The sequence below is a fragment of the Chrysoperla carnea genome, chromosome 1 (genome assembly GCF_905475395.1).
Source record: "Chrysoperla carnea chromosome 1, inChrCarn1.1, whole genome shotgun sequence".
Lineage (NCBI taxonomy): Eukaryota > Metazoa > Arthropoda > Insecta > Neuroptera > Chrysopidae > Chrysoperla > Chrysoperla carnea.
This window is the reverse complement of record NC_058337.1, coordinates 7,591,671-7,708,576: the sequence shown is the minus strand read 5'-3', so window position 1 is coordinate 7,708,576 and position 116,906 is coordinate 7,591,671. Positions and strand designations below refer to the sequence as shown.

The following is a 116,906-nucleotide window of genomic DNA, read 5'->3' as shown; positions in this document are numbered from 1 at the left end:
ATTTTATCAGGACTTCAAAATAAATACAATTAATAATTACCTTTTGATTAAGGGCTGGTAGTTTTTAGAGATATATAATAATAATTACTATTAATTAGACCTTTTCTCTTTACAACGCTTAAGACGTGAGTAGATACTTAATTTCTATATATAATTTTGCGAGCGACAGAACTAGTAGTGTCTTGACAAGCTATAACTAAATCTATCCTATCATCACACGGGCAGGATATCTCTTCAGCTTTGGTGAAGTGGGAGGTAGTTTCGGGATACAAAAATACGTGGGTGCAAACGACAATAGATGTTCATGCGTTTGCGAGTGCCTCTGCCAAATTCCTTTACCTTTTATATTGTCCACTTGATGGAACCAAGAGAATAGAAGGGTGCAGGGTATGGTAAGCAAATTAGTGGCACGGACCTTATATATTTATGTCTCAGACAATTCTGATTTTTAGTCTAAGATTTCCTTCACAGTTCACAATCCGGATGTGATTTCATAAACATCCCTATATGAGTGGAACTCTAGTTTATCGAGATGATTCACGATGCTCCAATCTGTAAGCAGCAAGTATGAATCGTTGTTAGGGACACAACTCTGTTTATAATTTCCTTTTGATGAAGGGCTGGTAGTTTATAGAGATATATAATAATAATTAATTAATAGACATTTAATTTATTTAAAAGAAATGAATTTGGAATGTTAATGTCATCATATAATACCTAGGTACATACCAGTGTACTCAAAAAGATTATATCTACCTGTCTATCTAGTATGTATTAGTAAATATTATTGCGTGTGAATTAATAATTATTTAAATATTTTTTGATTAAACTTAAATAGTTTTACATATTATAACATCTATAACTATGATTGTGATTGTTATTATTATTAATTATATAGAAACAAATATAATATTGAATAAATAAAGCATAATATTTATTAAAGACAGATTAGATAAAAGTTGAAAACTACCTGGCTAATATACCTTAATAAAGGTTTACTGCAGTTGATTCATCTTACTATATATACTGTACTAAATACTATGTATTGGCAGGGAGCATAGTAAACTGACCACAGCGCTGTTATTATGCCATGTATACATATGAAATATACATAGTATATTAAGTTTAGTCCCAAGTTTGTAACGCTTAAAAATATTGATGCTACGAACAAAATTTTGGTATAGGTGTTCATAGAATCACCTAATTAATCCATTTCCGGTTGTCCGTCCGTCCGTCCGTCTGTGGACACGATAACTCAAAAACGAAAAAAGATATCGAGCTGAAATTTTTACAGCGTACTCAGGACGTAAAAAGTGAGGCAAAGTTCGTAAATGAGCATCATAGGTCAATTGGGTCTTGGGTCCGTAGGACCCATCTTGTAAACCGTTAGAGATAGAACAAAAGTTTAAATGTAAAAAATGTTCCTTATCAAAAAATAAAAAACTTTTGTTTGAAACATTTTTTTGTAAACATCACTGTTTACCCACGAGGGCGTTAATTAGGTGCAAATTTTATAGTATGTATTAATATAGGAATATCAGTTGTGTGTGTGTCTATTTAAAAGTGGATTTCTTTTGTTATTTACGTTACGTCAAAAAAACAAACGATTGCGCATCAACACTGTCTATACATGGTATTTCAACAATTAACTCAGTCAATTGTTTGTTTTCACTTGTCTTATGATTAATTTTCAATTATATTGCATGTAAATTGGTATATTAAATGATATATTAAACGCTATATTAATTGGCAAATTAAAATTATTGAAAAATAACAATTAATTAAATTTGTTGCATTAGAAATTGTGAAAATAAGAGACGAAATTGCATAAATAATATTTTTAAATGTAAATTAACATAATTACTTATTTAAATCTGTTAAAAAATAGTATTAACTATTTAATGTAAAACAAAAATAAAATCCATAGACTTATTCATTCATAAAATTATATTAATAAAGTGGTGTGTTATTACTATGATAATTCCCTGAAATAAAACTCATGCACGGAGCGAATACTACAACACTATGCTACACAGTACTATATTTACACGGTAAGAAATGTATGGTGAACAAAAATAAAATCCATAGACTTATATGTCCATTCATAAAATTATATTAATAAAGTGGTGTGTTATTACTATGATAATTCCCTGAAATAAAACTCATGCACGGAGCGAATACTACAACACTATGCTACACAGTACTATATTTACACGGTAAGAAATGTATGGTGTTTATTACAATACTGGTATCGTATAGGGTCAGATACTCAAGTATCTGATATTATTCTTTACAGGGTCGTGAAGAATGCATCGAATTCAAGGAGAGTTACGTGACAACAATATAAAACAACCCAAAATTTGTTATCCAATTTTATTTGTTATCAGGTTATAGCGTAATTAATGTATGAGTCACCTTAAGACCAAACAAAACGATATTGAGGCCCACGACGGACGGGTTGTACCATACAATCCGGCCCTTCTCTTGAAGTACGAGGCCCATGTAAACGTGGAACTCACCTCAACCCAACGCGTCGTTAAATAATTATTCAAGTAATCGATGAAGGGCAATTCCTTGCAAAACGTAACAGTCGTTCGTGCCAATGAAAGAGCAGACAAACGAAATAGTAAATAGTAAGTTCAACTCGACAGTAAGGTCTTGAGTACCATACTACGTTGAAGTGACGCAATGCTACTTGTTTTTCTCGCATTATTTAATTACGATCCTATTCAGTATAGGTTTAAACGCTTTGCTTCTTGTCGCACTGCTCGTCACTCTATTATTCTTAACCTATTTTGTCATTTTAATAAATATTGCTGATATACCATTAGTACCACTAGTGACATTACAGTGTTAAATAGTCCTATTCGCCAGAAGTATTGTGGATATGACCAGTTTGTATGAGCCTGAAGCTCATACTGACATTGGATCATGCGTTCCAGCTGTTGTTCATGTTCCGATACATTTAATGGTAAAATTATCTATGTTTAAAATTTAATAGCAAATCAATATTATCAAAACCTCATCGAGTATTCACGGCTAAAAGAAACCCTGTTGGGTGAAGGAAACTCGCTCGGTAACAGAGCCGAGGAGATCTTGAAACTAAACAGAGCTGATATTAGAGTCATCGTAGAATTACTCACAGGACATGATAACCTGAACAAGTTCCAACATCAGATTGGAAAAAGACAATCTCCCGCGTGTGACAGATGCAGAAATTCAGAAAAAACATCGATCCACTTTCTCTGTGTTACTGCCCGGCGCTCATACAGCAGCGAAGGAAATGGTTTGGTCCGGCCCTAGTCGAACCAGAAGAAATTAGGAAACTCAGCCCTAGACAGATCCTGGGTTTCAGTACATCAGTTGGTTATAATAGCCACTGAAAAGCGTAGCGGGGATAGAGTACAAGGGTCTATTTGGCTAAGTGCTCTGAACCATTGCTTCGAGGATATCCTGCTCACTATCCAGCAGCGAAACATTGAGAATATGCGTGCACTAACTCTCGTCCCAAAAAAGCTACTTAAACGGGAGAAGTGTATTCGTGGAACAAGATCACTCGAACCCTTCCCGTTTATTTGCGACAGCTCTACTATCGAAGAGAATCCACCTTCAATTGAGGAAATTGATGGCTACTAGCGTTATTTGTTTCACACGTTTCTGGAATACTCATTTAGCAGCACAGGCGGCTCTAATATCTGTTACAGCTGACGAAGAGTCTCTTGCTATCATAGGCAGAAAGAACCACTAGGTGCCTGCCATGGATACTGTGTCTAGTTTGTGGTAAAAACCTTTACCTTCTGCACACACACATCTTCATGAAGGTGACAGTCTTAGCCCGCTTCTATTCTGCATCTCTGTTCTTGCGCTTGCGCGAAGAATCAGGTTATCGTTGTGGCCTCCCGACAAATAAGAAGCATCAGGTAACTCATTCATTCTGCATGGATGACCTGAAATGCTATGCTTCTTCGAAATCGCGAATTCGCTCTCGTCAAGTGTGCCATCATTAATTATAAATAGAGTTGTGTCCCTAACAACGATTCATACTTGCTGCTTACAGATTGGAGCATCGTGAATCATCTCGATAAAGTAGAGTTCCACTCATATAAGGATGTTTGTGAAATCACATCCGGATTGTGATCGAAACCCGATGCTCGAGTATGGCCCGCTAACTTCCATACTCATACTCATACTCATTCACGGCTAAACTGACATAGTGATATCGGCGATAAAAATTTCTTACCGTGTACAACAAACGTGGATGGTGTATACTTACTTAGATAAACTTTTTAAATTATAGTCTTCACATAATCATTATAATAAATAGGGAACTGGTTTTTTGAAATTCTAATTATATGTTTTTTCAACTTAATGGAATTATTGTATAGTTAGTTATACATGTTGTATATTTAAGTGTAAGTAAGTATACCTATCTATCTACTCTACCTAAAATTATTTTAAAACAATACAGTTCATTCTATCAATCAGTTATGGTTTTTAACAATTGTTTAAAAATCGACAATGCACTGTGTTAAATATTGTGAAAACTTAAGTCAAGCACCACGTTACCGGATTTTCTGCGGGTCGAGACTCATCGCAAGCCACACTATGAATTAGACATTTTCTCTTTACAACGCTTAAGGATGTATGAGCATGGTAGTGGGGGCACAAATTTAAAAATAGATATTTTCAATTTTGATGATAAATTAATATTATTACTTGACGATATAAGACGAAAAGTAAGAATAAAATTTTTCGATATCTGGCTTAATTTTCAAAATATCGAAAATTGAAAATTTTGTTTAATTATTTAGCTTTCGATATTTCGAAAACCAAGACACATATCGAAAAATTTTATTCTTATTTTTCGTCTACATTCATGAAGTTATAACAAAATTCATCATCAAAGTTGAAAATAAGATAAAAATAATTTCAACCCTTAATCTACCCTGCTCTTACATCCCTTATATGGACACTGGACGGAGGACGGAGACACTTAGTTCTTTTCTTTTCTAATTCATTGCTAATATGTTTACTTTCTGTTAAAAAGTTTTTTTTTAATTTGTTTTCATTCATTCCAAAGGAAAATTATCAAAAACTTCCAAAATATGTCGTTTTTTGAGATTCCTCCATAAGAGCCAATGTATTTTATATCGATTTTTAATGACTTTTTTCTTAAAAATTTGCACGGTTACCTAAGCTGAAATTTTAACCACATATTCTTTGAGTAAAAGACTACCTACAAACAAATTTTGAGCCTTTAAATCAAACATTGTTGTCATGCTCATACATCCTTAATATTTATTTTAATAAATTCTGCTATTCACAATTTTTTTTAACAATTTGTGATATTCGAAGTGTTGTTGCTTTTTTAATATCTTTAGAATCTGTTAAACTAATATAATTAGATACAAGTAAATAAGTAAGCATTGAGAAATAAGAAGTAAAGTCAGAGGAATATTATATAAACATCACGAATCGAAAATATACTGTACCTACAGTAACTATATTATAATAAAAAACAAAAACTTAAATTTACAAATACTTAAATAAAATATCTTTAGTAAAGCAGCCTCAGCCACTCCAAACACGATGCTAATAATAGTCATTTGTTGGTTTCTTGCTTCGTTCGCGATCTGTTTGGCTGTTAATTTGTAGTTTAGTTATAATAAATTCTAGCCAACGGGTATTATTATCATGGTAATTTACAAAATTATCCCACTAAGGAAAAAAAAAACAAAATTAAGATACGGTGTGTCAATCTATATCTTATATATTTAAACGAGCAATTCTTGTATATATATATATATATATATATATATATATATATATATATCAACGATCTTGGAAATGGCTGCAACGATTTTCATGAAAATGAGTATGTAGGGGTTTTTTGGGGCGATAAGTCGATCTAGCAATTTCATTTTTAAAAAAACGCCGTTTTATCCGTCTTTTCATGAAAAACTGAAACCGGCAATGCAAATTATAACTCTTCCTGACATCTATTGGTGTATATCGTAGTTAATGAAATAAAATACATTACCGGGACATTCAAATTGGTATTTGTGTGGAGACATTTAAAACGGTCTTCTATTAGTGACTCGGTCATCCAGATATTATATATATATAAAACTGACTGGCCGATTAACGCAAAGATGAAATCGGTGGGTCTAGAAGCATCAAATATTGTAAACATGTTCCTTAAATGACGAATGTGTGCACTAACAAGGGAAATTCATCCCTTAAAGGATCAAAATGAGGATTGACAGTTTGTAAGAAATTTGGTCAATTTTGAAGTTAGAAACATAATAAAATAAAGTTCGAAAACCAAAACCCCGACAATTACAGAAATCACGCTCTTAAAAGTATGAATACAATATTTTCATCTGAAATTGTTATGATAAGTAAAATCGTCATTACAGTCGGGGGACCTCTTTTCGATCCTGTGGAAAAACTGTTTAATCTTAGAGGTCCCCTGACTGTAATGACGATTTTACTTATCATAACAATTTCAGATGAAAATATTATCTTGTTTTCATACTTTAAAGAGCGCGATTCTGTAATTGTCGGGGTTTTAGTTTTCGAACTTTATTTTATTTAAACCATTTTGGGGTGCATATCTATTCTATAAATATATAGGAGACTTTCTATAGATATAGATAGTCACTCATCACGATATCTCTGGAACTATAAGACCTAGAGACGTAGAAATTTGGCAGGAATATTCCTTTTGCCAAGTAGAGGTCAGCTAAGAGCGGATTTTACGAAATTCCACCCACAAGGGGGGTTGCGGGGGTGTTCATGAATAAAAAATTCATATTTTTCAATTATGGCTTTTAATAGTTCAAAACTTGGTCAGAATGTTTTAAATTACATTTAGAAATTTTTTTAATCTTCGGAGGGTAGAAAGGTGCAGCGAGAAAGTGGGAAGGAAATATCGAATATTTACAAATATACCTAAGTGGGGTATCAAATAAAAGAGCATGACCTGTACATTACAAAACTGTTATCCAACGCAAGGAAATGTGGAGGGAGGGGTGCAAGTGGGGATGTTGCCCAGCAAAGCGGGTAGTTCCCAGCTAGTGTTGTTATAATTTCGTGAGAAAGTATAACTTATACATATTTGAAAAGTGCTATCATAACTTTATATCCTTTAGAAGCCGCCATATTAAATTTAATATGACACCACATAGTCCATAACCAGCGAATAATCAAGACGCTCTTTAATTTAAGCAAGCCGAAGGTCGCGTTATTTTCCAAGAGGATGGCAATAAGGTGAATTTTTAGAGGAAGGGCTATGCGAGGACAAACTGATTGAAGAATAGAATGTGATCCTTCAAAGCTGGCATTGTCTATATTATGAGTCGTAGATATAGCGGATAAGTTTGATAAAGTACGATTCTCTAAATGAATCATATATGGAATAAATCCATTGAAATGAATCATTATCACGAGCAAAGCCGTGTAGGCAGAAGTTAGTTGCTGTATCTTTCCATTTTAAGTTTATATAGGTATGTTCAAGGATTGTTTTAAGTTAAGTAATAATTGACACGCTGTGTAAATTTGAATATCTAACGAGTTATTAAATAATACAAACAAAATTTAACCATTATTTCGAACGCTGTAAAGTGTTCAATTCGTTTTTATCATATAAATATCTATACATAGTTAACAGAAATTGAAAAAATAATCAACAAATTGTTTAAGAATGAGTTAGACTGACTTGTTAATAAGGTAAGCGTTAAGATAAGATAAGAAGTATGCTGTGATTTCTTAGAGACCAAACACATTTGCACCGAGTCTCTCTATTATCTACGATTTCTATTATCACCGATATTTTAGTGGAGAAATTTTCATTCAAATTTCCATGCGAATAAGCATATTTTAAATAGACAATGGTGGATGTGATGGGTGATTTCTTGCTTGAGCTCATATTTGCATTCTGATTGCGTTAAGTAAGGTTATGGTTCTACTAAAATGTACCTACTCTCTTAAATTAATTCGCTATCAAATTAGTGAATCCCTCACTATTTGTGCTCATGACTTCTGAATTCGGTACCGAAATACTTAAATAATGTAAACTTCACTGCATAGAATAATATAACCTAGCGGATAGAATGTAAACTACAAGTATTTATGCTATCGCAGCGATAATTAATTAATCTTCTGTCTCAGGTAAGCTAATTTTATTATTTATTATTCCAATTTAGATTAATTTATAGTAAGTTTGCCTTTAAGGCCAGCTTGAATACTTTCAAAAAAACATTAAGGCTCGCAAAAAGGACATCTTGGGCAGACTTCTGCGAGAAAATTGAGGCAACCTCGGAGGCGAGCCGACTAAGAAAAATTCTCTCTTCAAGTCCAGTGGCTCCAGGATATCTGGAAGAGCCTATCACTGGCCAATGGACGATATCAAGCCTGGGTACTCTGGAGTATTCTAGTTAATCACCATTTCCTTGGCCAAGAGCAGCGGGAATATGATGGCTTAGAGGCTGCAGCTAATTCGTATAACTACGCCCAAGCGCTGATCGATAAAGAAAAGATCAAATGGGCTATCTCCTTGTTTCAGCCATGCAAATCGCTAAGATTAGATGGCATCATCCCAGCAGAAATGCAAGCGATTTCTAATAGAATGACACCGTGGCTGGAAGTCATCTACAAGGCCTGTGTAGACTTGACTCACATTCCCAAAAAAAGGAGACAGGTCAAGGTCGTTTTTATAGCCTCACAAAGTACCCCCAAGGACTTTCGACCCATAAACCGCTTATGATTTCTACTCAAGACATTGGAGAGGCTCTTGGATGTACACATACGCAAAAGCATGAGAACATATCCTATTCACAACATGCGTACTGTAAGAGCAAGTCTGTCGAGACAGTTCTGCATTCACTTGTGGGTACAATAGAAAAATCATTGACTCATAAGGAATACACTTTGGTAGCGTTGTTAGACATTGAAGTAGCCTTCAATAACATCAGGCCTGAAACTATAATCAGAGCACTGTAATATTACAAAATCAATGTAGTTAGCTACTAATTAAAGTACCTCTATTGTTATTTATCCAGTCAAATTAAATATAACAAGTGAAAACAAACAAATGACTGAGTTAATTGTTGAAATACCACGTATAGACAGTGTTGATTAGACTGTCACATTACACATACATACATGTGACACATACATAACTGATATTCAAGTAAAGTACATACCATAAAATTTCCGCCTAATGGGCGTCCTAACGGGTAAACAGTGATGTTTACGAAAAAATGTTTCAAACAAAAGTTGTTTAATTTTTGATAAGGAACATTTTTTATGTTTAAACTTTTGTTCTATCTCTAACGGTTTACAAGATGGGTCCTATGGACCCAAGACCCAATTGACCTGTGATGCTCATTTACGAACTCGACCTCACTTTTTACGTCTCGATATCTTTTTTCGTTTTTGAGTTATCGTGCCCACAGACGGACGGACGGACGGACGGAAAACCGGAAATGAACTAATTAGGTGATTTTATGAACACCTATAGCCAAATTTTATGCGTAGCATCAATATTTTTAAGCGTTACAAACTTGGGACTAAACTTAGTATACCTTGAATATTACATTTTTATGCATGGTATAAAAATATGGGTGATGGTACAATAATTCGTACCCGGCTGAAATGGGTAAGCAAAACACCACTGTTTTGCTTACCGTACCCGGTAAGTATAACAATCATAAATGAAATCTAAAAGGTCCACATCGATCCGAGACGTTTAAAAAAATTTACGCGGGGTCAAATATCACAAAAACGAGTTTTTCGTGATTTTGAGCAAAACGGTAAGTTTTATCATAGAATTAACTGACAAAAATTGTAGATCAGATAAAAATGTCTCAATACTTTTTTTCCTAAGAGCCACCGTTTCTGAGATATAACGATTCAAAAAGTTGGAAGAGTTGCAATCACCATAATACGTATAAGTACGCCACGTACATCACTGAAGCTGTAATACAAGTAAAAATATTTTTCTATCGGTCGGTGTAACTTACATATATATACCTACAATTTTTACTTACATACATCCGTTGGGTGCGTAGTCATGGTGGGGATAATCCAATAGACGCCAGCGCTTGTAGTGGATAATTTTGGCGTTAAGGTAGCTATAATGACTAATTTATTTCAATTCTTTACATGTAAATAGTAAATACCTAGTTAAAATTATTGAAATATAGCAATTAATTAAACTTGAATTGTGAAAATAAGATATGAAATTGTATAAATAATGGTAAAAGATGGTGTAACGTCATAATGTTAATTAATAATTGTACACAGTATATACTATTCAATTAACATTATTCCGTCACAACGATGTTTTACAAAGTTTTTTTTTGTCCGGCGTTTTCTTTCTTTTTTGAAAAGTTCTTTTAAAACTGTCTGTAACTTTATAATTACCAAAAAATAAAAACAGTTTTTTTATAAAATAATACAGGGTGAGTCATTTTAATCTCTAATGGCTAATAGCTTGTTTTGTAGTTAACAAATCAAAAAATAACTTTAACAAAAGTTATAGAGTTTGATGGAGGACATCATGTTCTGGCACCAGAGTGGACTTAGTTCTTTGGGTTGCTTTAAAAGTTAATTTAGATCCCAAATGTTAAGAGATAGAATAACACTTTAAATTAGAAAGTTGATCCTAATAAGAAAACTAACACTTTTCATCTAAACCATTTAATCGAATATCGTCAGCTTTCGGACAAAATTCAACCTAAAAATATGTATCAATAGAGAACATTCATCTGTGTCCATGACTTTAACCTACAATATTTATAGACTTAAAGGGTATTTTCTTTCTATTAAATGCAATAATGACATATTTTTTTGTCGCATTTCCTCCGAAAGCTAACGTTTTTCGAAAAATGGTTAGCTTTTTATGAGGATCAACTTTCTAATTTAAAGTGTTATTCTATCTCTTACCGTCTAGCTAGCTAGGACCAATCTGATATCAGAACATGATGCCCCCATCAACCTCTACAACTTTTGTCGTTATTTCTTGTTTGGTTAACTACCTACCCCATTGACCCACCGTGTATATATGATCTTTCCATTTTTCTCAAACATTTACAACATCTTCCATAAGTACATATTATTGTATTTTGAAATCTTATCTAGAAGATCAGCATTTTCAGGTCAAAGTTTAAGAAGAGTTATCTGACTTGTTTCCTATTCAATCTGGCGTTCCACAGGGCAGCGTTCTGTGCCCAACTCTCTACTTGATATATACCGCGGACTTACCAGCCGACGGAAAAAATACCATAACTACTTTTGCAGATGATACTGCAATATTATCCACAGACGTGGACCCAAATGTAGCTTCACAAAGACTACAAAATAGTATAAATAAAATACAAAACTGGTTACAAAAGTGGCGTATTCTAGTAAATGAACAAAAATCAGTTCAAGTAACATTCTCTTTAAGAAGAGAAACTTGTCCAGCTGTAAAAATGAACAATGTCAGTTTTCCACAGGCAAACGGAGTGAAATACCTGGGAATTCACTTAGACAGAAGGCTTACTTGGCGCAAACACATCTGGTCCAAGAGAAAACAATTAAATTTAAAATTTTCGAAACTTTACTGGCTGTTAAGTCATAAATCAAAGTTATCATTAGACAATAAAGTGCTAGTGTATAAAACAATTTTAAAACCTGTGTGGACTTATGGGATTCAAGTATGGGGAACTGCTAGCAACAGTAACATCGAAATTATTCAACGGTTTCAATCAAAAGTGTTACGAACAATTAGTGAATCTCCCTGGTACGTGCGTAATGACGACATTCACCGTAGTCTTGAAGTGCCCACAGTGCGCGGTTCAGTGAAAGTTACTTGACTCGCCTTGAAAGGCACCCAAATGTTGAAGTAATCAATCTCTTAGACAATAGTGAAAGAGTAAATAGACTAAATAGATAAAGTGTTCTAGATTTAAGATTTAGATTTACGTAAATAGTTTTAATTATACCTAGTTCACATACTATAAACTCTATTAGGTGACTATCACTGGGTAGTTGCCGTTCATGTTATCTATACATCAGACCTATTTATAGTTCCTTTAGGAACTGATAATAGAATATTAGGATACCAAAAAAAAAAAAAAAAAAATTTTTTTTCTCAAAAAATTTCGTTTAAAATCCCAATTATAAGCACTTATTAGTAAATTCGAGGACACTTAATCAATATTCACTGTATTCACAATATCAATTTTCATGAAAAACACTTAATTAGTTTGAGACGACAAAATGATGGAAACCGTTTTTATGAGAATAAAAGAAAGTCATGGATAAAAAAAAAAAAGAAAAACATATGTTTTATAAACAATAAATTAAAGAGAGAGATATCGAATCAATGAAAATATTAGATAATAAAATATATTATTATTAAAATGTAAAAGTACAATCAATTTAACACATAGTTAAAAATAAATAAAGTAGTTAAAAGTATAAATTTATTTAATAACCTAACCTATACAGATATAAATAAATCGTACTATAGTACACTGCAAACTGTTGGTTTTGTGTTTGGTGTAGCTCCACCTGTATGCGTGCGCATAACAAAATAATAATAGGCGGATCTAATAAACTGTGTGTAGTAAACTTGGTTAAAAAAAATAATAAAATAAAATAAAAAAATATAGATGAGAACACTAAAAATTATTATTTAATCAAAAATCCATTTATTTATTTATTTATTATTAAACAACAACATCATATTAAATACATTTAAAAAAATCATTAATCTTATTTTTAATTTTTAATACCAGATTATCCATCCACTTTAATAAAATTTATAATATACACACACACAAAACATATATACCTATATGGCCTGTGCTATATATATATCGGTAGTGAGGGGTGTAAGGCGTTGCACTTATTTAAAATATCCAAGTTACAACCAATCATCAAGTGACGTTAAGTCGTCATGACAACAATGTAATTATACATTTCAACCAATTACAATATGCATATCCCTCTTTTCAAACATTTTATGTTACACATACATTAATGCAAAGAGAGCCGCCCTATTTTATTTATGTGTGTGTATGTGACTCCCCCCACCAACACTAGCATGTGTGTGTGTGTGTGTGGTGTTAAGTGGCTGAAGTAGTATTACCAGTTTATTATACTTATTATTGTGCCAGATAGCAAACTAGTAACACTCATATAAACTGTATTAGTTGTTAATTTGTTGTGAGGCCACCCTTTTTTGGATAGACATTCTGGCAACGGTACATCTCATTAATTAACACCCCCTCTAATTAGTGCTCAATTATGGATTAATACCTGAATTAAGTGATTTAAGTGGTGTATTATCTATTAACAATTAATTAAATTAAATTAATTGATCGATCTGAAAAGTAAACGACGCGACGGAATGACAATTTTATTAACAATTATTAACACAATCAAAATTCAAAATCTGTGTGTTATGTTTTGTGTGTTGAAGTGAATTAATAATTCAAGTGAAAAATATGGATATAAAACAGTGAGACTTAATTTTTTTTGATATTTAATTTTGTTTTTTTTTTTATGTTTTTTTTTGTAAACCAAAGAAAATATTTTGTTTGTGTTTTTTGTGTGGGGTCAAAGTGAACTAAATCATGATGCCACTCGCACCCACACCAATTGTGGCTGTACCATCAAAACCAAAAATTGGATTTTCAATTGACTCAATTGTGGGTGGAACATCATCACCCCAACCATCACCTGTTAATTATTCTGAAAGTAGTGCTCCAATATCACCAAATAGTGATCATAGTAGTGCGGAAAATCATACATTAGTTCCAAATACAAGACAACAAAGTGATATCCACCGAAACCATGAACGATTTTCACCAAATAATAATAATAATAACAATAGTGCAGGTAGACATTCGCCCTTACAAAATTCCTCAATTCCAACATCACTTACCTCATCCACATCACCAAATGCAACCCATCATAATCGATCGAATGGTTCACCATCACCTAAACCACCAATAATGGTGCCTGGTATACCAGCACATTCATTGATACGACCAAATCCTACATATGATCCCAGTTTAATGCCAAAATTACAACCGGAAATGATGCATAATCATGGTTCATCGCACCCTTTTGCAATTGCTGCACATTTCCAAAGTGCTGCATTGGCGGCAGCGCTATCAAATAGTCAACATGGTTTTCCACCACATGGACAACCTGGTGGTCCATTGGGTGCACATCATACACCACCAAGAGATAGTTATCCATTGTATCCATGGTTATTATCACGGCATGGTCGAATATTTCCACATAGATTTCCTGGAGGTAGGTCAATTTTGTTTTTATTAAATATTAGGCACTAAATCATCTGCTGTAATAAGTAGCGATTTTGAGCATAATTTAAGAATATGCCGCGACTACCCGACGGTCAATTAATATACATCCGTCAACATTGCAATTACAGGTTGATGCAACAGCGATATTTTATTTTGGATTAATTTGCATTTTTTATTTAACACAACCGGCTCCGATTTTGAAAAAATCGGTTTTTATCCAATTTTCTTAACTATATTATTTTCTAACTAATACTTTTGATTAACGAATCAAGCTGAATAAAGGAGTGATAAGCTCAATTTTCTTAACTATATTATTTTCTAACTAATACTTTTGATTAACGAATCTAGCTGAATAAATGAGTGATAATTTCATCACTTGATTAGGTAAATAAGTGTATTTTAGTCGCTCACAAGAGCAATGTTCTTCAGATTTTTCACATTAAAATCGAGAATTGTATGCTAGGAATTCTTTTAAAAAATGCATTCCAACAAATCCAACTCAAAATGTTCCTGAAGAATGTGTAGATCAAAATGATATTGATTAAGAAGTTTGCCCGTAGCATGCGAGCGCGGGCGCGTCGTTTGAAGTTCGCCCAAGCTAATTTTGCTTAAAAATCATGAAATTTGAGAAAACTCTTTATATTTTGGATTATACTAAGCACTTTTTGCCTCGTCGCATTATTTCTTAAAACTTATCGTCTTGGAGATAGAAGTAATTAAAAAAAAAACTAAATGAAAATTAGATATTGTGGAAATTAACGATTAGGTAATGTGCGATTTAACTTATTGTATCTTATTTTTTGGATAATTTTCAACAAATTGTGTCGCCCAACTATTTTTAGCGTTTTTGTGATATTAGCATTAATTTAAGCGTTTGACACTTTTTTTAAAGCTTGTATATCTCTCGAAAACGGCGAGAAAAGTGCTAAAAATAGATCATAATAAAAATTTCAATCGTTTATAATTCAAATATTTTATCAAAATTTTAGCTTAAAAATGTGAATTTTTTTCTTCTAATTTTGATATCTCAAAAACGATGATTTGTGGGGAAAAAAAGTCAAAAGATAAAATTGATTTAAAATAGTTCAAAACATAAGATACAAGAAGTTTCAAATCAAATATTTGATCGAAACCAGGCAATAATCGTTAATTTCTAAACTATCAAATTTTCATCAAATTTTTCATCAATGAAATTTTTGTTTTTTAAACCACTTGTATCTGAAAAACGGTGAGTTATAGGAAAACATTTTATGAGACAAAAAATACTTAGAATAGTTCAAATTATAAAATCCATTAATTTTTTAAGCGAAATTAGCTTGAGGGATCTTCTATAAGCACGCACGCATGGTAAAAGTATACTTTGTAATCAAGATTATTTTGGTCCAGACATTCTTAGGAACATTTTTAGTTGGGTCCTATAAAAAAATCATATTGCTCCATTAAATTTCCACCTGAAATGTTTCATTTCCTATTCGCTCCGTGCGTGAGTTTCGTTTCCATGGTAACGATACACTACTTTAATTATAGAATTGTATGGATGCATATATAATTGAATGGATTGCATTTAAGACTTACATTGAAAATTTAATATTATTGTCTCACAAATTTAAATAAATAATTATGATAATTTACATTTGAAAAATAATATTTGTTCAATTTGATTTCTTATTTTCACAATTTTTAATGCATTAAGTTTAATTAATTCGTGTTTTACAATAATTTTAATTTGACATTTCTATAACATTCACATGTAACGAACTGCAAATTAGTAATAACAGCCCCCTTTAACGCCAAAATTTTTCACTGGAAGCGCTGGCATCGACTTTATTGTCCCTATCATGACTACGCACACAACGAATACAATAAATATGCTTACTATAATTCTACTACCAAAATTCTGCAAACACTCAAAATTTTATTGAAAGTAAATTTTGGTGGGTTATTTTATTTTTTAGGACAATGCAAACAGAATTATATTTAAAAAAAAAAAGAAAAAAGTATATAAAATTTGGATTGAATTAAAAAAAAAAAAATTAAATAAAAAAAACTTTGAACAAAAAGAAAACCGACTTCAAAAGGAAAACTTTTCCAAAATATATTAAAATGCACTAAAAAGTAAAAAAATAATGATAATATACTGGAGTTAATATTATTGTTATTTTTGGAGTTGGTGTCAGCCAAGCTAATGTAGCAAACTGTTCTGTCAGAGTTATTTCCTTGGCTGACACCGACTCCAAAAATAACAATAATTTTAACTACATTATATTATCATTATTTTTTTACTTTTTAGTGCATTTTAATATATTTTGGAAAAGTTTTCCTTTTGAAGTCGGTTTTCTTTTTGTTAAAAGTTTTTTTTATTTTGTGATTTTTAGTGAATCTGAAGTATACTAACTATTTTGTCACTAAAAATAGAATCATCGAAGTGATATTGAGTTATTCGTCCTCTTGTCGTGCATACTTAATGCAAATTTAAGACTTTTATGGTTTTCTCATGGATGCCGTTGTCAGAACTGGACCAAAATCAGAACTGGCACAAAAACAGATAAAAAATCATCAAAATCGGTTCACCCAGTCAAAAGTTCTGAGGTAACAAACATAAAAAAAAAAAATACAGTCGAATTGATAACCTCCTCCGTTTTTGTTTGAAGTCGGTTAATAAAAATTATTATTTTTATGTTTTTATTCATTTTTGGATAAATTTGTCTGATTAAAAACTCTGATGTTGAAATACATTTTTGTTATAAATAACTAAAGAACGAACGAGTGTAGGTATTTAAAGAATAAATTAATGAATCTGTCAAAAACTAAATATAAATATTTATTCATAAATTTTAAATTTTATTAAGATGTTATTATTATGACCAAACGACCATAGTTTGTTTTTTTTTAATACTTAAATTTAGGTATATTTTTAGGAAAAAGAAAAAAATATTATTTTTTTTTTTTTTTATAAATAAATTTAAATGCATATCGATATCAAATTACAATTATTTTATAAAATACATTATCCAGTGATGGATGTATCGAGCATATCTAGTTAAATTTGTTTAAATTGAAAGAGACGGGCTGAGGTGTCGCCGGGCACCCGGTAGGAACTATGTTCCTATCGTATCTTCGTATATTATAAATACAGCGCTTTCTTTGTTACTCAGAATTGCTACGTCTTTGCTGGTTTGAATGATTAATTATACGCATGTTCTTTTGTAAGACCATTTTGTGCTTTTTTGTTCTGTCTATTTTTTTCATAGTATATTAAGTTTAGTATATTAAGTTATTAAGTTTGTAACGCTTAAAAATAATGATGCTAGGAAAAAAATTTTGTCATAGGTGTTCATAAAATCACCTAATTATAGTCCATTTCCAGTTGTCCGTCCGTCCGTCTGTGGACACGATAACTCAAACACGAAAAGATATCGAGCTGAAATTCTTACAGCGCACTCAGGACGTAAAAAGTTAGGTCAAGTTCGTAAATAAGCAGCATAGGTCAATTGGGTCTTGGGTCCGTAGGACCCATCTTGTAAACCGTTAGAGATAGAACAAAAATTTAATAGTAAAAAATGTTCCTTATCAAAAATTAAACAACTTTTGTTTGAAACATTTTCTCATAAACATCACTGTTTACCCGCGAGGGCGCCAATTAGGCGGAAATTTTATAATATGTACTATACTTGATTATCAGTTATGTATGTGTCACATGTTTGTTTGTGCAATGTGATAAAGAAATCAACACTGATTATGCATGGTATTTCAACAATTAACTCAGTCAATTGTTTGGTTTCACTTGTTATATTTAACTTATTCTAATAACTCACAACTCAGTTTTTTGAATGAAAATCATAAACTTGGACCAAAAAATATTAATTGATAGGTTTTGTAAATTATTTTCTAAATATTCTCAAAATTCATGGCAAGCTGAATCGATTAAACAAACTTTAGTTTCCTAGGTCACACATCGTCGGGTTTTGGGTTCGTTTGAAATTGTTGCACTTTTTTTAGTTTTACTTCCCAAACAGTAAACAAATTATAATAACGTGCTATAATTAGTAAAACATAGTACCCAAAAATGGAAATTTTGTTGTTGCGAAAGTTATGTCGCTACTATCGATAGTTTCTGAGTGACAGTGATTTAAACAATTGAATTGTTAAAATCTTCAAAAAACACTGCGTTCACTTATCCCGGTTTTACTTCCTACGAAACGTCCTATCCCGCGTATGGACTATTTGTTGTGTGCGTAGTCATGGCAGGGACAATAAAATCGATGCCAGCGCTTCCAGTGAAAAATTTTGACGTTAAAGGGGGCTGTTATTACTAATTTGCAGTTCTTTACATGTTAATGTTATAGAAATGTCAAATTAAAATTATTGTAAAACACGAATTAATTAAACTTAATGCATTAAAAATTGTGAAAATAAGAAATCAAATTGCACAAATATTATTTTCAAATGTAAATTATCATAATTATTTATTTAAATTTGTGAGACAATAATATTAAATTTTCAATGTAAGTCTTAAATGCAATCCATACAATTATATATGTATCCATACAATTCTATAATTAAAGTAGTGTATCGTTACCATGGAAACGAAACTCACGCACGGAGCGAATAATTAATTTTTAATTTTAATTTATTTATAAATAATAGGTAAATGTTTTGTTATAATAATGGAATTTGCGTGTTATGTTCAAAGATTTATTGTGACTTAACCGCCGGAATCAAGTCGAAGCTATAATTATAACACAATGAATTTTGTAAACCTGTAATATGGAAATTATTATCTTTGACTTATTAAGTATTTGTTAAAAATCTGAATAAATAATTTTATTAAAAAAAAATTATGTTACATAAAATTCAATTGATGTTAAAACATGATCGAAAATTTTTGACACACGTATTGTTGACAATGAATTAACACAATGAATTCTCGACAGCCAATGTTCGTAAATAATCATAGAGGAGGTTATGTTTTATTTCACAACACGTATAGGAGAAATCAACATGATTATATAGAAACTTATCGAATATTCGATATTAAGTCAGTGTCGAGATGACTCTATAAATCGATTTTTTTCTCGATTCAGACATTTTCCATTTTTGATGCTGGTACGCGTGCCAACAAACCAGGCGGGAAATTCAATTCCCGCGAATTGAACAAGTTTTCGAAGTTTTCGCTAAAATTTGCCGCCCCTCAATTCTTGCCGCTGTAGGCGACTGCCTACAATGTCTGCATGGTAAATCCGGGCCTGATTATAAAAAATAGTTGTGAAAAAATACACATTGTATTGTTTCCATTTATGTATTTGGGTTCTACATCTTGAGTCAGTTAGTTATAGGTGATTACCTATAGTTTAAACAATTTGTAAAACAATTTGTTTTATCAATCAACTCCTTTACCCATTATACCTATACCTATATAGGTTTAACTAGGCAACTAACTACCTACTTAAATGTTTAACAAGTGAATATTTAAATCGAAGAACAAAAGCAACTTAACTTGTAGATATTTACAAAGCATTCCTTTTGGATACCAAAATTATTGGATCATTTATTATAGATACCTATATGTATCTACCTATTCGTTGTGTGCGTAGTCCATGGTAAGGACAATAAAATCGATGCCAGCGCTTCCAGTGAAAAATTTTGGCGTTAAAGGAGGCTGTTCTTACTAATTTGACATTCTTTACATGTTAATGTTATTGTAAATGTCAAATTAAAATTATTGAAAAACACGAATTAATTAAACTTAATGCATTAAAAATTGTGTAAATAAGAAATCAAATTGCACAAATATTATTTTTCAACTGTAAATTATCATAATTATTTATTTAAATTTGTGACATAATAATATTAAATTTTCAATGTAAGTCTTAAATGCAATCCATACAATTATATATGCATCCATACAATTCTATAATTAAAGTAGTGTATCGTTGTCATGGAAACGAAACTCGCGCACGGTGCGAATAGATACATATATATTAATTTAGTTGATCACTTTTAAAGATAAGCGAGACCAAGACCGTAGTTATCTTGGTCTTAAACTTAATCTTGACTATTGTATCTTGAAATTGGTCTTGCATTATAAGTTTTAGTCTTGGTCTTGTTATTGATCTTGCAAAAATATGTCTTGTTCTAGCAGATATGAGTTATAGTCTTGGCGTTGGTCTTGCAAAATATTCTCAAGCTTGGTATTATTCAATCGAGTCTTGTTTTGCCTGATAAAATTGGAGTTTTGATTAATAGACTGGTCAATCTAAATTTTTCGAGCCATAGTCAAGATACAGCAAACCAATACATGTTAAAAGTCGTAAATTTTCCGTAGAATTCAATGCACTATTTTTTTACACTTTTAAATTACGGGATGTCATTCAAAATGGCTGCCAAAGTTGCTCGAAAACAGTTTTTTTAGGTTTTTTTAAAAAAATACGCTTTGTATAAAAAAAAGTTTCGAACAAAAAATGCGTAACTTTTATAATTTCGAATCGATCTAGCCCAGTTAGATGTCAAAAAATTATAAAATAAAAAATTTATTGTTAAAAATTGCATTTTTTTTGAAACGCCCATATCTCTTTGAAAAAAATATATTTTTAAACGACCCTTAGTGAAAAGTTTGTCCTTAATATGCCCAAGAAGATCGTTTTTGCAAATTTGAAAAATATTGAAAAGTTCGAGTAAAAACCGCTTTTATCGACCAAAAGCCATGTTTCTTTAAATTCCAATAGCTCATATACGCGTGCTTTTTTATAAACGCGTCTGTGCTTAAAATTTTCTTTAATAGTTGCCTGAATATGTACGGATATTGCGCGCTTGATTAATTGATCGATGACATGCGGAATATCGGTCGAAAATCAGTTGTGAAACATTTTGAAACACTATATTAATTATTTTTTCAATTTTTTTATGTAATATAATTGCTTCTAGTTGATATTTTATACAAAATAGATAGACTAGACTATAAGTCTTATTGTAACTTCAGAATTTTAGGAGTTTTACTTTTGATAATCGTTACAAAGTTCAACTTCCAAAAATGTTCGCATTTCTTACAAATGAAATAATTTATTCGCTTTATTATAAGGAAAGTAAAACATACCTACCTATCTACCAGCTACCACTTTGAGAATAGAGTTTTCCTCTTCCGACGGGTGAACATGTTTTATGTTAGGTATAATGTAATTCTATTTTACAAGATTTAATAAAATCATATTTAGCAAATAATAGCAAATATTCATTCATTCCAACTATATTTAAAATAAAAATTTCGATATTAAATGTGTCTGTCCACATTTGTTTATATATATATATATATATAAAAAATGTGACGGAAGCGTTTTTTACCACACACAAAAATTGTAAAAGTTATAAACAATTAAGGACGAAAAAAAAGCATTAATGCTGAAAATAGGTTTTTTTGCGTCATTTTTTAGATTGTTGTAATATCGTCAAAAACGAGTATCTTACACTAAGTAATTTTTTTTAAGTATTAAATATTAATTTAAAAATTGGCAAAAATTATTGTGTAGGTATTCTGAATACTTTAAAGAATTGAGTACCGTTGGAAATTTATCTTAAAGTTAATTTTTCAACAAGTCAGACCATTGTTAATTAATAAAACTTTCTCGAATTCCCGCTAAGAAAATAGGGAAGTTATTGTTTTCACTCCGTTTTGCCAAAATCGAGTTTTCATCAGATCTCGACGTTTTAAGGTGTCAGGAAGCTTCCCTGACTACTTCCGCGAGGGTCTGTATGGCTGTATGTGTGAGTGTGTGTGTGTGTGTGTGTGTGTGTGTGTGTGTGTGTGAGTGGATGTATGTAAACCTCTCATAACTTTTGAACGGCTTGTCCGATTCGCGGTTGGTGCCATTCGAAAGGCCTTGATCAAACTTAGATTTTGAGGCCTATTTGGACCGATTCGAACCGATAGATTTCGAGAAATCTCAAAAAAACTGCAAAAAAAACATCAAAAAATCAACTCTCAGCATCAAAAAACCACGTCGATCACCACCAGTCCGGTCAAAATCGGTTGATTCGTTCGTGAGTTATCGTTGACGAAAGAAAACCCAAAAAAGCGTTTTTTCGGAATAACCTCAAAATTTTTTGTTCTATCAATTGAAACTTAAAGATTCTTCATGAAGCTTCAAAAACTGCGTCGAATGTCCCAACCGCGTGAAAATCGGTTTATTCATTCTAAAGTTATCGCGATTTGAAAATTTAAAAAATAGTGTTTTATCAAACGTCTATGAAATTTTTGATCAGTCAATACTTAGCGGGAAGTTACAGGGATGACCTGCAGGGTCAACCGTTTTCCAAATTTTTTTATTGTAAATTGCCTCTTCTTTAAGAAAATATAATTATTTTATGAAATATTGGCGAAATTTTTTTTCATCCTTAATTGTTTATAACTTTTGCAATTTTTTATGTACTAAAAAAACACTCCCGGCACATTTTTCTAGATATCATTCCCAAACCAACCGAGCTATCTTACATATTTTTAAGGCATTATCTCTATTTTTCACCATTTGTAACTTCGTCGACTAGACTACATGGTTAGATAGATACAGATGTTAAATAAATTCCTTGAAATGGTTTGTTAATGTTTTTTATTTGATTAAATTCAAGTTTTGGTGTTTTGTTAAATATTTTTATTATTATTATTTTTTATTTTTTTTGTTAGATTGTTATCTTCTTATATATATACATAGGTACCTAACACATTCATATCAAAATAATAATCATACCTTAACTATATACAGGGTGTTCTGTTATTGACTGCAGATCGTTGGCCTACAGAATAAGCTCATAAAGACGAAGGAAAATGTCATTTACCAATTTTGCATTTGAGCCCTAGTTTGGGCGCTACAGGTATGGCAAAAATTGATAAATTTGTTCATTCACTGACTATGATTCGATAACCAGCAGCCAATGATAATCAGTTGATATTAGAATATTTCATTCAATAATATTAAACTAAAGAAGGGATATGAACTGATTTCAATTGGATTCTATCATTTTGAAAAAACATTTTAAAAAAGTATTTGATTGGTTTGATCAAATCCTACTTTTTTTATTTTTATTATATTTTTCCAAGAAAACATTAGATTCTTAGTAAAAAAACAAATTACGTCATAAAAGACGTTGTTTTAATTTAACGTAAACAAACAATTTTTTCGTTAAACCTTATAATAAAAAAGTTTAGCCAACTTAACTCTAGACACGATGTATATAAAAAGGTAGATACTCCTCATACTATAAAATAAATAAATGTCCTTATTCAATTCTATCCAAAAATAAAAAATAGTTCCACACAAACTATAGTAAAGTAAAAAGGTAGATATTTGTCTCTTGACAAGAATAATGTTTCTTGTGATTGTGGTGAGGATGGTGTGTGTTTTTTTTTTTTTTGACTTTTTATTAGTGTCTTTTTTAATTTAATGACATTATCAACAACACTAAAACTAAAACTAAATATAATATAACTATAAAAAACTATAATTTCATGCTTAAAAATAAAAAACTTCTCTTGTTATGTTATGTTTTTTTTGTAATTTGGCAACTAAATTATATTTTTATGTTTTAATTATATTTGTTATACGCTTAAGACCAATCTAAATCTATCTCTCATCATTCATATCTAAGTTTACAATCATTTAAATTATTTGTATTTTATTTTATTATAGGTGTACAACATTTGACTTTTATTAACTAGAAAAAAAATGACTGAATGTATATAAATATTGTACCTAAAACTATTTTAATCAAGTGAGAAAATACATATTACTCACTGGTTAATGGATCATGTAAAGGCCAATAACCCAAATCACCTGTGTACAAAGTTTAAAAGTACAAATTTTCGAAGTGACCATATTAGGGGTAAGGTTATATTGACTGTCTACGAGAGAAACACCATAGAGTCCATTGCGATATTCGCTCCGTGCGTGAGTTTCGTTTCCATGGGAACGATACACTGCTTTAATTATAGAATTGTATGGATGCATATATAATTGTATGGATTGCATTTAAGACTTACATTGAAAATTAAATATTATTGTCTCACAAATTTAAATAAATAATTATGATAATTTACATTTGAAAAATAATATTTGTGCAATTTGATTTCTTATTTTCACAATTTTTAATGCATTAAGTTTAATTAATTCGTGTTTTACAATAATTTTAATTTGACATTTCTATAACATTAACATGTAAAGAACTGCAAATTAGTAATAACAGGCTCCTTTAACGCCAAAATTGTTCACTGGAAGCGCTGGCATCGATTTTATTGTCCCTACCATGACTACGCTCACAACGAATACCATATATGTGTTTTACCACCTTTTCCGTTGATAATTATATTTATCAGCTCCTCAAATATTTTGAGACTTTGAATAAATACATCTCCTTCATACCATTAATTAAAATAAATTTTTTGTTTTGACGGTAGAAAACGAACCCGTTACCTTTATGCATACTGCGTACGAAATTGATTACGCTTTAACCCAGTGATACATGATAGCATCAGCTAATAATAGCATCAGCTAACATCAGCTAGCATCAGCTAACATCGGACTACTGAAGTACAAACTAGTTAAATCGCGCTGCCGGATGCAAATATAAAAGGCTCATCCCGGGCTGTAGTGTCCTTGGTAAGGTTAACCAACTGATGTGACTATATTATTCAATTCAATTGATTCGCCTTTTTTAAACAACACAAACGTTTTACAGAGCATGCCTAAAAAAATGGATAGGGAAAATGTATACGGAAAGGAAAGGTGTGCAACTATAGCAGGCTTAGTCAAGAACTATTTCGATATTAATTTTTGTGTAAACTTAATGAAAATTCATAGAAAACCTAAGATAGGTAATATTCATTCCATGATATTTTATTTGTAGGAAAATATATTATACTATATTTGCTTATAACAATTATAACAATTGTTAGCTTTATAACAATTGTTTCGAATTTTCCGTAACACACATTCATAACATACTGCTTGTGAGAAAAATAATTAGAATTATCGTTAATAAATAATATAAATCACATTACCTAAATTAAAACAAACCGTAGTAACACGACATTTAGATAAGCATTGATCTGTATTTGTCTATAAATAATAAAGTAGTGTATCGTTACCATTGAAACGCCTCCAATAAAGCTCACACACGGTGCGAATAGGTATATCAGATTATTTCGTCTTTTGGTACTGATTTTCAGAAATGATCGTTTATAATGTTTTAGTAATTTCCTCCATTTTTTTTAAAATAATGTCAAAGATTAAATTATACGAATTACGTTATTAGAAATTAAATTCTATAAAAAAACTTTACAATGAGAGAACAGATGTTCTTTGTTCAGTATATTTAAATAATAATAAAACTATAGATTCATAAAATTAAAGTGTAAAGAACACAGTTAATTTTATAAAATAAAACATAATAATAATCAATTTGGTTGATATCCTTATTTATAATATTTAAAGTGAACAAAAACATAATTCATTAATTATTTTAACAAAGATTTCTCACATATTGAACACAAAACAAAAAAAAAAAAAAAAAAACAAGTGAAAACAAACAATTGACTGAGTTAATTGTTGAAATACCATGCATAGTCAGTGTTGATTTCTTTATCACATTACACATACAAACATGTGACACATACATAACTGATAATCAAGTATATAGTACATATTATAAAATTTCCGCCTAATTGGCCCCCACACGGGTAAACAATGATGTTTACGAAAAAATGATTCAAACAAAAGTTGTTTAATTTTTGATAAGGAATATTTTTTACATTCAAACTTTTGTTCTATCTCTAACGGTTTACAAGATGGGTCCTACGGACCCAAGACCCAATTGACCTATGATGCTCATTTACGAACTTTACCTCACTTTTTACGTCACTGAGTACGCTGTAAAAATTTCAGCTCGATATCTTTTTTCGTTTTTGAGTTATCGTGTCCACAGACGGACGGACAACCGGAAATGGACTAATTAGGTGATTTTATGAACATCATTATTTTTAAGCGTTACAAACTTGGGACTAAACTTTATATACTATGTATATTTCATATATACATGGTATACAAAAAAAAAATCAATACAAGTACTGCTATCTTACTTACATCAATTCAATTATATACAACATAATAAAAGAGAACAATATATATATAATCATGCATGAGATGATAATATTGAAAAACAATGTAATATACACTTGGATATTAAATTAAGAGAGAGTCTGCTTCAAAACATCATCATCATCATCGTACACGTTCGTCCTTCGTTCGTTCATTCGTTTAGTGTGGAAAATAAAACGAACGTTAAACAAAAAAACGAACCGTAATGTACCGGATTAAACCGAGTAACGAGTATATGTATGTATGTGAGTATGTGTGAAACCGATTTATAATATGTGAGAGTGTGTGTGGTGGTAAATGTTTATGTTTGATGTTGAATTGAATTCAATTTATATATTCAATGTTGTATTTGAATTTTATTAAACAAACATACACCAAGTAAATAATCCCACCTACTGGAGGCGGAGTCAATCATTATATGCTTACAATTTACAATTATATTACACTTTATATTGCAAAGTGTTTACTTGGGGGGACGGTGTACATGGAGGGGTAAAGGTGTGTGGGTAAAGGGTTCAATTCAATTAAAAGGTATTGGATATGAATGTTAGTTGTAAATGTAATATAATTGTTATTAAAAGATACATACAAAAAAAAAGGGATAAAAGTAATTCTAATCATTTTTTTTTTTATATATATTTATTTATTTTATTAGTTGGGTACTGTTGTTTTGTTATTTCTTTTTATTATTGCTTGCTTGTTCTCTTTTGTATTATTATTGGTCTTATTATTTATTATTAATGTTTATTTATTGTACACAGCCATATTGGATTTATGTTACCTACTGTAGGTACTGTATTGAACTGTACTTTAAGATCCAAACTATATACTTAGCTGTTCAATTATTTATGTACTGTTATGGTAAAGACTTTAATATGACGTACTTAGGTACTTACTTTAAGGTTGTTGTCTCGCTGTTGGCATAGTCTTCTTAATTCTTAATTTTTATACCATGTATATATGAAATATACATAGTATATTAAGTTTAGTCCCAAGTTTGTAACGCCACACAAAAACATCTTAGCGCCCAAATCTTTGTTCTCTTAGAAATGTTTTTGTTTGCCAGTGAAGATCTGAATTTATTAAAAGCTACCTTTGCGAGGCCACATGTTTCTTGGTCTTATGTGCACAACTATCGTCTTCAATTATAAGAGCTCTAAGCCAGGCATGGGCAAACGTGACTTACGAGTCCCTCGGACTCCTAACTTAACATACGAGTAAGACAGAGAGACAATATATTTTTTTCTACCTAATTCATTACTATTAGAGAAACTGAGGTAAGTAGAAGAGTCGTATACCCGTCTCGTTTCCTTTTCTATGAGCAATGCGGACTTCAATAAAGAGACACACAATAAAGTTATAACAATGATAACTTAAAATAACTCGCCCATGTCTACTCTAATCCTTACATATTGGTTCACTAATTCCGCCATGGTTTTATGAATTCTTAATTCGCATTTAGTTTTTGTTTGCTTCTTGTAATGCACTTTGTCTGTGCCTATCTAGAAATAGTTTGAAATACTTTCGAAAACTCGAAAACGTTTTATAATCGAAAAACGATTGGACATTTATTGACGAAAGTTGAAAGACAACGTTCCGAGAGATATACAGTCGGAATTGATTTATAAGATTACATGCGAGTGTGACAAAGTATACATAGGACAAACAAAACTAGTGCTACATAAGTGGGTATACCAACACGCGTATGATTGTAAACTGATTAACTTCCTAAAGCCCCAGAAGGCTGCATTGGCTAAACATCATTTCGATATCTCAAGCGTAATATCAACGAGATGATTCACATCCATCTTGAAGACAACATTATTCTTAAGACTGACGCGAACAATCCCAGTAAATTGTATAATGGGTTGCTAAATAATTAATGGAAGATTGTCTAGAATTAATTAATTAACATAACAATTTTCTATGACGAAAAGTTTTCTTAAAATTAATTAATTAATAAATTTACTATGAAATACTAATACTCATATGTCATAATATTATCACATTTAATTAAATATGTGATCAAAAAATTTAGACTGAATTTATTCGAACCATCGGTAGCGCAGTTGGTACAGCGGTGGACTTTGGAAACTAAAATCAATAGTTATCCAAATGTCGCTGGTTCAGATCCGGCTCAAAGACTTTATTTTATTTCTTTTAGTGCAAGTTAAATGTAGACTAGTATAAATAATAATTATGTAACGTGGCAAGACATGAACAGCCATCGTTAATAGTATATATTTTGAACGCTTGAAGAAACAATAAACGATTTTGAAACGTTGCGTTAAAGAGTATAGTAGTAAGGCAGTTATGCATCTTACGACAATATACCATACTAATATTGTAATAAACGCCATGCATTTATTATCATGAAGGTGGGTTTGCCTATTTGTCTGTGATAGTTTTTACACATGCCCACGAAATATAAAATAAATTAATCCGTTATTGAATACTTTTTTTGTTTTATTTGGTGGCTGTGACAAGACGCGGGTCTTTATTGGTTCCAAGATCTTAAAGTTCAGATTTTTAATGTCCGATATAAATAAAATAAAAATAAACCGTGTAAAATTAATTGTCTATAGATTAAATAAATTAATTAATTCCAAATAAATACTTAAATAAATAGATAGATAGTCATGATTTTTATTTGAAATTATTGAGTGTGATCGAAGTTTGGCGACAAAAAGTTAATAAAATATTATAAAATTATTAAAACTCTATCTATAATAATAATAATAATAAATAATAATAATCAATAAATAAGTATAAAATAATAAGTCTAAAGTACGCAAAGAACTAAAACCATGCGATCTGGTTGAAATGTTTGAATGATGTGACTCATTCGACTTGACACAACAAAATAAAAATAAAAATTAGATACATTAATTAATATGTTTGAATGATTAATTATTATTTCAAATTATTGACTTTTAATCAACACAACATGTTTTTTTTTTTTATATTCATTTTCATCTTCAACGATATTCAGCTATTGGTTTTGTACCAGTGATGGAACTTTATAATAATTTCTTTTATAGAATACTTAAATTTAAATTGGGTAGATATCAAATTTGCCTCATTATCCATAAAAATGTAAAAGAAGCAGTGTTGGATTTACCGGGAAGCAAAGGAAGCAATTACTTGGGGCCCCGCTTGGACAGGGGCCCCAAAAAATGGAAAATTTTATAAAACACATTCGAAAATTTGAAAAAAAAAAAAAAAAAACATATGAAAAAAAGAAAAAATCCATGCCAACAATATATATATTGTACCAAATCATTTTCAAGGATGAACTGTTTTCAGCGTTTCCAAATGTTGAATGCCTCATCAGGCTATTCCTTCCAATACCGATAGCTAATAGTACAGGGGAGAGATCGTTCAGCGCATTAAAACGCGTCAAAAATTATTTATGCTCATCGATGTGTCAAGAAAAAATTAGTGATTTAGGGTTACTGTTTATCGAAAAAGACAAGCTTGAAAAACTTGACTTTGATGATGTCATTCATCAATTTGCGACTGAGAAAAGTAGAAAAAAGTTGTAATTTAGATAGTAAATTATAAGTTAACTGTAAAATATATTGATTATGCAAAATTAACTAGTTATTCATTATTTTGAAATATCGGGGGGGGGGGGCGTATTTTACAATGAGGGCCCCAAAAACCTGAGGTTGCTTGGGGCTCCGTCAGAGGTAAATCCTGCACTGAAAAGAAGACTTAATACTATAACAAAATTTGAAAGTTAAATTAAAATTTATTAAAAAGCAAAGAAGATATAAACATTAAAAGATTGTTTTCCAGTCTCTTTCTTTCAAAACAGAGTTTTATATGTAATCTCTATGGCGATACTCAATAATGACGTCACTTTTAAAGTATCTTCCTCCTTCCTTGTTTAATTAGTAGTTTTAAACCTTCATATTTTGCATAGGTATTTCTACTAACTTCACTTTTCAGTTCCTGAAGTGATAAAAAATTAAGTCACGTTTTTAAATTAGGTTTTCCCTCTTTCTCCTTTCATTTTGCAATTTTATAAAATAATAATTTTTTGGTACTGCTTAACTAATCACTGTTATTATATTATTTTTAACTATCTGACCCCGTGAACTCCGTTTCACCTACATTTAAAAAATTAGATTATAACTTCTTATCAGCGATTATTAATCTAAATTAATATCGGTAGCTACAATTATTCATAAATAGCTGACGCTATTGCTTAGCCCATCCGCTGAGTCCTTTCTCGCTTAGCCTGCCTGCTAAGTACAAACTTTACTCTTATTTCTAGGACATTTAGACCTATGTCCCCTATTTGCTCGCCTTAAGAGATGAATTGCAAAATATCCTTTCTTACTAATATACTTACATGTAAACTGTTTATTGAGGTTTCCGGTTTTCGACTTATAAAGAAGCATTCCTAACATACTACTTGTGAGAGGAATAACTAGACTAACTAATAATTATCATTCCCCTTTTCACTACCTTAGACTGAGGGTGTAGGATAGTAAAAACATACTTTACGACCTATTCTCATACCTATACCGAAGGCACAAAAAAAAGTTTCATTAAAATCAGGCAAGCCATTTCGAAGAATTTTATGCACAGACACTGTGACACGAGATTTTTAAGTAAAGATTTAAAATTATCTACAGTATTAAGAAAGAATTCACTTAATGTACGCAGCGGCTACCTAATGAATTTTGTTGGTGTGTTGTGTTGAATCAATAAATAATTAAAAAGAATTCCTTTTGTGGTTTTAGCTGTTGAATCTTTTTTTTTTAAAACTTTAGTTAGTTAAATAACATTAAATTTCATGCAAGTTAATTGATTAGGTACTTCATATATGAATAAACTTATATGAATAATTACTGACATTTTTAACAAATTACTTTTATATTCATTTTAAACATTTCAAATTAAAATTTTTGCTACTTTGATCGACATTTACACACATATTATTATTATTAATCGTTTGTTTAAAATAAAAGAGTAAAGTAATTTTTTTTATTTTTTATTTCAAATGATTTCGTTTTGTGTTAAGGTTATATAAATTTAGCTAGTGGCTCAATCTTAATTAGACTTAAGGTAATCCATTATAATTTGTTTTTGTTTATTCGCTCCGTGCGTGAGTTTCGTTTCCATGGTAACGATACACTACTCTAATTATAGAATTGTATGGATGCATATATAATTGTATGGATTGCATTTAAGACTTACATTGAAAATTTAATATTATTGTCTCACAAATTTAAATAAATAATTATGATAATTTACATTTGAAAAATAATATTTGTTCAATTTGATTTCTTATTTTCACAATTTTTAATGCATTAAGTTTAATTAATTCGTGTTTTACAATAATTTTAATTTGACATTTCTATAACATTAACATGTAAAGAACTGCAAATTAGACATAACAGCCCCCTATAACGCCCAAATTTTTCACTGGAAGCGCTGGCATCGATTTTATTGTCCCTACCATGACTACGCACACAACGAATACAGAGAATTTTACAATTTAGTTATTTTGGACAAGAGTTAGGTAATTGTTCAACAAATTATTAAAATTAAACTGCACAGCAAGTTGGTTGGTTGAAAATTATTTATAAACAGTTGCATCGTTGCATGTTTAATATTATCTACGATTTAGTTACCTACCTATGTTCAAGTAGTGAAATTGTTTTTTTAATAATTATGATAATTTTTAAAATATAGTAGGTGTATGGTAGATAGGTAGGTATCTACTCGACGTATGGGTATTAAATTTAATCTACCTGAAATTTGAGACTAACTAAAAATACAATTTAGTTTCAAATAAAAAAAACTTTAAACAAAAAGAAAACCGACTTCAAAAGGAAAACTTTTTCAAAATATATTAAAATGCACTAAAAAGTAAAAAAATAACGATAATATAATGTAGTTAAACTCTTGTTATTTTTGGAGTCGGTGTCAGCCAAGCTAATGTAGAAAACTGTTCTGTCACAGTTGTTTCCTTGGCTGACACCGACTCCAAAAATAACAAGAGTTTAACTACATTATATTATCGTTATTTTTTTACTTTTTAGTGCATTTTAATATACTTTGTTAAAGTTTTCCTTTTGAAGTCGGTTTTCTTTTTGTTAAAAGTTTTATTTTTATTTTAAACTAAATTGTATTTTTAGTTAGTCTCAAACAGGTAGATTAAATTTAAATTAAAACAACGCCTTTTATGGCGTAATTTGTTTTTTTACTAAGAGTTTTCTTGGAAAAATATAATAAAAATAAAAAAAGTAGGATTTGACCAAACCAATCAAATACTTTTTTTAAATGTTTTTTCAAAATGATATGATCCAATTGAAATCAGTTCATATCCCTTCTTTAGTTGAATATTATTAAATGAAATATACTAATATCTACTGATTATCATTGGCTACTGGTTATCGAATGATAGTCAGAGAATTTACCAATTTATCAATTTTTGTCATACCTGTAGCGCCCAAATTAGGGCTCAGATTCAAAATTGGTAAATAACTTTTTCCTTCGTCTTTATGAGCTTATTCTGTAGGCCGACGATCTGCAGTTAATAACAGAACACCTTGTATGTAAGTCAGATGTCACATGTTCGAAACAGATCATTTCAATAAAGTAGGTACTTAACGACATAGGTAGACATCTAGAAGTAGCTATAGTTGATTAAATAGACTTAAAAATTAGTTAAGAAACATAAAATAATAATTTGTTTTTAGATCTAAGTTTAGTTAATTGACTTGTTTGTTCTATTCCTTATATATATATATATATATAAAGTATAAATTTGTATCGTATCATGTAGGTACCTTAATTTATTTTATATATATAAATGGACTAAGGCAGGCATTGATTAATGACTTTTAAAATTAAATAATAATCAGTTTTTATTAAAAAAAATTTAACTTGCTTCTTAGTTAACTTACTTTTTAATATTTTAATAACATGCTTCATATGTTTGTTGTGTTTTTAAAACAATACGTTTTTTTTTTTGGTGGGTGCTATTTAATATCGTTTATTCTATGGAAATGTAGTTGTTGAAGGCCCACCCAAATGTTCTTAAAAGTATTATAATTCATTTAGGGTGAAATGATAATAATGTCCTTATTATGTAGGGCCTAACTATAGTATGAACATATATAAATATCTATTTATTTCAAATTAATAAAAATCTTTTATTACACCATGCATATATGTAATATGCAAGGTATACTAAGTTTAGTCCCAAGTTTGTAACGCTTAAAAATATTGATGCTACGAACAAAATTTTGGTATAGGTGTTCATAAAATCACCTAATTAGTCCATTTTCGGTTGTCCATCCGTCCGTCTGTGGACACGATAACTCAAAAACGAAAAAAGATATCGAACTGAAATTTTTCGGTTCAGGACGTAAAAAGTGAGGTCGAGTTCGTAAATGAGCATCATAGGTCAATTGGGTCTTGGGTTTAAAGTTAAGTATAAATGTAAAAATGTTCCTTACCTATAACAAAATAAACAACTTTTGTTTGAAACATTTTTTCGTAAACATCATTGTTTACCCGGGAGGGCCCCAATTAGGCGGAAATTTTATAGTATGTACTATACTTGAATATCAGTTATGTATGTGTCACATGTATGTATATGACTATGCATGGTATTTCAACAATTAACTCAGTCAATTGTTTGTTTTCACTTGTTTTTTACTTATATTTTAAACTACTACATATACTGAACTAAGATTAGTTAAAATTAGTCTCGGTCTTGCAATCTTGGTCTTACCAAAACAAATAGAAATATAGTTATCACTTCGGCAAGACTAATACGAAGACCTAACTCTTTAAAACCAAGGCTTATTTGCGCCAAACTAAGACTCATAGCAAGACTTTTACCAAACTGATTGTTGAAAATAATAATTATGTAAATAACATGTAAAGAACTGCAAATTAGTAATAACAGCCCCCTTTAACGCCAAAATTTTCACTGGAAGCGCTGGCATCGATTTTATAGTCCCTACCATGACTACGCACACAACGAATACATGTTATAAAATAGTTGTTGTCTAGTTAAAATAATTGTTTGATTAAAACACCTAAATAAATTTGTTATCAATTAAGCAAGAAGTTATAAATTATTAAATGTAAAGTTATTCTTAGTTTAATTTATGATTATGAATAGAAACATTATAAAAACAACACATACAGGTATACAAACAATTTATAAAATTAATATTAATAACAATTAAATATTAGTATTTTAATGATCGCTATAATTTTATTGTTGATATCTTTATATAAACAAACTATAGATGCTTACATAGTATTTGTAATAGTAGTAGTACCAATAGTTAATATTTAATAATAAATATATATATATATGTTATTAATTATTATAGATATTGTTAATAAAATATAACAAAGATCAATTAATTTAATTTAATTTATGTTTCATCTATGCTAATATTTTATTGTGTGAATATTGTCAACATTATGGTCATGCACAGTCATACAACATAATAAATAATTTACAGTGTGATCGACTTAAAAGAACTGTACTTTACTACACAAGGCGGCTTTTTAAGTTGACATATACTAGAAGCCAGGGTTCGAAAATATCCGATATTTATTATAAATATCAAAATATCGGATATTTTTGATATGTATCCGATATATATCAAAATTTTGATATTTAAAAAAAACTAAAATGTTTTAAAGGTTTTATTTACTTAAGCACTTCAAATGATACAAATGAAACCAAAACATAAAATATTCTTCTAGATCAGTCAAAATCAATTAAAAATCATAAAATTTAATAATAAACAATAAACATTACAAATAATAACTCTAGAGTATAATCAGTCTTTTAATTATCAAATCAGTCATCAGTCATTCGTAATAAACTGTTAATTATCAAATAAAAAATAAAAAAATGTTGTTGCATAATTGTGCGTGGTTTGACTGCAAAGAAGATAAAGCTAGATCATCTTCCGATTCTGAATCTTACTTAAACTTACTCTTTAGTAACGAACTTTTTCTGACACGACACGATTTGAGCTTAGTATTAGTACATTTTAACTCTACTCCAATGCCATCAAAATTTGGGAAGTAGAAGTACGATAACAAATGCCAAAAATTACTAAATAATATTAAATTTTTTTAAATCATTTTTGTATTGATATATATCATAAAAATTCACGTGATATATATCGGATATATATCGGATATATATCATGATATATATCCATTGATATATATCCTCGAACCCTGCTAGAAACACGATAAATAAATTTAATCAAGGAAAATGCTTCAAACGAAAAATGTTAGTTACAAAGACACACCTCTTATACCGCCATCGAACTCTATCTAAGTTTTCAGGTTCCATTAAACCACAATCTGATTCATGATTGACAAACATTAGATGAACGGTTACACACCCAATATTTTTCGCTTGAAGCATTTTTATCGATACAAGTTATTTATCGAATTTCAAGACACCTTGTAAAACGTACTAATACTAAGCTCAAATCGTGTCGTGTCAGAAAAAGTTCGTTACTAAAGAGTAATTTTAAGTAAGATTCATAATCGGAAGATGATCTAGCTTTATCTTCCTTGCAGTCAAACCACGCACAATTATGAAACGACATTTTTTTTTTTTATTTGATAATTAACAGTTTATTACGAATGACTGATGACTGTTTTGATAATTAAAAGACTGATTATACTCTACAGTTATTATTTGTAATGTTTATTGTTTATTATTAAATTTTATGATTTTTAATTGATTTTGCCTGATCTAGAAGAATATTTTGTGTTTTGGTTTCATTTGTCTGATTTGAAGTACCTAAGTAAATAAAACCTTTAAAACATTTTAGTTTTTTTTTTGAATATCAAAATTTTGATATATATCGGATATATATCAAAAATATCCGATATTTTGATATTTATAATAAATATCGGATATTTTCGAACCCTGAAAATCTATTATATATAATTATCATCATAATATTTATATAATAATCGACTATCTACGGCAACAAATTGTAAACAAAGTTAACGAAATTGGATGCACATCTCTTATACATATAATTTCTCTTTTCTCTTTTCGAGACTTTTCCTTTTTAAAGTTTTCCAATTTTAGTACTTCCATTAATCATGATTGTATTTGAATTCAAAAGTATAACCTTCAAAGTCCAATCTTGGCATAAAAAATGACAATCTTTTAAAGGTTGTGAAAATTTGTTTTTGAAAATATTTCTCTCATTTTCTTATCTTCACAATGAAGCCTCAATCTTGACTATGTTGAAAACTTTTTAGTTATGAGATCAAAGACGAATTATGAGGTCATAATGGTATACACCATTATCGTTGAAGGTCTTAATGGCCGTTAGGTATTAGATCTACATCCATTTCGGCTGAGAAAATTCAATTAAAATGATTTAGTGTCAAAATTATACACATTCACATTATCATAAATCGACGTGTTTTCACTCAAAACTGTTATTAAGAGTGGATACTTTTGAGATGATCACACTGTATAGTCTGTATGCTTAGCGTAGAAGAACGAACTAAATGTATTATAATGTAATGATGGTTAAATTCGATAAGATTGTGTTTAGCGCAACGCAGCGCAGTATTAACATTATAGCAGGCATGAATGAATAAACCATTCTTAGGATTGGTATACTCATACCAATAATATATAAATTATTATGGCGTTATAAAAACGATAAAATTTATACCGACATAATTGTACGGAGTTCAAACGTATAGCCATAAAAATTGTGCGACTTTTATATTGGACAATCATTTTATTAATTCTTTACAATCATCTTGGTACCTCGTATTGGTATTTGAATAGCAATTATAAAACATATGTGGGCGATCAAGCTTTGTTCGGCTTCTTTCGAGTTTGTAACGGGCGATAATATTTGTTTGTCTTCATTCTAAAACTACAATAAAATCCCGACTCAAGCATCAGGTTTATTGTGCCATCTGCCCTCGTGCAGGTTTCATTTTTTGCATATAATGTTTACGTAGCAGTTAGTTGAAGTCGGATTTTACAAACGATTGTTTTTATGAAAAAGGTTTTTAAATGTTTAAGGTAGGTTTTTAGGTTCTAGTTGTAACTTGTCCGTTGCAATGAATCCAAATAAATATTTTTTGCAATACGTACTTATATCTGATAGTAAGTTAAACAATTTTAAAAACGAATCAAACATTCTATTTAAATATAACAAATTTTGTTTCAAGCATTAATAATAATTAGAATCCATATATATTATAAATATGAAAGTAAGGCTCTTCGTTTCTTACGCTTTCACGCAAAAACTACTGAATGTATTTGAATATAACTTGAAAATAATATATCTTATACATTTGAACCATAATATACAGATTTCTGTAAAAATGGTAAACAAAATACCATTCATAACCATCTTTTCTGACATACTCAATGAATTTTGACTATTTTACATTTAAAAAAAAAATTGAAAACTGTACATATATTTTACCTGTGTAAAATAATCTCTGCCCCTATTTCGCGTGTTATAGAAGAGAGAGGTGAAGGCTATAACGCGGTGGTCTTTATCAGTCTTTAATTTTAAACCCAGCGAAGCGGGCGGATATCAGTAAGTAAAATATAATTTTTTTTCTTTTTAATTAATTGAAAACTAATAATAATTAATATGTTATCATAAATTGATAACAATATTGTGATAACAAATAATGTTAATATATGCAAAACAAAATAAATTCCCATTGCAAAAAAAAAGTGAACAATTTAATTTGAATAATTATTATTACATAGTTAAACGTATTTATTATTGTTTTGTAAAAATGACTAAGAAAATAAGAAATAAATTATTTCATTATTTATTAATAAAAGTGTAATACAATACTTATTATTATTATTATTATTATTTTATTCAGTGAAGGAAAAAAAGTTCCACAACCCTCAGATAATTACTTTTAAACAGTTCAAGATGACATTAATATTACATTTACTTTCCTGAGGTAGGTAATTCCTTCCTACTAGTCCAAAATAGAAACATTATGTAAATCTTCGACAAAATGGATACTAAAGGTATACTCGGGGGCTTTTGGGATCGCTGATCACGATTTCGAAGCCAGAATTCCGATATACTCCCCCTTCCTGGGGTAGTTCATCCCCGCAGGTACAAAACAGCAATATTATGTAAATATTCAACAAAATGAGTAAGAAAAATACACCCGAGGGTTTTAAGGATCACTGATCACGATTCCGGAGTCAGAATTCTAATATTCTATCGCTTCCTGGGGTAATTCAACTCCTAATGGTCCAAACCAAGGGGGAGTGCATCCTGCTGATCGAAACATACAAATATTCGACAAATGGACCCAAAATATATATTCAAGGGCTTTTAGGGTCACTGATCACGATTCCGAAATCAGAATTTCGATAAACTCCTTACATATTTTCTAATAGGTGCTAGGCCATTGGTGAATATTTAACTATGAGTGACTGGAGAAATGGACCAGCACACTTGCACTGTGAAATATATGTCTGGCGTAGTGAGGCACATGTTCAAGAATATGTCTTGCACGAACGTGTTCATAGAAATTCATGTCATTAAATGATATGTTCTAAGTAAAGGTCAGCTAAGTATTTGAAAGTCATGAACAGAGTGGTTGGATAATTTAGTCTTTGAGTATAAAATACCTACAATTGATAAGAATGACGATTGCAGGTGATAAACTAAGCCTTCATTAAAAACATTAACCTAAAAATTTGTCCCTGTGAACAAACATAATTGCACGTTTGTTCTAACTGTGAGGAGTGAGGCCACCCTGACCGTTGACAACAGAAACAGATTTCTATGAGTGTCGTGTCTGGTAGATATAGTTATAGTTAAGGTAGTTCCTCCGCGACCGTCCAGTCAAAAAGTTTTGGACTAATACTATCATTCAGTGCATTGCTGTGCTATGACTGTATCATATATTATTTTCACAAGACTGTAGTTCCTCACTATTATATCTCCTATACGTATACACACACACACTATGAAATATATCTCTACTATTAGTTTTTATATCCTCTCCACAAAAAATCATCGCTAAAACGAGTTATTTATTTAAGTTTTTTATCGAAACTATATGGTAAATAATTTTTATTTTTTTTTTATATTTTCTAAATATAGTATTCTACATTATATTAGATTTTCATAGAGATGGTGAACGTCATTCATTGATAAATAAATATAAATTTGTCATTTTTCCACGCTTCTCCCATGTACACGTACAAAACGACACTTTAAATTGCTAATATCTCATGTATGACATGGTAAATCATCTTCTAATTTTAACAGCATGTGTATTATGAATTAAATATTTTATATTCTGAGTTTTGAGAAATTCTTGAAATATCACTTTCGTGTAGGTACTACCTTAATATGTTTCTGATTTTATATGAATGTATAATACTACAAATATACATATATTTTAAATTTGCATACGATAGTGACTACAATTTGTTGTTGGTTTTGATTGTCCACTCATTCATGCGTAAAACTGTTTATTTTGCATATAATGCAGAATCTTATTCATCTACTTTAAAATTTTATAAACTATTATATTCAATTCAGTATTCAGAAGTGTTTAAAAATCGATCAATTATTATAGCAAATTTTTATATATTTCCTCTACCTGGCCCTGATGCCGACATACTGTCGATATGGCGTAGGCAACGAACAATATTGTTGATGATTCTCACAGTTTGATCACGTTTACGTAAAAAAAGTACAATAGAAGAGAGTAGTGATTGAAAATTGAGTAGTATGATACTAAAACTAGTATGATACTATTGTTCAAATAGAAACTATGCCGACGAAATTTCTGATTGTGATAACTCAGTCAGGTATTGGTAACCAGGAATTCAAAAAATGTAGTTGTAAGTCACAATAACAGATGTGGTTATTTTAAAAATCAAGTTATTGTCGAATGGAAGTTTAACTTGCGTTCACAAATAATATTTTAATAACTTACATGTGTACTTTGTTTTTGAGTTACGCTATCGGATTTAAGTGTTACCAAATTTTTGTGAAATACTCACCTGATTGTATAATTGGTCTAAGGATCAGCCTGTCAGTCCACTAAGTGTAAGACACTACAGCTAGATAGCGTTCAGGCCGGTAGTAAACGGTGCTATTTAGTAAAAATGCTTGGCTGTTAGCTGAACTGCTAGCTAAGATAGTTGGCTGCGACATATTCACTATAAATTATGTGTATAGTAGATAATTTAGCAAAAATAACACAATGTTTTCTAACGCAATGGTGGACGAAATTTGGTTCAAATTGGCAAAAAATCGATCGCTATCTAACCAACCTTGTTTTTGAGATGAAAAAATATCGTAAAGTTTAGCCCTGAATTATTTCCGTTTGGAAGTATTTTCCCTCCAGATCCAGATTGGAACTACCAGATCGAGTTTTGGTGAAAAAAGGCAGGTAGGCCAATATCTTAGACTAGTATTGAAAAATTGATGCAGTTACCTTGCACGGAGATTTTCTGTCTATTCAGACAACCAACATTTAAGGTTAGGTTAGGTTAGGTTATATTGGCTGTCCACGAAGGACACACTTAGGCTATAGAGCTCATTGTGAAACCATATATGTGTTTTACCACCTTTCCGCTGATAATTTCATTTATTAACTCAGAGATAATTTCAGAGACTGAGTGCACCTCGTTTATGCTTATACTATGCACTACACCAGTCCATCACAACTATTAATTAAATTAATTTTATTGTGACGGCGGGAATCGAACTCGCTACCCTAAGTTTCATATATGAGTAGTTATAGTGGCCTTACAATATAGGTACCTACCCAAATATTCAAAAATTGACAACGACAAGATTTTTACTTGCTTGAAAGCACTGAACAAACCAATTAATTTTTGTTGGGTACATCCAGGTGTACTATTTTGTTTAAAACTGTTTGAGCCGATCCTAGTCTGTAGTAAATACCTACTAATAAGAATTTGAATATTTTATATTTATCATCTAATCATATTAAATATCAAGATGGTTCTAATTAAAACATAGTAGGTATATAATAATTAATAAATATCATATTATACCATGTATATATGAAATATATCAAGATATACTAAGTTTAGTTCCAAGTTTGTAACTAGAGCTTACAAATCTAGATGCTATCAACAAAATTTTGGTATATTTGTTTTGTTCTTACGTATAAGACATAGAAAGAGTCTTCAGACAATTTATTAGATATGTATATAATCATATCATTTAATCTGTAGTTGATGTGTCTACTTGAACACACTCATCACTTGCACATCCCTGCAGTTGTTCACATACGATACAGTACACCTCACACACATTACACTACCTCTTTGTTTTATACATAAGAACGTTCATAAAAAGTCTTCATGCTTCATAAATTTTAAATGGTTAATGAGGTGGTTGCCAAACTGTATGTGTATGTGTTTGTTTACTACTATGTCCACTGAGGAAGTGAGAAGCATGAAGGTTATAAAGAAGGAGAACGATCGCTATAGAAAATATTGTCCCCGAAATATGGATAAAATAAGTGAGGCGCTGCGATCGCTAAGTTGTATCAATAAAAGCGGGCTGTTGTGCGCTAATTTAAAATGATATATCAATTTGTACATTATGCAACTAACTTCATCTACTTGTACTCATAAACAGCTAACTTCGCAGATACTACTTAATGATGATAGCGCGGCTGGTAGCTGAAAAATGAACTATAAATTCTACAAATTTTCAATCGTTCTCCTTCATGGTGAGAAGAACGAGTGACTATTTGTGTGTAAGAGTGATTATTTTTCTTTACTTACATGATTTAAAAATTCAAATGAATTACATAATCAACACTGTCTATATATGGTATTTCAACAATTAAGTCAATCAATTGTTTGTTTTCACTTATTTGAATTTTACTTGAACATATGGATGTACCGAACTTGTAGAGGGAACTAATCAGTCAGCTAAGTCACTATGCGCATCTTGTCATCACAATTAAAATTGATATAAAAAAGTATTGAATAGATATGATATAGGTAGAGGTATAGATGATGATACCTTTACTTAATTAAAATATGAATACTAACAATAAGAGAAGACATATGTGTGTGCTTAACCAATAAATTAAGTGTTATTTTAAATTAATTATTTATAGTTAGTTGAATGAGTTGAATTCAATGAATAAAATTATATGTATTTTATTTATAGTTGAACCATTCTATTCTATTGCATTACATTGGTGTATGGTGGAGTGAACTATAAGTAAACATCTGCCTAAAACATAAAGCCTAAACCAAAAGCTAACAAAATTATAATAATTCTATATAGAATTATGTTTAACATGTATAGGGTGTCCTCCTTAAAAGATCCTTACAATGCTCTACCACATATAGTTTAAAATAAGTCGATTTATCTAAACATGCTTCAGTAAAAGTTGCTCCGTTTTGACGCTATACGCTCTTGAAGTTGCAATTTTAAATAACTCATATCAACCTTATAATTAATATCAAATCATGGGCGTAAAATGTAAAATGTTTTGTAGGTAAAACCCTCAAAATTTTGACGGCCATGAAGGTAATGGATTGGAACTGTTAACTACATAAATATCTATTATTCTCATGGTTTACTGAAAATTTCCAAATTGAATCTTTGGTAGTAGCAAGATTGAGACAAAAATTTAGTTTCGTCAAATTATTTACATTTAGTTCAGATAATATTTCAGATAAAAATAAAAGTTAAACAACTCTTATTATTCATATTGGTGCTTATTTTTTTTGATATTTGTGAAGATGCCACCATAAATTGGTTCCGCGTTTGACTGATTTAAATCCATTGGATTAACTAATTAATTTTATTCTTTAATCGTATTTAAAATATCTGAATCAACGAAGTATCTATTGACTCCATCTTCAGACCAATCCTATCCTTTTTGTAATTGGTTGTCCGCGTCTGTTAGCCACGGATACCCGAAGTTAAATCCGCGAACTTTCATTCACTGATCCATGGATGGGCCATGTGTTTAATAGGGTCGAGTTGGCACATCTCTGCGGCTTTTTTTGGTTAACCTCTGTGATTACATTCATTCACTGAACCACAGGAATCTACGTGTTATTTTCGAACTGTCCGGTCTCTAATATCATCGGTCCGTGGATGGTGTCTTTTAGCAAGCGCTAAATCAAATGTAAATAATTTTTCGAAACTAAATTTTTGTCACAATCTTGTTGCTACCAAAGATTAAATCATCTTTTCTGTAGTAAACAGTTAACTTCGTCTAAATTACATAATTTAAATCCTTTACCTCTATGGGCGTAAAAATTGGGGGGAGGGTGTAAGGGTTTAGCTACCAAAAATTTTCTTTTGTTAATTTGTATAAAGCGCTCCATGAGTGGGTACTTAGTTCAATAACGAAGATTATAAGAAAAACGACTCTATGGATTTTGCTTTTTTCCTTTAAATCGATTTTGCTTTTTTCCACTGTTCAGGCGGTTTACTTTTGATATGTTTGTAAAAGTACTCGATGTTGAGAAAACATCGATGTTTCTAGCCCATGCATAGTCTCGATTCATTGCATCACTGGACAACCCTTAACTGTGTAGTACGTTGTAAAGACTTTTTAGGGCCACCCCGTAGAAGAAAACAAGTTTTGATTGTACATATCTATCTACAGTAAACTATATAATAGTCTACCTACCTATAAAATAAAAATATTTAAATTATCTTTTTATAATAGACAGATACAGATAGTCAGATAGATACCCCTTGATGTTGATGTTGGTTGGTTAGTGTTTGGTTTGCTTCAAACTTCTATATTTTATTATAAAATGAATAAATAAATAATACTTTAATAAATTATTTGGAATGGTTAAAGGTTATTATTTGTTTTTTTACTTTACTTATTTATTTATTTTATTTTATTTTATATTATATATTGAATATATATAGCCAATAGGAACTGTCCAAAAACTATGTTTTTTTTTTTATGATTTATTATGTGTTAATTCATTTTTATAGATAATGAGTTCCATGAAATTATTCAATAGTTTTGTTATATCTATACTAATGAAATATTATTTTTTTTTTACTTAAATACAATAATTCATCACAGTTTGAACAAAAAATTTGTGTTACTTCTCAAATTTACATAATATCTTATATCAAATATATTTACCCTTTTACCTATATTGTTCTGATCCAACGAAAAACAATTAAAAAAAAAAAACATGAATAATAAACAATACAATCAAAATGACACAAGATGTAATTTGTATTAGTCAAAACAGTGGATGCAATCGAAGGTTAGAATATGATATTGGGATGGGAGTGAAGAAATATAGTTTATAAAAAGTAGCGCGAATATCAAAAATTACAAGTTAAAACAAACAATTGACTGAGTTAATTGTTGAAATACCATGCATAGTCAGTGTTGATTTCTTTATCACATTACCCATACAAACATGTGACACAAACATAACTGATAATCAAGTATTTATAAAATTTCCGCCTAATTGGCGCCCTCACGGGTAAACAGTGATGTTTACGAAATAATGTTTCAAACAAAAGTTGTTTAATTTTTGATAAGGAACATTTTTTACATTTAAACTTTTGTTCTATCTCTAACAGTTTACAAGATGGGTCCTACGGACCCAAGACCCAATTGACCTATGATGCTCATTTACGAACTTGACTTTTTACTTCCTGAGTACGCTGTAAAAATTTCCAATTGATCTATGATGCTCATTTACGAACTTGACTTTTTACGTCCTGAGTACGCTGTAAAAATTTCAGCTCGATATCTTTTTTCGTTTTTGAGTTATCGTGTCCACAGACGGACGGACGGACAACCGGAAATGGACTAATTAGGTGATTTTATGAACACCTACGACAAAATTTTTTTCCTAGCATCATTATTTTGAAGCGTTACAAACTTGGGACTAAACTTAATATACTATGTATATTTCATATATACATGGTATAAAAAGAGGATTCCTATATACAGGATGGTCATTTTAATCTATGCATCTGAATATCTCGATTTTAATATCAGTAAGTCTTAGGATAACACAATATAGCAGGCTGCTCTATCAAAGTTGTTATCCTAAGACTTTATGTGACACTTATCTGCAATGTATGTACTGATATTAATAGACAATTTAATCACTTTCGTATGTATAGTTTGATACCTCCTACATCTAAGTGTCTCTGTATTGGTGAAATAAAAGTGACACCTACATCATTTAATGAATTGGATTGCTCTATGAATGCACAAATCTTTCTCTTTTTCCTATTATCACATCTCCCGAAGTAACCCTCAGATCGAAATTTGGTAATTAGCTTTTCTATTTGTCTTGATAATCTTAATTCACTGGTATAATTTTCTGCTATCAATAATAGAACAGCCTGTATATACGTTATCAAATAAAATAAAACAGCATTGTTTTTACATTCAAACTATTGTAGGTAAGTAAGTACCCTGTTTTCTTGATTATCAAACATCAAGCGAAGGTTATTCAATTGATTATAATATTTATACTATATTATATATATTATTAATAAATAGCAGTAGATATAATATGAGTGTATATACCAGCAACTACATTCAAATTAATTATACAAGTAATTACATCAAAATTCAATGTTTTAATTATAAAATATATTATTTGATAAACTTTATTATAATTACATTTAATATTATAATTTTATATTTATAAAAATATATTTACATATCCGCCACTGGTTACATGTAAGTGTATGTATATTACACTTACAAATAACAAATACAACAAATAAGTTTGTGTAAAATACAAATAAATAAAGATTGGATATACCTGCTGTAATTATGCAATTTTATGCATGCTTATAAAAGCGAATCATAAATAATTGTTATCATAAAAAAATAACAACGGCTTATTATAAAGATGACGATAACTTCATATTTATAAGAATATCGATTTGAAATTTTGCACAGTCATACTGGTTCACATATTTTAAGATACTTAACCGCAATCCAAACTGTAAACTCAACCTGCTAATTGAAAAATATGACCGATTTTTATTATTTTTTCTAGCGTCAGAGATAGTTAGAGATATCGAAAAAAAATTATTAGAAACTACTCGTCCACGCTTATAATCATTACAAGTTTATTGAAATATTTGAAAACATAACACTATTAAATTATCAATTTGTTCAGTTTTTAATAAATTTTTATACCTAGTGTGCTATGGAAAAACTGTACAAATTGATAATTGCCTGATGTTATGTATTCAAATATTTCAATAAACTTAATTAATTAATAATTTTGAGTAAAGACCAAAATAATAAAAAAATTAAAAATTAAGTTCTGTCATGAAAATCGGTATATGGGTATAAAAACATATTTTAAGTAACTTTTTGAAATAGACTTTTTATCTTTACCTCTAACCATCTTTGACGCTAGGCAAAATATTAAGAATCTGTCCTGTTTGTAAATTTGTAGCGGAGTGAGTTTAAAGTTCAGATTTTTGTTAAGTATCTTAAAAAATGTGACCCATCACCTATAAACAAAGGCGGATTTAGGCTTGCTGCCGCCCTAGGCCCCGTTCGATGCGCCGCCCTTTTTGATAGAATGAATTTAATTTTTTTGATCCAGTTTTTTATTTTAAAGTACCTTAATTTATTGAAATATAATTTTTTAAATATTACTGATAAACAAGACAGATAAATATATATATAAACTTTAGACAGATAATTCATATTTTTTTTGATATTAATCAATTTGGAAATTTCTTTTTCCTGACTTTGATCCGTGCAAAAACGTCAATTATGTCGTCGTAATTAATTTCTTAGACTAGTTGGCTTTCAATAGACAGTAATGCAAGTGCATTAAGTCTATCTTGGCCCATGCTTGCGCGTAAATAGGTTTTTACCCTTTTAAGAGTATAAAAAGATCTTTCTCCTGAACAATTTGTAGCCGGAATACTCAAAAAAATACGAAGAGCAATGTCCACATTCGGATAAACATCTCGAAGATTCGGTGAATGGAATACATTGCATATTTTTTGTGCAGAGCGTACATCTTCCATATTTGCCAAGGAATCTTTCAGTTGACAATGTAAATGAATGCATACAGAAAGTAAAGAACATTACTCGATAAAGAATATCATTGATCGATTAAAAAATTAACATCTTACCCACACAGATTGAGAAGTAGATTAATGAATTGGATTATAATATTTTCTATCGAAAATTTTTTATAAACTAAACTATTCTGAACCAATTTTTATAATTGATTGTCTTTACTTTTTTTGACTCTAAAATTTTGGCATTTCATAAATTTTGCCGCCCTAGGCCCGGCCTAGGCCTAAATCCATCACTGCCTATAAATATCGAATATGTGTCTTCATTTTAAATGCAACACACTGAATATACCTAATATTTATAATAACTAACATGATGGTGAATGTACCTTCATTATAATCCTGTCTTTAGTTATTAAAAACAAATTTTATAAACTTATAATAAGAATACCTATAAGCTGTAAATAATAATGTAATGTTTCACTTACAAATTTAAAAAAAACAAATTACTTATGGTAGACATTATACATACGTTTTATTGTATTGTTCATAACAGCGCTATGCCAATGCCATGATACTACCAGACATAGGTATTAAGTTCACTGGAATTAACTGGCATGTTATATGGATGGATATTGCCAATAATATGTATTATTATCGCAAGAAAATTGGTATGCGTTCATCAAATAACAACCTCAATAGTATAAAATGAAAAGAAAGTGATCTGTAACATTTGTTGAATTCAAATATACTTCAGATAAAAGATTATTTGTACCAATATGCTTTGAAACCATCCTGCGTGTAAGATTTCGCCGACTATACTTAATGGTATGATTTCTCTGCTGCGGCTAACGCAAGCATCTGCGCAATATACTGCAATATACCGCAGCACACTTAGCGTAGCTAAGTGTGCTGCGGCTGCAGCTGGACGCAACCACATAAAACTTTTAACAAAAAAAAAACCGGCTTCAAAAAATAACAATTCAAAAACAAATTAATATGCACTAAAAAGAAAAAAAATCATGAAAATATAATGTAGTTATAATTATTGTTATTTTTGGAGTCGGTGTCAGCCAAGGAAAGAACTGAGACAGAACAGTTTGCTACATTAACTTGGCTGGAACTGACTCCAAAAATAACATTATATTTTCATGATATTTTTCTTTTTAGTGCATATTAATTTGTTTTTGAATTGTTATTTTTTGAAGTCGGTTTTTTTTTGTTAAAGTTTTTTTATTTTATGATTGTTAATGAAGTACACTTACAAATTTATCACTAAAAAAAGAATCATCGGAATCGGTTGGCGTGATACTAAGTTATTCGTCGCACATACTTAATGCATATTTAAGACTTATATAGTTTTCACATGGATACCATTGTCAGAACTGGACCAAATTGAAATGGGACGACGCGAAAAGCACCAGCTTTCAAATAGATAAAAACAAAAAATCATTAAAATCGTTTCACCAAGTCTGTTGAAAAAGTTCTGCGGGAACAAACATTAAAAAAAAAATACAGTCGAATTGAGAACCTCTTTCTTTTTTGTTTGAAGTCGGTTAAAAACATATATATATAACATAAAACAATTAAATAATTAGAAACAAAAGTAGCTTCCAAAGTAGTGGTTTCATGTCTTGATGACGAGAAACTTCTTCAGGGGTGATATTTGTGTGAAGAATCTGTTCTAATATCATCCTTAATAAGATCCAAAATATATTTAAATTAAGCGACGTTTAGCCTAAATAATTTACCGGAACTTTTTTTTATCCTGCAGTAAATGCTAATTGATAAGTTTTGCAAAACAACTTTCATATTTTCTTTTCTTATATCAGTGTGGACATTACTATCAAGCATCATTTGCTCAAATCGAATTTCTTCAAACATTAATAAGCGTAATAGAATATCATGATCACTCATTATACATACCATGTATATATGAAATATACATAGTATATTAAGTTTAGTCCCAAGTTTGTAACGCTTAAAAATAATGATGCTAGGAAAAAAATTTTGTCATAGGTGTTCACTAAATCACCTAATTAGTCCATTTCCGGCTGTCCGTCCGTCCGTCCGTCTGTGGAGACGATAACTCAAAAACGAAAAAAGATATCGAGCTGAAATTTTTACAGCGTACCCAGGACGTAAAAAGTGAGGTCAAGTTCGTAAATGAGCATCATAGGTCAATTGGGTCTTGGGTCCGTAGGACCCACCTTGTAAACCGTTAGAGATAGAACAAAAGTTTAAATGTAAAAAATGTTCCTTATAAAAAAATAAATAACTTTTGTTTGAAACATTTTTTCGTAAACATCACTGTTTACCCGTGAGGGCGCCAATTAGGCGGAAATTTTATAATATTATGTACTATACTTGATTATCAGTTATGTATGTGTCACATGTTTGTATGTGTAATGTGATAAAGAAATCAACACTGACTATGCATGGTATTTCAACAATTAACTCAGTCAATTGTTTGTTTTCAGTTGTTTAGTTTGAGATTGATGATTATAAATGAATAAATATAATCGATCAACACATACAATAAAAGTATAAGTATATGTATATATTTATGTGAAGTAAAGTTTATTATATTATTTTAAAGTAAAGTTAAATTAATACTATTATTTATTTACTGTTTTTAAAGTATTAAATTAAACTTACAAAAACTAAAATAAACTGAAGACAGGCGAACTAAAATTAAACCAATCAAATTAAACTAAAGCAATAATAATAATAAAATATTATACATCATAATATTAAATATTATATTATACTAAATCTATTTTGTGACTACCAACTTAAGAACACATAAATAAATTAACTATATAGTAGATATTAGGTATTTTATTATTATTACTATTGGTAGTTGGTAAGTAATTGATAATATTGGAAAACAATTATTCAATTAAATAATTTGTATTTACTTGTGTTTATAAATGTACAAATAATTTGTTATCTATTTACTTTACAATATTTTACTATTCGTTGTGTGCGTAGTCATGGTAGGGACAATAAAATCGATGCTAGCGCTTCCAGTGAAAATTTTGACGTTAAAGGAACTGTTATGACTAATTTACAGTTCTTTACATGTTAATGTTATAGAAAAGTCAAATTAAAATTATTGTAAAACACTAATTAATTAAACTTAATGCATTAAAAATTGTGAAGATAAGAAATCAAATTGCACAAATATTATTTTCAAATGTAAATTATCATAATTATTTATTTAAATTTGTGAGACAATAATATTAAATTTTCAATGTAAGTCTTAAATGCAATCCATACAATTATATATGCATCCATACAATTCTATAATTAAAGTAGTGTATCGTTACCATGGAAACGAAACTCACGCACGGAGTGAATATGTGAAATATATCAAGGTATATTAACTTTAATCCCAAGTTTGTACTGCTTAAAAAAATTGATGCTACGAACAAAATTTTGGTATAGGTGTTCTAAAACCTTCTATTCGTATTTATAAGTAAAAGTTATTACTAAGTTTAAATACAAAAAATTCTGAATAAATAGATATGTAGTCTAGTCGACAAGTTGAAAATGGTGAAAAATGGTGAATAATGCTTTTAAAATTACCATAGCTGGTTGAAACATAATAGAAGCGTTGTTTAGCACATAAAAAATTGCAAAAGTTATTAACAATTATAAATGCAAAAACAAGCTATATTGTTTTTCACCAATCAACTATTAATATTTTTGAAAATTAAAATAGATTCTTAAACAGGAGGAAATTTCCGTTATATATAATTTTACTTTAACGCTAAAAATTCTTCGTTTCTTTGCGTTATTTTTAGATTGTTTTAAAATCGTCAAAAACGAGTATCTCACAGTAAATAATTTTTCAAGTTATTAAATATCAGGGTTCGAGGATATATATCAATGGATATATCTCATGATATATATCCGATTTATATCCGATATATATCACGTGAATTTTTATGATATATATCAATACAAAAATGATTTAAAAAAATTTAATATTATTTAGTAATTTTTGGTGTTTGTTACCGTATTTCTACCTCCCAAATTTTGATGGCATTGGAGTAGAGTTAAAACCTACTAATACTAAGCTCAAATCGTGTCGTGTCAGAAAAAGTTCGTTACTAAAGAGTAAGTTTAAGTAAGATTCAGAATCGGAAGATGATCTAGCTTTATCTTCCTTGCAGTCCAAACCAAGCACAATTATGAAACGACGTTTTTTTTATTTTTTATTTGATAATTAACAGTTTATTACGAATGACTGATGACTGATTTGATAATTAAAAGACTGATTATACTCTAGAGTTATTATTTGTAATGTTTATTGTTTTGTTGCCTAAGTGTAGGTATGACCATTGACTGATAACAATTTATAAAATTGTTTTTTGTTTTAAAGTTGATTTTTATTTATAAAAATTTTATGATTTTTAGTTGAATTTGCCTGATCTAGAAGAATATTTTATGTTTTGGTTTCATTTGTCTGATTTGAAGTGCCTAAGTAAATAAAACCTTTAAAACATTTTAGTTTTTTTTAAATATCAAAATTTTGATATATATCGGATATATATCAAAAATATCCGATATTTTGATATTTATAATAAATATCGGATATTTTCGAACCCTGATATTTCATCAATTTGAATTTGTTGACGAGACTAACATTGTATATCAATCAATATAAATACGAAGAGACACCGCGTTAAAATTCGATAACAATTTTTAAAGGCACAAAATCGCATAGTACCTACATGTATCCGTTCTTAAGATTGGTCCTCTCTTATCTTCTTATGTGATAGTTTTAGGATAAGGACCCCCGTATTTCCGTAAAACAATTTTATGTCAGTCACTTAATCAATGCTGATTTGATTTCAAACTATCGTTTTATCGAAGCTAGATTAGCGAGTGAATAATTAGTCAGGTTTTATGAGACCCTCATTAGTAGACGTAATAGTAGTAGTCTAGCAAAAAAAGCTTGATAATTAATAAAGACATATCGGTTTTTCGATTCCAATTTGGGTGAATCAAAGTAATTTAATCAATTTAAACAAACAAAAAAAAACTGTAAAAATGTTTTTGATTGTGGCATGTAATCAATCAACAACTCGTCTGTTTGTTCGTACGTGTAGAAAATTGTTAAAAAAAACTTATAATATAAAAAGAATTCAACAAAAAAAATAAATACATTTGAACATCACAAAAACACTTGTTTGGTTTATCGATCTATTTATCTATTGATCGATGATTATAATTTGTAAAACAAACTTGAAATTTGAATAAATGTTTTAAACATGATTTAAACAATCAGTATCAGAGAGTGAGTGCAACTATACTCAGCTCAGCTACTCTTACTCTACTCTTAACTCTACTCTACTGCAAAGCTAGTGCGCGCGTTAACATGGATAAATAAAAAAAATAACACAAACAATCAAAATACTCCAACTTCTTTGAATCTCCATTGAATTATAAAATGATATGTAGAAAGCGAATTAAAAAAAAAAAAGTATATATATAAAAAATCGGATCGCTTCGCTCCTCTTTTGTATAAAACAGATGCGCATTTATTTATTTAAATAATACCTATAAAATGTGAAGCACTCACTATCCCAACATAAAATGGTGTTTGTAGTTTTAGTCGCAGAAACGAGGCAGTGAAGTTTTAAAATTTATCAGTAAGTCGAAATTGAATGGGGTTTTCGGCATTCGATTCGTTAGAACGTCAGGAAATTTTGTGACTTAAATTAACCGTTATAATTGCATTTTAAATTAACCGTAAATATACTAAATTCACAATTCGGTTAATAGTGATGAAAATGATTCCAAACTTGTAACTCGGTATCCCCGCCGTCTCCTGCAGTTTTGAAAAATTCGTTCTATAATCGGGGGTTGTTGAACACAAATATAGCGACAGAATCAAGCACCAGGTACTTAGTGCCCGAAATCTGGGCGCCAGGTACCTGGAATACCAATTCTATTACGATATTCGTGCTCAGCGATCTCAAAAACCCCAGAGTTTCTAGTTTGAAATCATTTTCATCACCATTAACCGAATTGTGAATTAAGTTTAATAATAATAATAATAATAATATATGCCCTTGCATCCTGAATTGCGTTTGGTTCTTGGATATGGTGTTATAAATAGTCTCTCAATTCAGTGTGCCGTCACGAGCCACTCTCCTCTTACTCCTGCTCCTTTTACCTGGATATCAGTCTGTCATTATTTTGCTCCATTTTTCTATATTAGACCTCACTATATGGCCGGTCTATCTCCCCTTTTGTTGATCGATACTGGTCAAGATATCTGTGATTTTGGTTATTGATTTAATCAGCTCATTGCGCATATGCTCTGCTTTACTTATTCCCATCATGCTTCTCTCCATTGCTCTTTGGCGGTATTGTAGAGTGTTTCTGTGATGTTTGGTGAGTGCCCATGTTTCACAACCATATGTAATGCCGGGCAGTATGCAGGTATTGAAAACTTTTCTTTTTATAGTTATTCCCAGGTCTCTAGATCTTTTTTAGTGACCAATATTCTCGTCAGGCACAGGTTATTCTTGTGTTGATTTCTCTAGTTGCTTGGTCTTTAAGTGATATTATTTGCTCTAGAGTTTTTTGTGTGTTTATGTACAATCCTATAGCGGCACTTTCTTTGCTTAGAGCTTGGATCATGGCTTTTAGGTTATTTGGGTTTTTCTCAAATAGAATTATGTCGTCTGCAAAATTTAATCCTAGTTGTAACCAGTCTAGTTTGGGGAAGACATTTTCCAGCACAGCAGAGAAAAACTTGGATGAATTTAGTATATTAACGATTAGTTTAAAATGCATACTATTTATGAAAATTGCATCTTTTTAATTTCTTATAAATGAATTAAGGTCACAAAATTTCTCTAACGAATAGAATGCCGAAAACCGCATTCAATTCCGACTTACTGTTCACATTTTTCGAACTTCATTCTTTCGTTTCTGCGACTATTTAAAAACAAGATAGGTATTTGTTGTGTGAGAGAACACTAACGCTGTTCATGGGGTGTAGTAGTCAGTCTCAATCACAGCTACAGCATACAATCAAGTCTAAAGTCAGTCAGTTTTTGCAGATTCGCAGTCAAACTGAGCAAAGTCAAACAGACTTGATTGACCGTGATATGTCGATAAGTAACACAAGTTACCAATGTTTTCAAATCAATAATATATATTTATTTCTGGTTTTTTTTTTTTTTTTTTGCATTTTGTTTTAGAACGCTGGGCAAACAGGCAACGATCGCAACTTTATTTCAACTGATTGAATTTATTATTTCAGAACAAAAATTTTGTCGTTGTTAAAACAATTGAAAGAATTTCTTGTATTTATTCATCATTTGATATTCATTTGTAATACCAAATAGCAACTACAACAGTCATGCAATTTTAAAATTTTGTCTCTTTACATGCTAACGTTTTTTCATAATGTTTTATATTGCTGCAAACAACATGTTACAGAGTGTCTTTTTATACCATGTATATATGAAATATACATGGTATATTAAGTTTTGTCCCAAGTTTGTAACGCTTAAAAATAATGATGCTAGGAAAAAAATTTTGTCATAGGTGTTCATAAAATCACCTAATTAGTCCATTTCCGGCTGTCCGTCCGTTTGTGGGCACGATAACTCAAAAACGAAAAAAGATATCGAGCTGAAATTTTTACAGCGTACTCAGGACGTAAAAAGTGAGGTCAAGTTCGTAAATGAGCATCATAGGTCAATTGGGTCTTTTAAACCGTTAGAGATAGAACAAAAGTTTAAATATAAAAAATGTTCCTTATCAAAAATTAAACAACTTTTGTTTGAAACATTTTTTCGTTAACATCACTGTTTACCCGTGAGGGCGCCAATTAGGCGGAAATTTTATAATATGTAGTATACTTGATTATCAGTTATGTATGTGTCACATGTTTGTATGTGTAATGTGATAAAGAAATCAACACTGACTATGCATGGCATTTCAACAAATAACTCAGTCAATTGTTTGTTTTCACTTGTTTTAATTATTTTTTTTACTAAACGGCACCGTTCAGTAAGCTGAAATTGAATCAACAAAAAAAGGTGAAATATCTGACATTGAGTTCAAATAGCTCAATAACAAAGTACACTTGCAAATAATTAAAATATAATTTCTAAAACGCGAGTTAAATTTCCATGGCATTAGGATCCGGAAAAAATTTTATTTTTAAAATAAGCACTTTAATATTGTGATACTGATTCACAGCGGACTCACAACTACATTTTTGTAATTCCTGGTCACCAAAAGATGAGTGACTTGTGCTTTAGCCTCGTTATCGACGTCATATTGGTAGTATGTGAGTTTCAGCGTCAGGTAACAGAAAGTAGAACTAAATTTTAATGACAAGGCTAAGCAAGTAGATCAAAGTTATCGATCAAAGTCCTTTGCGTAACTGTTTAATTCAATGGCTAAATATAGTTCAGGCATCTCGTTACACCTTTTACTAAAAAGGCTAGGCGAATTAAGATAGTTGGCTGCGACATATACGTGAAACTTCTTAATTATCTATCGAATTCGTTTGTTTACCTATTTAAAAAAATAAGGCTTAAGATTTTGAAAAAACCTTTGCTTTACCACAAAGCTTTTTTTTATTTATTTCTTCGTGAAAACCCTTGTATACAAAGTTCCAATGCTGCTAATTATACCATGTATATATGAAATATACATAGTATATTAAGTTTAGTCCAAAGTTTGTAACGCCTAAAAATATTCATGGTACGAAAAAAATTTTGTCATAGGTGTTCATAGAATCACCTAATTAGTCCATTTCCGGTTGTCCGTCCGTCCGTCCGTCCGTCTGTGGACACGATAACTCAAAAACGAAAAGAGATATGAGAAAGAGAAAGAGAAAAGAGATGAAATTTTTATAGCGTACTCAGGACCTAAAAACTGAGGTCAAGTTCGTAAATGAGCAATATGGGTCAATTGGGTCTTGGATCCGTAGGACCCATCTTGTAAACCATTAGAGATAGAACAAAAGTTTAACTGTAAAAAATGTTCTTTATAAAAAAATAAACAACTTTTGTTTGAAAATTTTTTTTGTAAACTTCACTGTTTTCCCACGAGGGCGCTTATTAGGTGCAAATGTTATAGTATGCATTATGCATGGGAATATCAGTGTGTGTGTAGCTATTTAAAATTATTCTTTTTTTATTAACGTGACGTCAAAAAACAAACGATTGCTTCATCAACACTGTCTATACATGGTATTTCGACAATTAACTCAGTCAATTGTTTGTTTTCACTTGTTTTATATTTACGCTTAATTTCGTAACATACACTTATTAAAGGCTTGCCACAGTTAGTAATAAGCGCTAACATTATAAATGTCTTGAACTGTATGTATTGTAGTGCAGTTGTGCAGTATAATAGCTAGTTTAGTGGTTTAGTATAGTGCAGAAGAAGTGCACCTCTCTAGTGTGGTGTAGTGTATTATTATTTTTATTTGTTTTGAAAGACTTGATAGTTATTATAATAAAGTAAGTGTGTTGTAATCAATAAAATAAAACAAAACAAAATATAAGTATTAAGTTGGTATGAATCTATCTTTATTTGATGTAATGTAATGTAATGCAATGTTATTTTTTATTATTTAACATATGTTTGTTTGAATTGGATTAAATTCCAGCCATACATTGGATTGTGTGTTCTTTGGAATGCTTATAACTTTATATGAACAACTCCAACTATTTATTAGGTAGGTACCTATATCTAAATACTTTGTAAATGTTAATAATGCTATCTAATCCATACGCGGTATAGGGGGTTTCGTAGGAAGTAAAACCGAGATGAGGAGACACAGTGTTTTCTGAAGATTTTTAGGTCGATTGATTACGAATATGTGCGTTGATTTTACGTAAAGTGGTGGAAACAAAATTTATCAAAATTTATTTATTCATTGTAGCGACAAAAGATGTTGACAAAACTGAAAAATAAAATTTGCATTTGTTAATAACTTTTTACGAAAAATTGACATATTCGACCCAAGCGACCCAAATACCTTCAGATGACACATTTCTATCACAGATTTTTAAAATTTAGGGAGTACGACTTCTATTAATGTAATCTATATATATAAAAAGAGAGTGTTTGTTTGTATGTCCCCGATTTTCCCTAAAACTAACCATTGACCTTCGGTAGGGGATTATGTCATTGGGTAGCCCTTAGGCTCCCATTGGAATAAGGGAGTTTGGTGGGGGTGGAATTAAAAATGATCTAGGAATTCATAGAAAATAGATTAAAAAAATAGTTCTAATAGTACAATAGGCCCCACTGTCAATAGTACAATTTTCACTAGATGGCGCTACTGGCGCAAATGTCTTTCGATTTTTCTCGAAAATTCTGGAATGTTCCATGGATTTCTATCGAATTTTCTAGAATTTTCTCGAACATTCTGGAATGTTCTATGGATTTCTATCGAATTTTCTAGAACTTTCTCGAATATTCTCGAATGTTGTATGGATTTTTATTGAATTTTATCAAACTTTCTCGAACAATCTGGAATGTTCCATGGGTTTCTGTCGAATTTTCTCGAACATTCTGGAATGTTCTATGGATTTCTATCGAATTTTCTAGAACTTTCTCGAATATTCTCGAATGTTGTATGGATTTTTATTGAATTTTATCAAACTTTCTCGAACAATCTGGAATGTTCCATGGGTTTCTGTCGAATTTTCTAGAATTTTCTCGAACATTCTGGAATGTTCTATGGATTTCTATCCAATTTTCTAGAATTTTCTCGAACATTCTGGAATGTTCTATGGATTTCTATCGAATTTTCTAGAACTTTCTCGAATATTCTGGAATGTTCCATGGGTTTCTATCGATCTTTCCCTTACTTTTCCGTACACACAGAGAGTGTAGACATAATATTGGGATCGGCCAAAAAAATCTTACTGTTCCGTACACACAGAGAGAATTAAAAAAAAAGTCTTTCATTTAACAATTTTGGTATTTAAATTTGCAAAAACAACCCAGCGAAGCGGGTTTAACAGCTAGTAAAAATACATTTCCGAAGTTAATATTCGAAAATTTCTGAATTCGAATTATATTAAAGCTTGCAATTTTTACTCATTTTGTTGAGATAACTTATAAGCTTAATTTAAACATATTTAATAAAGATAAAGACAGATGAATAGTTTGTAAATTTGAGTTTGAATAATGATTTATGTTGATTTTATAAAGAAGTCAAACAAGATTTTATGTCTATAAATGTAAATAAATAAATTGTGCAATTAAGTTAACCGAATGGATCACATTTTAGTTAAAGAAAAAGATCTATAGTCCCATCAAGTTGTGTGAAATTTACTGAAGTTTTTGTACATGTACAAAATTTTCATATACTCATAAAAAAAGAGGGTGATGAAAAATGGAAAACTATCCATATTATAGAAAGAACAAATCAGTCCAAAGTTATCGGGCGAAAATATTCGGATCGATTTTTAGTATACATAAACTTTTTCTTATATTACACATTTTCTAAGAAATGTACATCAATGCACAATTTTCCGTGTTTTTGGAGGTTTTTTTAATTTTTCCTAAAACTTAAAAAAACTGTAGTTTTAGTTTTTTTTTAAATCCAATCCAACCGATCTTTATATTTTGATTGAACGCAACTTCTTTCATTTTTGGAAAAATATATTTCAGATCGCAGTTTTTGAGCAAAACTATGCATTATAGGAAAAATACTCCAGTTCAAAGTTGTAGATAGAAAATTTTTAATCGATATGTATATACATAGTTTTCTCCGGCTTATAATTTTCGCCACTAGAGGACAGAAAACAATCATCATACATATGTATGCCTAGTATATTTTTATTAAAACATCGATCATTTGGAAAAATTATCCTCAATAGCACAGTTTTTCAGAAAAATTATAAAAACAACCAAATACACGGAAAATTGTGCATTGATGTACAAGAGAATATGAAAGATAAGAAAAAGTTTCGATCGGAAATTTTACAACAAAATAATTTTAAAACAAAAAATAACTTAAACGAAAGTCACAGTTACTAACATTTTTCATTAAAATCATTTTTTCGAAAGTCGGCAGCTTTGGGAGGAAATGCGACTTAAAAGTATGTCATTATTGCATTTAATTAAAAGAAAACACGCTAACTACGGAAGGCTGTTTTAGCCAAAAGTTATCAAGGGCAATAGAGGACATTCGCCTGCGCCCATGACTATGACCTAGAATTAGCCCACCCTGTATAATAATAATATTTTATTTGTAAAAAGACCATAACTGTGGTATACAAATCGTCACATATTACGCTTTAATGATTAGAGTCTATTCATAAATCGTTGTAATTATACGGCTCAACTTCCAAAAGATGCTTTTTTAATTGTTGTTTGAACTTTTTGCTTGACTTTTCTCTCTGTATAACTTTTGGTAATTTTTGATATATTTTGTATCCCGAATATAAGGGACTATGCTCATAGAATGTTGTGCGATGATATAAGTCATATTTTACCTCTGTTCGCGTATTATATTGACCCATTGTGTCTTTATCTGTTTCTAGTAACTTTTTTGAATGTATGTGTATCAATAGCTCATAAGCATAAATTGCGTAAATGGTAAATAGTTGGTTCTTGCGAAAACTTCCCACGCATGTGTCTCTGTATTTCATGTTCAGCAATAAACGAACGATGCGCTTTTGAGCTATAAATACCCGGTCAATTTCTGTGCATCTACCCCAGATGGTGATACCATATTTTAATGCGGAATAAACGTGGGCATAGTAGAAGATGATTAACTCTTCATGATTCAGGTAGCTTTTCAATATGCGTAGTTGGTAATACATTTTGTTGAGCTTTTTACACACATGATCTATTTGTTCTATGAATCTTAGGTTGCTGTCAATACAAATACCTAAGAACTTTGTTTGGTTGGTGTTTATGAGGCTGTGCTCCTGATGTGTGACGATGATTTCTTGTTTGTTTGACTGAAGTGTAAAATGAATTAAGCTTGTTTTCTCTATGTTAACAATTATAGATTTGATTTGTGTAGTTTGTTGATGAAACATAAGCACATTATTATCGTTTACAAAGTATAATTTATGTTATTTGTGATACACGTAATGTAATTTTTATTATAAGCGTTTATGTTGTTATGATTGCTACCTTTTATAAAGTGTAGTTATAGCGTATAGATTTGACGCTAGGGAATTGAATCAAGGCAAGACTGGCTGGCTGGGCTTCATTTAGTTTTACTTGCTATACATTCGTTCCTTATGTTTATGTTATATTATTATTATTATTATTACATCAACTGCACTAACTACACAATGGTTCTGTTACTTATACTGTTACACTTCTTATTATAATATTCACAATCTTATTACGCTTAATTGCACTTGCACGATTCAAATTTAATTTGTAATTATTTGTTTGTTACATTTTCTTATATATGTATTAAATCTTTTACAAGTGAGTGCAAGTCATTCTTTAAAAGGCTAAAAATTCAAACTACTTCTAACTGTTTAATATCATTACCAATTTACTAATAAAACAATGTAGCTACATTGATGTTCAAAAATTTATGTGTTATATAAATGTTTCGGACAAAAGTTGTTAGAAAATATTTTTTTGAAAATCATTTGTTCTTTATCTCCAACAATTTATGATTTTATGTCTCGAACTTTGCAGGTGATTATCTCACGATCTAAACTACCGAAAATTCTGCAACGTCGGGATCTCACAGCTAACATTATTTTGTGAAGAAAAAAAATAGACCAAATCAAAGGTGGTAATACTTTAAGTTGAAGATTTAATATAAATAGTTTCTGGTGACATACCATATTCAGTGCCGGATTTACCTCTGACGGGGCCCCAAGCAACCTCAGGTTTTTGGGGCCCTCATTGTAAAATACTCCCCCCCCCCCATATTTTAAAATAAAGAATAACTAGTTAATTTTGCATAATCAATATATTTTACAGTTAACTTATAATTTACTATCTAAATTACAACTTTTTTCTACTTTTCTCAGTCGCAAATTGATGAATGACATCATCAAAGTCAAGTTTTTCAAGCTTGTCTTTTTCGATAAACAGTAACCCTAAATCACTTACTTTTTCTTGACACATCGTTGAACTAGTTTTGATTCAAAGTTGAAGTGAGTTTTTTTGTGTTATTGTAATCTGAGGTACAATATAATTACCTTATTTCTCTGTGTGTAAGAGACGATGATGCTTTTAGAATTACAGCTGTTCAGACGAAGACACAAATACGAGCGACCGAAGCGCCAACTATACGCGGGAAATACAGATTTAAACTAATTTCAAATCGTTTGGGGACAATGAATGATCGATATTGTTGACATGGATTTTTTTCTTTTTTTCATGTGTTATTTATTTTTTTTTTTCAAATTTTCGAATGTGTTTTCAAAATTTTTCATTTGTTTGGGCCCCTGTCCAAGCGGGGCCCCAAGCAATTGCTTCCTTTGCTTCCCGGTATATCCACCACTGACCATATTGCTCCTTGTGGTTGATCTTTTTCGCGGATCACTCTGTATATAATATTTAATGCTCCCGACTTAACTAACTACTGTATGAATGTATATGGTTGTTATTAATTTTTTTTTTTTTAACTGAAAAGTATAAGTAAGTAATTAATTACTGTTTGCAATTTGATTTAATAATTTAAACTTAGGTGCATATTGTGAATGCAAGACAAAGCAGCAAGCAGGCAGATCGGCATGCGGTATTGTTGGTAAAAGACTGTAATGCGTATTATAAACGTTAAAGCACGTATTAAATTACGACACCTTTCAATGTTAAATATAGCGAATAATTATTAGTAGTTATTTGTAACGTTTTTGGCGTAAATGTAATTAACTGTGCAATTAACTTGTTTATATTTCACAAAAAAAACAAGTAAAAAGAAACAATTGACTGAGTTAATTGTTGAAATACCATGCATAGTCAGTGTTGATTTCTTTATCACATAACACATACAAAAATGTATAGACAGTGTTGATGCGCAATCGTTTGTTTTTTTGACGTCACGTAAATAACAAAAGATATTCACTTTTAAATACACAACACACACACAACTGATATTCCTATATTAATACATACTATAAAATTTGCACCTAATTAACGCCCTCGTGGGTAAACAGTGATGTTTACAAAAAAATGTTTCAAACAAAAGTTTTTTATTTTTTTATAAAGAACATTTTTTACATTTAAACTTTTGTTCTATCTCTAACGGTTTACAAGATGAGTCCTACGGACCCAAGACCCAATTGACCTATGATGCTCATTTACGAACTTGACCTCATTTTTTACGTCCTGAGTGCGCTGTAAAAATTTCAGCTCGATATCTTTTTTCGTTTTTGAGTTATCGTGTCCACAGACGGACGGACGGACGGACAACCGGAAATGGACTAATTAGGTGATTTTATGAACACCTATGACAAAATTTTTTTCCTAGCATCATTATTTTTAAGCGTTACAAACTTGGGACTAAACTTAATATACTATGTATATTTCATATATACATGGTATAAAAAATATATTATTTTTATTATTAGAAAATAACACCCTTGTGAAGTATGGATCGAATTTTACTCGCAAAAAGAACGATTGTTCTAGAATTTCACGGTTTGTACCGCCATATTTTCGAGACATTTAATTTTTTATTTGCGGCAGCCAACATTACACTAATCATCCCTACCCAAATTTTTTATATTACAGTTTATATAGACACCATTCTAAATGGTACAACTAATAAAGGAATGCTTCAAAATATAAAGGGGGAAAATATCAAATACGGGATAGGGAGCAAAAAATATATCAACCCCTTTATATTTTCAAACATGTTGCAAATTCAGTTGAATTCAACTGTAAACATTTATTTCTTGGAAAAAAATATAAAATGAATGTGTTTTTTCGTGTTTACAGTAATGAAAGCTGCAGCTTTAAGGAGGAAATTTAAGGGGCGATATTTGTATGCTATATATACCACTTGAAAGAGATAATCTTTGATTTGAGATGCGGCATTAACTCGGAGCTAAGTATAGAATTATAATGGGCTTATTGACTAAATTTTTGTTTATCACTCCAGATGAAGAATTCTTACTGCACGGACAGAAATGTGAAGTTGATTTTTTTAAATCTCTAAAAGTACTCAAAATATGAACGCTTAAAATTCCTAATTAAGCAAAGAGGAAGATATAGGTTATAGGCTTTCTAATCAATTTTAATTTCATTTTCAAATTTTGTTATGGTGTAGTGAACAATTTATATCACAAATTAAAAACTATTTGTTTTATTGACGTTTAAAATATTTCACTACAATAATTGCTTCACAAGAGCTTGCACTATTTTTGATTGTTAACTTGATTAAAATAAACTTATATATTGTACTGTAGTTAACTTGAAGAGTCTGTATTGTTATCTGACCGTATCGCACGCTGTGCGTCGTTTATATAGTTACAGTCAATTATTACCGTAGAGTCTAGCAAATTCTAGAACATTCACGTGTAATCTATTGCATATATTTTACTTGTATATGTTTTCTATCTCTGTTTGAGTAATATAAAACGATATTGTTTTTTTTCTTTTTAGAATTGTCTAGATAATTCTATAGTATTTCAAAATTACATTTGTTTTTAAGAAAGTTCTAGAGTATGGTTGACTAACCATAGCGAAAAAGTAATTAACAAAGATATGAATACAAAGTGTATTCATAGTCGAAGGTTGTTGCTGTTACCACAGTTGCCCTACAATGGCATCAAAGTCTAGTTTTACATTTTTGCGAAAATGCGTAATATGGCAAATTCGACAACAGGCAACCACCGCATAAATCAAATCAATTAATAAATTTATCCAATGACAGAGCACTTAGGTAGAATAGAGGTACACTGAGTACCGTGACTGAGTGCAGTTTAATAAAAATATAAGAACTTATGAATTTATTAGGTATTAGAGTAAATATTTCGAACATAAGTTGTTTATTATTTCATAAATTAAACTTTTCTATTATCAGCTACGAATTTGAGTTAAAATCAAAGCATCCTAAAAATAGGTGTAAATATTATATCGTATTTAATGTTATAGATTAAGAATTCACAACTTACGTTAGTATTCGCTCCGTGCGTGAGTTTCTTTACTTTTAAGACTTACATTGAAAATTTAATATTATTGTCTCACAAATTTAAATAAATAATTATGATAATTTACATTTGAAAAATAATATTTGTGCAATTTGATTTCTTATTTTCACAATTTTTAATGCATTAAGTTTAATTAATTCTTGTTTTTCAATAATTTTAATTTGACATTTCTATAACATTACCATGTAAAGAACTGCAAATTAGTAATAATAGCCCCCTTTAACGCCAAAATTTTTCACTGGAAGCGCTGGATCGATTTTATTGTCCCTACCATGACTACGCACACAACGAATACAAACAAAAACCTTAAAGATATTTTTTTATTAATTAAACGAGGCATTTCATTACAAAGTGAAATTTGGACAAGCAAGTACAAATCATAGTAATTTATAAGAATAATAAACAAAGATGTAATAAAATAAAATATAATAAAAACTAAAAAATTTAATATAAAAAAGTAAAACAAAATACACATATAAAATAAATAATAATAATAATAACATGTTTAGTGACATCTTTCACCATCCTATAATTCAAATTGTTAAGTAGGTATTATTATTTATAGTACTCTTTAAATTGTTATGTTAACGAATAACTTTACAAAAAAATAAAAAAATTATATTACACATACATATCTGATTATTATAATTTTTTATATATTTTATTAAGATTAATATCTTTATTATTACTATTTATATTAATCAAATACCAAGAATTCTAAATTCAATTTCATCAAAATCCATTATACTATAATAAATTGTAAACAAAAAAACTTTTTCTTTTTTGTTTCATCAATTAAATTTTAATCTTCTTCATTTTTGTATCAACTCAACAAAATTTGAAAGGTATAAATTTAAAAAATTATAATAATAAAACAAAATGAACATGTGAAACAAACAATTGACTGAGTTAATTGTTGAAATATCATGTATAGACAGTGTTGATTACGCAAACGTTTATTATTGTTGAAATAGCATGTATAGACACTGTTGATTACGTGTATACATACTATATGTTCCTAAACTAATTTGCACCTTCACGGGTAAACAGTGATGTTTGCGAAAAAATGGTTCAAGGAAAATTTGTTAATTTTTTTATAAGGAACATTTTTCACATTTTAGCTTTAGTTCTATCTCTAACGGTTTACAAGATGGGTGCTACGGACCCAAGAGTCTTGTGCCAAGACCCATTTGTATCGTGGTGACAGACGGACAGACAGGCAATCGGAAATGGACTAATTAGGTGATTTAATCAATACAAATACCAATATTTTGTTGATAGTATCAATATTTTTAAACGTTCCAAACTTGGGACTAAAATTTGTTGAGTAAACTAGTTTAATGCTTTATTGATTAAACATTTTCAAAAGCTATATCTGATGTAATCTTTTTGTTTTTTATTCAAATTTCTAGCATCAAAATTGGAAGATAATATGTTACTTTTTATGGTAATTATTTTTGTTTAAGTAAATATACCATTATTTTAGATATTAGTACTTATCGTAAAAAGTAACATATCTCAGTCAGTTTTGTTGCTAAAAAATTAAATAAAAACAAAAATCTGCAGAATTAGGTACATCTGTAGCTTTTGAATGAAAATTTTTAAGTAGGTAATAAAACACAAAACTGCTTTACTCAACAATGACTTTACGTTATTGGTTAAATTCAATAGTGCCTATAACTCTTTACCTATTGAGTTTTGGACTAAAGTCCAAAAGGCATTTCCGTCTTAAAATTGTTCAGAAAATACACTCTTAAGCTATGACTAACGTGTCACAGGTCACCCTGTATATGATGATTTTATTAAGGTAGAAAAACTACGCTATAATATCGTTAAGCACTTTATAATCGTGAGAAATTGAACAGTTACCTGTTACTATATTAAAGTTTTGCAATACCTAATAGTGACTAATAAATAATGCAATGTAGAATTAATTAATACGGAGCGGAGGGTAATGCCGTACACCTAACTTTAAACGTGTATTTCTTCGAACCTACTAAATAGAATACAATGCTTTATGTATCAAGCCATCATAAATTTAGTCTAGTTTTATATAAATAATCCATAGTTTACAGTGTCCAATATGACAGTGTCAAAATCAAATTATTCTATAAAGTTATTTGTACGGAATTACCCGATACTTGCGTCTAATTCCGTACATAATTTTAAGAACCTAAAAAGCCTGAAAAAAGGTATTTTTTCACAAATAAAAAAACCTTTTTTTGAAGATTTGCATTTAATAATTATAATTAACTGTGGGTAATCTTTTATTTATTCACAAAATACACAGATATGCTTTTTTTTTACTGTCTGGTAATGGAGAAATTCGGTGAGCTTAGAATCACTACTTTTTCTGGAGACATGAGTTCTTGTGATATTTCTGATTCTAAATTTACTGCTTCTACTGGTGAAATGAGTTCATGTGATATTTCCGATTCTGCTTTTACTGCTGCTTCTGGAGAAATAATTTCATGCAATGCTTCATTGCGGGTAATACCGTACAGTGTACGGAAATTCCCGAAACCGAATTCAAATGAATTCGAATTCAAGAATGAGAATTTACCTTAAAAAAAAATTCAATAAAGGGATTCTTTGATCAAAATCTTATTATAAAGATATTTATAGTCCAAAATATAATAATTTCATTATAAAATTTAATAAAAATAGGTATATCTTATTTTTTGATGTTTAAAAGTTGTAAAAACGAGCGCCAAATCATATAACATCTATTTATACCAAAATTATTACCCTTAATAACACAGTAACTTAAGAGGCTACACTAACACTATTGCGCTAATGATTGACACCAAGCAAACGCACGTAGCTCAATTCCTTCAGTATAAACAGTGATGTACGGAATTAGCCGCTGTACGGCATTAGCCTCCGCTCCCCTAATCGTGTTAAAATGGCAATGACATGATACTTTCCCACAATTAGTAGGTACTTAATTATTAATTTTGACTGTTCCATGAACACACAGTTGCTCCCGTATACAATATCCATGTCGTCTAATAAAAATTAGTAGTTTATAAGTCTTATTGAAATTAAATGGCTGCTACTAAGTATTTTGGTAAAAACAACTAAGTACATAATAAATAAATATGGTAAGAAATATTAAGATAATTTCTTATTTGTTTTATTATAACAAAAAATACACATCCAACCTTTTTTATGTTTTTTTATGAATGTTCGAAATTATAGTTGTCGGTTTTTTAAAAATATTTTTGTCATATTTGTGTGTCCATATTATAACATGTGAGTTACTAGATAGGTACTTAACTTTAGCATTGTAAGTTCATATTTAAACTATGTTGACAGGAAAATGTTAAAAACGTTAATTCATAATAATTTAATTGTAATTATAAAAATATTAAGAGATACATACATACATAAATACAACTTTTTTTTTCATTTTGGTTTACCGTCGTTAATAAAACTTCATTTTTTTTTAATGTTTACTTGGGAAATTAGAAACATCCGTTTGTATGTAGTATAGCATCCGAACAGATATTTACAAAAACTTTTAACTACCAAAAAACAATAATAAAAGAAGTGCAAACAAACAATTGACTGAGTTAATTGATGAAATACTATGTATATAGACAATAACGCAATCGTTTGTTTTTTATGTCATGTAAGTAAAAAGAAAGATAGCCACTCTTAGATTATTCACAATTGTGTCTATATAACAAGACTGTGGTGTCACACACATATAATTAATATTCCCATACAGAAAATACTATATGATCTAACCTACTTTTCGATCTCTACTTCGATTAATATCTCTACTTCGATTAATATTATTGTTTCACAAATTTAAATAAATAATTATGATAATTTACATTTGAAAAATAATATTTATGCAATTTGATTTCTTATTTTCACAATTTTTAATGCATTAAGTTTAATTAATTAGTGTTTTACAATAATTTTTTATTTGACATTTCTATAACATTAACATATAAAGAACTGCAAATTAGTAATAACAGCCCCCTTTAACGCCAAAAATTTTTCACTGGAAGCGCTGGCATCGATTTTATTGTCCCTACTATGACTACGCACACAACAAGAATATTCAATTTAGTAATATTGTTTTAACATTTATATACATTTAATCATGCACACGATATTTACATCATGGTCTGTTCGACTAATTTTGATATATGTATAATATGTTACACACATTCGTAAACTAAATATTGACAAATATCTCGTCTAGTAATCCTAATTAAAGAGAATTGAAAAAAATACACTCGAACCAGGACTCGAACCCGGACTTCTTGGATTCATGTCAAGCGCCCTACCAATTAGGCTTTTTTTTTCAATTCTCTTTAATTAAGATTACTAGACAAGATATTTGTCAATATTTAGTTTACGAATGTATGTAACATATTATATATCAAAATTAGTCGAATAGACCATGATGTAAATATCGTGTGCATGATTAAATGTTAACAACAACAATTCGTAATAATAATGAATAAGTGGATAAACAAATTAAATAAATTCATTGAGTTGAAAAAATTACTTTAAAAAAAGTTTCTTTACATATTTTATTTAACGCAGTCGGGTTTTTTATTTTTTTAATTATTTATTTTATTTTAAACTTTTTAGTGTCCCAGCACCAAAAAACCCTTTAATTACATTATATGAAAACTGTCAAACCAATTTATTATTCCTAATTAAATTTAACCATATACATATTTTTGTAATACTTTTAATTTCCTTTATTTTGATACCCTTCTCCATACATTTTGTTAATTTATATTTTGCTGCAAGCACCCGCCATTTTGTTTTTTCAAACACATATGCAACAAAACTTAGGTTTTCGAGGCAAATATAATGATACCTTTAATGTTGAAATCCATAATGAGTCAGTTTTTCTCAACCTATTCTTTGGGTTTAATGTCACTTCAGGCAACTTTTACTTTTTATATCTGTATCAAATAAATAAGTTTCATACAATTCTTTCTCGTTTCTCTTAATTACTTCAGAACCTAATCATTTTCTTCTCATAAAATAATTCGTTAATACCAGATGGTTTTATGACTTAAGACTTTTCCTAATTTTAAAATGGTCTGCTCTTTGACAGAAAATTATAAATCGATTAAATGAATCAATTAAAAAAAGAATATTTTAAAAGCTAGAGATAAGTCTCTCTAATTAGGTAACTTAACTAGTTTTGTTTCAATATAATTTAGGTATTTATAAAAATATGTACAAACAGAACAAAACATATTTTAAACTAATTATATAGTTTTATAAAAATGTTAAAACAAATAGGTATTTAGTAATTTATTTATTAATTAATATGTAGTTACTTATAAATAAAAGAGATAGTGGTCTATCTACAGGTAATAATAACATGTTTCTATCTATAGCTATTATTTATTTATTTATTATTAATAAAAGGAAATGAAATAAAATGACTGATTGAACTAAGCCAATCAATAATATTGAATTTAAAAATCAATGTGATTAATAGCTATATTTTAACACAAACACACACACAACATAAACATCTTGTATATATATACAAGGTGTTCTATAATTCACTGTAGAACTCTTTGCTTTCTAAATAACCTTATAAAGCAAACGCATAAGCTCTTTAAATAATTTTGATCTGAGACCTAATTTCCCAGATAATTAACCAAATCAATTAATAAATTTATCCAATGACAGAGCACTTAAAAATATAAGGATGTCTTTATCGTTACATTTAATTATTATACTATCTAATTTTATTAAAACCATCCCAGTAACCTATGACTATTATGCATACCTACCATGGTAATTACTGGGTAGGATTTAATAAATAAATTAAATTTTCAAAATCACCTTACGTGAAAACAAAAGCAAGCATAGTTAAGAAAAAAAGTCGTTAAAAAGCAAAAATAAGAACATTTTTATTTTTGCCAAATAAAAAGTACCTACTTTTGCATCTAAATAGTCTCTTGAATAAATTGGTGCAAATACTCCAATGTGCCGGGGTCCCACGACCGCCCGTTTTTAAATTTTTAATCGTATAACTATTAATTGATAATTATTACTGGGTATTTATCGAGATGTAAATAATATGATAATTATCAATGAACTAACTAAGTTTATTGTCAAAATTCCCTAACTTATTCAAATTGAGGCAACATTTTTTTGATAATAAGCAAGCATTAAAAACTGATCACTCGGTATAGCTGCAATACTGGTTTGGTTAGTCAAGTTGATTTAATAGCAATCATAATTTATCAATATTAAATAACACACACACACACACATACACACCTATCTAGCATTCATTATATTATTTATATTACCTTACTTACCAATACATTTACCACCATAATATTATTATTGATTTAATTAATTTCATATAAATTATAATTACATAATTATTTATTTATTTTATTTTTTTGTTTTTTTATAATATAACAGATAGACAGACAGACCTTAATCATTCTTTTACTATTACTTATAGTGATTACTGATTAGTGATTACTGTCATTATTATTGTATTGTGTTAATAGAGGCTTTGATTTGATTTGATTTAATAACTGTTAATTCAAATGTCAATTATACATAATGCCAAATGCAGTACATGTGAAAAATTTTTTTTTTTTTTTTTAATTATACCTACCTACAGTGGTACAGTGTGTTGACACGCATTATAACAAACAAAAACAAATCATTTTTATGTATTAAACAAGTGAAAACAAACAATTGACTGAGTTAACTGTTGAAATACCATGCATAGTCAGTGTTGATTTCTTTATCACATAATACATACAAACATGTGACACATACATAACTGATATTCAAGTATATTGCATACTATAAAATTTCCGCCTAATTGGCGCCCTCACGGGTAAACAGTGATGTTTACGAAAAAATGTTTCAAACAAAATGTTTAAGGAACATTTTTTACATTTAAACTTTTGTTCTATCTCTAACGGTTTAAAAGATGGGTCCTACGGACCCAAGACCCAATTGACCTATGATGCTCATTTACGAACTTGACCTCACTTTTTACGTTCTGAGTACGCTGTAAAAATTTCAGCTCGATATCTTTTTTCGTTTTTGAGTTATCGTGTCCACAGACGGGCGGACAACCGGACTAATTAGGTGATTTTATGAACACCTATGACAAAATTTTTTTTCTAGCATCATTATTTTTAAGCGTTACAAACTTGGGACTAAACTTAATATACTATGTATATTTCATATACATATGAAATAATAAAACAGTAATTCGTGTCATGCGACAAAACCGATAAATCCTATAACATGTTAAAATCGTGATAAAGGTTTTCGAGATTAAACAATTCTGTACTTCACATAGGACCATTGGTTTCGATTTAACGATCAAGACAAGAGTTTCGAAACAAGCGATGGGTTGCAATTTCATTGTTTGTCGAATGCTGTTGAGACCATAAGAGAGAATTTATAGAAAGTTTTGTCGAAATATGAAGTATATATGACTAAAAATAAGTTTTAGAAAGGATAGATTTTATTCGTAATAAGAATTCAGACTTTAACTTTTAATTGTATTTATTCCACTCATTTTTCTTCATCTATATATCGGTATTTATTATATCGACAATTTTCAACGACCAGCCATTCATAGCAAATGTCAACTTGTTATTTGTTTTAACAAATCAATTTGCTTTTGCAGGCAAATTCTCCAAATCGTTGCAGCAATCAATATATCCTTTCTAGAAACGTGTATGTTTATTTTATAGTCAAAAGCACTAGGTTGTCGGTATTTATTAAAAAAAAAAACGTAAAGAATCGAACACAATTGATAAAGTCAAAACACGCAGGATAAAAAAAACAAGACGTATTGAACATGTATTGGTGATTTGAAATCACACGTTTATAGAATGCATTTACTGTATGTAATTATTACATGTAAGTATTTGTTGAGTCTAGACCAGGGCTTCTTAAACTTTTGTAATTCACGACCCCATTTATGATTGCGAGTTTCTTGACGACCCCATACAAATATAAAGGAAATATAAATTAATATTTTTTGATGATTTATTTATTAGGTAACAATATACATATACATATGAAAAAATATAAGTTTAAAATTCGTTTTGAAACATACAAAAATCTAAAATTAAAAATTGCACAAAAAATTATAAAATTGTATTTATTATAGTTTCAAAAATAAAAGTGGATTCTGACCGTCTTAATTCTCTCGAATATATTCAAGTAGTTGCGTGGTTAGTATTAAATTAAAGTATAAGTTAAAAATTTAATGAGATGGATGTGCCTGTTTTTTATTGCATAACAAATCAAATCTTGGTGGAATGTTTGAAACTGCTAGACGTAAGACCTCTTCAACATTTTTATCGCTGAACGATATTGGGATTTAATATGTGTTAAAGCTGTTTCTTCAGCAATAATACCTAGAAATTTTGTTGATAATTATTTCTCGGGATTATTTCGGCTTTTAGAGATTGACAAAAATAACTTTATATTTTTTATTAATTCCAATAACATTTCATAATTCATAGTAAATGTTATTCAAGTTATTATAATACTCTTAATAGAAATGCAGGTATAAACAATCTTTCCGAACTAGAAGATTTATGATATATTTATCTACGATAATTGTTATTTTATCTTTATAACAATAATTTTACAAGTTAAAAAACATTTTCTGTTAAATTGTATTTTTACCTCTCGCGACCCCAGAATTTTGCTACGCGACCCCAAATGGGGTCGCGACCCATAGTTTAAGAAGCCCTGGTCTAGACAATAATATTGCACCAGTTTTTAACATGTCCTTCAAATGTAATAAATATTGCAGAATGTAATAATTATTGTAGTAAAGTAAAGGTATGTTTTAGTAATAGTTAAATAATTACATCAAAATGAATGCAATCTTTTGTATTTACACAGTCAAATATATGTGTTTAGTAAAAAGTGTTTGGCATTTGAGATTTTTTTTATTGAATTCTACTCATGAAAATCTATCTTATGTGTTTAGTAAAAAGTTTACCTTGAAATAAAAATTAAGAGGTGGAAACCTAATACGATTTTACTATTAAGTTATATTAATTTCAAATAATAATGAATTTAATTTTGAATTCATTAATTCAGATTGAACGTTATAATTAAAATGAAATTAGTATATTAACAATCATTAAAGGTTATTATTTGTGTATAACATCAGTATAGGTAGGTAACTAACTATATGTATGTGTTGTGTATGTTTATACGCTTTAAAAATTATAACATGATAAAGAAATTACATATATTTGGTGGGTGTTAGCAAGCAAACCAAACCAAACGATTTACATAGCATAGAATATGCATGATTTTAGTTTTGTATATAATTATAATAATGTTTGTAAAAGAAATTGGTGTGCAACACTCATATCACCTCTATTCCATCAGTTTAGGTTTGTAACAGAGAAATTATTCATCACTAGCTGTGAACTACCCGCTTTGCTGGGCAACATTCCCACTTTCACCCCTCCCCCCATATTCCATATCCTTTTCTAGGTTACTATCTATCACCTAACTAAATTTCATCAAAATCCGTTCAGCCGTTTAGGCATGATAGAGCAAAACTCCCAGCAAAAACCATAAAAAAATCACTAACTCAATAACTCAATTCAGTTTTCTGCCTACTTCCTACCCACTAAGTACGATGACGTGATCATTTTGATCTTATATCCGTTTTTAGGTAACCATCTATTACCTTACTAAATTTCATCAAAATCTGTTCAGCCGTTTAGACGTGAAAGAGCAAAAGTCCCAACAAAAACGACTAAAAATCACTAACTTAATTTAGTTATCTGCCTACTGTGCCTACCCCCTAAGAACGATGGCGTGATTATTTATAGCCTATGACCATTTCTAGGTTATCATCCATCACCATACCAAATTTCATCAAAATCCGTTCAGCCGTTTAGGCGTGAAAGAGTAACAGACAGACAAACAGACCGAGTTACTTTCGCATTTATAATATTAGTATGGATTGAATTATTCAATGTAGAATAGTAGGCCCCAAAGTTTTTTTATTTCGTTGCCAATTTTTCATGTTTTAGATAAATTCTCTGCAACGCAATGCCGTAATAAGACAGCCCGGGACCTGTAACGAATTGTATCAGATGATCATTATGAACATTTTTATTAATCATTATGAATCTCTTTTCCACTCTTTCCCCTTCTATAGGTCGCATTTTACAAAAAAACTTTTGTATACATTTTTCTCCTATTTTGAATAAACCTTCGTTCATTCACCACCTTCCCCCTTTATAGGGACCCTTTCCCAAATCACGAGGTGTGTGTGTGTGCTTATAGGATGATGAATTCTTATAGACCCCCTATTCTTTTTTTCGTTACCGTATATCCCTTTCTATTCTCAAGAAGCCCCTTTTCTTATTTTCGCTAACGTAAACTCCTTTTTACATTGGAATCGACTCCTTAGGATTCGTCGCGTGTTAATTTAATTTCAATTAAACATTTATTGTGCTCATTGTATATTTAGAGCTGGTTTTCATATACTTGATAACCCACCTACTTTTCTTTTATTAGTTCGTCGCATACATGGCTGAACTACCAAAAAACACGTAAGTCGAAATTTCACATTTAATTCATTGAAATTAAAACTCGTTTAAAACTCCTATGGAATTTTCATCATATACAATACACGATTGAAAAAGACGTAAACATTTTGGTCCTTTGAGTCGGATATAAGTTAGAAGATTGTCCGTGATAATCTTCTAATTGTGGTGAATATGCTACGCATCATCGGTTCTTGCATTACTTACCAATTTAATTTAATTAAAAGTTGTCTTTTTTTACACTTTTCAATCGAATAGGAATTACATATCAGAGTCTATACATAAAAAAGCTTCTCACTTCTCTTAACATTTTTACCATACCGTTTCTGACTTCGTTGCGCCTCTTTTTTCTTCGTTTTTCTATATGGCTTTTGAAAGTAAACTTGTATCTTACCTGGTTTCGCTAATAGAGTTTTTTGTTTGTTTTTGATATTTAAAAGTTCATCATTTCTAACTGATTCATTTTTGTACTCAACGAAATCTGTCAATTGAACTTTTTTTTTACACCTCGCTTTCCATAAAGTGTATTTAGTGTTGGATTTACCGGGAAGCAAAGGAAGCAATTGCTTGAGGCCCCGCTTGGACAGGGGCCCCAAAAAATGGAAAATTTTGAAAACACATTCGAAAATTTGAAGAAAAAAAAAATTAATAACACATGAAAAAAAGAAAAATCCATGTCAACAATATATATATTGTACCAAATCATTTTCAAGGATGAACTGTTTTCAGCGTTTCCAAATGTTGAATGCCTCATCAGGCTATTCCTTACAATACCGATAGCTAATAGTACAGGGGAGAGATCGTTCAGCGCATTAAAACGCGTCAAAAATTATTTACGCTCATCGATGTGTCAAGAAAAAGTTAGTGATTTAGGCTTACTGTTTATCGAAAAAGACAAGCTTGAAAAACTTGACTTTGATGATGCCATTCATAAATTTTGACTGAGAAAAGTAGAAAAAAGTTGTAATTTAGATAGTAAATTATAAGTTAACTGTAAAATATATTGATTATGCAAAATTAACTAGTTATTCATTATTTTGAAATATCGGGGGGGGGGGGTATTTTACAATGAGGGCCCCAAAAACCCCCGTCAGAGGTAAATCCGGCACTGAGTATATTACTGTAAGTTCTACAGTGCAGGCACCAATAATGACGCAATGAGATGAAGACTTGAACTTGCCTTCGCTGTAAAAAGAAGTATTACAAAGGATAATAAAACAGAATGTAATAAATATTGTTTGAATATTATTCAATGTAAGAATCGTCTCTAAGATAAGCCGTTAGTTTATAGGTTAGGTATATATATATATAAATATATATTTATATGTATATATAATATAATTATGCACCTATATTAGAATGATATGATTCTCCCTGCAGGCTCACATCAGCTCTGTAGGTATGTTTGTATACTGCAATTATATTCGCATTATCTTCTCTCACATTAACATTAACTACTCAGTGGGTAATTATCCTTATAGAAATATAAAACTATATAATTATTAAGTATTATATGGATGTGAAGGTATAGTGTGGTATAGTGTAATGTCTGTGTAGTGCAGTGCAGTCAGTGCAGTGCAGTGCAGTGCAAGTCACTTCACAACATTATATTTATTAAATGATTTTTACATTTTGATTTTACATATAGCAAATGTAGATAAATTTATAACGGATGTTTATTTAATAATTGATTATAAAAATTGATAGTCCATGACTAAATCTGCCTGATAATATCCCACTAATCAATATTATTTATTATTTTTTTTATTGTTTTGTATTTATGAAAGTGGTCCTGAGTGCCAATTGATGAAAATGTCTTAACGATTTTTCAGATAATGTCTATAGTATATTAATAGTGCCTATAATATTATTTATGTATGTTCTATAGTTTAAAAAATCAATAAAAAGTCTTTTGAGGAATTAATTGTTAACATTTTGGTCCTTCGAGCCGGATCTGAAACAGCGACCTATAAATTCTTTAATTCAAAAAGATTAAAAATTCTAAATAAGCATCGCATTACTGATTTTCAGTTAGCTGGAAGTCGTTTTTATTTCTTCATTTGGTCCTAAATGTCTATATTCCGGGAGGTGTACATAACATTTGGAAGCCAAATAACCACGAAATTTTTTTGGCTTGCAGCACAAAAACGGTACAAAACGGTACAGTTGAGTTTTAAAATGGGACACCTGGTATATAATATAATTTAATATTAATTCGTTTAGATATGATAAAGCCCTAATGACCAAAAATAATTTGACTGGAGGCATTGCGATACAATTTATACCATTTATGATAATTTTATGTTTTAAAAAAACTATTTTGAAAATATAAAAATATACGATTATTATTATAATTAATTAAGTATTATTATAGGGCCATAGTACATATATATTAAATTATTTTGTAATTTTTTGCTACAATTAATTAATGATACTCAATTAATTAAAAAAGTTGATTGTTATTTTGTTGTTCTATAGTAAATAGATTATTGATTACTTTAGTACCAACCCTATTATTAATTCTATGGCTTATAGGTAGAATAGTTTGCAGGTAATAATCAGAGATTTTATAACGATTTTAATATAAAAGTAAGTATTATATTAAAACTGTCATAGATTTAAGGTCATATTTCTGTTATACATATGCCTACAACTGTAACTAATTTGCATAACAATCACATAATAAAGTAATATAATACCTTTTGGGAAAATGGCTGCTTCCAGTGGCATAGCTGTTATAGACCTGGGCCTTGAAACTCAGAGTGTCTTCTAATCATTGAATGTAAAGGAGCAGTTAGCTCCTGAAGCTAACAAACCACGAGAATTCTCACAATAATTTTTTTTTGATGATGTTAAATGAACATTATTAACAATAAAACGGCCACAGTATTGTATTTGATGGCAGTATTTCGAAGTCAATGAATTATTTTTTGAATGTATATTGACTATGTGCAAGGGAGAGGGTCTTAGGTTTGGCAATACACGTGGCGCGCCGACGGAAAAATGCCGAACTATTTACACGCCAGCCGCCGACAATGTACATTGAAAATACATTGACAACTACTTTTAATATGGAGTACAAAATGTAGTATATATTGTATAGTGTATTTATATTATACTAGTATTATACTTTGGTAAATATTTCGAATTCTATCTATTTAATCTCAGTTTAAATATTAAAATTATTAATGTTATTTTCTCAATAAATTTTTATAATCAAAATAAGGACACAAAATATAACGATGTTAATATATGTGTCTTTGTTTAATAATTAACCTTATAGGTACTTTATAATATTCAATCGACTTCAATCTTTAAGTGTAAAATAAAGATTTTTAGTGCATTTTGTGTATAATGTTATCTTTATTTAGTTGTTATCTCTCTTTAATATATAGTGTTTAATATTTGTGTATTTGGTATCCTTGTTACACTTCTGTTTAAATATGATACCAATTCCACATGGTGGTTGTAAAATATTGTGTACTCTTTTTAACACACATCTAAATACTATAATGCTATTTCATTTTTCTACATTTAATACACATTTTTATTGAGAACGAGTTGAAATAGCTAACGAATGTTTATTTAATAATTACAATACCTTTTTTGGCGTTAGTATAAAATAATTATAACAAGTATTGCTAAAAACTTTCTGCTCTTTTTACATGCAGTTCAATGTATACAAAGAAAAACATTGGCCGCATGACGGGTGAATAGTTCTACACCTTCCACTAGTTGGCGCCACTTGGCTTCATGCACATAGTCCATAGGTCTGGTATATTTAAAGCTCTTGTTAAAATTTGTTTTAAAAATGCTCGTTGTGTTCGAAAGAGGTACACAGTACATCGTAGGTACATTATGTTTAATATCCATCCATATTTATATCATATATAATAATTATATGATTATCATCATCAAATTATAATACGTCTTAAATAAATAAAATTATTTTATAATTTTACATGCTTTATTGAAGGTATATTATTTTATTAATTGTATCACAAATATCATAATTATTTTATTTAAATAATAAAATAATAAAATTAAAAAAAACATAATTATTTTATAAATATTAATAAAATAATCATTTATTAATTACTGGCGACTCGGCCCGGCTTCGTACGGGTTGTTTATGCACACAAAATTTACGCGCCACTAAGTATGCACCCGGCTTATCCTCAAAGCTGGCACACACCAAGCGAAACTCTCTAAAATTTTGTACAATTTATTTGCATCGAAAAATATGTATTTATGTGAAGTTGGTTTTCAAAAATCTTTGGAGGTACCCAAGACATGAACGTTTAAAATTCCTAACTAAACAAAGATTAAGAAATTTTTAGGAACGTCATTGTCCCATATCACCATAGAAATACATATAAAATACGTATAAAACTTTGTTTTGCCAAAAGGCAAAACGTGGTTTATATGTGCGTCTGTATCTTCCTCAGTGGTAACGTAGCCCTTAAACGGTCGAACCGACTCAATTGAGAGCCTTTTATAACAAAGTTTCCAAAAATATGTTTACAAGGAATAAATCGCATTTGTCGGGGGGTTTTTTAAATTTTGTACATTTCACTTATTTTAAATAACAATGTAGTATAATGTTGCCTACAAATGGTGGCTTTAATAAAAACTAGGAACATGTAAAAAAAAAGCCGTATAACTGAACGTAGAAATTGAAAGATAATTAATATGTTTATTAAAATGTATCTTATTTCACTAGATACTATTATTTGAGTTGCATGAAGTAGATATACTTTAAATAATATTAACTAAAAGACTAACTTATTTATTAGAAACAAAAATAAAATTACAAAGTAATTAAAATGTTATATTCGCTCCGTGCGTGAGTTTCGTTTCCATGGTAACGATACACTACTTTAATTATAGAATTGTATGTATGCATATATAATTGTATGGATTGCATTTAAGACTTACATTGAAAATTTAATATTATTATCTAACAAATTTAAATAAATAATTATGATAATTTACATTTGAAAAATAATATTTGTGCAATTTGATTTCTTATTTTCACAATTTTTAATGCATTAAGTTTAATTAATTCGTGTTTTACAATAATTTTAATTTGACATTTCTATAACATTAACATGTAAAGAACTGCAAATTAGTAATAACAGCCCCCTTTAAAGCCAAAATTTTTCACTGGAAGCGCTGGCATCGATTTTATTGTCCCTACTATGACTACGCACACAACGAATAGGTACCTAAGTATAACTTTGGTACCAATAGTTAAGTAGACATAGGTAATAAATTCTACTTTATTCGTATTTAGTAAATGAGTAATTGAAAGTAAGTAATTTTAATTAAAATAAGTTATTACTTAATCTAATTTTGATAAAATACTTTAACGTGTGTAGTGTTAAAATGTTTTAATACCATCAATTAAATATATACACAGTAATTGTTAGGCCATATTTAAAAATTCAAATAACGTTTGGATTATTATTTTATAAACCTATGATATTAATTTAATTTTTTATATTTTTATGGTTTTTTTTTTTTGTTATAGCTATATTAAAATGAGGACATGTATATATATATATACTTACATTAGTATAAACCTACCTATTTATTTAAATAATAATTATAAAGTAATTAAAAATTTATTAAAAAAAATTCAATAAATTAATTAACTAGGCAGTACTTATATCGTTCTTCTATCATTATCTTTGTCCAATTTTTTAAATTTCAAATTATGTTTTTGCGTATCTTTAATTGAAAAATTACCAGAGAGAGATATTAATTAATTTTCGGATGTATTTACAGGCCTATGTGAAAAGCTTTTTTTTATATATGAAGCTGGACTAAGTCTAAATCAATGCAAAATAATTTTGCCCGATTATTTAAACAAATATATGACAAAAATAGACATATTTAACATTTGTCTTATGGGAATACAGTATATGGACGATATGCTTTCATAGATTTCTCCAAAACTACTCTGTGGAAAAAAAACTTAAACTTAAGATATAGCCTGATTAATTCATTGAAATAACAAAAAGCCGTTTTGCCTGACTAATTAAGGATGTATAAGCACAATAGCGAGGACACAAGTATAAAAAAATATATTTTTTCAATTTTGATGGTAAATTATGTTATAATTGATAAAAAGGAAGAATTAAATTTTTCGATATCTAGAGTAATTTTTAAAATATTGAAAATTGAAAATTTTGTTTAATTATTGAGCTTTCGATTTTTTGAAGACCAAAGCAGATATCGAGCCATTTTATTCTTATTTTTCGTCTACATTCATAAAGTTATATCTAAATTCATTTTCAAAGTTGAAAAAAAGGTACAACCCTAAATCTATTATTGTCTTAGCGCCAGTGCAACCTTTAGTCACTTTAGATGTGCCGATACTGACCTGATGTGATCCGTTATCGAATCAAAATCGGTGTCAGAAGAAAGATTATTAATTTACAAAAATAATGGTACAAACTTGCCTGAAAAAACATTGTATGGAAAAAATTGATGTAAATTAATTTAATTAAAAATATCCATGGACACCTTTCGATAGAAAAACTATGATAGGAGTGTTTTAAAATCATTAAAATTTAATAAAAAATATCTGGTTATCAGATGAGTGAAGATCGATCTTATACCGTCTCTTAGAGTTAGACCATTCTGTATGGTGTATAATTTATGTTGTATATGGAGGTGTTTTGTGAATGTTCACACCACTATCCAGTGTTATAATAATTATAGTTAGTTAGTTGGTAATTTCATATAATTGTGTAATATATATGAATATAAAATATTATTATAATATACATTTATCACAATGAATAGATAATAATAATAATAAATATAAGTAAATGATGTTTTAATAACCATCAAATGTTTATATTTAATGATGACACAGACTAAGACATAAGATACAGATATTTGTAGTGATATCACTATAAAATGTTATTTTAAGTTTTTTAATTCACTGCTTTTTTATTTAAAATAATGTATTTTTAATAATATATTTAAATATAATATAATATGTATATTATATTATAGTACCTATTATATATAATATGTTTTAATATCTTTATTGTATGTGGATGTGTGGAATGTAGGGTTGATTTAATTGTACTTAGTGTATACTATTTATTTATTATAAACAAAGGTGACTAAATTAATCTACCTAAATCAAATCGTATCAAAACGAAAAATTATTAGACGGTACCAAAAATAATATACACGGTGTTCTGTTATTGACTGCAGATCGTCGGCCTACAGAATAAGCTCATAAAGACGAAGGAAAAAGTCATTTACCAATTTTGGATTTGAGCCCTAGATTGGGCGCTACAGGTATGGCAAAAATTGATAAATTTGTTCATTCACTGACTATGATTCGATAACCAGCAGCCAATGATAATCAGTAGCTATTAGTATATTTCATTTAATAATATTAAACTAAAGAAGGGATATGAACTGATTTCAATTGGATTATATTATTTTGAAAAAACATTTTAAAAAAGTATTTGATTGGTTTGGTCAAGTCCTACTTTTTTTATTTTTTTTATTATATTTTTGCAAGAAAACATTAGATTCTTAGTAAAAAAACAAATAACGTCATAAAAGGCGTTGTTTTAATTTAACGTAAACAAACAAAATTATTAAAACTTAAAATGCAATTAGTAAAAAAACAAATTACGTCATCATAGGCGTTTTTTTGTTTATTTACGTTAAATGTATGTATATAAGTACTAGCAGAACCGGCTACGTTAAGGTTCTTGTTATATTACATTGTAGTAAACTATTTATACTTCAGTATAAGTAACACATGGACGGCTATGCTAACAACAAAAATTGAAAAAGTAAGAACAATTGAATTTCACTGTATTTCGTTTATTTCAAAATAAATTTAGATTATTTCTTAGCTTCAGCAACACGTGGTAGTTATGCTTTTAAATTGAAGCTTATATGAAACGTTTGTATTTTTAACATAGCGCCATCTATTGAATACTTACTCAATCCAGTCAACAAATATCGCCATCTGTTTGGAGCTAACAGATAATTGTGACTGTCAAATAATTGACAAATAATTTGCAATAAAATAATATTGCGACTATAAATTGAAATGTAAGATATCCTATCTTTCAAGTTGGATCAAATTGCACACGGTGTGCCAATCAAATTTCAAATCGGTTTGTAACGCTTAAAAATAATGATTGTAGGAAAAAAATTTTGTCATAGGTGTTCATAAAATCACTTAATTAGTCCATTTCCGGTTGTCCGTCCGTCTGTGGACACGATAACTCAAAAACGAAAAAAGATATCGAGCTGAAATTTTTACAGCGTACTCAGAACGTAAAAAGTGAGCATCATAGGTAAATGAGCATCATAGGTCAATTGGGTCTTGGGTCCGTAGGACCCATCTTGTAAACCGTTAGAGATAGAACGAAAGTTTAAATGTAAAAAATGTTCCTTATCAAAAATTAAACAACTTTTGTTTGAAACATTTTTTCGTAAACATCACTATTTATCCGTGAAGGCGGAAATTTTATAGTATGTACCATACTTGAATATCAGTTATGTATGTCACATGTATGTATGTATTATATGATAAAGAAATCAACACTGACTATACATGGTATTTCAACAATTAACTCAGTCAATGGTTTGTTTTCACTTGTTATATATAAATAGAGGTAGGTAATATGAGCCACAACAATAAATTGTATTTAAATTGATTGACAATCATTTTCATTGAAGCATCTCGAATGTTCACAATAAATCTGGCATTGAATTATTTAATTTAGTAAGCATTTAATTATGTTTCTTAATTGTGTCTTTTTGATATCGATATAGTAAGGTATAGATAGATATAAATGAATATTAATAATTAATTTCATTTGTTTCAATATCTGTATTATATTATATTATATTTATTATATTATTAATAATATTGTAGATATTAAAAATATTAATTATATTCCCACGATCAAACACAAAATTTTTTATGTGTTTTTTAAAATTAATCAATTAATAAAATTATTGTATTTGGTGGGAAAAAAGGTATTAAATTTATTTTGTGTATAAAAATTAATGAACAAAAAAAGTTAATATACAATTTTTAATTAAATTATATTTATTTATTTTATTATAAATATTTTCTATAAAATCAACTCAAGTATTATTTAAAGTTTCATAGTATTTAGGGTTCCGTATCTGTTTTATACATACCTATATATAACTCTCGATTTAATTCAGGGTTCGAGGATATATATCGGATATATATCGGATATATATCATGATATATATCCGATATATATCACGTGAATTTTTATGATATATATCAATACAAAAATGATTTAAAAAAATTTAATATTATTTAGTAATTTTTGACGTTTGTTACCGTATTTCTACTTCCCAAATTTTGATGGCATTGGAGTAGAGTTAAAACCTACTAATACTAAGCTCAAATCGTGTCGTGTCAGAAAAAGTTGTGTGTAAGATTCAAAATCGGAAGATAATCTAGCTTTATCTTCCTTACAGTCAAACCACGCACAATTATGAAACGACATTTTTTAATTTTTCATTTGATAATTAACAGTTTATTACGAATGACTGATGACTGATTTGATAATTAAAAGACTGTTTATACTCTAGAGTTATTATTTGTAATGTTTATTGTTTTGTTGCCTAAGTGTAGGTATGACCATTGACTGATAACAATTAATAAAATTGTTTTTTGTTTTAAAATTGATTTTTATTTATAAAAATTTTATTATTTTTAATTGATTTTGCCTGATCTAGAAGAATATTTTATGTTTTGGTTTCATTTGCCTGATTTGAAGCGCCTAAGTAAATAAAACCTTTAAAACATTTTAGTTTTTTTTAAATATCAAAATTTTGATATATATCGGATATATATCAAAAATATCCGATATTTTGATATTTATAATAAATATCGGATATTTTCGAACCCTGATTTAATTATCTAATTATTCTATTCGTTTGTACTTGGTTGTCAATTAACTTTGGGAATGACATTATTTTTATTGATCTTTAATGATCAATAGAAATAATGTGATCTTTATTCTACAATTGACTTATTCGATAATTAGTTTTAATCAGCAAGTTCGTTAAGCGTGACTGTTTCTCAAAACTTTCTGAGATAAAGATTCAAAATACCGTCGTCATGGGTAAGGAACAAATGAATTTGATTGTAACTAAATATCGAACATCCCCAATTTACATCGCCATTTGTTTGGGTTTTCGAAAATTTGCGGAAGTATTTTCTAGAAGAGACATCAAAATTTTGTCCTAATTTGCGCCCTCGTGGGTAAATAGTGATGTTTACGAAATTCTGTTTCAAAATTTATTTTTCAAAAGTAACATTTTGTACATTTAAAGTTTTGTTCTATCTCTAAATGGACTCATTAGGTGATTTTATGAACAATTTTTGCCATATTTTGTTCGTCGCATCAATATTTGATGAGTTACAAACTTGGGACTGAACTTAAGTATTCGTTGTGTGCGTAGTCATGGTAGGGACAATAAAATCGATGCCAGCGCTTCCAGTGAAAAATTTTGGCGTTAAGGGGGGCTGTTATTACTAATTTGCAGTTCTTTACATGTTAATGTTATAGAAATGTCAAATTAAAATTATTGTAAAACACGAATTAATTAAACTTAATGCATTAAAAATTGTGAAAATAAGAAATCAAATTGCACAAATATTATTTTTCAAATGTAAATTATCATAATTATTTATTTAAATTTGTGAGACAATAATATTAAATTTTCAATGTAAGTCTTAAATGCAATCCATACAATTATATATGCATCCATACAATTCTATAATTAAAGTAGTGTATCGTTACCATGGAAACGAAACTCACGCACGGAGCGAATAGCCTACATATATTCTATATATGCAAGGTATAAAAATGCAACTGAAAATTCTGCATTAATTGGAGTGAAATGTCAATATGAATAGTTCTATGTATTAAAAAAAAGATTGCAGATTAAAAAGAGGGCTAATTAATAGATTGGCTGTCATTTTGATTTGTATAAAAAAAGTATAAAGAGATCTATCTGTCTATCAAAAAAGTTTTCATAACAATCACATTTATAGTTATTTTAAAAATGACATACGTGTATGTTGTATTATATTGTATAATCTTTTAGTCCTTTTTTTTAATAATTCTTCGTTATAAAAAATAAAAATGAACATACAAGACATGCTCATGCATTATGTTACGTTTTACGTTACGATATGCATCACTAAGTTTTTAATAATAATATAATTGTTATATATTTAACTGGTATCATCTCCAATGGATATCTATTGGATAGCTAAGTAACCATGTATATGTATAACATAGGCGTGAAAACTAGATTAAGGGCAATTGTGTTAAGTTGATTGTATAATTGTATTTTATTTTGATAAGGGGTGCATTTTATTATTATGTCAACGCCATTTTTATTATTGTATATATAATAAAAAGACCCTCTTAAAAAAACAACATTCTAAGTATTAGGTATACTAACTATATACATATCGATCTGATTACTTTTATATCTAACCATATCTATACCGTTTATTTTATTTGTACAACTGCTTTAATCAAATCATTCAAATAGTCTATGAAACGGTATAAGGTTGAACTTCTTACTTCATCCCTCTGATAATCAGATGAGATATATTTTTATGAAATTTTATTGATTTATAAACACGTCCATCATAGTTTTTATATCGAAGTATCTTTCTTCTGATACTAATTATCTTTCTGAAATTATCTTACATCTAATACCAATTTCAATCGACTAATAGATTGGTGTAGTTACCTATATTCATTTACCTTTTCTAAAGGTTTGGGCAGATCTACACCGATCTTATAAACAATCGAAAATGGTATCAAAAGAAAGATAATATAACTACGAAAATAATCTTGTAGGTTTGCCTGCAAAAAAACTGTTCATGGAAAAAATTGGTTAAAATTAATTTAATTAAAAATACTTTTCAAAATGAATACTTTTCGATAGAAAAACTATGCTAGGCTATTAATGAAATCAATATTTCATTAATAAACAATATGTCTCATCTAGTTATCAGATTTATGAAATTCGACCTTATACTTAATAGAAGATCATTCATGAATTATAAAATTCAAGAGAACTTGTGTTAATAGATTTATTCAGCTATCAAAATTTTTCACCAAATTAGAAATTAGAATCTGCTTTTTAAAATTAATAATTCTCGCATAAATATCAAAGAGTTTTGATTACATTCGGTTTCTAAAAACTTAACTTATTCTGAGAATGTTTGGCAAGGGTGGGTTACAAAACAATAATGCCGGCGGAATTAATAATACGAAATGAAGTGGAAAGATATTAGGAAATTATATCTCTTCCTCTTACTTTTGAAATAAGATTAATCTTCCTTCGTATGGCGCTATTGATATTCCTTATCAAAATTACCAAGAATATATATAATCAGTTTAAAACGAAGTGGCGCGAGATAGGTCTCGCTACATTTGTTTATATGTTTATATAATTTATAAGTTGATAGTTTAAAATATTTAAGAAATATTCGCAAAACCTAAGAAATAAACTGTAATTTATTTTGAATGAAGAAGTATATATAAAACAATTTTCTGATTTGTGTCCATTTTTAATGGTTTTTTTTTAAATGAAATCAGTCAATAATTCATGCGATGAAGACAACTAAATTATTGTCACAATGAAAGCTTTTTGCCTACTTTTTTTTATGACTCAGAATAATAATAGCTATGTGAGATCCCGAAGTTGCAGAATTGTTGGTTGTTTAGATCGCGAGATAATCAGCTGCAAAGTTCGCGATTTCGAAGGTTAAACAATGTCAAACTCACTGTTCTATCAGCTTTTTTTTACGATATTGAAAATTCTCGACAGGATTGAAAAAAAACAGTAAGAGTTGAAGAGGAAAGGAATGTTTTGAGGAAGAAAAAACACCATGTCGTTTTGTTTTCGAGATTAATTATGACGTCAATTGGTCGAAATTGGGAACTGAAGCATTAATTATATCGTGTTATAAACGGTCATCATTTCTGAAACTTTGTTATTTAATAGTCCTATTATTAGCCTGTGAAAAAAAATGTCTTAAAATTATGTCGAAAAGTAGGTTTTACCATAGTTCATGCATAGAAACTGCCAATACCATGATGGAAATACCTTAATATATAAAACTATTATTTTTATATTACCTATAAACTAATATTTTGATTTATTTGTTTTAGGACCTGACATTCCTGGATTCTTATTACAACCATTTAGAAAACCAAAGCGAATACGAACTGCATTCTCACCATCACAATTATTAAAATTAGAACATGCATTCGAAAAAAATCATTATGTTGTTGGTGCGGAACGGAAACAGCTTGCTCAATCATTGTCATTAACAGAAACACAGGTAATTTATACATTTATTTAAAATTATTAATTTTATTAGCTATTAAATAAATCAAAAGTAGTTGATCATCATTTGTCTCACGTCAATCAAGAGAATAGACTTGATAAACAAATGAAGCTTTTTCAAAGCAAGCATAGCCTTTGGATAATATTGCCTCAATCAGGCGCGTAGCTACCGCCGTATCAGACGTGTCAATTATACGGCTACCGTATAAGGCTACCGTAGAAGGGATAACTTATAATCAATAAATAATTAATATAATTTAATGCATTTTTGTTTTTTTGGAAAATTTTTACCCTTTATTGAACCCCCAACAAATTTTGATACAGGACCCCTCCAAGGCGAGCTACGTCATTGCGGCTGAACTATTCTAATGCATTAGCCGTTTATTTTTAGAATTACTTTCGTGTGGAGACGTAAGTCGGTTTCCATTTCTTTATAAAAGACACGTCTGACAGGTTATACGGAACCGGAGAAAATAGTATACTTAAATATTTCGTATATAATACGGCATATTTTTAACCGACTTCAAACAAAAACGGAGGAGGTTATCAATTCGACTGTATTTTGGAAAAGTTTTTCTTTTGAAGTCGGTTTTCTTTTTGTTAAAAGTTTTTTTATGTATCGTAGCTCTGGCGATCTTTCAATTGCCAAAAATTCAGTTTCATATTCCCGGGGATAAAAATGGGTTGAAATATGTTAGATTCATATTAATAATTCTTTATTGAAAATATGTAAAATGTTAAAGAATACTCCAGCAAAACTTCATCTATCAAAATAATAAAAACGTAACATTGAAAACTTATTCGTTAAACTCTTATTTGCGAGGAGTCAAGTACAAATGTTATGATGTATATGCAAAGCCTTGATTATCCAGAGACAATTAATGTTTTGAAAGACGCAAAAGCTCAAACCATTCGAATTTTACTACAAACTATTATTAGGTTGTCAAGAACTTCAAGAACTTCACGAAATTCATAATACTAGCAAAATTAATACATAGAAATCAATTGATATTTTGTTTAAATATTTCTGGTCAATATGTGTTACCACCAAGTACTTATCATCCATTTAATTTATATCGAGACGTTATCTTTGATGGGTATACAAAATGCTTTGTTAAAGGAGAATAAAAACACATTTTGTTTTAAAACGTTTATATTTGTCATTATTAATTATATTGTTTTGATTAATTAATGAGTTTTAATTATATATAAATATTAATTATTTAAATAAAATTGTAATTAATATAACATAGATAGGTTGCCCACAATACGTGATACTGATCATGGTAGAATTAGACAAAGTATGCACTTGGGCAGGTAGGGATATGGTGGAGGTATGGCCTCACTCTCGGTAATCTCTCTCGCACGGTACCCAGTCACCGCCATATTAGTTAGTTGTTTTCGTTCCAGCTGTCAAGTTACCTTTTACATGTCTTATGCCAAAAAAAAAATCATTGTAAGGACCGATTTTTGAATCAGGAAGCGGGAACAAGCTAAGATGGCTTCGTTCTCCATCGAAGAACATACTTTGTCTAATTCTACCATGATAGGTAGATACTGATACTTTTTGTATACCGCATGTGTATCACTACATATTATAAAACAAAGTCGCTTTTTCTGTTCCTATGTCCCTATGTACGCTTAAATCTTTGAAACTACGCAACGGATTTTGATGCGGTTTTTTTTAATAGATAGAGTGATTCAAGAGGAAGGTTTTTATGTATAATACATCCATATTATAGTAGACTAAGGGGTTGAAATAGGGGTTGAAAGGGATATGCTTCAAAAACTAAAAAAGTTGTGCATCGATTAAGCTCAAATATTGACACGATATACAACCAGCTTCAAAGATCTATTGTTTTTATCTACTTTTAACATTCGGAGGGTAGAAAGGTGTAGCGAGAAAGTGGGAAGGAATTATCGAATATTTACAAATATACCTAAGTGGGGTATCAAATAAAAGAGCATGACGTGTACATTACAAAACTGTTATCCCACGCAAGGAAATGTGGAGGGAGGGGTGCAAGTGGGGATGTTGTCCAGCAAAGCGGGTAGTTCACAACTAGTATTAAATATTTAAAGGTATACTAAGTTTAGTTTCAAGTTTGTAACGCTTAAAAAAAATGAAAAAACTTTAGTTTGAAACACTTTTTCGTAAGCACCACTGTTTACTCGCGAGGGCGCAATTTAGGAAAATTTGGAGGTAGCTTCAAATAGCGATCTTGTGAAAGATTTTCGCAAAACGAAAAAAAATTCCAGAAAATACTTATGAACATTTTCTTAAAGAAAACTAAATGGCGGCCGAAAGGCCGTTATAATTAAGTAGATTTTTTATAATTTTCTTAAAAATATTTTTAATTTAAATTTATTAAAAATATTTATTAAAAAGAAATCATATTTGAAACAAGGCAACTAATATTTCGCAAGGCGTTATATTAATTGCGTAGGTTTATCGGAGTTTCTAACACGAGACACGCCGGTCTTTCGAATTATGGACTAATAAATTTTACGTTTCATTTTTTTTATTAATTTTTAATTTTCACCAATAAATAGGTTAAAACAAAACATTTTAGATAATTTTCCCAATAGAAGCTGGCGTCCTAACTAAGAAATATTCAAATCACATATGATATGATCAAATTAACTTTTTGAATAATTTAATTCTGAGTTCGGAGAAAAAAATTGAATTTAGTAGATCATTATGATACAAATTGAGGAAACTAAAATCCAACATTTTTTGATGGTCGGAAGGGGTCCAAAAAAAATGGTAAAGTGGCCTAATCCGGTCTTTCGCGTCAGACACCGTCGGATTGAGTTAAAAATAAAAAAGTGTTCAATGAGCTTACGCGCCGTAAAAAGGCGAAAAGAATGAGCTGCGAATGAACCCGATTGGTCCATCGATGTCCCCACAAATTGCAAAAAACCATCGATTTTGCTCGAAATTTCAAAACTTCATAGCTCTTGTTGTTTTAAAGATTCAAAGCTGAGATTTAAATGGATTGTAGCTTTTGTACCCATGAAGTATCACACACAATTTCAGCAAGATCGAATGTATACTTTTTGCAAACCGCAGCTGAATGCAAAAAACAGGACTTTTGTAAAATGGCCCTAAAAAAGTTGTGGTGCGGTAACGCGCTATTTTTTTTACGCGATCATATGCTTCAATAGTTAAAGTAATACCTACTAAAGTGTCAACCTCTCATCTTAAGTAAAAGTTAATAAAATATTAATTTTAAATTACTATTATTTTAAATTATAACATTAAAAATAGGATGGGAGTAATGAGAGCAATTATTAAGAGACAGAAGTTATGTGACATTATTGTCTTAATAATTGCTCCCATTACTCCCATCCTATTTTTAATGTTATAATTTAAAATAATAGTAATTTAAAATTAATATTTTATTAACTTTTACTTAAGATGAGAGGTTGACACTTTAGTAGGTATTACTTTAACTATTGAAGCATATGATCGCGTAAAAAAAATAGCGCGTTACCGCACCACAACTTTTTTAGGGCCATTTTACAAAAGTCCTGTTTTTTGCATTCAGCTGCGGTTTGCAAAAAGTATACATTCGATCTTGCTGAAATTGTGTGTGATACTTCATGGGTACAAAAGCTACAATCCATTTAAATCTCAGCTTTGAATCTTTAAAACAACAAGAGCTATGAAGTTTTGAAATTTCGAGCAAAATCGATGGTTTTTTGCAATTTGTGGGGACATCGATGGACCAATCGGGTTCATTCGCAGCTCATTCTTTTCGCCTTTTTACGGCGCGTAAGCTCATTGAACACTTTTTTATTTTTAACTCAATCCGACGGTGTCTGACGCGAAAGACCGGATTAGGCCACTTTACCATTTTTTTTGGACCCCTTCCGACCATCAAAAAATGTTGGATTTTAGTTTCCTCAATTTGTATCATAATGATCTACTAAATTCAATTTTTTTCTCCGAACTCAGAATTATCTAAAAATTGACGCCATTTTTTTTTTATTTGATCACACTAATACGAAATTATAAAAAAAAAGTATCATTTACAAACTGTGGACAAATAATAATATCTACATTAATTAATTGTATTTATGGTCACATGATCAATAAATAAATGCAGTCCAACTGATATGTATTTATATTATTATAATTATTTAAAGGTTGTCTGCCAATTAAATAATTACGTATTAAAAGTCATTGAAATTAATTGATTATTTATTATTTCATCTACTACTTCGGTTGCTACTACTTTATTTATACGATTCAATTTTTTTTTTTAAATACAAGGCTAATTGCTTTTAGGAAAAATCTTTTGTTTGTAATATTAGTAATTAATTACTTATTTTATTATTTACAATTTTGTGTAATAAATATTATTAGTTTATTTCCATTCCACTTATTTACAAAATGTTATACTTTTCTTGTTTTAATTTATCGCTTCAAATAAAAGTTTTTTAAAGGCAGAAAAACTTTCTGCTACTATAATAAATAACTACCTAATATTCTATTTAATTATTTTTCTGTTTTTTTTTTAAAACCCTTTTCAACATTTTCGTATAAAATTAACTGGGTTAGCGAAAAAAATTAGAAAAATAATGCGTTTCCAATGATGCGTTTTGTTAACAGTGGTAATATTTATTCCAAAGGTCTAAAACTGAAATACAATAGGCAAAATGAATAATTTTTGTAATTATTTTATTTTATACACAAACCCGTAGTTAACACACAAAAAAATATTTTTATTAAAAAAAAGATTTTACAAAATTAATTAGATAAATCAAATAAATTATAAACTTTTCTGCCGTTATAACCATATTTACGAAAGAAAATCAGTTGAACTTGAAAATAGTAGTATCGTAAAAATTGGCATATTTAAGCCAATTTTAATGCTAGAAAGTTGAATAAAAAAAACAAGAGGTTTCGTGGAACACCCGGTTGAAACTATGTTCCTATCGTATAGGTATTCGTATTTTTTAAATGTAGCGCTTAACTTTTTACTCAGCTTTGATTTTTTTGTTGGTGTTCAATTTTAATAGATCGTTTTGTATTATTTTCTTCTGTCTATTTTTTAAAATATTCACAATTCTTAAAAATCAATTCCAAAAAAATGAAAAATATACAATAAGATAAAATTTTTTTGAAAATACAAATAACCGTATTGGAAATTAATTATAAATATCAGTTTTGAGGTACGCTCTTTTGCAGGATTAGTGTAATTAAGTTCCTGTAAATGGTTTTTTTTATTTTTTCTCGCACTGTTTGCATATCTGTGCATTGGTAATTCTGAAAAAAAGTATTCATTTAAAAAGCCAAATACTGGTTTTATTGTCTAAAGAATTAACTATTAAATCTACTCCAACTCTATACTTTATGAATTAATTGCAATATTAGTTTAAAAAAGCCATTCTTCTGATTTAGTAGTCAACCCAATATGTGCGTACATTACCTTCATTTGGCTTGATAAAGATATTTATTAAGACATAACATAAAATTTCCTTGTTCTTACTTTAAATTATCTCTATTTTGTTTAACTGCGTTTAATAACTCACAACTAATTTTTTGAATGAAAAACATAAACTTTGTCAAAAGTTTATGATCAACTTGATAGATTGTAAATTATATATAAAATATTTTCAAAACTCAGGGGAAGCTGAATCGATTAAAAAAGTTAGTTTCCTAGGTAACACATCGTCAGATTTTGGCATCGTTTTAAATTGTTGCACATTTTTTGGTTTTGCTTTCCAACCAGCAAACAAATTATAACGTACCAAACAGTTCCAAAAACAAAACTATGCAGAATTAAATCAGCTATAGCTTTTGTATGAAAATTTTTAATTAATAAAACATTTAACTACTTTATTTGTCTCTATTTTATTGGTTAAAGTCAACTCCTATTGGGCATTGGATAAAAGTGCCAAAGTGCGATAACTTAAACTTTTTTAATCTAGAAAATTTAATAAAACTTTGAAATATCAAGAATGAACTATTTTTTTTCATTTTTGTAAAAATGAGTTTGATAAAGTAAATAAGTTAGATGACAGATTTCATGTTTTATATGTTTTATAATCAATCGGCAAATTTGTGCATAACGAATTCGTATATTATTCGTATTACCATTTTTTTTTGGCAAATTGCATAAAAGATTACACATATGTTATAGCATATGAAAACTTTTTTTTAAAATAGCAATTACAATATTTGTAAGCTGTTATTTTGATCGACAAACATATTAATACTGCTGCTACGATAAAAAATTCAAAGTCGTGATAAATAAACAGGTGAAGATTTTGGAATCATTTTGAAAACAAATCATTGCCATGCAAAAATTATCCCTTTTGTTGCAATACCTACGTCTTATAGAGTCAAAGACCGTCTCTGAAATATATTTTTCGTGTTAAATCACATTAGATTTTTATCGTTTTAATAAAAATTTATTTAAAAAAATTGATATTTAATTCAAAACGATTCATGTTTAGATATAAATATTTGATAAATTATTTTAAAAAAAAATTTAATTCTGTCTTGATATTTTTATTTGTAATTTCCGGTAAAAATATTTGTGTGTCGTTTGTCAACATGGCGTGACATTTTAACATACACATTGTTCTGATTCTTTCGCATTAAAAAAAAATAATTCAAAGAGTGTTTTGAAGATTATGAAGAGTGCGAACAGCATGAAGTTGTAAAAAAATTATCAATCTCTATCTAAAAATAGTATTATTGTTAAATTGTTGTTATTTTAGATTGAGCAATTTTTTTTATTAATGTCACGAAGGAAAGAGAAATTTAGAGTAGTTATTTGTCAAAGGCAATCCGTTGACTTTCCTTTGAATTGCCTATGAGAACTCGTTGATTTCAATATAGTTAGTTTTTTGTATAAAGCACTTCTGAGTTCTAGAACTGGACACGAATATGTATGTTTTTAGTTCAGTTCAAGTAGGAAGTTAAATTTTGTATCAATTTTTTGTTCTTTTTTCTAAATGTAATTGAATTTATCATTGACTGAATTATTTCCTACCTGTGATGACAATAAGTAGTGATTCGAGAATGATAATTAACCAAACATTTTTATACATTTGACAATGCAGATTACAGGCTGATTATTATTACTTTTCTTTTAAACGTCAAACCCAAAATGCAAATGGTGTATACGCATTATTTCTAAAACCTTTAAAGTTGAAGACAATATACTTGTGAGAAATTAAAAATTTAAATATGGCTAAAGCTTAAATTTGTTACAAATTCAAAGTGAACTTTTTAAAGCCTTAAGTTGTATATATTTATATGCTAGATGGAATTAAAAACTTATTGGCTAATTGTCCGGTTAGTAATAAGCAAGCGTCGGTAAAACTTAATTATATAAGCTTTTATATTGAGAATTCTAAAACATTTTACGTTCTGTCGCTTCCCTAATTAAAAGTAGTGATGAGCAAAATTAATCTCGGTCTTGCAGTCTTGATCTTGATCGGACAAATTTCTTAAGACCAAAACCAGTTATCATTTCGACCAATACCAATCTCAAGCAACAAAGAATCAAGACCAATCCCAAGCAACAAAGAATCAAGGCGAAGACCAACTCTGCAAGACCGAGATCTAACGCTGCCTTAAGACTTATTTATGCAAGATCATAGCCCATAGCAAGGACTTTTGTTAAACTTTGATAAAAATGAACCGCCTGGAGAATTTTTTAATGTGCTTTTTATCATTCTTTCGCATTTTAAGTAAAACCAGGGAAATAAAAAAAGAAAAAAACAATAATTAATCTTCTAACTGGCGGTATAACACAATTTGACTGACTTTGAGTTGATTATCTGTTCTCATCATTTTATATATATAATCTATGTGTAGATGACTGATTAATTATCTAGTGATTATTTAAAGAGAGAAGAGTCCAAAAATTCAGAAATAGTAAAATAAGACTTAAGCGATACTCAAAGGTTCAAAAATATGGTTGCTAGAAGATCAAAAACAAGACTCGATTGACGAAGACCAAGACTGAGATTATTTTTGCAAGTATATGAAATAAGAAATCTTCAATCCGAAAAGCTAATTAAATGTTTGAAACGAATTTTTAGTTTTAGGATAATAAGTTCTTTCCCTAACAAAAAACTGACTGATCGATCAACGCACAGTTTAAACCGCTGGGTCTAGAAGCATGTAATTTTGTAACAGATTTCTAAAGCAAACACAGTATCAAAGATTTTTCTTACAAAATCACACATCATAGAAAGAAAATTTTTTAAATTTTTTCTTTCCTCTCATGGATACTATGTTCTCTTAATTCATATTTCGTTATTTTTCGTTGTTGTTTAGATGGCGGGCCAAGCGAAGACATGCGAGTCGAAAGATAGCATATGGGTCTTCAAAGTTCGCATTGTCTATATTGTGATTAGTATATAGAGCGGATATGTGAGGAAAAGCTAGGCTCTCTAAATGAATCATTTATGGAATCTATTATCACCAGCGAATCCGTGGACCAAAAGCTAGTTTAATATAAGTTGCGTAATCATGCAATATATATATATATATATATATATATATATATATATATATATATATATATAATTATGGTATTATTATTATAATATTATATGTACAAAACTCTTTTAACAAAACATCCCAAACTTTATTTGAATTTATCATTTGAAGCGTAACCAAGGAAACTGTGCATCGTTTGTCACTTGTTTAATGGATTGTAAAACTTATGTATAAAAAGCACCCTGATCTATATATACATATATATTTATATATATAGATTATATTTACCGGTATATAATATACATGTATCTATCTACTCATGTATTATATTGTATTTGTATGTATTATATTCAGTCTCCTCTCAGTTTTTTTGATACTAACTATATTCTATTGTCTTCCAATTATATATTATTATTATATATAATAGCATATAATATTGCATCCAACTCTCTTTAATATACAATAATGATGCCTATCTATCTATCTCATTTCAATTTAGTTTTATTGCCAAAATTTGTTAAATTACAATATTGCTTACACAAATAATAACCCTATTTTATTTTTATTTTATTTTATATTTATTTTAAACGACAAATCGTATTCTCATGTTGTTATTATTATTATTATTATTATACAGTTACTGATTCGGTCTTTCACTGTTATATTTGTCACATAGATTTTTAAATAATTTATGATATAAAAAAGTTGTTTATCATTACATACCGGGTGTTATTTTCAAAGTATATACAAAATAAGGGTTCAATTTATCTAATATGTGAATATATTTCAAATATAGCCGCCCATTTTCCGTTGTATCCTTTTTTTAAATACAGTTTTGTAGAAAAAAAGACTTTTTTAAGTACCTTTACTCGGATGAATCGTTTGGTAATCTTTAGTCGCGTGATGCGTGATAATAGTCGCGTAGTATTTACATAATCACTACATAGTATAAAACAAAGTCGCTTTCTCTGTCCCTATGTCCCTTTGTATGCTTAAATCTTTGAAACTACACAAACGGATTTTGATGCGGTTTTTTTAATAGATAGAGTGATTCAAGAGGAAGATTTATATGTATAATAACATGCATTAAATAGTGGAGAAGTACTGCTATTTTTGAGGTTAATAGTTAAAAATGTAAAAAGTAAATAAGTAAAAATGTAGTGTATGAATTTAGATATTCCAAAGATAGCAGGAAATCTTCATGGTATAGGGAAAGGGGGATTGTTTTACTCCAAATTTAACGCGTGCGGGTCACGGGCAGTAATGAATTAATCAAAACTACTGGATCGATTTTAATCACATAGGCTATATATTTTATACCCGTGCGAAGCCAGAGCGGGCCGCTATGTTTTTATATACAACGTTCACAGTTTTTCTGTAGTGTATTTAGTATCAGCATTGCTCCCGTGCGAAGCCGGGGCGGGTCGCTAGTTTTATATAAATTTATTTTTTAATGCACTAGCTAATTAAAAATTTGAAATTTGAGAGTGAAAATATTACCGCAGAGAAATTCATTATTTTTCATAATTTAGTAATATGAAAATAGTAATAGTAATTTATCGAATATGACTTATCTTAACCTTACGAAAATATACGAACTGCCTCAAAATTTCTGAAGTCAATATTTTTTTGTATATACTTTTACTCTCGTGATGAGAGAAATTTTCACAATTTCTGAAAGACTTTAAAAAATATTTTTTAAACTGTAAATAGGTGGGAAAAAATACTTAATTTAAAAATAGATAAAATTATATGAAGATAAAAGAAGTAACCTAATAAAAATGCTCATGTGGTTGTGACGAACACATGAGTATTTTGTTATAATATTTGTGAGTGGTAGAACCATTTAATAAAATATTGTTAAGACTATGTTGCATTTCAAAACAATAATATTTGAAATTTCTTAGACAGTATATTACTTTCATACAAATAACTCATACGTTTGTGTCAACTTCACCACTCAACCTCGTACGGTTGTTGTATCACATCCGTTGCCCCATTCATCATTCTTGATCTCGCGATGAGGTTGAGACAACCTCATATTGATTGGTTGATATTCAGAATTTTTGCCCAGTTTACTTCCCACTGTTATACTTTACCTTCTATAATATCTGTCTAGTCTAATTGTATTTAATATAATTGAAAATGGAAACATTCAATTGGACAACACATTTTTCGCACCTACGTTAAAACTTGTATGTATAATTTAGAGTATATGGTATGACACCCGGTCAAAATTGAGTCATTCAATCATGTGTTATTTAAATAAATACATTTATTTTTATTTATGAAATTTTTTTACAAATAATATTTTTCGCATCATTTATTTAATTTTTATTTATTATTTTGTTGAAGCAGAAATCTTTGAAAAGAACAAAGAATTCACTTTTAGTATTATAAACAAAATATAACTCTTCACTGATGTTATATAAAATGTAACTCTTATTTATGACTCAACAACAATAAGAAAAGTAACGCCCTCATATCATCCAAGACATTCTGGATAGTACGTTATTATGGTGAACCAATTATGGAATAATAATTCTGTCTTTCTTTTTGCTTGCCTTTTGGAGGCTTGATAAAGTTTGGTAATAAATATAATTTAGATTTTAACTTAAACCCTAGTATATAATTTTCATGAAAAATAGTTCTCCATTAACCCGATAACCTATTGCAGGTTGACAGTTTACACGGGACAAAAAATTACGATAATAACATCGTAATCCAGTGTTAAGCTTTTATTATTTTTACAATATCGTATTGTTTGCCAGACAATTTTGACTATATTAACATTTTAATGTTTTTATTCATTTTAATAATATAAAAATGTTAATATAGTCACATACTTTAGCAATGCCGTGCAGAAAACTGGGTGCATAAGGACGCGTGGATCGTTCCGGAACTGAAAAACTCCTTTTCTCTATTTTATACAACAAAATAAATCTTAAAAAAAAAAAACTACAATTCTCTTAAAATTATCCGAATTGATTATCAAAATCCGGTAGATTTACCCCCTTAATACAAAAATTCTATAAAAATCTATGTTTTGTCCCCCGACTAACAAAGAGGGTATGTATATGTACATCAGTGTGTCTGCATGTGGCATCGTAGCTTCTAAACAGATGGAGAGATTTTGATTTTTTGTTTTTTTGAAATGTAATTTGGTCGAATGTGTTCTTTGTTCAAGCTCGTGATAAAGATTTCATTTTCTAACGAGTTAGCTTCTCTATTTCACTAATAATGAACGAAAAATTTTGTGCTTTCCTCACTAGTTCAGGTTCCCGTTTTCTTGAATCGATTGTTTCAAGAAAACAGCAATTAAAAAAGTGCATACATTTTTGATTTTTCCTACCTAGTTTTTTTCAGTAAATTCTCCATTAAATTAGATAATGACAACAGTGTGTACTCTCTCTTTGATAGTGAATGCCGTCTAACTGGATAGCACCCCTCTTTTATATAAATACCCAGAGAAATAAAAGTGTAACAATATAATATAATGAAATGTTCTTTTATTATATAATGTTAATCATTGTTCAGGGTAGTTTTTAAAAAAAATATTATTTATTACTTAAAAAAATTTTTGTATTGTTTAGAAACAAACGTACACTGTAAAAAAGTTCCATAGCAATTTTACCAAAAGAGTATCTACTGGAACGCTGTAACGTACAATGATTTTGTAAAACTATATTCATCGCTTGTGATTTTACTTAAGTGTTTGAAATCATATTATAATAATCTAATTACGTATAAAAGTTACGTAACGAAACAAAACTCTCATTAGATCATATTACTATAAAAGTATAGTAATTTTTCTTAAATTTTACTATAAATTCAAAAATTTGTAAGCTAGTTTTGAGTGAGACTATTAGAGAAATAGGGGATAATAGAGGAAAGCTGTTTATTCGACTTATCTTCGAAATAAAGACATTGATGAGTTCCCTTCGGCTCAGTTATTTCCTATGCCGTTGTACTTTTTTGTTTTGCTTTAGGAAATTAATGTAAAATAACATTTATTGAATTACATTCGGCTGTACAGCATTATTTAAAAATAATACATCCAATTATAACCAATCAAAATTATTTAATCGTAGATAATCGCTAATTACTATAAATAGCATATAATTAACAATCGTACATCTGTATAACATTCTATGTCTATAAAGTGATCTGTATTAAGGTTCCAATTAAAATCGGTAGATAGAGTTTTCCTTAGTAGGATTGTCGAATACGTTTGGACATCGAAGGAAAGACAAGTTTCTGGAAATCTTGATTCCTCTGATAGCCTCCTCAGAGGTGATATCCAACAGTTCTTCTTTCTAATTTAGTTTTTTATTCAGAAACCACTTAAGGTAGTACGAGCGTCAAGGCAAGTTTAGACTTCTAGTTGAAATTATTTGTACCTTATTTTCAACTTTGATTATGAATTTTGTTATAACTTCATAAATGTAGGCGAAAAATAAGAATACATTTTTTCAATATCTGCCTTAGTTTTCGAAATATCGAAAGCTAAATATTTAAACAAAATTTTCCAGTTTTGATATCGAAAAGTTTACTTTTACTTTGCGTCTTAGATTGTCAAGGAACAACATAATTCATCATCAAAATTAAAAAAAAATAATTAAGTAGTTGGGCGCAACAGTTTTTTTTTCTTATTTTAAATTATTTACTAAGTTTTTAACTTTAATTTGAATAGGTTTTTTAAAATTTCTACGGGTTAGTTTTAAATGTGACAATATTATAAAATTTTACTCCTTTTGAAAAGATTTAATTTAGAGAATTAATGGCGTTTTGAATTGGGCCTTACATGGTTCCAGAACCTTATACTTTTTTGTTTTGCTAATACTTACTTGGTAAATTTACTTTTTTCTTACAGTGTAGCTATAGATAATTGAACATCATATAACTGACTTTTTCATGATTAATATAATTTCTAAATAATATAATAGGTTGAATTTAAAAAAATAGTGACAGATGTATAAAATTATAATGAAAGTAATGGTAACAGTAATGTATATGTATATGTATACAGCAAAGAATACTTATTATTAGTTTTATTACCAATTGAGTCATATTACCAATTGAATACATGATATACTTATCACATAATTTTCAAATTTACACCAACTGCTGCTTGTTTGTGACTCTTATAATAATAATAATAATAATATAGATGGACGGATTGGTTGATTTCATATAAACATTTAATATAAAAGTACTTACCACATATACAGGGTTAATCTGTAAAACTGGTACATCACGTGTTTTAAGGAGGCGGAGTTTACATACATAAGGGCTTACCCTTATACAAATATTTTTTAAATAGTAGGAGATTTTTGAATCATACAAAATTGTAATTGACCATTTAGATAAATTTTAACCTTTATTGATTCGTTTTAACATGAAATATTTATTGCTTTATTGCTTTACAAGTAAATGTGTCAAATAATATATTTCAAAAATATAGTTTTATGTTCTCGGGGCCAGGCATATGATAAATGAAATAACATCAAACAGGTAGTGTTGTAAATGTGTTTTTTTGTTGGACATAAGAAAATGTTATTTTAATCGCTTTTCATTAAATATTAATTTTTGAGGAAAAAAAAAAACACTTTGCCAGGAAAAATATTTTACTTGTTGGGATTCTTCAAATACAAAAAAGTTATTATTACAGACAATTTTGTCCTTCACGGTGGAATTTTTTTGTATCGTTTAATAAAAATATATAAATTAAAATAGTAAGTTGAAAAAATTTGTTGTGACTGTTAGACGTCGGTCGGATATCTCATTTCCGATATAAATGCAAGCGTGTAATATGCCTGATTGCCTGTTTGGATAAAAGTAGTGAACTTTTTTAAAACGCATACATTATTGCAATGTTCCATGAAATCAATAGACCTGAAAGTATTATTATTTTTGTTACTCGTAAAATTATACTTAAAATAAAAATTATACAAGATGAAATACCTTTATTTACAAAAAAGTACGAGTCTAGTTTTTTTCTCCCACTTTTAATGTTTTGATTCAAAAACTTTTGAAACAAGTATTATTATTTTGATATTTTTGCAAAAATCTACTGTGACTAGGTAAACTTTCAAACGTAATAACTTTTCCAGGCAAGAACCAAAAATTTTCTCATATCAGAAGTAGTCAACTAGACATAAAGAGCATACATGCAGTCTCAAAGATTAGGTGATCCCGAATATTTATAAGCCATGGCTCCACTAATTGTTATTATTTTTTATTATTTACAAAAATCTCCTACTATTGGATATATGTACATCCAATGAAAATACTAAATTAAATTAAATTGATACCGCCTTAAAATACTTAATGTACCATATATGCGGAAATACCCTGTAGAACCATTACATTGGTGTGTACCTACGTATGTAAGTACCTACATACATACATACAGACACACTCACTACTGGCATTAGATTTCAATTGTTATTATTATTTATTTATCCATCTACGTCTTAACAATACTCCCATCTAAATCTATCTCTGTCATCAAAATATTGAATAGTATGTACCTTCATACTTATACTTCAATTGTACTATATTATGTATTGTATATGTAAGTATTTTTTTTGGTGAGTATATGATAGCAGCGGACGCCATGTTTTAATATAAAATGGCTACCTTCCATTTTCCATTATATTATAATATTATATAATATTTATACTTGTAGCGTGTTGTTCCTATTTTACTTTTTTATTTAATAATTGTATGATTAATATATTCAATTTATATAAGTGCTTACAACATGTTTGGTAAGTGATTTTCGATTATATTTTGATTTATGACTTCCGTTTTATTTATACTTGTATCTTGTTGCTATTATCTACCGTCACTAATTTTTTTTTACATTTATTAGGTATTATATGTTTTGTACATTTTTAATTACAATTCATGTTATAAAATAACTTATACATATTATTTATTCTTTATGTTTCATATTTAAATTCAATGTTCATTTCGTATTTTACAATTCTTATCACTATATCCTTGGTTATTTTGCTATTAGTAGAGTGAAATTACGCCTTGTGTATGGATTAAAAGTTCGAGCAGTGAAACTTTGGGGTTTTTCTTTTCACATCAAAATAAGTATTTTTTGAAATTTTTTACTTTCCCGGAGTGGTGCAACATGTTTAAAAAACAAAATGGCGTCAAAAATGAAATTTTTTTCAGAAATTTTATCATTTTTATTTTATATTCGCAAAAGGAGACATCGGTGCATATCCAAATTTGGTAGGTTTGTAGTCCATGTTAAGAACTACTCCTCATAATTTTTTGGTGGGGTTTCGTCCCTTCCCCTTCCAGTTATATATATATGTATACATACATATGGTAAAACAGTTCATTTGACTATAACTTGAAAAATATTCGATTGATTTTAATGAAACTAATATCAATAGTAGGTTTTATTACTTACAACTTTCGGTTAAAATTTTAGCGAAATCCGTTAAATAGTTCGGCCAAAATTTCCAATTTAGGGAATTATGTAAAATGGCTGCCATTTTATGCCATTTTGTCCTACAAGGTTAAATTTTTTTTTAAATTGTAGCATTTTTTATTATCTTTCGATTTTATAATAAGTGGCTTACCCGTAAAATGACTCCTTGATCCATATTTTTGCGAAAAACGGAAAATTTAACACTTTCTGGAAATAATTGTTTGGGGGGTGTATGGACTGGCTTTGGGGGGTGTTTTTTGCTTTGGCATGAGAAAACTATTTTTAAAAGAGGTCTATATGGTTTAAAGCAAAATTTTTAAGTTTTAACCCCCGCGCTGTAAGGGGGAAGGGGTGTATGAAATAAATGTATCTTAAAAGATTTTAAAAAGAGGTCAAAATAGTTTAAAATGCTAAAGTAACCCAAAATTTTAGATGCTTTTATTAATATAGCACTTTTTACAACATCCACCCCTTCCCCTCCCGCTTTCATATTTTTTGCAAATTCAAAATTTTTATGACGTATAAAGGGGTTTTGGGGGTCGCTGATCTCGAACTTTTGGCCCAAATAAGTACACCCCCTAAAAACATTTTTTTTTTATAATCTATTGCAAAATTCGAGATCAGCGACCCCAAAACCCCTTTATACGTCATAAAAATTTTGAATTTGCAAAAAATATGAAAGCGGGAGGGGAAGGGGTGGATGTTGTAAAAAGTGCTATATTAATAAAAGCATCTAAAATTTTGGGTTACTTTAGCATTTTAAACTATTTTGACCTCTTTTTAAAATCTTTTAAGATACATTTATTTCATACACCCCTTCCCCCTTACAGCGCGGGGGTTAAAACTTAAAAATTTTGCTTTAAACCTCTTATATAGACCTCTTTTAAAAATAGTTTTCTCATGCCAAAGCAAAAAACACCCCCCAAAGCCAGTCCATACACCCCCCAAATAATTATTTCCAGAAAGTGTTAAATTTTCCGTTTTTCGCAAAAATATGGATCAAGGAGTCATTTTACGGGTAAGCCACTTATTATAAAATCGAAAGATAATTAAAAATGCTACAATTTAAAAAAAAATTTAACCTTGTAGGACAAAATGGCATAAAATGGCAGCCATTTTACATAATTCCCGAAATTGGAAATTTTGGCCGAACTATTTAACGGATTTCGCTAAAATTTTAACCGAAAGTTGTAAGTAATAAAACCTACTATTGATATTAGTTTCATTAAAATCAATCGAATATTTTTCAAGTAATAGTCAAATGAACTGTTTTACCATATGTATGTATACATATATATATATAACTGGAAGGGGAAGGGACGAAACCCCACCAAAAAATTATGAGGAGTAGTTCTTAACATGGACTACAAACCTACCAAATTTGGATATGCACCGATGTCTCCTTTTGCGAATATAAAATAAAAATGATAAAATTTCTGAAAAAAATTTCATTTTTGACGCCATTTTGTTTTTTAAACATGTTGCACCACTCCGGGAAAGTAAAAAATTTCAAAAAATACTTATTTTGATGTGAAAAGAAAAACCCCAAAGTTTCGCTGCTCGAACTTTTAATCCATATAACAGCCTTTTTTTGCTTAGATTTACTCCAGTATATGTAAATTTTGAAATAACTGAAAGTCAGTAGACATGGTAGCTATACACTTGTTAATATGGGCGAGGGAGCTAGCTGTAAAATAATTTAAGGATGTATGAGCATGGTAGTGGGGGCACAAATTTAAAAATAGATATTTTCAATTTTGATGATAAATTTATATTATATCTTGACAATATAAGACGAAAAGTAAGAATAAAATATCGAAAATTGAAAATTTTGTTTAACTATTTAGCTTTCGATATTTCGAAAACAAAGACACATATCGAAAAATTTTATTCTAATTTTTCGTCTACATTCATGAAGTTATAACAAAATTCATCATCAAAGTTGAAAATAAGATAAAAATAATTTCAACCCTTAATCTATCCTGTTCTTACATCCCTTATATGGACGGAGACACTTAGTTTTTTTCTTTTCTAATTCATTGCTAATATGTTTACTTTCTATTAAAAAGTTTTTTTTTTAAATTTGTTTTCATTCATTCCAAATGAAAATTATCAAAAACTTCCAAAATATGTCGTTTTTGAGATTCATCCATAAGAGCCAATGTATTTTATATCGATTTTTAATGACTTTTTTCTTAAAAATTTGCACCGATACCTAAGCTGAAATTTTAACCACATATTCTTTGAGTAAAAGACTAACTACAAACAAATTTTGAGCCTTTAAATCAAACATTGTTGTCATGCTCATACATCCTTTTAACTATCAAATTATCTCACTTTCTTCTATTATTCATGACACCTTCCTTATAATCCTTTAACATACCAGGAGTCGGTATTCGAGTTTGCCAAAAACAAGGACCGCACTTTATCAATTGATTCTGGTTCAGAAAAGCTCCAGTTTATTATATCCCTCCCCAATTTCACAGACACATTCAAATGTCAATTTTTTGAACCAAGTAAAGCTACCCTAGGTTTTTTTCGTCATTTCACGTAAAAAAGATACCTTTTGGCTTTTTCGTAAAGTTAGCTGCTTTCCACTTATTGACAGTGCTAAAAACTTAAAATTTTGAGCTTATAAAAATTTTTTAACGATCTTTGAACATCAGGCTATTTGGCTGGCATCATTTTTCATATTTAATGGATTATATTTAACTTATTACCAGCATAAATTCACCTTTTTTTTAACCGAATAATATTATCTAAGAGATCCGGAAATTGCAGAAGTTTTGATCGTTTAAATCCGCGAGATAATCAGCTGCAAAGTTCGCGATTTCCCTCCCAATTATTTTTTATGATATTAAAAAATTCTCTCGACAAACTTGATAAAAGACGAGAATTGTTGAAAAGAATGAATTTAGAATTAACAAAAAAAAAATTAATAATACATAATATAAAAAGCTTTTACTTAAAAATTGACGAACGGTTCTGTAATATTACAATGCGTGTTAGGTTTATACATGCAAATTGTAAAATTACAATACAGCTTAGTAGACTTACTGACAGGTGTTGGAAAATTACATGAATTGTATTTTATTTCGCATTACTGTACACTGATTTGTAATTTTATAAAACTTTTTTTTTTTTTAAAGCATTGTAATTTTACAAATTTTTTTAGTAGTGCACGTCATACTGTTTTCAAGATATTAATTTTGACGTAAATTGTCAAAATTGGGAACTAAGGTATTGATAGTCAAAATTCCTGAAACTTTGGGAATTAAAAGTAAGCCCTAAATTCGTGTGTTAAAAAAAAATTGAAATTGAAGTAATTGAAATCGGATGACCCTATAGGCATTGAATAAGTTATACTCACGACTTTGTATACTTTCAAGTTTTTAAATATTTTATGGTAGAAAGGATTTTTGGTATCAAAGTTGAGTTACTAAAGTCGAATTTCAGTGACTTTCGTTAGTCTGATTTTAATAAATTTAAAGGGTATTGATTAAAGAATTTTTAGAAGAAAAAAAAAAACAGTTTGATAGGATTAGAATATTTCGAATGCACACATCGAGAACTGGGGTTTCGATTTTATTAAATAGATAAGAAATAAATAATTCATTCATTAAGTTTAAAACAAAAGATTGTTATAAATCAAACTAACGATAGAAGTAAGTAAATAACAAATGAATAAATTATATTCCAATATAAATTTTTTTTTAATTTATGTCATTGATTTAATATAAAACTATAATTAAAAAGTAAATACAAAAATTTTTTTAAGTACTTTGTTTATTAATACGTCTTATAAAAACAATTTATAAATATATAGCTTGGTCTCTGTGGGAAGTAATTAATACTCATTAATAAGCAATACATTTTATAAAAATATTTTTTAAAGATATTTAATTAATATTGTATGTTTTAAAACTAATTTCTTCTCATACATATTTCATTGATCATAATTAATATCATTATTTATTCTATTGATTGATTGATTTTATTAATAGATAAATTCAAATTATTTTTAGTTATTTTTATCAACAATAAATCATTTTAAATAATGACTTGAATTAAAGATATGTTCTCACATTCAAAGTACGACAATTTGTACTAGCGGCGAAGCCATGATTTATTTAGAGAACGTAACTTGTATATCTCTATGCTATCCCTTAACTCACTTGCCCCCGCTTAGTCCATTCCCTTTAAATAATTGTATTTCAACCCCTGGGACAATAAGGCCCAAAGCTCTTTCGCCACGGAGCTCGTTGTGATCGCCATTACTCGCGAGCTTGATTACTCCACATATAATGAAAAAGCAGTCTATGATGTAAAAAAAAAACAAATGAAATATCCAAATTAAAATCTATTTGGGAGGGGAGGAGTTAGAGATGGTTTGCAGTCAAATTTTTAAGGTTTTTGATTTTTAACTTCCCCCGGAAGCAAAAAAAACCGTATCAATCTAGCATATATGAAAAAAAAGTTGTTTTGGAGGCATCCACCTTCCCACCTGTTCGGAGGGTTGCGACTTATCCTAAAGTTTTGTAGCAGTTGATTCGTTGCAGAACATTTTCCATGATGTATGTGGATGAAGGTTCAAATCCCTATGACTATAAGAAAAGCCTTAAACTTACGAACGACAACGAACTGATAATTCCAGGTCTCTACTCTAATACTCACGGAAGCCATATTCTGGGCTGAACGCACGCTACAATGTTTCAAACTAACATTTAAGAGCTTAACATTTTATACAGCATAGTATTCACACTCTATGATCATATAAGGGACAGCCTATAAATTACTACCATAATTAATATTTTAGCTATATTTTTATTACTAATTATATACAATTTTTACTACCTATTGGTCTTTCTTAAAATTTTCATACTTTTTATTGGTAAACCCTAATATACTAAAATAGAAGTAAAATTTAGTTAATCTTTCTGATAAACATGATATACATTTACACATACACGGTGTTCTGTTATTGACTGCAGGTCGTCGGCCTACAGAATAAGCTCATAAAGACGAAGGAAAAAGTCATTTATCAGTTTGGATTTGAACCCTAGTCTGGGCGCTACAGGTATGGCAAAAATTGATAAATTTGTATATTCACTGACTATGATTCGATAACCAGCAGCCAATGATAATCAGTAGATATTAGTATATTTCATTCAAGAATATTAAACTAAAGAAGGGATATGAACTTATTTCAATTGGATTTTATAATTTTGAAAAAACATTTTAAGAAAGTATTTGATTGGTTTGGTCAAATCCTACTTTTTTTTTTTATTATATTTTTCCAAGAAAACATTAGATTATTAGTAAAAAAATAAATTACGTCATAAAAGGCGTTGTTTTAATTTAACGTAAACAAACAAAAAAAACGCCTATGCTGACGTAATTTGTTTTTTACCAATTGCATTTTAAGTTTTAATAATTTTGTTTGTTTACGTCAAATTAAAACAACGCCTTTTATGACGCAATTTGTTTTTTTACTAATAATCTAATGTTTTCTTGGAAAAATATAATTTAAAAAAAAGGAGTATTTGACCAAACCAATCAAATACTTTTTTAAAATGTTTTTTCAAAATAATAAAATCCAATTGAAATCAGTTCATATCCCTTCTTTAGTTTAATATTAATAAATGAAATATACTAATATCTACTGATTATCATTGGCTGCTGGTTATCGAATCATAGTCAGTGAATGAACAAATTTATCAATTTTTGCCATACCTGTAGCGCCCAAACTAGGGCTTAAATCCAAAATTGGTAAATGAATTTTTCCTTCGTCTTTATGAGCTTATTCTGTAGGCCGACGATCTGCAGTTAATAACAGAACACCTTGTATATAATTGTTTTTAGGTACTAGATACTTAATTCTTTCTGTATGTGATGTGTATATTATAGATACAATATAATAAGCTTGCTTGTTGTTAGTAGATACATATATTTAAAGAAAGTATATCATCATAGAATCATAGATAGATAGATACATACACAATACAGACTACATGCATACATATATCCATACATCATTATATCTGTATATTATATGTTATATGTTATATGTTATATGTTATATGTTATATGTGTATAGTTAGTTAGTTATGTTATACATTGTTTGATTAGTTAATTATAAACGTGTTAAATCACCATTTTTCATAAAATTCATATAAAAAATGTTTAATATATCTATCTATATATACTTTTTTATTTTTTTTAATTCAATAATATTTTTTAAATACATTTTTTATATCATACCATGAACAATAGAAGTGCTATACAGATATGTATATGTTTATAAATACCTACCAATATTTTATAAAAACATGAATATCATATCATCATCATCATATATATATATGATGTATAATCACTCAGATATTATATTTTAAATAATATTTAATCCCTAAAAACGTTCAAAACAATTCTCTATATATGTATTGTATGTACGTATTATAGGTACGTATTATTATTATATTAAATACATACATACATATATGTTGCATGAATTTAATTTAATAATAATAATAATAATAATAATTCTTTATTAATTCTCTTTTTTTACAATAGTCATTGTACAGAATAAGTCAAAAATAATAGGATGGGGCATGTGTAAGGAATGGGAAGGTTGTGCAGCTATGGCTGACTAAGTTAGGAACTATCCCAGTATTCACCTATGTGCAAGCCAATGGAAAACCATAGAAAACCATTGGCAAGGATAACCGGCATCCGATAAACAAATGCCTACCGAATATCATAAGTGATTCGGTTGAACAAGTGAAAACAAACAATTGACTGAGTTAATTGTTGAAATACCATGTATAGTCAGTGTTGATTTCTTTATCACATTACACATACAAACATGTGACACATATGTAACTGATAATCAAGTATAGTACATATTATAAAATTTCCGCCTAATTGGCGCCCTCACGGGTAAACAGTGTTGTTTACGAAAAAATGTTTCAAACAAAAGTTGTTTAATTTTTGATAAGGAACATTTTTTACATTTAAACTTTTATTCTATCTCTAACGGTTTACAAGATGGGTCCTACGGACTCAAGACCCAATTGACCTATGATGCTCATTTACGAACTTGACCTCACTTTTTACGTCCTGAGTACGCTGTAAAAATTTCAGTTCGATATCTTTTTTCGTTTTTGAGTTATCGTGTCCACAGACGGACGGACGGACAACCGGAAATGGACTAATTAGGTGATTTTATGAACACCTATGACAAAATTTTTTTCCTAGCATCATTATTTTTAAGCGTTACAAACTTGGGACTAAACTTAATATACTATGTATATTTCATATATACATGGTATAACAAGGGAAAATAAATAAAAAATTATTGTTTTTTTTTTTTTTGCATTAAATATTTAATAACTAGCTTTTACTAGCGGGTTTGGACTTAAATAACTTGCATTATTCATAAAGAAGTAAATAAAATAATTTCATAAGTTTTTTTATTGCTTTATATACAGGGTGTTCTATTGTTGATAGCAGAGAATTATATCAGTTAATTAAGCTTATCAAGACAAATGGAAAAGTTCTTTACCAAATTTCGATCAGAGATCTAATTCAGAAGATATTCACAGATGAATCAAAGTCATTAAACGTAGTAAGTGTCCCTTAAGAATATAGAGGGGACTGTCATAAAAGAATAATTGATTAAAAGTTGATTTAATTGGATAGAAAGTATTTAAAATTTTTTTGTCGTTATAAATAAATAAATATTTATCAAATTATTTCACCAGGTATCATCATATGTATTACTATACCTACGGTGGGGGGGGGTTACATTGTATATCAATATTAGTACATATAATGCAGATAAGTATCACATAATGTCTTAGGTTAAAACAATATACAGACGGCTGCTCTATCAAAGTTGTTGTATTTTGACATGATATTATGTGATACTTATTGGCAGTGTCTCAGTATTGATGAAATAATTTGATAAATATTTATTAATTTATTTATAAAAAAGACAACAAAATATTTTTTTAGTATTCCCTACACAAATAAATCAGTTTACAATCACATATAGTTTTATGACAGTCCTCTCTATATTTTAAAGTGACACCTACTACGTTTAGTGAGTTTGATTGGTCTGTGAATGCAAATATTTTTCTATTTTTCCCATAGTCACATCTTCCAAAGAAGGTCCCGGGGCGAAATTTTGGTAAAGAGCTTTTTCATTTATCTTGATAAGCTTAATTTACTGGTATAACTTTCTGCTATCAATAAAGGAACAACAATGGCTAATAAAAACGTATTGCCCTTTAGAATAGCCCAAAACATAATATTATTCTAGGATGTTATTACTGTATACTGTATACTAAAATATATGTTCCTTAATCCGGTGCATATGTAAAGGTTTTGGGCATTGGGCACACTACAGGACTGAACAGGATACATATACTTGACCATGGGAAAAGCATGGGTTTTCCAAATGCACCCCTGTTAATGGCAGAAGAGTTCGAAAATATTCGATATTTATTATAAATATCAAAATATCGGATATTTTTTATATATATCCGATATATATCCGATATATATCAACATTTTGATATTTAAAAAAAACTAAAATGTTTTAACATAAAATATTCTTCTAGATCAGGAAAAATCAATTAAAAATAATAAAATTTTTATAAATAAAAGTCAACTTTAAAACAAAAAACAATTTTATAAATTGTTATCAGTCAATGGTCATACCTACACGCAACAAAACAATAAACATTACAAATAATAACTCTATAGTATAATCAATCTTTTAATTATCAAATCAGTCATCAGTCATTCGTAATAAACTGTTAATTATCAAATAAAAAATAAAAAAATGTCGTTTCATAATTGTGCGTGGTTTGACTGCAAGGAAGATAGAGCTAGATCATCTTCCTATTCTGAATCTTACTTAAACTTACTCTTTAGTAACGAACTTTTTCTGACACGACACGATTTGAGCTTAGTATTTATTAGTAGGTTTTAACTCTACTCCAATGCCATCAAAATCTGGGAAGTAAAAATACGGTAACAAACGCCAAAAATTACTAAATAATATTAAATTTTTTAAAATCATTTTTGTATTGATATATATCATAAAAATTCACGTGATATATATCGGATATATATCATGATATATATCCATTGATATATATCCTCGAACCCTGGTTAATGGTAACTAAAAAATTGAGCTTGATTTTAAATTGAACCTGAAACGGTAGTTATGAATGAGTAAGAATTATATGAGAAGAGTTTTACTTTTTTTCTCTGAAATTGATTTAGTTTCTATCATAGAAGAACGTGTATGTAATGAAATAAAGTAAAAGACAGCGGCTTGGAGACTTTTTTAAAAAAAAAACAATGAATTTGAATAATATTAATATTATAATTTTTATAGAGATTGTAAAAAGTATATAATTTCTCAAAATAATTAATATTTATATTACCGATATAATCGATCAGTAATAAATCAATAATCATAAAAAATAATATATTTAACATATATAATATTGGTTATTTGATATCAATAATAAAAATATAAGGTATATTAATAATCCAATACCTAACTATACATTCATGTACCTAGCTAGTATCTACCTGTAGTACTATAAAGTACCTACTTTATACTGTTTTAATCTATTCGCTCCGTGCGTGAGTTTCGTTTCCATGGTAACGATACACTACTTTAATTATAGAATTGTATGGATGAATATATAATTGTATGGATTGCATTTAAGACTTACATTTAAAATTTAATATTCTTGTCTCACAAATTTAAATAAATAATTATGATAATTTACATTTGAAAAATAATATTTGTTCAATTTGATTTCTTATTTTCACAATTTTTAATGCATTAAGTTTAATTAATTCGTGTTTTTTGACATTTCTATAACATTAACATGTAAAGAATTGTAAATTAGTCATAACAGCCCCCTTTAACTCCAAAATTTTTCACTTAAAGCGCTGACATCGATTTTATTGTCCCTTCCATGACTACGCACACAACGAATAGGTAGGTACTATAAATAAACCACTTGATATACTTCTAGCTGCTGTGTATACTACAATACATTGAGCACTGGTTTTTGTTTACTGATTTGAAAAAATAAATTGGAAAATTTATTATTATTGATTATTTTATACTTGTGTGAAAAAATTATAAGTAACAATCATGTTGATTGAAAAATATACATATATTTCATAGACATACACATACATACAGTACTACTATATACAGGGTGTGTAAATAAAAAAAATTAGGTTATATCATTTTATATCACTAGTCGTTATCCATCCATCTCGTAAGATTATTCAAAATATACAGGGTGTTCTGTTATTGACTGCAGATCGTCGGCCTACAGAATAAGCTCATAAAGACGAAGGAAAATGTTATTTACCATTTTTGGATTTGAGCCCTAGTTTGGGCGCTACAGGTATGGCAAAAATTGATAAATTTGTTCATTCACTGACTATGATTCGATAACCAGCAGCCAATGATAATCAGTAGATATTAGTATATTTCATTTATTAATATTAAACTAAAGAAGGGATATGAACTGATTTCAATTGGATTATATTATTTTGAAAAAACATTTAAAAAAAGTATTTGATTGGTTTGGTCAAATCCTCCTTTTTTTTATTATTATATTTTTCCAAGAAAACATTAGATTATTAGTAAAAAAACAAATTACGTCATTTAATTTGGCGCTAGTTTTAGAACGTTTGACTATTTAGACATAGGTTGCGGGTTCGAATCCAGGCAGCGGCAGTGTGAACAATTTATAATCAATGGGAGTGCAGAATTGATCACATTGTCGTCGCGTGGATAAGAACGAAGTAACCGACTCCACCCACATCAAAAATGTAATTGTAAATATGTTTGCAATGAAATAAATAAAGATTAACAAATAATGATGTGGGTGGCCTCTGTGATTAGGCATGCGTCACAAAAACGGAGTTTAAACCCCCATTATTATTTCATATTTACAAAAATAAAACTAAAATGGTGATTTTTGATTTGTTTCAGGTGAAAGTATGGTTTCAAAATCGAAGAACAAAACATAAACGTATGCAACAAGAAGAAGAAGCCAAATCACAACAAGGTGGTAGTAAATCTGGTTCAGGATCAAACAACGATGGAATGCAAACAAAATGGAAACAAGAACCAAGTGATGGTAATGATTCACAATATGGTGAATATATTGATATGGACATGGATGATGATTGTTTAAGTGATGTAGAAAGTGATACGTGAAACACCTCTAATAGTAATAACTCAATAATAAACTTATTGTATTAATAACAAAATCACAAAATCAATTAATAATTATATGATAACAAACAACAAATAGGTACAACAAAATCAAAAAATAATATGGAAACATTAATCAGCAAATTAATATCTAAATCATGAAGGTTATAAGAAGGAGAACGATCGCTATAGAAAATATTGTCCCCGAAATATGGATAAAATAAGTGAGACGTTGCGACCGTTAAGTAGTATCAATAAAAGCGGGCTGTTGTGCGCTAATTTGAAATGATATATCAATTTGTACATTATGCAAATAACTTCATCTACTTGTACTCATAAACAGCTAACTTCGCAGATACTACTTCCTGATGACAGCGCGGCTGGTGGCTGAAAAATGAACTATAAATTCTACAAATTTTCAGAGACAGACGCGCTAATGCTTTAACACGTAGCGATCGTTCTCCTTCTTTATAACCTTCAGGATCTAAATTGTGTGCCAAATGCTCAAAAAAAAAACATTCATTATCTTTTTTATTAAAAAAATCATAATAAATCAAATATTGTCGTCAATGGTTCAAGTTTCCTATTAACAATAAGATTAATACAAAAAAAAATAATAATTGTGCCAATTTTAAATTAAACGAACAAATTTATTTATGTTTTCTGATCATCTGAGCATGGATTTCTGTACAGGAAGATGCCTACCCAATTAAATGATACCGGGTACTGAACACGGTAAGAAATGGATATTTGTAGATATCACTACTATGTACTGTATTGAGGCAATTAGTAATAGTTAAGGCGGGCGAGTCAATACAGTAAAGGTGTGAGTCCCATTCTGATTTACGATACCTATAATATTTCTGGTGGATAGCCCTATTCAATTCTGTAACATTACATTATGCTAACATAGATACTTTATACAGGTTGTTCTGTTATTGACTGCAGATCGTCGGCCTACAGAATAAGCTCATAAAGACGAAGGAAAAATTCATTTACCAATAAATTAAAACAACGCCTTTTATGACGTAATTTGTTTTTT

At 29.1% G+C, this 116,906-nt stretch overlaps 1 protein-coding gene across 1 annotated transcript; it reads left to right on the top strand.

The window, feature by feature from the left end:
• The first annotated feature begins 13,178 nt into the window (after window positions 1-13,178).
• LOC123305229 (homeotic protein empty spiracles-like) lies at window positions 13,179-115,878 on the top strand. The gene is made up of 3 exons (XM_044886887.1): window positions 13,179-14,316; window positions 88,495-88,667; window positions 115,640-115,878. Exons 1-3 carry the CDS (start codon window positions 13,629-13,631, stop codon window positions 115,865-115,867), a joined length of 1,089 nt encoding a protein of 362 aa, XP_044742822.1. The 5' UTR covers window positions 13,179-13,628; the 3' UTR covers window positions 115,868-115,878.
• Window positions 115,879-116,906: the final 1,028 nt, after the last annotated feature.

Coding starts and splice junctions, on each gene's coding strand:
- LOC123305229 (XM_044886887.1), top strand. CDS start 13,629: ATGATGCCACTCGCACCCACACCAATTGTGGCTGTACCATCAAAACCA. Junction 14,317..88,494: donor TCCACATAGATTTCCTGGAG/GTAGGTCAATTT, acceptor TATTTGTTTTAG/GACCTGACATTCCTGGATTC. Junction 88,668..115,639: donor TGTCATTAACAGAAACACAG/GTAATTTATACA, acceptor GATTTGTTTCAG/GTGAAAGTATGGTTTCAAAA.